The sequence below is a fragment of the Crocodylus siamensis genome, chromosome 2 (assembly GCF_052110815.1).
Source record: "Crocodylus siamensis isolate JL-2025a chromosome 2, ASM5211081v1, whole genome shotgun sequence".
NCBI classification, from domain to species: Eukaryota; Metazoa; Chordata; order Crocodylia; family Crocodylidae; genus Crocodylus; species Crocodylus siamensis.
In genome coordinates, this window is record NC_143396.1 from 204,556,404 (window position 1) to 204,700,582 (window position 144,179).

Sequence of the window (144,179 nt, forward strand, 5' to 3'; positions counted from 1 at the left end):
GCAAGCAGCCTACACACTGTACCACGCTGAAGTACTCTACACTGAAGTACTCCAGCCACCTGGGGCAGTGACTGCATGTGCATTGCTTTGCATTAAAAAAGTCTGCAGCAGGGTAGTACTTGTATTTACAGGTAGTATCCTCCAGTGGAGAGTATTAGTTTACTGAGGCCTAATAAGGCCACACGTGTAGATGTTGAGACATTACTAAGGAGCTAATTAGGGAGCTCTAAAGTAATCACCTCATGTAGGTGTGTCCACTGTCAACTAGATGTGCTTGTCAAGTATACACATTCAAAAATAGCAGGGGTATCATAACCTATCAGGCCCCACAGGCTAGACGAGTGGTCCACGACTGGTCTGTAGGCTGAATTAGGCCCCACAGACTGGCCCCATGTGCCAGATCCAGCATGTGGGACCTGGCCAGTACAGGCGCTGCAGGCAGCATAGACCCTGAACTGGCCCCATGCACTGCCCCAAGAGCTGGTGCATGCTGTACACACTGCTGATCTGAGACCCAGCCGCAGCACTGCAGGCTATATCTCTGACACCTCTGAAATGTAGCAAAGGTGCATTTGTCCAGCAGGAGTAATGCGGGGGTTGTACAGTTGTAACCAATAACATAATTGGGTCCAGTATTTTAATTAAAGTACTCCTAAAATGGTAAATTCCAAATGTTTCTATTTGTGATATCTGTATGTGAGAGATTCTGGGACCAGAAAGCAAGCGAGGAAATTACCTCAAGTTACTGGATTCAGGAGAAGAGGTTTTCTTTTAGAAACAAAAGGAAAATATGGCTGGATTTAGATGACAGGCTGTGTACAGTTTCATTTGTTTGTGCCGTAAATGAAATTATGTGAACATGGAATATGTCATGAACTGCTTCACCCAGCTGCAGTTCTGGGAAGGAGAAGACATGAAGAACACTTAGGGATAACCCTACTCCGGGTATAATATACAGTTTTTAGGTCACAGTAAATTGCAAACCCACATGCATCTGAAGGGAAAAAACTGCTCTTGCAACTGGCTTAATAAGAACCATTATTATGATACAAAAAATGCTCCATCATGGGATTTTGCATTAGATTTTTCAAGTGAGTTAGGGGCCACCTCACCCTTTTGTAGAGGAAATCATGTAGTAAAAAGAGTGAAGTCAATACTATTTAAAAATATCAATTGTTAGCATGTATTCTGTTATCTAAATATAGTGTACTATAATTGAATTGAGGCAATCCCTAATTAATGATCAATTCTTCTGTAACAAAAATACACTATATGCTTTTCCATGAGGGACTACAGACAAGCGTGAACTCCTTGAACTACAGATACTCTTGATTTTATGAAAGGGAATATGATTTCACAAGCAAGTGAACAGCAGAATTAAAAAATAAACACTGCTTTATTAGCCAACACATTTTAAACCTTGTTAAATGTGCATATAGTGTAGCTGAATGCAATGTTTAAAAAATTATCCCAGGATTAGTATATCTTATACATCAGCATCATACTTTAACAGACAAAAATGCCAGTCTGTTTACATGACGATACAGGGGGATCAAAACAAGCAAGACATACAGTACACTAAACAAAAATATCCTTTTTTCCCCTACTCCTTCTGTGTCATTTTCTCCAGCTGGCTGAAACTGACAGCTTTATTGAACATTTACATAAAAAAGTAAAAGCACAGTAATAAAATCTTCAAGAAAATCATTTATAATGTTTTGTTGTAGCATACTTATGTTCTCAATAAATATATCTATTGTAAAAATACTATATTTAAATTGGAAAAAAAGTCCCTGATCATTACTGCTTACATTTTAAAAGCCAATCATCATCTTGCATTATTTTATTGATGCAATCTACTATTGTCTAAAGTTACAATAGATGCATCAGCAAACAAGTTTCACTTTGGTTAAAGGACACTTTAAAAAAATTCAAACTTCTATACATTTATAGTATATTTTGTATGTTCAGTATTTAATTTTTGACCAAAACTAAATATTCAGATAACTTAATACTTGAAAAATCTTGTTTTGGTTTTTATTTTGCCATACTTTTCAGGAAATGTATAAATAATATGAGCCTGTACAACTGTTCTGATACTAATAAAGATCTGTTTGTGAAAATAGTGCTTAGCCACTACAAAAATGGAAAGGCAAATAGTTACATTAGGAGATGGACCTTTTCTGTGACTTTAAGTGGTAATAGTGTGACAATTTGGCATTGTTTTGGAAAACAGTTGTTTAGTGATGCTAAAAAAATACAAGTATGCACATATTTAAATATGTTGAGCACCCAGTTTCCTTTTTTAATGTGTGCTAAATGGCATGTATATAAATACACATGCTATAATATCTAGTCACACATTGAGGGCGCTTAGACAAATGGACAGAAGTTAAGAATTGGGGCCAGCTGCTAAAACAAATTTATTTTTCCACTAACTTTAAGTTATTTCTCTCTTTACCCTTCTGCATATTAAAATAGCATTATCCATTGTCAGTGTAACTATATCATTCATATCTTCTTCAAGTGTGAAAAACTAAGACATTGTACTGTCAGACCTGGAAAAAAATGACATTCTTTTTAATCTTCAAGTACACAACTTCTGAGGCTACAGTCTCAAATTTGGCTTTTCACATTAAGGGCAGATTTTGTGCATCCTGTACCATGATAACATTTCTCTGTTTCTTTTGCCTTACTACTTCATTCTTTGCCACAGGCTAATATTTAGTAACAGAATTCTGAAAAGAATTTAAATATGAAAACAAATATGAAAACTGTGCATTTTATTTATAGTATATTTGTGAAAAACAGCAGAGTGTTTGTATCATTTGTGTTTTGGTATTGTGTGAATTTACAGTGATTGTAATATATCTGGTTTATTGCACTGTATACTATGTAAGCAGCAGAGTAAACTTAGGCATGAACACCTATAATGAGTCAGGCCTATATTTTCGTGAATGTTACAGAGAGATTTCAGCTAATGACAAATATGGATGTCAATGTTATATAACTAAGGCTGTGTACAGAAGTTCATTCTACGAGAAGAAATTTCCTCTTGTAGAAAAATAGCTCAGAAGCCAAAGAGGTACAGACATAGCTGAAGAGCTTCACAGGCAAGCTGTCCAGCCAGGGGGCACTTAGAGGGAAGGGGAAGGGGCAGGCTGTCAAGTGCCAGTTGGAAGCTGCTGAAAAGGAGTAGCTTCCACAAACAGTTGAGCAGTTTCCCACCCTGGGAAAATGCCCATGCATCCCACCGCTCTCCTGTGGTGGGACCTCTTCTGGCTCTCCCCTAAAAAGAACAGCCCCTGTAATTTGTGCTGCTTCAGGCTGACCTGGAGGAGTGCAGGGAGGCAGCGGGGTGTTACTCAGTTAACCATGGGAAGGCACCAGGAGCCTTGGTGCAGTGGCATGGCAGCCTGCCTGGGTCAGCTGAGCAGTAGGGGCGGCAACTGAAAAGTTGTTGTGGCCAGGAGCCAGATGTGTGGACGCCTTACCCCGTCCAAACACCCAGCCCCTCTAGCTTTTAAATTGCTACTCCCACTGCTCACCTGAGCAGTAAGGGGAGGCAAGGGGAAGCTGTCATGGCTGAGAGCCAGCCTTGCCATCTTGGCTGCTGGCACTCTGGCTTTTCAATTGCTGTGCCTACAGAGAGGGGCACGGGGAAGCGGGCAAGAGGTAGCGCTCCCTGCACTTGGCTCCTGGTACCTGGCAGCAAACAGAGAGAGTGATGTGGCAAAGCCCCTGCCTGCTTCTCACACGAGGAACTCAGGTGTAACAAGCAGGCGGGGAGCAGCTGGTGGCTGCTCTTCCTTCTCCTCCCAGTCTATAGGACAGGAGGAAGCAGCTATCTCCCATGCAGAACCAGCCTTAAGGGTGGGTAACTGCCCAGGGCACTGTGGGCAGGGAGGCACACACACACACACACACACACACACACACACACACACACACACACACACACACACACACACACACACCAGCACCCATACTCCAAGTCAGTGGCACTGCTGCAGGCAGAGGCAGATGGGCGGGCAGAGTTTGGCTCCCACAGCCACCTGTATTGCCCAGCCTAACCCCCACCTCCAGCCACTGCTCAGTGGGAGCCAGACTGGACAGTGAAAGGATGGCTCCACCTCCCCACTGACCTCTGCCCTGCATCCTTGCCCACTTGCTGCAGTGTGGTGGGGCGGGGGGAGGGGGGCACCATTCAAGTTCACCTTTAAGGCTATCTCTGGTCCCATACCTTTTCCAGACTAGTGACCCCAGTCTTGGGAAGGCACAGGAGCCTTTCCTCTAGCTCTATTCCTTCTGGTCCCCTAAAGGAGTTAAGCTGTGGGAAAAGTGTGCAGACATTCAGTCTCCTGGTATGGTCATATTTGCTCTGGGAGAAGAGGTTTAAACATCTACACATGTCTGTTTTCTATTAGGAGAATGGCAATTCTCCTAGTAGAAAATGAACGTCTGTACACAGCCTAAGAAGGCAGGGCCCTGAAGTACAAGCCTGGGAAGGAAGCCAAGTATTGTATTCAGTCAACTATAGTATAGCTGCCACTCTCCTCCTAAAGCAAGCATTGCTTGCTTACTGAGAGAGATGTACATTGGCTTAACCTTCCTGGCTTGTAGCAGAATCAAATGATGCTCATCGGAGGTAGACACTTTATCACTAGAAATTTCTGTTGGTAAATGAGAAGCCAGGTATTTCTTATTTTCACAAATTTTCTTTTCTAAAATGAAAAATGGAAAGCAAAACCTGTGGATTTAGTGAACAATGAGTTCTTTGGCTGATATGCAGACATGGCCCAAGAATGTCTGAGGGCCCTGAAGTCCAGATCCTGATTCCAAGCCTGGGACAGAAGCTGAGTGATAATTCAGTTAATTGTAGTGTAGCTGTTCTTTTCTTTTTTTTTTTTCTTTCTTGTTTTGATACTTGCATGGAAGTATAGCTTTCAAAGTGCAAATATATTAAAATCTCAAATATTTATCTAGCATGGTTCCATGTGAGAGAATTCAGCAAGTCCATTTCTCCTTCACCTTGCAGTTACTCTGCATTCCTTCCTGCTTGTTTGCATAGTGCTGACAATCTGAAGCTCACAGAGATAGCCACTGATCAGCCACCCTGTCCATTTTTGCATGTAGGTTCATTACTTGATGCCTGCAAGTTCACTTTAAAAATAGGTTCTACCACCTAGTCACATGGCTATCATTTTCACATCTTGTGTCAAATGCACATAAGCAAGGCACTAAGCACTGAAGGGTTGATATGTGTATAAAATTGCAGTAAAAACATAAAAATACCTGTAATTGCTCTAAACAATATATACCATGGGCAGTGCTCATAACCAGCTTGCAGGTAACTTGCACAAGTAACTGACAAAGTGTATATTATATGGAATTGCCCCATGACAGAACAGAAAGGATTTCTGCTTAGCATAATAAAAACAAACTAATAACAATAAAAACAACAACAAAGTCCAAGGTTCCTAGTAAAATGACAAGAGACATAAATGTACATTACTTGGCATTCTTTAAATATTAAGAATACTTACCCTACCTCTGTACAATCACATTCACATACAAACACAAAGGCATACGTGAATTGATCAGTATGACAGCCCTGCTTCTCAGTTTTGGGTCCTATTCAAAAGTCATAGTTTGATGGTTGCTTCCAATACAGAAACCCTAACTAGGAAGTTTCAAACCATTTTAGCCCTTTGCTGTCACTTTCTCAGATATGTGCAGAGTCAGAAGCTAATTGAAGGGCCAGCCCTGCAGTAAGTATGTACTTTTTTTCCTAATGATATAATGCAAAGTTGAGATTTAACAGCTTGGGGTGGGGTTAATTAAAACAACTCATTAGAATATAAAGGAAGCTTACTCCACAAATTTGCACTGTAAGCTTTGTGAGGAACTCTTCAGTTGCAGAGAACTATTTATGACAATAAATTAAAGTGCTTTATTTTTCATCATTAGCTGGTGTTATTTGAGTTCTGGGTCTTAAAATAATCCCAAGCAGAATTAGGTTAAATACGTTTGTAAAAATATGTTCCCCTCAAAATGCATAAAAGTTGCAAACTTGTGAACAAATACTCTGTCAGGTATTGTTCACATAGCAGATCCAAAAAACACTCATTCTACCACATACCGCATATGTTAACTAATTAACTTGCAATGTTATGGTACAATTTGCAGTATTTTTCACAGAAGAAACCCCCTCTCACTATAATGCCTTCCATTTACTTGGGATCCAGCTGGAGCCTCTCCCAATATAAGGAAGGCAAGGCAGCCATGACCCTCTGGCATCTAAGACCTGTAGAGGGTGGCAACATCCCCTGGACTGGAGGTCTATGCTATAGGATGTTCTTGATATGTGATTTAACCAATATTCAGGACTACAAGTAGATAGAAAGCAGTGGCCTCTAACAATCATGACACGGGCATCAAGAAATAGCACTTACCAAGCCTATGATGCTCAGTAAGCTATGCCTTTGAAATCTTTGGACTGAAAGCAAAGGGTTAAAATGAGCGTATGGCTTTCAACATGCTGCATACTGAGCAGATCATAGATAAATAAGGCCCAGCATTTCAAGGGTTAAAATCCAACAGGCAGCTCCTCCAGGTAGCTACATTGCTTGAGATAACTCCATTTTCCCTTCCGTGGCAATGAATTCCTTTTCCATGCCTTGATACGTCTGGCCTTGGCACAGCTTCTCCTTCAGCTTATTGAGTTCATACTCATGTAGGATTTTTTGTGTTATGAACTTTTCACGTTTTATTCGGGCCGTCACATCTGCTGGGACATCGGGAATCATCCAGGCAACAAAGAATTTGACGATAAACACAACATGCTGTAAAAAAGGAGGCAAGGGAAAGGGAGAAGGAAGGATGTATAAACAAATTCCATACACAGGGAGGAATTAAGGATAAAAGGACATATTTTTAATCTGGCTGTCCTGGCACAGGAAACAATAGCAAACTTAGCAATGATGGCTCTGTTCTTTATTTGAGTAGTTTACAAGTATAAACATGTCAAAACATCCTTCCAGTTATACCTCAGCAGCAAACTCAAAATGCACTGATAAAGTTACAAGCTTAGGAGGAAGAATGTCACCTTCTGAATCACCAGGACTTTTTTCTGTCTCTGGGTAGTTCCTTGGAGTTTTCCCACCCTTTGCTGATGCCACTCAGCCTTTGAAAACTGGCATTAGGACAACAGCATCACAACAGGAATGAAAGAACAAGGATAAAACCCATTATAATTCCTCATATCCATCAATATCCAGCAAAAGCCTAATTGATATTGAGTATTTTTATCTACTTTGCATCACGTTAAAACATATTTAGAGTCTAACGTTACAGTCCTCTCACATGCAGTTCTCTAAAGAAATCAATGGGAATGAACCAACTGAATCACCAGGTCCTAAATTTAACTTTTTATCTATTTGCATAAAAGAGTTTTTAACTCTTTGGACCAAACCCTAAAGTCTCTCAACTTCTAAGGGTGTTTTCTCTGATTAAGGACTTTTTGGGCTTTATTTTGTACATAGTTTCATAGTTTCTAGGGTCGGAAGGGACCTAAACAGATCATCTAGTCCAACCCCCTGCCATGGCAGGAAAGAGTACTGGGGTCAAACGACCCCAGCAAGGTGTTCATCTAACCTCCTCTTAAAAACCCCCAGGGTAGGGGCCAGCACCACTTCTCCTGGAAGCTGGTTCCAGACCCTAGCCACCCTGACTGTGAAGTAGCGCCTCCTGATATCTAGCCTAAACCTACCCTCTGCCAGCTTGTGACCGTTATTCCTGGTCACTCCTGGTGGTGCTTGGGGGAACAGTGACTCCCCCAATGCCTGCTGATCCCCCCTGACTAGTTTATAACAGGCCACAAGATCCCCCTCAGCCTTCTCTTTTGGAGGCTGAACAGGTTCAGGTCCTGTAGCCTCTCCTCATAGGGCCTGCCCTGTTGTCCCCTGATCATGCGAGTGGCCCTCCTCTGGACCCTCTCCATGCTGTCCACATCCCTCTTGAAGTGTGGCGCCCAGAACTGGACGCAGTACTCCAGCTGCGGCCTGACCAGTGCCGCATAGAGGGGGAGGATCACCTCTTTTGACCTGCTTGAAATGCATCTGTGGATGCATGACAAGGTACGGTTGGCCTTCCTAACTGTCTCCCCATACTGCCGGCCCATGTTCATCTTCGAGTCAATGATGACTCCAAGATCCTTTTCCGCCTCTGTGGTGACAAGAGGGGAGTTCCCTAACCTGTAGGTACGGTGCCGGTTGTTGCTCCCGAGGTGCATCACCTTGCACTTGTCTGTGTTGAAACCCATCCTATTCTCGTCCGCCAACCCTTGTAACCTGTCTAGGTCTGATTGTAGCCTGTTGCTTCCTTCTAGTGTGCCCACATCCCCCCACATCTTAGTGTCATCAGCAAATTTGAACAGGGTGCTTTTTACCCCCTCGTCCAAATCACTGATGAAGATGTTGAACTGTGCGGGCCCGAGGACTGAGCTCTGCAGAACCCCACTGCCCACATCCTTCCAGGTTGAGAAGGACCCATCCACCACCACCCTCCGGGTGCAGCCCTCCAGCCAGTTGGCGACCCATTTGACTGTGTGGGTGTCTACGCCACAGCCCTCCAGTTTCTTAATGAGAACGGGGTGAGAGACAGTGTCAAAAGCCTTCCGGAAGACCAGGAAGAATGTCCACTGCTACCCCTGCATCTAATGATCTGGTGATCTGATCGTAAAAGGCCACCCGGTTGGTCTGACAGGACCTGCCACTGATGAACCCGTGTTGGTTGCCCATAAGCATGCAGTCCCCTGCTGGCCCCTCCTGGATGTGTGCCAGCATAATTTTCTCAAACAGCTTGCCTAGGATCGAGGTAAGACTAACTGGCCTATAGTTTCCCGGGTCATCCCTCCTCCCGGGAAACATCTGACACTGTTATTCAAGAATATATTGTAAGAAAATATCTTGTCCCTTTATTAGCTCTGTTTAACTTTCATAGAACATTAGTAGCTATATGCAGAATCTAAAATGTGTTAATTCAAGAAATTTTATAGCACATACCTCCATAATAATGATAAAGGCCATTTTGGCAGCAAGAATGTGCCAAAACTGCATTGTATGTGAATATTTCAGCTCATGGTCTGGTGGATATCGATAGTCTCTGTACCTGTTAGTTATAAATAAATGTAAAGGTGAAATGGTATATTCAGTCTGAGACAAGCAACAAGCTCAGTGACATTTACATGAAAATACAGCTGTCATTTTAAGAACCTCTTGACCTTGTTTTAAGTGATGTGTTTACCTTTGCAGGAAAGGTTGGCTCTTTAACTTTCCTATCCATGGTTAGACAGCCTCATTCATAGCAACAGAGGATGTCTGGAGATGCGTGGGAATCAAAATTTGTTCTACTATTGTTTTCAGGTGGTGATAAAGTAAAGTGGCACAGAGTGATGGAACGCAGCATGCTGCAAATGGACAAATGCTGAATATGACAATGGAAGTTGACAGATTTTTTCTGTTTCACAGATGAAGGGCTCACTGGGTGGGTAGGCAGATATGTGTGTTCAGCATTAATATCTATAGGACAAAAAACACCTGGACTATCAGATCTCTGTCTTGAGTCATAATCTCTGTGTCCTTTTTTTTCAGTATAACTTTCTCACATCAAATTTTCTTTTGCTATGGATGTCTCTGAAACTCCCTCTCAAACCTAAAACCTATACCATTGAGGTATAATTCCTTGAGCATTTTTCCTTGAGCATTGTTTCTTCTCAGTTGCAGGTTGCATCTCAGTTTTTCAAAAGTGACAGATATTTGGAGGCTGAATTCCCACTGATGGTCAAGGACATTTTAGGAGTCTAAGTCAGTTACATGTAGTAAGACTGAGCAGAGCCCGCAACTTTATGGATATACATTTCTTCTGCCATTGTAAAAGGTAACATCTATACCAATTTATACCAGGTGATAATTTAGCCCTTCTGTAAAGAAGGCCAGCTATCCCAGAGAAAAGGCCAGAAGGGAATACAAGAGTCTTTTCTAAAAGACAGTACAGTACTCCAGTATGATAGGGTACAGTGTTGCTCTCTAGCAATGTGTACTATTTTCATGGCCTTATTAATTTTTTTTATCTGAAGTATATATGGTTGGGTAGACAGAAATCCCTGTCTCCATAACAGGAATTAGATCTGTGCAGGGTACTACTTTAACCTAGCACAGTATCCTGTCTTCAACAGTAGCAGGAGTAGATGCTCTAAACTGGAGAAGTATATCGAGTAATATAGCCCTTATTCATTACCCTCCCTAGCATCCATCATTGTTTTAGAGATACTAGAGCAATGGTTCCCAACCTTTTTTTGCTGTGATCCACTGCTGGGAGTGGAATGTGGTGGTGGGAATGGGGGAACTTCCGGCACGCGGCACAGCTCATTCTTTATGTGCGGTGCAACTGGCATTGTCCCTGTGACCCTTATTTGGGTCGCAACCTGAGGTAGGGAACCACTGTACTAGAGGAAACATTTCCAACTTTTCTGTTCAATACCTTTTACTAGATCTATCATCCATTAATCTGTCTAGTCCCTTTTCAAACCTGGCTGTGCTATCTGCCTCCACAACCTCCTGTGGCAGTGAGTTCCACAACGCTATGCTGTGCTCCCTCCCCCTCCCCCTATCTCTATATTTAAACAGCTTTTTTCCTTTCTGTTTGGTACCCATTCTCTTTGTAAAGTCCACTCACACTACTGACAAAGTGGGGTGTCACCTATGCAAGCTTACTTTTATGAATGAGTTAGTCCCCCAGGCCATGTCCAGACAAGTGCAGACGTTTGGTTCCAGAAACACTGCTGCTACTTGTCTCTGCTACACACGCTCTGGTGTGAAGCTGGTTACCTGGGTGGGGTAGGCAAGGCAACTATGCTGGCCCCAGAAACCTTACCTGGGGCAGCTGAGGGCCAGGGCAGCTGCAACTATGGTGCTTTTGCAGTTGGGAGCCTGGTGGGCAGCTGGCTGGCCAGGCTCTGCTTTTGGGTGGTGTGCACTGCTGCCACATGCACCACCTGGCTTTATTTCTGTGTGGGGTTTTTTGACCCTGGGAGTGCAAAGTAGCAGTGCAGGGAATACTTGAATGTGCAGTGTGTGGCAGCACAGATGAGTTTGCGGTGTCACATACCACATGGCCACCCTCGTCTAGACATGGTCCCATGTAACACCCTACCCTGCCTTTACATTCAGATGTCATTGTGCCTCTCATAAATTACATTAAATTAAGGAAGAAGTCTGGCTGCTGGCCAGAGCATCTGGTTCCTCCAGCATGGTGTCCCCCTGGTTCCTCCAGCTGTCCCCTGGTTCCTCCAGCATGGTGGGAGCCAGGAGGAGTGGGGAAACAGCAGTTTCCACTAAAGGGTGCAATTTGCCCCAAACCAAACACCATGTGCAGGGGTGTTTACTGCAGCAAAAAAGTAACAGCACAAATCTGTGTCACTACTATTTTTGCCAGAGCAAGTGCACACACCTGCATGTGGGGATTTGCTCAATAAGTCCATCATCTCTATCTCCTTTCTTGAATACCAAAGTGCTGCAAAGAAGCCCCAAACTCCATCCATCCTAAACTGAATTGTAACAGTTTTAGTTCATCCAATCTGGAACTAAAAACACTTGCATGTTCATTAAAAACTAACCAGCAGAACTGGAATTTTGAACAATGGCAACCAAACTGCTTTTGAACAGCACATAGTCCACAAATTATTTGTAGAAACCAGAGGTGGTGAGAAAGAGTGAAAATAAGGATTCCTCAGACTGGGTTAAACACCTTTGGACCTATTTCTGGAAAATATTACTAAAGTGGGCTGTTTTAAGTTATGCTGTTAGGCCCTCCTGTGTATTGCTTTTTATGTTACACAACTTTTTTCACACCCTTTCCTGTGTTACAAGCTTAGTCTCCCTTTGATGCAAGCAATAAAGCACCTGTGGTTTTTGCTTGCTAGTGGGATCACTTACACCTGGGGTGTCAAACATATGGCCCTTGGGATAGATTCAACTCAGAGATGGGCCATCTGGTTTGTGGGACTGCCAGAGCCCCTGCAGAGGCACTTACTGAGCTGTTGTGGCTATTGAGGTTGCTGTTTCAGCATGACTCTAGAACCCATGGAGTCAATGACAATCACCTCCTCTGCCTCCTGCTTACTCACCACTGAAATTAAGATTTTCAATTAGTCCTGGCCATTATAATAGGTAGTAAGAGAAAAGTGAGGGGAACAGCAGTGGTGTTAATGCCCCGAGCTCTGGAGTCATTCTGGAATTGCAGATATGGCAGCCAGGGGGCTTACTGCTTCTGCTTGTGGATGATTCAGCCCTCAGGAAGCCACCATGGTCTGGATTCAGCCTGTGGGGCCAAACAAATTTGACAACCACAACTTGAACAATGTTCAAGCTAAAGTGTACAATAGCTCTTAGAAGGGGGGATTTAGGCCCAACTGTTTTACTTAGATTTGAATAATCTTTTTGGAGAACTGTATAAAATGTAACAAGAAAAATCGCCACAAACCTGCAAAAGACAATGTCCCCTTGATCTTTAGGTCTGGCTTCTACAGAAAAATTTTCGACTCTGAATACAGAAAGACTGTTATTAATGTATCCAGACATAGGTGAGTCTGCATTTGGAGAATAGGCATAGTAGTATACTAAACGAGGGATCATATCCGATGTGAAGGCTACAATGAAAGCCTAAGGTGAAAAAAACATACAAAACTTTAGATGGTATCAAACAAGCCATGATATAGGATTAGTTTCACAAAAGGATTTCTATGTTGAAGCTTGCGGAGGGTAGCATTAAAATCTAATGAATCAGTAAGTAATAAATAACCACTTCTAGCATGATGGTAAAGGCAATCTCCAGAGAAGTGGAATATGCACCTTCAAATCCCTTCAGCCAGAGGAAGAACTTTAACCCAGATCTCGTGTCATGGAGGAGTGCTTTAGCCACTGACCTACTCAATAAATGGCAGGCGAGCAGGGTGGGTGGGGAGAGGGAGGAAGAGAGGACCACCTCTTTCAACTACATTTCAATAAAAGCAGTAGCTGTCATCACATTTTGTGTGAAGTCTAATCTAAAATACAGGCTTAAGGTTCTCAGGAGGAGGAATATTTGTGCATCCTGAGTTAAACATGAGCTAGGGGTTTAGCTGAACAGAGTAATTTCAGGACATGCACAGAAACAGAATGAGGTGCATATGGAGTTTAGGCACCAGTTAAGTGGAGGTTTGGTGTCTAAGATTTGCATGTGTGGATTCTGCTGAATATTTTCCTCTGCTATAAAATGGGATTTTGTTTGGCAGTCCAATCAAAGTAATATTGGAGGTTTCAGACACTATATGAAACAGTTTGTGAAAAGTATCCTTAGCCACTGAAGCTATCTGGACACCCAGAACCAGGTAAGGATATAAGAGAATTCCTAAATTGTGGATATTATAAACAATAGGCAGAAACACCATTCAACTGACAGAAATAATCCATGTTTACAATTCCTATACTTCCCGGTATACAGCCAGATTACCAAAAATGATATGTTCAAGAAAGAGATCCTGGAAATTATTGTGGCTAATTCTGTAAAAGCATCAGTTTAATGTTCAGCCGTGGTCAAAAAGGCAAATAATAATTCCTAACATTCTTAGTATAGAATTGAAAATAAAACAGAAAATGTTGTCTTGCTGTATAAATCCATGTCATGCCCACAGTTTTGTTTCCTGCCCCCCCACCTCCCAAAGGCTGATATAATAAAGATAAAAAAGGTGCAGAGAGGGGCAACACAGATGATCCAAGGTATAAGGGGAGTTCTGTAGGAGGACAGATTCAATAGGCTAAAACTTTTCAGCTTAGACAAAAATATGACTGCTGTCTATAAAATGATGAATGGCATGGAGAAAGTAAACAGGGATTTTGCTCTGTTATCTCCTAAATTACTAGAACTAAGGGTCACAAAATGGATAGTGGGTTTAAAGCGAGTAAAAATAAGTTCTTTTTCACATGTAATTATCTCACAGAACTCCTTGCCACAAGAAGTTGTAGATGCTGATCATTTAATGGGTTCAAAAGAAGATGGACAAATTCAGGTAGGGAATATCTGTCACTGAGTGGTAAGACTGTTAGTTAGGGGTGTGAGATCCAAATTAGGAGAATTTTTTGGGCCTCTGAATGGTGGAAGTTTCAAGGAAAGTGCAAAATCTTTCTGAATGGGTCCTAAAGGGTCCTAAATATATATTCTTCCCCTTAGCATCTACTATCTGCCTCTGTGAGTCCAGAAGACTGGACTAGAAGGATTCTTGGAAGGACATAGTGTGGAATCTTCTCAGATTCTTATGTTCAAAGCTTTATTTGAACTAAATTTGGAGGACTTGAAAGAAACCCTTGTTAATTCAAAATGTAGGGGACCAAAAAAATATTGACTTTCAAATAAATCACCATATTTGATTCCAAATACCAGCTTTGAATAAACTGCCAACTGCCCCCCTGCTAGTCTCCAAATGCACCAAACTGCCCCGATCCCACCAACCCCTGATCCTGCCAAACTGTTTCCAAGGGTTTACGGTCCAAGGGACCAGAAAATGGCTTTGAATTTCAAAGTAGCCATATTTCAAATTATGTGTACTGTAAAGCATACAAAAACCTATCATTTTGTCTGAGGAGTGATAATAGCTTCAAAGTATGCAATACTTTTAACTATTTGATATTTGAATTAATGACCTTTTCCTGTATTTGCCAGACATTAGAAAGAGAAAGGAATACGTTATTCTGATCCTAGGAAATCGAGTTGAAGAGCAACATATCATCAATGTATTGGTAGCACTGCTATCCAAATGGTTTTGTCGCTCTGCTCAGAAGCAGAAACAACAGGGACAGAAGCCACAACTCATGGAAATATAAAGATTAGAAAACAGCTGAAATATAAAATGGACTCAACAAGTTTACTTACATTAGTAACAACAGACAACACCGCCATCCCATTCAGAATTTCTTGCCAAACTCCTATACTGTGGGCTTTGGAAGCAACAGGCCTCCGGAACTGAGTGGTCAGCTTCCAGGAATCTACTCGAATCTCCAATATATTATTCATCAGAGCAAGAAGGGGAGCCAGAGGGAAGGAGGCCACAAAGAGTGTAATAAATCCAAACTGAATGACTGCATACAAAGAAGAAAACATACAACAGTTGGTTTGAAGGTTGGAAATCTTATCTTCAAGGTAACTCTTCATGATGTTCAGACAGCAGAACATTCAAAATAATACTATCAAATTAAAAAGTAACTCCAGTGGAATATACTCACATAAACTTTTTTATCATTTAAGGATGCTAATAACTGTATAACTCCTATATTCTCTTGAGAAAGAAGGGTATGTGTGTGCATGTGTGTGTAAGGAAGGGGAAGAGAGAGAGAGAGACCAGAGGATGAACAGACAAGGGAGTAAAGATGACCAGACTTCCACCAATCTAAGACTTTTTTTGCTGGCCTTCCTGCTTTTCAATTTCAAACAACTGTTTCATAAACTAACCCTTTTAATTTTATTTCTTCCTCATCAGGAATATGTTGAATATTTGCTACTATTCTTCATGGGTTCACTTGTAATATTAGCCATTACATAGATCTTTACTGCCCCATGGATCTTTACTATCTGATCCATTATGAGCAGATACTGATTTTTTTTGTTTTAATCCTGCATGATTCCTATCTATGTACTGAACAAACCCGAATATGTTTGGTTTCTAACCTGATATAATCAAAGCCCTAGGTGAAACAGCTCCATGAACAAAGTATAAGCAGGTGGTTCCAAACAGCAATGTATATAAATAGGGTTTCTACATACAGCTTAGAAGTAGCATTAAAAAGGGTATAGCCATTCAACAGACTCTACCCTTTTATCTGATGAATATTGACTCCCTCCCCCACTGCCCCCTAGTGTTTTCTGGACTCAACAGAACATCAGTTTTTGTTTTTAGTTACTCAGCTGTTTGTGAACACCCTCAATCAATCATGTCTGGATAACCTTAGAAACAGCACTTGCTAGTTGACTCATGCTCCCTCTGGTGGTTGGCTGGGTTGCATCAGAGCACAGATCTAAAACCAAGTGCTTTCCCTCTGATCCTCATATCTGCAGTGCAGATTCTTACAGCATATTTGGCACATGCTTCATCATCAAATTTTCCACTGACTTCAGTGGAAGTCGTACTTGAGAACAAGAGTGGAATGCACAACAGAGAAATGCAATGACGGCAGCAGATCCACCCTCCAAAGAAGACAGAAACAATTATTCCTTGGAGTGGAAGTTTATGGACAGAAATGCCATTGCATTAAATAATGACAAGGCATCTCAGTTTATAGTGCTGACCCATTGACTGCCTATATCATTCTTTGTCTACAAGACAAATTAGAAATTGTGCCAACCTGTAATATCCAAAAAGAAAGCTTTCTTCTTGTACCTATTAGTACAAAGCTGTATTTTTAGCTTACCCATTTCTAGATATTCATAGAATAGTCCCAAGGGTCCAAAATGCTGAAGATCATGGTCCTGCTCCCACCGACTATATAAATTTTCTGGATTACACCTAGCTCTCTGGCGCCCCCACCAATTCCAAATCCAGCTGTACATGGAGAAAGGGAACAATGTACATGGAGAAAGGGAACAATGAATGAAAGCGGGAAATAAAGTACCCCTTTCCCCAAAGGAATCTGACCCACCCAAAGACTAGCTTTCACAAACCTGGTTTTTGTGAAAAAAATTCTAAAAATCAAATCTGCTTTTTCTGAACCTCTGCAGTTAACTTATTTCACTTAAGAAGCTGAGAAAAGTAACACTGTTCACCACCCTTTCTGTAAAACAGTTGAAATATAAAACTGGGAATCGCTTACGGTACAATGGCCTCTTGTATGTTTCCCCAAATCTGTTTGCCAGCCATGACTATGGTGAGCTGTGTCGTTAATTCTATCAAACAGCCTGCAGGATCACACTGAAAGGAAAGACGTGGAAAAAACAATTTTTTATCGTGGCTACCACCTGAATAAAATATGTTTTACTCTAAGGTAAAGTTTTCAAAGTGTTTAGGGAGATAAGTAATATACACTTCAGTTTTCAGCTAAGGTTTCACATTCAGGAAGATTCTTATCAAAAGGTTAAACTTGAGTTTTTTTCCAAAAAGGGACATGCTAAGTAAAAACCTTCAAGACTCAACAGTACACAGCATTTTAAAGCTACCTTGAGATACTTAAGGCTCATACCTGTACTCCAGTCTGCATCTAAGAGGGCATGTCTACATGTGAAATTTGTGTGCCTGAATAAACTTTAGCTCAGTTTGTGCTGGAGTTCATTGCTCCTGGGCACTGTGTTTGCATGTGTGCCTGGGACTGCAGCATGCTGAGCTGGGACACAGCAGCCCCAGCTGGCAGGGGGCCCTGGAGGCAACATGCCAGTCCAAGGCAGATCTGACCCAGCTCAACGTGCTGCGGAGGGGCTGGCTGGGGTATTTTACACTTTAGTGTGAGGCTAGCTATGTGTTGTGGCAGAATAAATAACTCTGCCGTAGGACAGTACTTGTCTGGTGGTACTATCCTATGGGGGAGTTAATTAGTTTACTATGCCCTAATAGCACTGTACATGTAGGCGCTGATGTTTTACTGCAGAGCTAATTAATCAGCTCTGCAGTAAATGTCTTGTGTAGATGTGCTCAGAGAGACCAAATCCTGAAATGATCTCCAGCACTGTTTTATTTCACATACAGCTGGAATATTTAATATTATTAAAAATTGGCTTGGCTTTTTGCTAAGGACATTAGTCTTTAATTTTTATTTTATTTTTTTTTATCATGGCCATCATGAGAATTTAATGACCTTGACAGCACCAAGACAACTTTAGACCCTAACTCCACTCAAATACCTTTGTTTATCTCAAGTTGTGGGGATTCTTTTTCTCTCTTTATCTTTTGACCTTAAGCAGCTTAACACTAATTGTTGACTTGATCTCTTTACACATGGCTTCACTGGGAATCCTTGTACCCAACAGTGTCTTCTTTGAAACTATCTAGTGTTTAAGTGGTGGCAGAGATGCTTTAAAGTGGAAGTGATTTACTCCTAAAGTGAGAGTCATATTTACTCTAGCTTTGATCTGTCCTTGTGAGCACCACACACTCTGCTCACAAATCCAGAGGCCTCATTAAATCAATGAGCTCAGAAAGGTGTCATTTAATGGACTTAAAAAAAATAAGTATATGTGGCACTGGGGAGAAGGGGTAGTTCAAGACTTTCTTTAAATTAATTTCCTAATTTATTCTGTGCCTGGTGCTGCTTAGATCCTTGAGTACATGTGGGAAGGAGGAGGAAGGTCATCAACAGATTTCCACTATTTTTCTACCTCTCTGATCCTGGAAGCAGTCAAAGGGGATAGGTCAGGTGAGGTCAGTCCCAAGGTTGCTGCTACTGTTGGGGTACCTTAGATGCTGTAACAACCCTTCTCCACTCTGATTAATTTAATTGAGATGCTTTGCATCACTGGTGATTCTTTGGGAAGAATAACCTGGTGGCACCCATCTCCTTTCCAGGTATGGATGGTCATTGGCTTGCAGGGAGGTCATCTGCCATCTGACAAGCCTTTTTTCAGTTTTGCTGGGTGTCCACACACCCTCCTCACCCCAATTTAGTCACTGACAACCTAACCCCAGAATAGGCTGTACTGGTTTACATGGTACCAAACAGCAGACCAAGATAGGCTCTTGGTCTAACAGGCAAGCCTACAGCACCTGGTATTCCCAGGCAGTCTCCCATCCTACTGCTAACTGGGCCCAACCCTGCTTAACTTCATAAGATCAGGTGTGGCATAGCCATAGGCCTTAAAGGGGTAGGTGCTAGGTTAAAGCACCCTGATGCCAGGCTAAAGCAGAAACAGAGCTCCTCTTAGTGACACCAGCTCTTAGAAAGCCAAGCCCAGGATTGCTGAAGAACAACAGACTCATTCTAAACTTCTTCTTGCAGTTAGTAATCTCTTGGAGCCAAGGGATAATAATGGGGACCTGGCTTAATATATTAATTGCATCCCACATACATGAAAAGTACAGGGACAGTCATACCTCTTCATTTCTCCAGTGATTAAACATGTATGTATACTTTCCAGGGTATCCAACAAACTTTCCTTTGAAGAAGGCCACATAGAAGCAGGATGAGTAATAGTTGACAAACTGGAACAGGAACATCTTCATAGTGAGTCTGTTCTCATATTCCAGGTGAGTCCTTGGGATCTCTGCAGAACCAAACTAAATTAATTTCTTTACCACATTTCTAGCCAAATGCAGACTTGTATGTGTTCATCACCCACAGTGATTCCATGGAAAAAACTATCAGTTCAGCAGATTGCATTCCTGTTTTCAGATTGGATATCTTTTATAGTGAGTAGGCAGGGAAATGGAAGTCATTCTAGAAATATTTATCAGCTCATATTTTCTCATCTTTATATATTGCTCATTATCACTAACTCTGCCTTAAAACCCTGTAGCTTGTAACTCTTTAGTGCATTTCTCAAACTGTGGGTTTGCTCAGAGAACATTAGTTGTGCTCTCTCTGGAAGACAATAGCTTTCTACAATCAAAAGTACTGTGAAGCAAAGAAAGTGGGACCCACTTTGAAAGTGAGTTTTGCAACAGGTGAATAGAAAAACAAAGGGGTTGGGGGAAACGGAAAGAATTTGAGAAGAAGCGAGGGGAACCAAGCAGGTAACACAGACGTGAACACCCTAAGGACTCTGATAGACTCGTAGCCATGTTCTCTATGATGTTTGTTTTCTTAAGAAGCTGAAAGTACCAATCACAGAAAGTGCAGTAAGGTTACCAGTAATATAACAATAGTTAACTGTTTGGAGCAGAGGAAGAATGAAAAAATAACTACAAATATTCAGGATGCTCTGAAGTGGGTTGAAACTTCCTGAATGTGTACTGGGTTCAGATCACTCAGGACAGGAATATTTTTTATGGCTGTGCACCTATTTTGCTGAATTTAGTCTAATAAATAAATTCTCATGTCCCTATGCTACATTTGGCCATTTTATTACACATGCTTGTGCTCATATATTGTATTGAATATATAAACTAAAATACAGTAAGTTTAAGTTGAGTTAAGAAGTAAACTAAACTGAAGACGTGAAGGCAGTCACTTGAAAGGATTACTGTCCAATAACAAATGTTTGGGAACTCTCGTCCAAAAATCTTGTCTTTGAGTTTACACACATTTTGCTCTTAAACAAGAATATACAATTCCCAATGATACTAGCCACAGTTATATGTATATCTCTGAAAGTAAAAATTCCCCTCTTCATTACAAAGAAATCAAGAATAAAAAGACGGTTTTGACAAATTCTAGTTAGCTTCTTGTTCCTGTCTTCCACTAAAACTTCAACAGATGATAGACTCCCTGCTCACCATTAGAGGGCAGCAAGTACACAAAAGTGGAAAAGTTGGCATTATCTACTATTAACTGATCACCATAAAGCAGGGATGATGGTGTTTTGCCTATTTAGGATTAATCCTTCACATTAATGTGCAAATATACAAAATAATATGATTGTTCAAGCTTTTGTGCACACTTTAATTGGGATTTAACAAGAATTTGATTTGAAGTTGAAAAAAGGATACTTTTCTTTTATACAAATGGCTGTTTCAGTAACTGACTTACTGCTATTATTTTGCTAGTGGACAGAGAAGAATTAAAATTTAAAAACCAGACAAATGAGAGCCCTGTGGGCCATTGGCATGCAGTGGGCACATCTACACATGCGCTTTAATGCGCAGTAGCCTATTTTAATACACATTAGAGCATCATGGCAAAAACCGTGCATATATGCTAATGCGCAGTAAAATTAGGCTATTGCACATTTAGCGCCACTAAAAAAGTGTGTGCTTTCGTTGCTATGCAATAGGGCAGCTAATGTCCATTTACTTAGTACCTCACATTAGAGGTAATGAATTTTAATATGCAGTAGCAAAAGCACATTAAGGACAGTGCAGATGCACCCAGTATTTACTTTAATATTTGTGGGTTTTAAAATCATCTCCTTCTAGAAATTATGAAATTGTTAATGATGCAGATTGCTTGCCTGTGGAAAAATACACAGAGAAATCTTTGAGGGAAAGAAATCTTCAAAGATCCCATCACACAGATTCCAACCTGCACCCTACCTCCCCACTGACAGTATTCCGCTGAGGAGGGAGAAGGAGGGCAACGGGGTCCCCCACTGTGGATCAGAATATAACGTTTGCCCCAAATTGAAAAGATGTTCTTCAGTCTGGCCCCCAGCAGGATCCTCCAGCTCCTGGGATGCCTGATTTTAGAGGATATATATTACAAGGGACTAGGAATTTGGCTATATGGTACATTATAGGACCTCTGTTTGCTCCTTCCCTGCAAGCATGCTGGACTTGTAGGGTCCAGAGGTAGACAAGATAGTTCTGTAGATGTAGCTTCCTGTTCCCTCTTCACACCTTTTCCAAATGGGAAATCCATGCATACAAATCCCTGGGAGGACAATTATATCCAATACAAGGAAAGATAAAGATTGTGGGTATTTTGCTTATGTAACTGTCCTTCTTGGAAAGTTGCTTGCAGAAAAACAGTATTTCAGGTTTAGAATCACAATGAACTCATATTCAGGACTATTCACAAAAATCCTGCTAAATCAAGACTGTCTGATCTTCCTTTTAAGATTTTAATAATATACATGTTTTTAATGAGATATTCAGACTTCCTGATTACTCTAGGGTCAGAATAGTTTCCGTGCATTCAGATATTATAAAAAGGATCAAAATACATAAGAAGAAAAAAGCCACCTAGGGTGACAAGTATTCAATGAAAGAAGACTGACTTTGCCTATAATTGCCACAGTTACAAGGCTTGCTGCAAATGTTTAGGGCCTAGAAAAAAACAAGAATTGCATCTGAGCAATGACATGCGGTGACAGGGCAAAACATTTCCCTATTAATTATGTTATCCTCCATATTGCTTACCCATATCAGTGATCCAGATGGCTATTCTCTCATACAAGAAATTCAGTATCATGATGATAACAAAGTTGAGACATGAGGCAGTGACTGAAGTTGCCAACTGAGGGGTCAGTAATCCACTGATGGGTTGCAGAGTTTGTGTGTTTTTCATGATGCTAGCAAAGGCAGCATAAACTGACAGACGATACAGAATCACAGCTATCATGCTAGCTATTATCAGAGATATCTAAGGGAAAAAACAGATTTAAAGCACCGTTAATCAATACAGATGTATGCATATACTTTGAGGGCTGAAATTAATGGAGTCATATTTCAACTTATTTTTACTGCAATCTCTATCTATGAATTCTGCAGTGTTATATTAGTCACATAATCTACCACAAGCATTCACGAATGCAGGAGTTAAAGTCAATTTAATACCTGCATTTAAAACACACATGGAAAGATATATAAGATCATAGCACTAGAGATGGAGAAGACCTGTCCATAGCCCGTCAAATTCACTGTACAGATGCATATATTGAACTGGTACTACCTTTTATTTTAGTAAAGTATAATCCCTGAAGTTTTCTTCCTTCAAAACAAAAGAATGATACCAGAGTGCAAGCCAGCGCTAAATTTGACCCAACATCAACAGTCAAAATTAATGGTTAATGACAGATCTTTAAAATACGAATTGGAGTATACTCTGCATGACAGCAGAAACCATGCAAGACCATATGAATTGGGAGATGTAAAACAAACATGATAATAGGTGTTAAACTGATAATTAGTGATGATGAGTTATTGTAATATATGTTAAAGTGGGATTCAAAAAGATGCTCACCCAGAACAACACTGTAGTTCCTGAGATGCAGAACCGTACAGCCTTGCTAGTTAGAGGCAAATAAGGCTCCATCTCCTGAAACAGTCAAGCAAGCACAGCACAGTTGACAATCCACAATCAAATTTTTACATCAAGCAGCACACAAAGCTGTGTGAAAGCAAAATCATTTAAAACTTTATCTCAAAGAACGTATGTGGCAAGTTTCTGCACATGCTGATAAGGAAATCAGAAATGAAGTGACTAGTGAATAATGCAAATAGTAAAGATGATAACCAGAGAGAATGGCTACACCTTTGCAAAACTGGTCATTTGCAAAAAGAAACTTGTGTTTTGTTTTATCCAATTATCGGCTTTTAGTTGATTGCGGAGGAGAGAACTACTAGCGTAAAGCTATGTTCACTGGAATGAAGCTTTGCGTTCAAAATTCTACTGAAGTTTTTTTTTTTTAATTCCTCATGTCAAGGTTTCTTATGGGAAATATTTACAGTGATATACTAAGTTCTTCCACACAGCTATAAAGCATTTTCTTCCACTTCTTCAAACTTTTATTTACTGATGAAATGGTTATGTTTATTAGTTTCCAATCTAAGCTGCAATCTCATGCAGAGATATCTTACCCAAAAAAGTATTCCCATATAGGAGAAGATAAGTTTTCCATGTTGATGTAAAGACTTGTCTCTAGCAACCATTTCTAATTCCTAAAATATCAGATCAGATGGATTAACTAGGGGTATTAAGGGCTATACCAATGGATGAGGATTTTATATAGAACAGTGTCATTACTTAGACTGTTAATTCTTAGGGGCAAGAGCTGTTGTGTTGTATGTCTGTGCCTCGGACAATGAAGCCCTGATTCCTAACTGAACCCTCTAAGCTCTACTGCAATACAATATTAAATATAAATGATACCACTTAATGACTGAAAAAAGTAGATGTTTGTTTTGAGAGCAGAGGGTACTGGAACAACAGAATTTTATTTAAATTGTTTTATTTCTGTTCTATAAAATCAGATAAACTGGGAAAAATACAATGTTCTCAGTTCCACTGGTATACTACAGAGTAATTTTATTAGATTGAATGGATGTATCCCAGTGTGACTAAAACAGAAGTGAAAGAAGCATTTTCCCTTGAGGCAATTGGACAGTATCAATCATTTTATCTGATGTGTGCTCATGTCTGAGATAAACGACAACATTTTTTAGTCAGTGACCAGTATGTCCACACAATTGCATTGTCCATTTGAAGTCCCATGCTGTACTTTCATAAATAAGCAATCTGACTGGCTCACATATATTCATAATCAACTAAGCAATCTTGCAATCTAGTATAGGATATACTTAGTGATTAATATACAATAGAAGTTTTCACTAAGAAATAACTGAAGTCAATGATATGCATGTAAATATTAGGCAGGCAAGGTTCTTTGTGTGATTCTGGTATCTTTTATTAGACCAACTCAGATAGCTGGAAAAAATCTTAGAAAGCTTTTGGCCGCCAACACCCTTTGTTAGGATGAGGAAGCATCTGCAGATGGTCTGTGCTTTTCCTGGATGGAATGGTAAAGCAGCAAGAGGCCAGTATGTATGCAACAAAGCCAGTAAAACCGACTGTTTAAAAGATATCAGTTAACAGTTTAAAATATATTGGATTTACTCAAAGAACCCTGTCTGCCTTAGATAAACATGTCTGTAAATATTAGAGGATTTATTTACTGCAATAAAAACAACCATTTCTGATGTGAGACCCTATTTTAGAGTTCAGTGTCTCAAAGTTGTTTTAGATACTATTATTTGCTCCTTAAAACATATTGCTAAGCCTTAATGTTTCGAGGCCAAGATTTTCTTATATCTGTAAATATGAATCCTCCTGAAGTTAGGGAGAGCACAATTTGATCAGCTATGAGCTAGTTTTGTCTTTTCACCAGAAACTACTGTAATGCTAACACTATTTAAATACCAAAGAAGATGAAGATTACAGTTTCACAATGAGTAATCTTTGTGTAAGAGTGCTGAGTGAAAGGCAAAGACTTTGAGTAGCTACAAGTAATGATGTGAAAATAGTTCACAATGAAGCAAAGCTAGCCTCTGGGCATAGTAAATTCAGTGAACTGTGTCAATACTGTCTTTTCAGTTTGCAGAACTAATCTGTTTAAAACCACTGTACCTTCACATTTTCAGTATTATACATTAGTTAATGAAAGGAAATTAAGCTAACCTGTATGGCTTTTTTTTAAGGTTTACCAATGACAGAGATCATTACAAAAACCTGCAGCACAAAAGCTTCCACAAATCTGCAAAGGTAGCAAATGTTCTGTATCAGAAAGTAAAATATTACAAGGTAATTGAGATTTTTAATAACAATTGTCAATGCATGTTTAAAGAAAAACAGAAAACACCTCTGGATGGAACTCTTATCCTGTCTTAACACTTGATTTTTGTACCTGAGACAAGACAATGTGTCATGACCCAAATGCTATACAAAGCCTACTGTTTTACACAGGGAACCTTCCTGGGCTAGAGGTGCAATCTTCACTCTCAGAATAGTGCATTGGTTCCGACCCCCTGCAGCTATAGCTCAGAGGCTGAATAAGAAACCGTGATTGCTTCACCATCCCTCTTGCACGACCATGTGCATATTGTGGTACATAATTACTGTCCGCTATTCATTCCCCTACTTCCTTATCCCAACCACATTCTGCTCTGCTATTATGAGTGACGCTACAGTTTATTGCTCTTCAGTGCAAAATGGTTATGAGGTTCCTTATGTGATTCTTTTTTTTCTCTTGATTTCTCCTCCACTAATAGCAGAATCACAGTGATTTAGCTGTTTTAGGGGTATTTTGCATGTAAGCTAGAAGAGAAAGTGTAACAATAAAGAGACAGGTGTTCCATTTCAATTATCTCGATACAGGTGATATATAGGAGTAAAAAACAATTACTTGCTTGGAATTTATTCTCTTAAGCAATCTGAAAAGAGTACCACAGTATCATAAAACTGGCAGAGCTACATTTCTGACACAGTGTTCAGGCATCTACTTTCACTGAACTGGAATGAATGTGTTATGGAGGTATAAAAATGGTGATGGTACCATTACATACCCAGAAAAGGAAGGAGAGATGTATTCAGTAAGGAATAAAATTAAGGTCTATTTTTCCTAATAATTAAGGAGATATGAAGGGAAGTACCAGCCGACTATTGTTCTAATCACAGTATGCTGTTTCATTACCCATGGCTACAGAACATGGAATATGTGTTCATTTATATGACTACTACATGATTAGTGCAGAGGAATTATTTAAAAACATAGTTCCAGGGACAAGCAGTGTGATTTAAGGTGGTAAAGACTCTAATCATAGGCAAGAAATACCTACCACCTATTCTAGAGACTACCAGATAACTCTTGTTTAAATTTTCATGAGTTCAGCTTCTAAAGAGCCTATAGGCCCAAATTTTAAATTGCCTCTGTCCAATGACTTATCTGAAAATTATGCCTACCAGGAAGTTCAAATCCACCTAGAGAGATGTACAGTTCCACTGTCTCAATAGTTGTTTTGGTATGCCCCACAAAGGCCAGTCTTAATTCACCCTATATTATATTCTCAGAATAGGTAGCTCTGAGTGAACCTAAGTCACTCAGGAAAGTCCTATTTTTTCAGTATAGGATTCTCAGGAGCCCCTGCTCTAAATGTCATTTCTGCATTCATCCAATAAATATGTACAGCAATATGCATGAACAGCACTGGAAGTGCACTCCAGAATTCAGGTCTCACTTCCAGGCCAGCGTTGCAGAGTTATAGAGTGATTTCCTTTTTCATGTGTTCACCTTCTGTATTCCAGTTCGTGCTGTATTATTTCTACATTCAGACTTCTCTGAGAAAACAGACAACAGGTAATATTGCAAGAAAAATCAAAAGCTGTCTTTGTGTGGCAGAAAAGCTGCTTCATATTTAACTGGCACTTTCATTTTCTTTACTCCTCCTTATCAATGCAGACAACAGAGATTTGTTGTTTGTGTCTTCTTGGATATATGCTACTTCTGCTACTATATTCATGTGAAGAGTGAAAACTTCAATACTCACCCAATAGATGCCTGCAGCAAGAAAATAATAAATAGTACAAGTTACAAAACCAAATTCTGACCTTGTGTAAATTTCAAGTGTTCCCATTTTGCTCAGCAAGATTGTATGTTGTACTGGTCATAGGTAATGTTCTGTATGTTACTGGTGAACTCTCTCCTATAGTATACAGGGCTGGTTAAAAAATGCTGCTCTAAAATGCTTTCGGTAAAAAAGGAGGAAATAATTTCTTGGTTCTTGAACAACCCTATTACCATAGTATCTGAGCATGTATCCATTTTTTAACCAGCTCTACAAGGAAGTAATATGAAGTATCTTCAATCACTTCAGCAGACTTATTTCAGCTTTTCATTTGTCTGACTGGGAGAAGAATTCACCTCATTGTGTGAAGATGTAGCTACCTGCCTGTTTCATCCTCATATAGGGTGACATGGATCTTTACCTAGGAGTAAGAAATTAACTAGCTCCTAAGAAAAAAACCCTCATAGTACAAAAAAGTGTTAATATGGACTGTTAGCACTAAGTTTTTATTCACCTGCATGTCTATCAAAGAATGATTGACAAATACAATACAGAGAAATTTTTAATTACCTGAGTCACTGGATTCTTTTTCTTTTGGGTACATTTTGCCTCGTATTCTGGCCTCAGCTGGAGCTGTTGCTGTTCCTCTTCAAAGTCAACCAAGTCCCATTCATATTTGAGTCTGGCTTGTCGGCGTTTCCAAAACTCCAAGAAAAGTGTGACTACAATTGAAAAGTTTTGGGAAAGCAGAATAAACCAATTTAAGAGAGGTAAATGGATGGTGTTAGAGACCACTCAAACTAAACAACCCTCTCTCCCAGATGTCTCATGGCTTATTACTCTTGCAATGTAACCTATCTGGTGATCATATCAGTATATTGGTACACTACTAAGAATTGTGCTATTCATTATATTTACTGACGAACTGGAGTGTAAGAGCACGTCCCCACGAATATGCATGTGCAGTTTGCAGTGCCTCAAATCTGTTTGAGGCGCTGCAAATCTGTTTGATGTGTGTGTACCCATTTGCCACACTGCTAATTTTCAGTGTGGCAGTTTTTTCTGACACTGGGAAACCCTGGTGTCAACACTCCCCCCGCCCCAAACACTGCTAAAAAAAACAACATGGTGCATGCCGCAGCAGCGTGTGCCACCAGAAATGGAGCCTGGCTGGCCAGAGTCATGCTCTGGCAGCTGGTCAGGCTCCAAGCGGCTGGCTTGGTGCCACTGCTGATCCACGGAGTTCCCCAGCACCCCAGGTAAGGCTGCTGGGGCCAGCACAGGCAATGTCCCCAGCTCCCCCTACTTGGGTCAATTTGCCCTATGCCAGAATGTGCATGTGGGGGCATGCCTGGGGACAAATAGCAGAGACACAAATATGTGCTGCTACTATTCATCCTGTGGAGAAATGTGTGCCCATGCATGTACGTACACACTTGTTAGGATGCCTCCTAAGAGTAAAGAGAGAAAAAGGTGACAAAGTAACTAAGCCTCAATATCTCAGTAGCTAAAACATTCATGTTCTATTGAGGTGACTAGTTCTAACACAACCAACTATACTGAACTAACACGAGTTAGGATGTTTCAGATAAGCACCTTGAGCACAAGAGTCTATTATGCAAACATATTTACTATAAATAAGCAAGACTGCTTCTAAGTTGATTATTTTCCAAAGTTTTCTCTGAAGCATCCATTATGATTTCAAAGCACTAAAATGATAAAGTGACTTCAAAAGATAGTAGGTGTTTGATGCTTTCCAAGTCATCAAGAGAGAGCTGGGCTTAAATCTATTTCTTCCTTCCCATTTTAGGAATATCAGGTTGGAAAAGTGTATAATGGCAAGGCATCTAAAAACACTCTCTACAAGCTGATCTAAAATTTGTAATCCTTTTGATTATATGAAGTGCCTGAGTTGCTAAAGCTTGGTGGTTGAATGAACACTGCTCTTTAAACCTTTGCTTTTATTTCCAGAATGATCCCCTACTAGCTAATTTTATGCCACTCAAGGAGAATTATTTGAAACTAAGAAAGATCTGAAGAAAGCAGATGACAAGCTATTCTTTCAACTAATTTCAGAAAGAGCTCTGTAAGGAGGATGGTGCCTGGCTGCCATGATCAGACAGATAAACCAATTTTTTGTGAGTTAAAGGAAGATCTATATTATAGTTATTTTGATGGGCTAAGACTCATACCACATTTTTTTGTGTTTTAATCACCCAAGTAGGACAAAAGATGCTTCAGTACGGGAAATAATAAGCACGTTTTCCTACACGTGTACAAAGATATATTTTGATGATTTGAGCTATAAGCACTGAAGTCAAATCCTGGAATCATAGAAACATAAGGCTGGCAGGAACCTCCAAAGGTCATACAGTCTAACCCACTGCTCAAGGCACAATCTTCCCTATCTAAACTGTCCTAGACAAGTGTCTGCTTAATCTGTTCTTAACAACTTTAGAAATAACCCTCATGTACAACTCACAGACACAATGCCTGAAACATCAAAAATACCTTTTAACATGCAACAGGTGAAGCAGGAAGGGGAAGGGGGGATGAGGGGCACATTAAGGGGCACTGTCAAAATCCTGCCATAGTAAAGACAGGAAGTAGTTTGTTAAAATACACTCAAGAGAACCAAAGAAGGGGACTATGCTCCCCACCACACAGGAAGGCAAAAATTCTTGCCATCTGTGTTAGTCTGACTGTGGGGTAAAATTCCTTCCTAATCCCAATTTTGGTCATTGGTCTGAATTGGGCAGAGGAAGAAAAGCATCCAGCCTAGGAATCTCTGCAATTTTTATGTCCCAGCAGAAGCACCGGCATACCCCAGTCAGGTTAAAATTCTCAGACTTGGCTATAGCTAACACCCAGTTCATCCTGGCCCTATGTGAAGACCAATGAAGTCCAGAAGCATAAAAAACCAAACACCCACCACTTTGCATTGCAACCTGGAGACTGCAAACAGAACTCTATGCATCACACACACTGACTGGAGAGCTAAAATTCCCTTTTTATTATCCTATCTGCTCCATAAACTATCCCAGCTCCTGTAATATACTTTCATAGCCAAGCTGGTTGTAAAGCTTTGCTTCACAGAAATTTGTACTTAGAGTACAGGTTAAGTTATATGACTAAAACAGGCATGCTTTCAGGGATCTCATTTAAATTCATCTGCGTTCTGCATTATCAGAGTCCATATTTATTGTATGAATTTTCCTGGTGCAGAGGCATACTGGTCTTGGTCTCAGTTACCCACAATAATACCTGTGCCTCTCTATTACTTTCTAGTGTGGTAGCCATTAGTCAGAAGTAGAAGAAATACGCTTTATGGGGGTAGAAGAAGAAACATTTTATTGCAAAATTGGAAAAAAAGAAACAGCATGTTCAAAATTGCTAACAGCTGCAAAATATCCATCCCCTATGAAAGTCTGGGTGTGTTTACAGAGGCTTTGGTAACTAACAAGAAAAGAAAGCACAGACAGTGTGACTTGATCTAGAGAACCACTTCTGTGGAAACAGGCTTGTAACCGCAAATATAAAGGCATGTCGGTTGCACAAGATAAGAGGTTAATTTTTTTGTGCAATTCCTCCACAATTTTAAATTATTTTTATTCTTTGTTCAGGTAATTATTGTTTGATCTGGAACAATAAAAGGCTATCCCAATATCCCTGAAAGTTTCTGTTAAGATCTCCCCATTACTTCATTTAAACTTAAATATACTTACCCCATATGCCCATGAAAATCGCAAAAAATAGAGTTGCCACGTTATCAAACAAATGGGAATACTGCAACAGAAATGCATAGGGACAGTTCAGTAACAGACCAGAATTTAAATGGAAACAAAAAATGGCTAATGATTTCAGAACTGGATACAGACCTCTGATGGCCTACATGTGGTATTTAATTTCCAGTAATTACAATCCATATCACAAAGAGGGCACATAATAATTTCTCCTCCAATTGCAGGGTCACAGATTTCTTTGCTGAGGAAAAGAATTTCAGAATTTCTTCAGATGCTTTGCATTACACTTTCTTTCAAATACATGATAAACACAATCAGTTCAAAGCTCCAGTTCTTAGTTTTGCACATGATATACCCAAGCCAACTGATATAAGCTGTAATCAGGCCATGTCTTGAGAACCCTCAAAGAAAAAGCCAGGAAGTACAGGTGGTGTGCATCCCCCCGTACCATGGTTGAATCAGTACTCCAGAATTCTGTTACAAGCCCACTGTGACAGTTGTACAGTCTCGCAGATGAGATACTAAACAAGGTTCTTGCAGGCAAAGTTTTCATAGTACTTTTGGCAGCAGCAGCAGTATTAACTCAATTATTGTTGCCAAATTCCAACTTTGGTATCCATATTCCACTTTAAGTCTTTTCCCCCTAGTTTTCAACTTGCTGGATTTTCTTCTTTCCTGCGTACTACTATGCAACAATAACGATATATTTTAAAGTTCGCATTTTAAACCTCAAGAAGCTGAATAGCAGTGGCAAGTGAAGTGACCTACTTACACTTTTCAATGTCCATTTACATGTGTATGTAAGGATCTTTCAGGCTGAATGTAATATTATTACTAGAATACAAGTGTCAGAGTGACATAATTCAATGGAAGGGGGCATAGAGAAATGCATCTGATGTGTAAAATTCAAACAAAAATGTGGTTTTGGATTTTTTAAATTTAATTAATTAAACTGATTTTCTGCAGTTATAAAAAACAGACTATCTGAGACGGTGCCAGGCAGATGAAAGAAACAGATCTAGGGTGATAATGTCAGACCAATCTGATTGCCTTTTATGATCAGGTCACAAAGGCAATGGATGCAGGTGTTGCCGTGGACGTAGTCTTTCTAGACTTCAGCAAGGCCTTTGACACCGTCTCCAGCCCATCCCCATTAAAAAACTAGGCAACTGTGACATTGATGCCTACACAGTCAGATGGATTGCAGATTGGCTCAAGGGTTGTACTCAGAGGGTGGTGGTGGACAGGTCATATTCGACCTGGGGGGAAGTGGGCAGCGGAGTCCCCCAGAGCTCGGTCCTGGGGCCTGCGCTGTTCAATTTCTTCATCAGCGATTTGGACGACAGGGTGAAATGCAACCTGTTTAAATTCGCTGATGATACCAAAATTTGGGGTGAGGTGAGCATGCTAGTAGGGAGGGAAAGACTGCAGCAAGACCTGGATAGGTTACAGGAGTGGGCTGACATAAACAGGATGCATTTCAATACTGCCAAGTGCAGGGTGCTGCACTTAGGCAGTAGAAACCAGCAGCACACTTATAGAATGGGAAACTCCCTTCTTGAGAACACAGAGGCAGAAAGGGATCTTGGAGTCATTACTGACTCCACGATGAACATGGGCCGACAATGCGAGGTCACGGCTGGCAGGGCTAACCGGACCTTGTTGTGCATCCACAGGTGCATCTCTAGCAGGTACGAGGAGGTGATCCTCCCCCTCTATGCGACGCTGGTCAGGCCACAGCTGGAGTACTGCATCCAGTTCTGTGCGCCCCATTTCAGGAGGGATGTGGACAACATTGAAAGGGTCCAGAGGAGGGCCACCTGCATGATCTAGGGACTACAGGGCAGACCCTACATTAAAAGACTGTGGGACCTAAACCTGTTCAGCCTTCACAAGAGAAGGCTGAGGGGGGACCTGGTGACCGTCTATAAACTCACTAGGGGGGACCAGAAGGGTTTAGGGGGAGACACTGTTTCCCCTAGTGCCCCCTGGCAATGACAAGGAACAATGGACACAAATTATTAGAGAGTAGATTTAGATTAGATATCCGCAAGAACTACTTCACAGTTAGGACGGCTAGGAGCTGGAACCAACTACCTAGGGAAGTGGTGCTGGCTCCTACCCTGGGGATCTTTAAGAAGAGGTTTGATGACTACCTGGCTGGACTCATTTGAGTCCAGTCTTTTCTTCCGCCCAGGCGGGGGGTCGGACTTGAAGACCTAAAAGGTCCCTTCCAACCCTACTTCTATGATTCTATGATATGATTCTATGATCTCAGGGAATCTCAGTATAAAGTCCTGCGATGTTTAGCTACACAAGTTAGAATGTTCAGTACATGAGAAAGCAGGCTCATAACCACAGATGGAGGGGACACTTGCAGTTTGCACTCTATTTAGATTCTTTGGTGGGTAATTCAGAACAGCTGGCCCTCTGAAGCAGGAAATCACCTGCTTTACAAGATAGTTTAAAAAAGGAGAGTTTAAGGCAGCAGTGCTCAACCGTCTGGCTCTGTGGTACATATGAGTGGTGCGAGGTTAGTCCCCATGTTGTATTCCACAATCATGGTCAGGCCAGATCTGGCATAAGGGCCCAGGGCATGGATTGCACTCATGGACCAACCCCACATCCTGGCCTGACTCTGCCTGCTGGATCTGACTGTGATCTGGCACACAGGGCCATGTCATCTGGTCTGCAGGACTTTTCCCCCTGGGCTGGAAACTTGGCAATGAGGGGGCAGTAGCAGTGTTAACTACAAGGCTCTGGAAACACCACTGGTTTAAGGCAGTAAAGAACACTTGATATGCACAGAATTTTAATAACATCTTTAAGCACCTACCTATTACAACTCCAAGATATAAAAACCTTTCCCAAATTAAAACAATGTTATCCACTTCCAACTCGGTGGTAAGTGCAATATAAAGTGACCAGGTCTGCTCTGTTTGTATATCCCACTTATGTCAACAAAGTTTTGTGTGGATGTAAATGAAAACATTTCTTGTTTAAAAATACGTATGCTTCCTGCTTTTCTATAGTGAGTGTAGAACCACTATAACCACACCCTGAGTTGCTTGATATTTTATATATATATATATATATATATTTTTTTTTTTTCCCAGTATATGTGAATGCCAGTTCTGACTTCCTTCCATATGGAGCAAATCCTGAACAGCTGCAGTTATGAAAACATGTAACAGCAGCGTTAAGATAGACATTTAAAAACTATAATTCTGCTTTAATAACAAAGTAGTGCCCTCCACTACAATGCAGTTTTGACAATTACACTCACCTGCTCATATTTGCATCCATTGTAAACCAACCGTACAGAAAACAGAATAAGCCAACTACTGCTGCTAGGAACAACATTTCAGTGTAAAAACCCAGCCAGGCAAAATAGATTCCAATCTTCTCTCCATAGTATTTCCTGTACACACACAATGATATTGGACAGGAAATAGGAACAATGAAAATTAAAAAAGACAAAACTGGTCAAGGTCCATACAAAATTAGGACTATAGGACAAATTCTGATCTCACAACAGAATAAAACCATTGTCATGCTGCTAAAGCAAGATCAAAACATAGCCCATACATAAGAGTTATATGTGTTGAATGAGCACAACAGATGACCTTATTTGCCTTTGTTTTCTCTGGTCCCTCATTTAAGGAATTATTTCCCCTACCCACAAAGTTGTTATATAAATGTGAATTCAGCTCTGTTATGCACCAAAATAAATAAGCAGAATTTAGGATTAAACATATCATTTAAAAAGAACAGTCTTTTTTATTATAGAAAAAGCAGCAAGATGTGTTACAAATGGGAGAAATGTGTCACATCAATAAAGAAATGTACTTCTAAGTAAGAATGAGAAAGGGACCAAGTGCTTAGAATGCAGGTATTAGGTAGGATTTTACATCTGAGACTGAATAAGTGTCCTTTCAGGTTAGATTGAATGGTGACAAAATGTCACTGACATTCTCAAAACACTTCCATCTTAAATGGTGTTCAGTTGTTTTTGTAAAATACCTGCTACCTTGGACCAAAATCTTGCACATAATAGTCCTCTGTAAAAATTCATCTGCATGCAAAGCAGAATCAGAAAAATGACCCCCCAGGGGTGATTGGGTTGGAACAGTTTTAGGATTTGAAGTAGAGAGTGTTGCCAGTTGCTAATAAAAATACATTCCATGTATTCTCTGCACCTGGTGCCTGGTTGAGTATCTGCTTTTCCTCAAACATTACAAATGGATAAAAAAATTCCCAAGAGGAACAAAATGACAAATGAATACAGGCATATACTGCCGTGAAAACCCATTAAATATGGCCAAGTGCAATAAATGCTTTTTCGAACTTATAGTTTACCTGATGAGATCCAAAGGCTGTTCCTTGAAAAAACGTAAAAACCTGGCCCACTCCATGTACAGTGTGTATCTCTCATTATCACAGTGTGGATCATTTGACTTCTTCCAGTACTGGCACTGTGTGAGTGTGCATATATCAGAGAGACAAAGCAGCTCATCAATACGCTAATACATCACAGTAAAGAAATGTATATTAATAGCAACACAAGTCAGTAAAATTATTGGTACTCAACCCTATACTCCAAGTTTTACACATTATATTTTAAAACAACATGTGTACCAGTAGGCCCCTGAGACATTTCAGAAATTTGAACATTAAACTTTTACAGGCAGGCTGCACTGATGGAAAATGTGTTTTGTATTTCTGATTTGTTCTTGTACTCACTGAAGAAAGCCACAGATGCAAGCCAAGTTTACACAAGTATAACACACCTACATTTAGACAACATGTACCTACATTAGCACAAATTTTCCTAATGTAAACAAGCGCTACATTGCTCCTAAACAAACTCCAGTCCAAATCCTCTGTGCTATGTTGGTCAGAATCATGCTTTCGTGGTGGATACCATAGTCAAAAAGCTTGCACTGAGAGATAGAAGTGTATAAACATGATAAAGTATCAATTTGGTTTCCATCAACCCAGGGACTTTCCTTACCTACTATCACCATTGTGGCTTGAGGTTGGAAAGTGAATACCCACTACAATAATTAAGTAACAGCCATGAATTTAACTTCATGGTAGTTAGCACTTGCACATACTTCCTGTCATGTTATGCATTATGCAAGTTCCTTATGAATGGACTACAACTATTGTGTCATTAGTGGCACCTGTAATTGTACAAAGTCTCAGAGCCCTAGCGTCTCATGTCATTTGACTATGAGAAAACTTCAGCTTCCAGTTTTTCTTCTGTTTTCAGTCTATGGTTGTGGAGACAAACTTGAAAGAGTGGTACATGAGCACCTTCAAAGCTCCAAAATTAGAAACAAAATAACTCAAAATATATCACTTGTAAATCTCTCTTGATATTTACTTCTATATCATGATTTTTGGGAAACAAACTCATGGTTTGGGGGCTAGTAGTACTAACACAGAATGGAAAAGCTTTCTTGGAAACCCTATTCTGGCATCAGTGCTGCTATTTTACTATAATCTGTTTTTAATATCGCCCACAATGTGCTAGGTGCCCAAGTAAAGCAAGTGTATGGGCCTTGTGCCAAGCTGACATTGTGTAAACAGCCACAATTTCCATCCCATCGAATAGGTGACATAACTGCATTCAATGGGAAGTTTCTCATTTTTAGACTTTCTTTCTCTAATTCACTTGCAACATAAATTAAGCGAAGAGTTCTCAGAAAGCAGACCCATAAATTAGAAATCAATCAGTAAACTTGTAATTTAAAATGTTGGCAGGCATTATAATTATCCTCAAAAGATTATTAAAAATAAATAAGGGATTAGATTAATCCCACAAACAGCTAATTAAAATGTTACTAGGAGGTAGCTTTTCAGTATAATATGTTGGTGTTTAGCAGCACAGCTCCCTTTTGTCACTGGAAATAGGGACTAGAGAGAAATTCAGACATCTTTTCTTTAAAAACACACCTAGCAGGAAAAGCAAATATAGAAAGCTTTTACTCCTACAAGCTTTACAGTAAACTTTGTAGTACAGGTTTCCCTCACTTTATACTGTACATGCATTCCTGGAAAACAGTGCATAACTTGAATTCACATAAAGGGAACCCACTTTACAATGTAAGAAATGGGGATATGTTTCAAGACCTCAACTGTACCGACTCCCAGACCCATCTCTACCACTTTTACAAGACAATTTTGATACTCACCAAGCACAGGGCACCATCATAATAGGATGGCAACTACAGAAATGTGTTGCAGACAACGAGTGAGGAGCACAGAGCCACACAAGAGACTATATTTTGGTGCACATCACTCCCACAATGCACCACACAAAGCAGCTGACTGTGGGCTTCCACTACACTGATTGCATAAGAGTGAATTTACCTCGCATACAATGAATTTTTGGTATAAAAAGGATCGTTGCATAAGAGTGAATTTGCACATACAGAACTTGCATAACGTGAGGGAAAAGTGCTGTACCTACACTTTGCCAGCAGAAGGCATCATAAAGCACTTATCAAACTATGTGGTCTTTTAGAACCAGATTTATTGCAGGGTTAATTTTATTATTTTCAGTGGAGTTTTATACTGCAGGTGGATGTGACTTGCAGTATCTATGGGCTCAGATGAAGATGTTGTTCATTTCCTTGTTTCTTTGTCATTATATGTTACTGCATATAACGATGTTATAATTTCTCCTAATATATAGCATATCCCATTTATACAACTATATTATTGTATGAGTCATTAATACACTCTGGGCATGTCTACACATGCACTTTAATGTGCAGTTGTCTATTTTATTGCACATTAAAGCGGTGCATAAAAAACCATGCTATTACACAAAGGTGCAATAAAATAGGCTATTGTCCATTAAGTATACCTAAAAAAGCATATGCTTGTGCTACTCCGCTTTGGGACAGCCTAATGCACATTAATTTACTACCTTGCATCAGAGGTACTAAATTTAATGCACATAAGGAGAAGACCATTAATGCATGTGTAGACGCACCCTCTGACTGAAATTGTTTACGTCCCATAAACCTACATACTGTGTAACAGGACCGGCAAATCTGTATATATTATGGGACAAAGGACAAGAGTCATCAGTAGATATTGGAAGGGTTGGAGACCAAATGAGTTTCTGTTTCAATCAGTGATGTCACAGCCAGTAAAACAAATGAAGGAGGAGACCTGGACTAAGAAACTAGGGACTGCAAAACTAGAATACTTACATCATGAAGAGGGTAAGCAGCTGTGTAGGTGCCATTACTTAATAGTCTTTTAATCCCAAACTTTTTCTTTCCTTCTTCTGTTCCATATGGGCATCGTGTTAGAATATAGAAAACCTAAGATACAAACACGCAGGTTTAAGTCTTTTCTGTATTAACTTGGATTAATGGCACACTCCAGGGAAGGATGGAAAGAGTATTGCTGAGGGAATTTATTGCACAGGGAAAATTCAGTGCTTCTCAGGGCTCCAGTGAATGAGCAAGCTCTAAATAAGGTTAATGAAGGAACAGTTTTCACAAATGTCACGTGGCTTCACTGTGCAAAAATTCAGGATACCGTACCATATACTTTCCTTCTTCCCCACACCATAGGTCACTGTTAAATTCTATATGCACATGTAAACCTGAGATACATACTATTCTGTTTCTCACTGATGGTGAGAAGAAGGTGCTTTCATCATGAATGAGGTAGAGTTCTTGTCTATCTTTCCTGAATGGTGCTGTGAAGTAATCTGGATCAGGATGCATCACTTTCTCTGGAAGCCTAAATGGTGAAAGCATACAATCTATGGGATTTTCTATAGTACAGGGAATATCATTTTCCTTGATGGGGACTTTGATGTTCAGCACTTCAGCATATGTAATCAGAACCTCCCATGGGGCATGTATCTTCACGTAGTAAGTTTTGCCATTTTCAGATTCCTATAAAAGAAAAATAAACCAGATGTCAGTCTAAACTTTATTTTTTTAACTGTAGCATTAAAATGAAGCTAGACCTTCTTCAGAACTTTTCTGCATTTGTTTTCTTTCACCTGAATGGTTTCAATTGATACAATGAAAATAAGAGCAAAATCTCCCCCTACTCAATACAAGAAAACTTGTACGACTGGTTGGTACAAGGTACCTATATTCTTTGCAGTTTTGGGAAGTTCTAAAGGAAACTTCCAGCTCCACCAGATTTTCACAGTAAAGGCTAAATACTCCTTTCTAATTAAGATGCACAGAAGTCAGAATGCATTAGAAATGGTGTCAGGGATCTGCCTCTGACATTGGACACTGCCAGGGAAGACAACAGCCTAATCTACTCACCAAAGAGCAACACTTTCACAAAAGAACCCAGAGATAGCCAGGGGAATAAACTTTCCCTTTCTATATCCCCCTGAGCAAAATGGAGTTTCTTTTCTACCTAAGTGGACTTTTACAATCTTTGATTCCTCCTCAGCCAAAAGAAGGGTGTTTGTGCCTGAAAGCTTGCAAAGAAAGGAAATTGTTTGCTACTATTTAATTGGACTAATAAAAGAGATCACATCTGAACCAATCTGTGTATCTCAGAAATGATGTCGCATGCCTCAGAGCAGTTCAAACTCCCTGCATGGTGCTGTGCTTTACAGAGATTCTCTCTCTTTAGCACATGACAGTCTTAGGAAGGTATGTCAAAATGGCAAGTACATCATGATTAACTCACAATCATGCAGAACTCATAGTCTACCAGCAACCATTAAAACTACTGCAACCCTATAGCCTGCAGCAGTGGCTAGGTAATAGTTCCACAGCAGTACCCTCCCCCAACCAAAATCTTTACAGAATTCCTCTGAACTTAGAACATGCACTCAAGAACACAGTTGTTTCACCATATAAAATAGTAATGTTCTGCCAATGGCTCTTTGGATCCTTATCTGCAGATTCCAGGGGATCCATAGGTTTTATGAGGTTATTTTTCTCTGTGTTTTTACATGCAGACCAGAGATGCTCCCCCTGCACTCCTTCACACACGATGTAGAACTTGAACCCTAAGCAAAAAGACCAGACTTACGACACGCCAGGATAAGGGCCCATCCTGATACTACTGTCAACAGGATATAAGCACTTTCCAATTACTACAATAGGTATTTCTTATAAACTGGGTAGAGAGGCTGAGGTGTATGGATTGGTGAGGCCATGGGCTGGGACTCTAGGGCTGCTTCCTGTATATTTTGGTTTATGGGTATAAATGAGCTCAGAGTTCAGTTATATGGCAAACTGTTTTCTTTTCATTAAAACATAAAAAGCAATCATTTCCTGCAGAAACAACAACTGTATTCTCACAATGTTTATCAAGAAGCAGCTCCCCAGTTAGGTGGTTGTATCTGCTTAACTTTAGTTTCTCACATATATTACTAAAATTCCTTGCAATCATTTATAACACAGTGGATAATATTCTACCAAAAAAGAAAGTCAGAAACATTAACTAGCAATTTGTAACTTCACTTCTTTGATTATAGTTTATTTGAATGGAATGAAAATTGTTTACCTTTTTGTCTTCTGTTTCTAATTCCAGACCAGATTTTTGCAGATTACGCTCAAATTCTTTCCTCCTATCCTATAAACAAACAGAATTTACTCAATTAATGAAGTTAGCATTATTTTAACTTCATTTTGCAGACCAGTATCTTCCCTATATCCCTATACGAGTCCAATATTGTTTCTGTTATAGTCAAAAGGTTATCCTTACCAAACCAGAAACTAGATTAGCCCTGAAAGAATAATTATTCCCAAATCCTATTAATTTCCTTTCACTCACCAAAATGTCTCAGAGTTTCCTCTGGTATAATAACTAGATGTTGAATTAACATATATAATATATACTGGGCTCAAACTCCGTCCCCTTGGGAATCACTGGAAAAGCTTCTATTAATTTCTATATTAGGACCAGAGTTTAAATGATTTTTTAAAAACTAAATAGACAATCCTGTAAAATATTTCAGTAACCTATACTAAATTTTTCATCCAAATAATTTATACACTGTTTGATCACGATTTGTAAAGCAAAAGTTCTGTACAGCACAAGAAAAAGCCAGTTACTCCTTTAACAACTATTCTGCACTTGTTATTCTTGTTATCCTTGTAAATGACGATAGCACGAGGCAGGAAGTTATTTTGGATGGAGGGCTGCTTACCGAGTTTTGGCAAGCCATTGAGGGCCACATGGGTAGCCCTGCCTCTTGACAGGTGCCCCACCCCCTGGTAGCCATCTTGGAGGTGGAAGCCCTGCCCCCCTAGCCCCTGACTTCTACCAGAAGTCCCTCCGTTTGCCCCCCAGAAGTACTCCTTTCAGCAAGGGGCTTGCCATCTTGGAACCAGAAAAATACCAAATTATATTATAAAAATAAAAAATGTACTACAACTTTCATTAATTTCATTTCAAAAAATATTTTTGTCTTGATTTACATGTGTTTGTGTAGTGTACATAGAGGTGATAGTATAATAGTTTAAAATGAAGTCTTATTCTTGTATATTGTGGGAGGGTGTGGGTGGGAGAGTGGGTATAGTTTTGTGGGTATGTGAGGTATGGGGAAGGGTGTGTGCATGATTTGTGGGGTGGGTGGATAGGTGTGGGGGGTGTGGGTATAGGTGGGTATGGGGATTGTGGGGGGTTGTGAATGTGTGAGGGAAGTGTGACTGTGGAGGGCTGTGGCTTGTGTGGGTTTGCCAACAGCCTGCCCCCCCAGCAAAGCCCTGCCAGTGCTCCTGCAAGCCCGAGCTTGGTGCTTCTGCTGCTCCTGGTTCTGAAGGCACTGGCGCAGGCCCCATGCTTCTTCTCACTGCCTCTTGCCCCCGCTCTGCCACTGCTGCCCTTCTCCTGCCGCTTCCCTATCCCCCCTTCCCTGGCTGCTCTGGCACCATGTCCCAGTTGCTCCCGCAGTCCTAAGGCTGCAGCTGGGAATCACGTGATACTGGGGGGGGTGCAGATAGGGAAGTGGCTGCAGCAGGCTCGAGGAAGGAGTAGTGAGTGGGCATGCAAAGCACAGTAACAGCTGGGCAGGATTGCAGGGCTCATGCCAGTGCACTGGCGGGATCCAGAGTGGAGTGGCAGGAACATGGGGCCTGGGCTGCCAGGGGCTCTATGGAGCCAAGCTGCACTGCTCCAGCAGGGAGAGGTGGGAGCCAGCTGACTCTGGGCCCTGCTGGTGCTGGCCCCAGTGCACCAGCATTGACCCCATGCTCCTGCCCAACTGACTGCCCCTTCTCCCCACATTTCACAGCCATTTCCCTGCTCCCCCACCCACCTACCAGCCTCCAGCACCACATGGTTCCCAGCTGCAGTGCTGGGATCACAAGAGTCAGCCCATCTGGCCCTGAGGACTGGGGCAATCATCCATGTTCTTCCCCTGCCTCCCTCCACCCCTCCTTCTTATTTGTATTTCCCTCAGTGCAGGAAAGCAGGAACAGCCTCAGGCCAGAAGCCACCAGAAGACTCTGCTAGGCAGAGGCTTCCAGCTGGGGCTCAGCTACAAAGGAATGCCAGGACATGCTGGAGTTGCTGCTCCAGCTGTCTAGTTCTGCTACCAGCTCCCCCATGGTCCTACTGCCCTTGTCTCCTGTCATCTTTGACAGGCAGCCAGGGGCAGATAAATATTAATTTTCAAATTTTTTTATGGGCACCATGGGCCAGATGGAATGGCCTGGCAGGCCAGATCTGGCCCAAGCATTGTATTTTGCCTGCTCCTGTGATAGCCAGACTCGATCCATGGTCACACCATGTATGCTGGACAGGTTTACTGGACACCTTCATCTGAATTGTCTGGGGATGGTCAGTGTTGGAGATCAAACTACATACTATGGTTCCCTGACAATACAGCTTCTCTCTCCAGCCCATACACTAGGGGAAATTAAGAAATCAACTGCTGGCTCTTTGCCCACTAGTGGTCTGTATATATTAAAGGAATCCCTTGAAAAGGAGATTATGAGCAGTATCTTCCTCTTTCACAATTCAGAAGTAAAGAGGGTGAGAATCCAGCCCCATACTACATATACAATGATACAACATCTCTAGAGTGATAACTTGTAGAGAATGGAATTAATTAATGCTTGTACCCTTCTGACTAGCTTATCTGCTGTCTGTTTACTGATCCACCCTCCCCAAAACATATTTTAACATTTTAGACTCCAAAGTTTTGATGACACTCTCCAAAAAGAAAATCATGCTCCCAGAGCCTTTTCCTTTTTTTTTACGCCAAGTATAGAATTTCCCCCAATTTTAGCCTGTCCGTAGCTTGAGAGACAAATTGCAGTGTCTCAAGTCTCTCAATGGGCCAAAGTTACCATTTCTAGATATAATAACAGTGTCACAATTTAAAATTCATGACCTCACTCACCCTGCGAGACTGAAAATAAGGGCCCGTATTTTGGCAATTTTTCCACTTCAGCACCACAGAGGTAAGGCTAGCTTAAATAATTATATTATTGTTATAGTCCCTTCCCAGCATACCTGAATTGCCTAACAAACTAAAACAGAAGCATTAAGATTATCAAAATTGGATCCAAAGTCCAGTGGGAAAAATCAGCCAAATGCCATTGTACATAAAGATCAGACACTTAAGAAAGATAAACCAGTCTTATGAACATAAAGCTACCTTTCATAACAATGCTGTGTTTTAGTAAGAATAATCAGTCAAAAGTAAGTGGTGAAGTTCATGGTACATTGTTACCTGACACAAAAACCTACTCTTAAGCAATGGATTTTCATGTTTGAAAACATCTCCTCCTTAGTAGAGTATCCAGTTATATTCTAATCAAACTCCAAATGTACAATGATGGGTGCTAACAAAATTAATGTGTTACAAAAAATGTAATATATGTGCCCAAATTCTGTGCTAACTTATGCCCCAGTAGCATAAATCACATAGTGGCAGAAGGCAAAAGTCAACATAGGATTTGGATCCTTGTTAGCAACTTTGGGCTCAATCTTCTGAACCTCAATTCACAATGGAAGACTTTGCATTTTGCTGGATATGTTCAACACTTAACAAAATCAGACCCTCAAGACAAAACACGAGTTCATCATTCCTGGTACTCCCACAACTTACACTGAGTCCATTAGAATTTTGTGAATGCAAAGAATGACCCAAGACCCAAATTTGGGGAAATGTACTCTCTTTTCTTAGTTTAAAAAGCAGTAACATTACATTTAATGCTATTTACAAGTGATACTGCACCAAAGTACAAAACACTAAGGGCTAGACTATGCTTAGCTCTAATGTGGCTAAGCAATGTAGAACAGGAACTGAAAGAGAAATTAGCAAATCCTTTCCCTATTTCTTGCATAATACACATCAGGGTAACCTGAATGCAGGCAAAAGTTGCATTCTGCAGGCTGAGAAGATGAAAAAAGAGTTGTGTCTGTATGATGCATATGAAATTACAGTTCTGCTCCACCATGAAGAAGCTAAGCCTGTGGAGCTCCTAGAAACATAATACTTTTGGGGTGCTCCTTATGGAGAACTGGGCCTATGGACAACAAAAAGTTTGTGAGCAGTCCTAAATAAATAGTTCTAATCAGACTGTTTTATTTTGTTCTTAAATTAATTCAGCCACTTTTATTCTGAATATGCCAGCAAATTTCATATATGGATAAAATAATGCATTGGTAAGGTTAGTCAGACAAATAAACACTATCTACTGCTAGATAACAGATAAAATATAAAATAAATTGCCCAACATAAAATATAATTTAGATTTTTGTTTGTAAAAAGCTTTACAGTTATGATTCATTCATGTAGTTGATACCATCCAAGTACAATACACAGAAAAGATGGTTTATTGCAGAGATGACTCTGACTGAATCCTTTGGACTTTAATTTTTGTGTGTCCTGTGAGTATAAATTGTGTACCATATAGATTATGGGTTATGTTTTGCATTTAAAATAAATGCATTCATAAAAATGAGTTTAAGTGGAACTGCAAAGTGAAAAGTGAAATTTCAATAACTGATGCTGTAGACTACCCATTACTGAGATAGTAGAAGTATTATTTTTTTAAATTTGTCCCTTTCAGATGTGCAAGATTACAGGGAAGCTTATAATGAGTACCCTAAGGCTGATGGTGAATGCAAATCGCTAATAAATAAATCCAGAGTAGCTGAACATCTGATTAAAATGTACAAGAATGATATTCAGATTTTCAACATATTATGGCTTGATTTAACTTTGCCTTCAGTGAATTCAGAAGCTTCTCAGCATCTTGAAGGATGCAATAAGTACTTCCCTACCTCAGGCAATTAGGTTTTAAAAATTAAAACAATGATGGGATCACTATATGCTATACAGTCACCTAAACAATGGAAAGTCAGAAGTAAACTTTTAACCTCCAAGAGAGCTACGACAATTTTTTTTCTGAGTTGGCCCATGCCCAGGGGATAAAAAGGAATGTTTGCAGAATGTAGCAGTTCACTGCAGCCACTACAGGATCAATATTAGAATAATAGAAATCCAGAAGCAGAAGAGATTAAACAGAAACAAAAATAGAGAGAGGGATCAAAATCCTGGATGCATGGATGCAATCACACTGCAAATGTGTAGAGAGGGCTCCTTTACTCATGCAGACAAAGACATGATGAGCTCTAATGCCCAATCTACAGAATTGTGCCTCCTGCCATGTCAAACATTCTTCTGTACTGGCAAGGAGATTGCAGTGGACATGATCTTCCAGCCCCAGAGATTTCATATAGCCCCAGGGCTGTGAGATGGCATGTGAGATGCTCCATGGCTGCTAGGACCCAGCTGGGTCCTGGCACCAGGAGGCACACTGTGGGACCCAGCATCTGCAGGTCCAGAGTGCTGCTAGGACCCAGAGTTGGCAGCTGCTACAGCTGAGACTCTCCTCAGTTGCAGGACTCCCAACTCCAGCTGGGCATAGTGCCCCCTTGCAGCTGGGAGCCCTGTTAGCTGAATTAAAGCTCAATAGCAATCAGCTATAACATTAATACACATTTTCAAAGTCTAACTTTAGAGCTGGTTGGAGCTTTTTTGTGGCATGATGGGTACTTTGCACATGTAGCTGGTCTCAAGCCAAATTCCTCTACCTGTAACAGGTACAGGGAGCCTTTGAGAGTTCAGATCTAGGTGGATAGCCACACATTGCAGTCCCATTCATCCTATTTTACATGGGTGATAAGGAAAGCTCTGTTCATCAGAAAGCATTCAATCAATATATTATATTTACAAATTTTGCTTCCAAGTGTAATTTTGTGACTTTTCTCATCTTAAGCAACCACTATGTTAACTTAAGAGTTGAATTAGCTGATTAACTCAATAATAAGACCATTTTCTTAAAAGGAGATTTCTCTCAAGAAGTTTCTCTCGAGAAACTTGGCAGCTTTTCCAGTCTGAGCTTGTAGAGCTCTTGGGGGTACACAAAGAACTAGCATTATCAAGTATATGGGTTTGCATTGTATGAAGCTAAGAAGAAAGATAGGCCTAATAATACATTAAGTGCTTTCATCTGAAGCAGATTGTTGAAATGCTATATAGAAATGAATTCTATTCAAAGTTAGGAAACCCAAAGCTATTTCTCTGAAGCAAGTACAGACACTTAAAACCTGCCATAAAAAATGTTGCTCCTTCTCCTATGAACCTTTCTATTCTTAGCTTGTACAACTTTGCTGGCCTCACTGCACTGGCCTTATGCTGGCCCTAAATACACTGGTGAATCTTACTTTCTCTGAAGACTCCCAAGAAACATATCTCCACACTATAATTGGTTCACAGTGAGTGTGTCTACATGAGACGCTGACAGCACAGTAGCCAAATAATACTACACAGCAACATATCACAACACCAACAGTGCTAATACTAATATTACTGCACAGTATTATTAGGCTACTGCACAGCAGTGTCACTTAAAAGGCGTTCGCCAGTGCTACTGTGCAGTAACTCTGGTTACTGTGCATTTATTTAGCATTTGATTATGCAAGTGCTAAATAAATGAGCAGTAACCACTGTCAGTGGCATCTTGTGAAAACATTCCCAGTGACTTATACAGCTCTATATACGGAGGTTTTGTCATTGCAGTGATTTTCCTGGGGAAACTCCACCGGCGGCGGGGGGCGCATTTTAATTAGAGTGGTTCCCAGAGAGCCAGTTTAATTAAAATGTCTCACCATTACGTGTATTAAGCATTTCACATTTCAAAATGGCTGCAAGGGCACTTGAACTAAAGCTCATTCAATGAGTTTTAAATAAAGTCCCCCCACCACCATTCCGAAACATGGGGTGCTCAATACAGGTGGTAGTGAGGCATACTGGAGCATTCTAATTAGAACGCTCCAGCCGACTCAATTAATCAAGTCTGCTCCGACACATTCAAATTAGACTATGTTGGAACAAGTCTATCAGCATCCATTTTCTTTAAATAACAGCTGTAATTAATCCCTTCTTGGTTTGAACACATAAGCTGAACAGGGACAGCTAAGAAAGGCAGACTGTAAGATGTTCAGATTCAGACAATGTAAAACAGATGTGTTAATATTGGAGAACTTTGATTATTTATTTGCTTTATGTAGCTATTTTAGTTTATTTCATTTACAAAAATAAAATTCCTGGGTTTTGAGAGCCAATTTTTCATGGCTCTGTGTTTTGATTGCCAGAGAAAAATAGCTAATCTTTCTAGTTGTTCTTCCTCCTACAAAGGGAATACACAATACTTGTGTGTTTTCTTCTTCTTATGCATCTGTGTTTGGTTTAAAAAGGTCTTTTATTTCATGGAAGTCCACAAGCATAAATTTCAGGAGATTTTTCATTAAGGCATTATTTGCCCTTGGAAATATGAGATTACGTGAGCATCTCAGCTTTCGTTTTCAAAAGAAAATCAGATTCTGGCTGCTTGTTATTGCTGAGAACAGCTTGTAAATGGAACCTGTAATGGCTCAAAAGGCTGAAGGAAAATTTTAAAAGACAAAAGAATCCATAGTATATTTTAAAACATCTTTAGAATTTTTTGGCGAATTAATGATTCCTTTCAATTCACTGAGTTGGCAGGACTGGAGCTTACAATGTAAAAAATGGCTTGAATGAGTGCATTTCTTGAATCAGGCCCAAAATCTCAGTGTAGACAAAGAACAAACAGAAATGCCACTTTCTGATTCCTTCTGGAAATTTGATCCAATGTCACCACCATGGCTATTGTGCTTTGCTAAGAACTTGTAATTGGTATTTTACAGCAACCCACAGTAAGCTTGGACTTCGTGCTTTGTTGTCTGCAAGATCCATTTCCATGGATATTTTGAGCCTGGTTTTAAAACAACAGGGATTTGTAATAATAAAGATAATAAATTACAAATACTTTGGTAATAAAGCAAGATACCAGTCAGAAAGCCTAGCAGAGGAGACAGTGAGATCATTTTATTGGGAGTATAAAGCAAGTAATTAAGAATAAAAGCCCTTTTACCGACAACCTTATACAGACCTCATCCATCACATAAGTCTCAAGAGGTTATGGGAGATGTAAGAATCTTCCATGAACCTCACAAGAAAATAGATCAAATTAATAAAGGAGTGCCTGCTGGTGAAACTCTAAATTACATTTTAGACCCCTTAACAGTTAAACAAATACAGTTCTATTTAGCAGCTGTGCAACGGCATGGCCCAAGTACATCTCCTAGTCACCTGGGTAAGGATAGCAGTACAAATCTGTACACAGAACCAAAAGATTGGAAGGGACCTCAGTGGTAATGTGGCCCAAAACCCTGCCCAAATGCTGTTATCTACATGAATACAAAACCATCAAATTCTTTAGGGTTGTTGCTTGTAGCCATGTTGGCCCTACCTGTCTCACACCTATTGTCTCCCAGGGCCTCTGATCCTCCCTGCCAGCATTTGCATTTTCACAAACCTGCATTTTGCATATTGGCTTCCATTTCACCCAAGACAGCACACAAAGAAACAACAAACTCTCCCTGTGCCTGAAGAAGGGTGTTTGTACCGGAAAGCTTGCAAAGAACAATTTTGCCAACCATTTAGTTGGTCTAATACAGAGATCACATTTACCCTGTGAACCACCAAATGCTGTATTTCTTTAGGTGCTTACCTTATTTAGTCTTTCCCAGACATGGTGCACATCATAAAATGATGGTTCCCACTAACTGGCATGCTCTAACGTTCATAGTCTCATTGCCTTACATCCACTGTTTTAATTTTTTGAAAAATTTAGCATCAGCGTTTCAAGAAACGAACATATATTAATGCACTTAGTGAAGGTATTTGTAAAATACTGGTGCTGGACATAAATGGTGGCCCAAAGATCTCACATCTATTCTTAATAAAGATATCAGGCTTTTCACCCTTTGGGCATTAGTAATTGACTATGTACATTAAACAGAGGAAAATCTTCACACAAAAGCTCTCTCCCAAATAACTAGCAAAGACAAAATCAGCTCTTATCTCTACATATGATCTTAGCCTCGGGAAACCAGAATTTTCATCTGGTTGTTATAAGGGAAAGACACAGAATTACCCTAAAGGATAAAGAGGTTTATGTAATAATTTAAACAAGGAGTTTAACAGAGCTTCTTGCTGCTCTAAGTTACAAAGTATCAAGAACTCAACTTCTTCATTTTAAGACAAATTACATTATATAAAATTGTTCTTCTGGTATTCTTCCAATGAAGGAAATCTGAATTACCCTAAAGGAAAAAGAGGTTTATATAATAATTTAAACAAGGAGTTTAACAGAGCTACTTGCTGCTCTAAGTTACAAAGTATCAAGAACTCAACTTCTTCATTTTAACACAAATTACATTATGTAAAATTGTTCTTCTGGTATTCTTCCAATGAAGGAAATCTGAATTAACCATACAGTTATTAGGACTATTAGTTGCACATGCTTATTAAAATGCAATGATCAGTATGTTTTCTGAACACATTCAGAATCTCACTGATTCATGTACAAATACAATACAAGCACATACAACATGTATACATGAGCTTTTCATTTGAAATAACAGTCATGTGTATAATCCTTCACATTCAGCCTTCATAACCCTGGTCAACAGATTGGCTTTTCAGCATGATCCAAGTAGCTCAATGCTCCTCAAGGAGTCAGTTCCAAAATCAAGGGCCTTCAGACAATTTTCTGCCCTCGGTCTTCTGACAAACATATCAAAACACTGGAAGCTCAAGACTTGGGTGACCGCAACATGAAATGTATTTTAGTAAAAGAGAAGCAACCTGTGTAATAAATTCTAGTCAGGTAGATATGACTGAATGCCAGCTACCAAGAACTGCTATTTCAGAGACACTGACTTACAATGAGGATGGACTGTTTGGAGCTCTGACAATAGCTGCTGATGGCAATTTCAAACAAATCTAAGGCCATGTACAGACATTAGTTTCTATTGGGAGAGTCACTGTTTTCCCAGTAGAAAACACATGTGTACACAGGTTCAAGGGTTTTTTTTCCCTCAGAGCAAAAAAATGGCTTCTCCAGAAGAAAAATAATTGGGCAAAAACCAGGGAAAGCTGGTGTTCAGAAGATACAGAAAAAGAAACTTACCACTTTCTTTTCCTCATCTTTATTTGGATCATCCACAAAAGAAAGTACAAAATCAATTCGCCGGACCCCATCTCTGAAGAAAACAGAATCCTTGCTTTGGTGTCGCTTGTCAATCTGTGAAGAGCACAGATAAACAATTGAAAATCAAATCTTGCGTTACTCTAAAACAGAGCAGAAGAACAGAGTAGCTTCCTCAGTTGGGTTCAGTTCTTCCACACTTGAAGGCACCTGTGTCTATGATGGAGTTTCAACAATAGTTCCATCTGTTATATGAGAGTTGAGAAGGAATTTCCAACTGGCTATGTATAAGCACTGGGCATCTGCTTGAAACATATGCTGCATAAATGATATACATTAGTATAGTAATGCCCGCGAGCAACACTAGATTTAAAGATTTCTCACTGTTTTCAGAAATGCCTCTTTTTCAAAAAAGTTTAAAACTTCACTCAAAAACTATATCAAGTGTTTGATTATATGTCAATATGGTTTTTATATTGCAGAGTTAACTATAGCACTCCTTTAAGCAAGAGCAAACTAGAGAACAGCTGAAAAACGTCAAAGCAAGTGGCACAGCAACAGTTGTAAAAGTAAAGACAGGTCATGCACTTACTCTCTTTCCAACCAGGGCTTCTAAAGCAGCAACTATCTAGAAACACTGCCCAGTGATTAACTTAACTGGTTACATCAAGAATGAGGACACAAAAGCTACACAAACTAAATCTTAGTCATCTGCAAAATTTCCTTTAAATATCCTTCCTTAAAAAAAATAAAAAGCCATTAATCTACTGTATAAAGTGAACTTTTTTTTTTAAAATCAAAGTGTTGATTCTGTATTTTAATTTGTAGGATGCTAAAATATAATATTAAATAAAATCTAATCTCTTCCAGTAAATTGTGTTACAGAAATAATGCTTTAATGTAACCAGGTAAACATAACTATCTCGGTATCTGTTATGGCACCAGTTTTGGTTAGTTCCAGGTAACCCAACACAGTTTTCTCTGGAAAAAAAGATCTATACAGGCAGTCCTCAGACTTACGACACAACTGGTTCCTGAAAACCGTGTCTTAAGTCAAAAAGTTGTAACTTGGAACGAATTCTCCCATAGGACCAGGTGACTTGGTTCCTTTTCCATGGTCAATACTGTGCACAACTGGTAAGTGGTGGAAGGGGAGGGGGAAGGGAAGGGTTGTGGGAGGGCAGATCAACAACCCCAGTGGTGAGGGAGGAATTGGGGCTGGGATCAGGGCTGAGGAAAGTGCTGCCCAGTTGGGGACAGGGTGCTGCAGGGAGGTGGGGATGGTGGCTCCTGCTACTGTGTGCTGTTTGTCTGGCGGCTCAACCAGCAGTTCCTGCTACTGCTTCTGCCTCTGGTAGGGAGGGCATGGGGGCGTTGTGCCCATGGATCTGTGTGGGGTAGGGTGGGCAGGGCCAGGGCTGCACTGGGCTGCGCTCCAGGCAGGTGATGGGAGCTACACTGAATTTTCAGGTGGCTGCAGCCCCCCTCAGAGCTCCCGCTCTGCTGCCTGCCCTGCCCCAATCCAGACGCATATGCCCCACTATGCCCTGAAAGCCATGGCTCATCTGGGAGGTGCAGGGAGGGTGGCTCCCACCACTGCATGCCACTTATCTGGAGGCAGTGCAGCAGCTCCACCCCATGCCCGTCCTGCCCCAGCTGGGCAAGTGGAGGGAGGGCATGGTGGGGGTGCCCCTGGATTGGGGCACAGCAAGCAGCAGAGCGGAAGCTATGGGGGGGCTGCAGCCACCCAAAAATTCGCGATAGCCCCTGCCACCTGTCCAAAGTGTGGCCCAGTGTAGCCTCGGCCCTGCCTACCGCACCCTGTGTGTATCCAGGAGCACATGCCCCCCCAAGCCCTCCCGGCCCAGCGGTTGAAGCAGCAGTGGGAACTGCCAATCAAGCCACCAGACGAGCAGCATGCAACAACAGGAGCTGCCTCTCCCCCCACTTATGCCCGCCTGGTCCCGGCTGGCCATTGTTTACCTCGGCCCTGGTCCTGGCCCTAGTCCCTCCCTCACCACGGGGGGTGTTGATTTGCCCCCCATGCCCTTTCCCTTCCCCCTTCCCTTTCATCACATACCAGCCATATGCAGTATCAACTGTCATAAAGACAAAAGCCACATCAGAATGTCAAAATGGGGTGTCAATTTATAAACGTCGTTAGTGACGTTCATCACAACTCAAAGTCATAAGTTGAGGACTGCCTGTAGTTAACAAATTTCTGTTATCAAACTCCACAAAATCTGTTACGAGATAAAGTCCTCAGGACAAAAATGAAATCTACCTAGTCTACCATTTTGGTCTAAATTCAACCCTAGCCTAATGGGACTCACCTAACATGGAATTCAGAAAGAACTCCATAGCTAGCATCAGAAATTATACACAAACTGGTTTAAGTGATCAGAAACGGATTTAAACCTGTAACAGAACAGAAGTTCAGTGCTCTTAAACTGCTTTCAAAATGGTTGAAACTGCTTTAAGATAAACCTGGTTGCAAACAGTATCAGAGTTAACTGATTTAGCTCAAACTGGTTTATGGAACTTCTGTCCCAGATCCCCTCCCAATTCAAGTTAACGCATAGTCCCCTGGCATCTTATGATGCTTTGCAGCCCTGAGCTGTGCTGTCTGCTCCAGCGAGCAGGGTCTACCCAGCCCCTCTGCTCCCTAGCTGGATATCACTCCTCTTGTTCAGCACCAAACCCCAGTGTTGCCAGTAAAGTGGGGAGGGCTTGGGAAACAGATCCCCAACCAAATGCTGCTGGCCTGGGGAGGGAAGGGGGAGTCTGTAGGGGAAGCTTGATTCTGCCCCTCAAAGCCCGGAGCTGAGAGTCACACCCCCTTCTCAGCCTCTAGGCTGGTTGGGAAATGGAAAGAACCTTGCAATGGGGCTTGGCTCTGCCACCAGAGTCTGAAGCTGGAAGCCATGCCCCCTTCTAAGCCTCCAGGACGGCTGAGCATGGGGGGGTGAGAACAAGCTCACACCAGGGCTTGGCTCCACCACCAGAGCCAGGAGCCACACTCCCATCCTTCCAGCTGGCCAGGGGGGAGGGAGAAGCCTGCAGTGGGGCCTTGGCTCTGCCCCGCAAGAGCCAGAAGCAGGACTGGAATCCTCTTGCCATGCTCCCCTCTCAGCCTCTAGACTGGCTCAGAGAGGGTCATGGCTACCAACTCAGAAGGGAGGAAGCCAAGGCCCCAGTGCAGGCTTCTCTCTCCTCTGAGCCAGCCAGGAGCCTAAGAAGTGTGGCTTCTGGCTCCCAGCTCTGGGGCCAGAGCCAAGCCTCAGTGCAGGCTTCTCCTCTTCCCCCTCCCCCAGGCCCTCAGCCTTGGGCTTTTTGACTATCTGTACTTAGTCCATGTGTTTATACAGGGTTAAATTTAGTCTTTAGGACTCACCTCTATATTTTATTAAGATGGAAAAAAGAGTTGCTTATCAAAGGAGTATATCGTTGTTGGTCGTGGAACAAATTTTGTCCTGGATACCCTGTGCCCTCATATGGAAGTATAAAAGTTCTCTAAAAAAGTTGTGGAGTATTTATCTAAATATGAACTTTGCTCCCAATTAACAAAAGACATCACACAGTTGAAGCATGTTGAAGCACCACTGCAACCATTCAAGCTACTAGCAGTATCATTCATCACTGTTTTACCCTGAGACGTCGCTTCAGGAACAGATTGTATCTCCTTCCAGTCTGCTGGAATAACCAACAAGTAGTTAACAAGCACGTCATCTACCTCAAGGACCTAGCTCTAGAATTATTCCAGGCAAGTAACTCAGTAAAGTTAGAGTCTGTATAGCAATAATAAAGGTAAGATAAGGCTTTAGGTTTTAAACAACAGAAATCAAAACTCACTGATATGTTTATAATATATAGAGCTTAATTAAGACTAAAGCAGCAATTGCCATTCATTAACTAGAGAGCTCTAAAATGATTTTAATTCTATAATGCTAAATGCTGTTAAATATGAGGGCACTCAGCTCACATACAGTTCAAAACAGCAGGCCAAGAAAAGCATCATCAAACGTTAACAACAAAACCAAGCAGCAGTTTATGGAAAGAGGAAGAATGTTTCTCTTAAGCTTATTTTATATGTGTTTGGAGCCATATAGCACACACAGGAAATAGATAGCAATGTATTTCTTTATCTGATAAAACTAGAAGGGCTATTAACCCTCATCACTCAAGGCCTACATTTATCTGCAAGTGGATTAGAGAAAAAAATCCCTTAAAGTACTGCAGAACTAGGTGCATTTGAGGGAGGGCTGTATACTCATCCTCACTATCCCTGGCAACCGCTAAAAATGATACAGTAGGCTAACCAGAGTGATCATATATTTCTGCAGAGTACACTGGCTTTTCAGGAAATAACTGACCACAATATTTCAAATTAAAGTGATATATAGAGGTCATGTAATCATTTTCAGAAATCTGCTTTAATTCCCACCCTGGTCCTCCACTCTGGTAATCAGCAAAGCTGATCACTTGTACACTAATTATGACAGGTCACTAAAGCTAGTTCATTGCTGCAATAAAAGATATCATCCAAAAAGGGCCTCTTGCAATTAAGCTAGATTAATTCATGAGAGTTGAAGCAAGGGAATTTCCTTGGGGAATGACTTTGCTTCCAGATGTATTGCTACCAGAGGTGCACCGACCAATATATCGGTGCCATATCAGATCCTCATCGATAAAAGTAAAATTAACATTACTGGCTATTGGCTTGTTTTGGCTAGTATAACTGAAAACATCACCAATAAACATAATATGCTTTCTGGCCAGAATCCCTGAATGCCCTGTGCATGCTTGCAACTCCACCCATGCAAGTGGCCAGGAATACAGCCAGGTAGTATGGAGCACCCTGAAGTCTATAGACAGAAAGGGGTGTGGGGAAGGGAAGGAGCCTGGGGGGAGCAGATCAAGGCCCCCACAGTAAGGGAGTAGGGCAGGAACTGGGGCTTGGGCTAGGGGCGCTGCCTAGCCAGGGCAGTGAATGGGACCCAGGGCCAGGGCCAGGGCCAGGAATGGGACAGAGCCACAGGAGGCACAGGGGTAAGGGTGTGGAGGGGGGCAGCTGCCTCCAGCTGCACACGCCCCCTGGGGGAGGCATGGGCTCCCAGATTTGTGTGCAGGCCTTGATCTTTCCTCCCTATACCCTTTCCCTCCCCTGTGCCCCTTCCACTCCACAGACTTACCTATAGGGTGCTGCCCTCCATATGCCTGGCTGCATTCCTGTAAATCAGTTATTGGCTCAGTATCAGCTAATATGGCTGGTTAGTAATTGGCTATCGGTATCAACCAAAAAAATAAAAATTCTCCATGAAGTCATTCAGGTTTAAGCCCTCTGAAGTCTGCAGTTATACTGATGCCCATAACTTATTACTAAATCTTTAATGTTCATGTAAACATCTACCAGAATTAGCATAAGTACTTCGTTTTAAATGCTAATTCCCCTACATGATAATTTTAACTGCATTGCAGTGCTCATATCAGGCATAAGCTGAAGTCCCAAGTTAGGGCCTCCTTACCCAGAAGCAACTGGTTATAAAAAAAAAAAAAAGATGAACTGTGGTACTGGGATTAAATACCGTCTGCCCCTAAAACCAAAGACAACTGCAAACCTATTTCACATTTGCTTTTGCCCCAGTGGATTTGGGTAAAGGTGACTGGTGGTTTCTCCCCACTAATTGCAATCTAAAATGCACCCATATAAAACCTTGCTGCACATCCAAAGAGGATGTATACAAGTTCTGACCACCTTAGTCCCTAGAGTGGACCCAATAACCAACTCAAACAAGTCAGCCACCACTAATTATGAGAGGGGAAGTTAACTGCTGGATATGGTATCAACCACAAAACAATCACCACAGAAGGTGCTTCAAAAAAATTACTTTGGCTTTTACTTGGATTCACACAGTGACAGACTGTCATAAATATTTACTAAACACGAACTGCCTACTAAAATGCAAAGAGTTCTGACCTCAAATATATCAGTCATCTACTCCAAATTCTTTTATCTATGTTACAGTAGGAAAAATAAGTTAAAACAAACAACCAAACAAAACATTCAATACAATTTATCAGACGGAGTTGTTATAGAATCCCCATATGATTTAATTCTGTCTGACTACAGACAATCCTAGGAGAACTTTAAACTCTAAAGGCATTCATACATGTGCTTTGGAAGTCAGGGGGAAGGCACTTTAATTAGAGCAGCTCTTAGAACTGCTCTAATTAAATCACCTGAAACATTTGTGTATCAACATCCCTGCTCTGAAAAATGGTGGTGGGGGCACTTTAACTAAAGCTTGTCAAATGAGGTTTAGTTAAAGCACCACAGCTGCCATGTTTCAGCACAGGGACACCGATACACATGACACTGGAGTCTGCTTGAGTGCAGTAATTACTATGCTCCAGCCGCCTCACTTAATCGAGTCTGCTCTGACACACTGTAATTACAAGTTCTAGCCTGTTAGTTTCTTGTACATCTGTGATTATCCCAAATCTAAGCAATATTTTAGCTACCTGTGATAATATCATAACAATTTTAAAAGACTATACTATAAAATAGTCATTAATTCATACAAATTAGCGAACCATTCCTTGAGAATTCTGAAATACATGTAAATTTAAGACAAAAAACTGCAATCCATATAGGAATTAGCTACAGCTTGGAAGGGTAAAAACATCCAGTGGCTTAAACCTAAAACCCTTATAGTTCAAACTGTGTTTGCTTTTTAATCATTCTTTGCGATGTTTATCCAGGAAAAATCAGCTGCTTTGGTTGAAGAGAATTTTCTTTAACAGAGAGATACTGATTAAAGTATTGCCATGCTAAAAATACTGTCAAATGAAAGTTATTCCCAAGAGCAAGAAGCTCCTGTAAGTGCAATTACATGACATATGCAAATATGGAAGCATTCCACTAAAAATCAGGAGCCATATTCATTGCTGGTATGTCTGAAGTAACTTCAATGGAGTCCTCACACCAGAGATTCATCTAACATACAAACCTATAGCATATTCTTGCTTTAAGAAATCAATATAATTTAACTGGTGGTTATTACTTTGCCAAGAAAGTGTAATATACAACCTTGTTAATGCTACACGTCTGATTTTGAAAGTATGTTTCATGAAGATAGTACAGATATATACAAAAGTGCAACTTTGTTTTGCATATAAAAAAGCTTTTGCTTCTTAGTGTTACAATTTTAGAAGCCTTTTCTGTACTTCCAGCACAGTTCTCTTACATTTTCAAACTAGTTAGAAAGATGGAGGAAGTGATGGTATATCTTAAGACACATTTTTTAAAGATTTTAAGACTTCTGCTTTAATGTTTAATTCCATAGAAATACTAGCTAGGTGTGGGGACATTGAAATACCAAGTAAAAAATACATTACATTGACAATGTGTTAATATAAAAGACACAAGAGCCCAGTATAAGCATGCATATGATTATAGTGCATCTCAGCAGTAGTTATCCCTTTATATTACAACACTTTTATTTTATTTTATTTGCTTTATGAAGAAACTGTGCATTGTCAGTTTTAGTTGGTGATTTATTGAAAAAATGTTTGAGAATTTTCCAGTCTCAATGAGGTGGCATTTTCAGCCTGTGCATATAATTAACTACAATAAGTCACCATTACATGAAAGATTTCAAATCACATCAATGTTTATTTTCTAAATCTTTACACTATGCTTTAAAGCAGGGGCGGGCATTTATTTCAGGTGGAGGGCTGCTTACTGAGTTTTCACAAGCCTTTGAAGGCCGCATGACAGGCAGCCAGGGGCAGATAAATATTTATTTTCTAAATTGTTTAGCAGCCCTGCAGGCCGGATAGAATGGCCTGGCAGGCTGCATCTGGCCTGCGGGCTGCATTTTGCCCATCCCTGCCTTAACGCATCATGCTTGACTTGTCAGAGCTCTACAGATCATTATAGTAGTAGAAACACACCAAGGCATGTTAATATCACCATAAGTGGAGCATACACTACACCCATTCTTCCATCAAATCAAATACCTTTATAAAAACAATTAAACTTTCCAGTTTTCTTCACAAATATTAAACATGTACTTTTATCTGTATTGAACTGTATGAACTTTTTGGTATGCTTGGTTTATAGATTACAGCCAAACACAAAAAAGAGAGATACCACAATTTCCTGTGAGAACATTACACAGTTTTCACATTACAGAAAACATAGTTAACTGCAGAAAGAGTATGGTTTGCTTGAAAAACTGGAAAATTTGGGGGGACATATTTTTGCATAAAGCAATAGAAGACATCACACAGATCCATGCAAAAAAGCATGAATATCACTTGCTGCTTACCACTTGATGATCAGGGATCAGTAAAGTAGTCTCAGTGCTGCTTAGCCCCTGCCAGTGGCATTATGGGAGAGACATAATGTTGTTAGTGAAGATGCAAGGGCAGCAAGATGTTCAAATATAAAACTAAAAGAAACAGTGCAGCTCTTGGTTTGTTATGACAAGCTGTGTTAAGTGATTGCTGGATTTCAGCCCCAGAAAACAGCGTGCAAAATAAATCATTTCTCAATTTTTATTTTCTCAGACAAATAGACTGCCTGGAATATCACCACTGATTTTTATGTAGCACAGTATACCACTGATTTTAACAGATTTGTAATTATCTAGAAGGGTCTCTTTACAAAAATGGCATCAACTATTTTTCAACATTTCCACCATGAAAATGAGAATTGGGCACTGAATAGCTTAAAGCTGGCAGTCTACCATTTGGTAAAAGAAAAATCCTTTTTTGAAAGGTTTTCCTACTTTATTTTTGAAATGGTTACAGTAAAATATACATAACAAATGTCATTGCAATTGCATTCAGGTCCAACTATGATGGTGCTTTCTTTGGTGGTATTAGTCCATGTAATCTCAAAATCCAATGAGCATCTCTTAATCAGAATACATCCAATGAGAGAAATGATTTGGTTTTTAATGCAGAGGTGGCAAGTTTAAACAATGACACAGCCCCGATCCCACTCTATCCCATCTCTGCCTATGTAAAGATCGGTCTAAATAATTGAAAATATCAATGGTTTGGAAAATAACCAGAGACAAGTACTTGAAATATGTGATCATCTTTCATGCCTTCATTTTTATAAATGTTCCTGAATATAAAAGCACAACAGACAGATGGACATAAACAATGGGATCAGGAAGGAAATAAATACTATACAGCAACTAAAGCTGAAACAGGATGTGAAAATGTGGCATTTGTTTTGACTATGAAACTAACTGATTCCAGTCAGAGTGAGCCTAGTTACTCCATATTGAACCTTGGTTATTAATTCTTTACAGTCATATTAATAACATTATGTAAGATGAATTCTGGGAAATTCATTGTCAAAATCAAATTTAAAAAACACTGCATTGCTAATCGACAGGGAAAAAAGAATTTAAAAAAAACCCCTGAAAATACACGTTGATTCATATTTTCAATTACTTTTATCAGGAAAAGCATTAGAAACCCATCCGTATAACTGATCTGAAGAAAACACACTAGTTAAGTCCATGTTGAAATGTTAAATTAAGGAACAAATATTGGCTGTTTCCTTCTCTGCTAATAAATTCATGTTTGTCTATTTTGTTCAGACAGAGATTTAACATATCTCCATTTCAGAGTCTTAAACAAGGTTATTTAGATCAGTAGGTTTATTTTGTTTCACATAATTCTACATGGGGAAAAGAATAGATGAGAAAATACAAATAAACACTATGCATGCACATATTAACCTGCTTTGAATTCTGCTAACCTACTCTGAACTCTGTTGAGGACTGATCCTGCAGAGGTAGATACCAGCAAAAAAATCCCCATTGACTGAAAAGGAATAAGCATCAAGAAGTACACTGAACTGCTGCAGTTAAGATCTAAGTTTTACTTTTTAAAACATCAACCTCATCCTGTACAGTACAAGTTTTGTGAACAATGAAAGTGCCTGTTCTTGCTTTTTACTTCATTCCCCTGAGAATGTCAGCCTCTCACTTGAGAAATGCCCTCCTTTTTTCAAGTCTCTGCAATTTCCTTGGCTTTTCTTTTGGATTCTCCTTTCTGTACTCCCACTCACACATTTCCTATCTCTTCTCTTCCTATCTGATTAGCTGTAAATATGGGGTTTAAGTCACATATCAGTCTCAATTTTGGGGGCTTCTGTGGCAGTTTTGTCGTCTTTTATTAAATCTTTGACTTTAAAAAAACTCACTAATAAAATTATAATATACAGAACAATAATGAAACACTGTAGGATGAAGCATGCAATAGCATAGACAGGTCAGTAGAAACAGTTATATATATAAAAATCATTCTTATCAAGCTGGGGCCAACTCTTCTGCTCCAACAGTGCCAGTGTAAAATATAAATATTTTCACTGAAGTCACTGCAGTTAAGCAATATAATGGTGCTGGAGCTAAAATACCCTTTCTTCAAGTACTTAAATTCTGGCATCTTTATTATGGGCAGACCACATTTATCATATGTCACTGTCTGCATATGGTGCCCATTATAAGAGGATTTTAAACCTCAGCAGACATTCTCTAGACAGTAGTATAACACAATAACAAAAATATTAAGAATAATGGGGTTCTCACAAACACCCAGCAATAATCTAACTGCTCATTTGGAATTCAAAGACTTACTTTAGTGTAGCAATAGGAGGTTGATGTTGAGTGCACTGAAAATCCCATACTATGGTCACTAACAGACGTTCAGTTAAAGGCATGATGGGATCTGGTCTACAATCCCAACAATCATACCTCCTACCACGCACACCTGTGCATGGTAGGAGGCGCTAACCACACGTTCAATTTACAGTGAGATTGGAACCAGACACAAAGTTATTACAAAAAAATATGGCTTATTCCCTGTTTTATCACACCACTAATTTCATAAATGTGTGGCCAGGTTACTACTTAATACATGATTAACTGGTTAATAAAGTCTTAAGTGTAACATCTGCCAAGGGCCTAAGTACCCACAATACTCAACAGACATTCAATATTCCTTTTGCAAGGTTTTGTAAATAATTTTGATGTAGCTGTGCAAAAGTCCAAAAACTTTTTTAAAATACAGCCAAAATTAAAAATTACTATTTTAAAGTGATCTATTTTCACAATAGCAAAGCAAAATAATACTGTGCATTTACTTGAATATAGTTGTGTGAATTAAATGTGTTTTTATCAGAAGGAACTATCAAAATGCCTATTGCTTTCATGTTTGTCCATATTTTACTTGGGACAAATGCTAAAAGATACTGACCACATGTTATTCTCAAAGAATTCAATGGGCCAGATCCTCATTTAGGGTATCTTCATTAAATTAAAACTATGCTAATTTACTCCAGCTGATTACTTGTGTGGGAGCTCGATGCCGAATTATATAGGACTGAATTAAGCACAGGCTCAGACCTGTTCAATTTAAAACTTTTATTGTTTCACAAAGTCATAAACTAAAGAAGGTCTGTTGGTTCACGAGGTTCCCAAATCAAGCCCTTGCTCTCTAACCCGGAGGCTAGGTGCAGCTGCCTGATTCAGTAGTCTCAGAACTGGTCAACAGCTCATTTAAAAGGAGTCCCTTATCTTTTTTTAGGCAAAAGATACAAAACTGTCCCCATGGTGGAAGTGAGGCATCTAACATAACTTTACTATTAGTTACATATGATAACACTTATACATATGCATTTCTAATTCTTACTTCTATTGGTTATTTAGTTAACTTATCTATATTATAATATCAGGTGATATGCTTTGTCTTATAATCATTACGCTTCTTATGTTAATTCTTAATGACCTTTATATTTCTTATGCTAATTTTCTATAACCTAAATACATTATTCATCTATATGTTTTGCTGGTTTTTGCAGGGTTAAAATGTCAAAACTGACATAATATGCGGTTGTTTTTTCATCATTGCGGTTTAGCCATGCAGTTTCCTATTCTTAACAATGTAAGCAGCATGTCTGCTATTTTTATCATTGTTTAAAGGTCAGAAGTTCAGTATTTTCATCTAAGGGTCAGAAAGTGATTACCAGAATGTCAATCGCTGACTCCTCAACCTCCTTGAAGCATTCTGGGAGTTTTAGTGCCTTGTTTTTAATGCTAGGCCTTGCTTAGCATAAGCACTCTCTCACAACTTGTTTTAATAAGAATTACTTGTGCTTGAAACCTCTCATGATCTAGCCAATTAAAAAATATATGAAAATTTTAATTTTACAGCAATATCCTGAAAGCAACATTTCTAAGACATAAAAGAGCATAAACAATTTGGTGCAAAACTTTGTAAATTAATTCTCATCATCTTCACTCAGCTCTAAAAGGGTGTAATGCTGAGCTTTACTTATAAGTGATATCGCCTTCTATGGGGTGAGGAGCTTAATTCATTTTTTTTTTTAAAAAAGCCCATGTATACTAAAAACATGCACTCTTCATGTAAGTTTAGAAAAAAGTGCCACCCCTTCTCTTTCTAACTCTGTATCAGGAAGATTCTGCAGATATCAAAGATTCAAGCATTGTTCATGATTCAATTTCCCACATAGACTCCAACAAATAAAGTCAAGAAAGGAATTTCACAAATATCACCTTGTTTGAAAGACCTAAAATTTTACTGGTAGAGCGTTCATTAAATATGCCAACTTTAAACCACTCTTTTAATATTATAAAAATCATTTTGTACATTTTTTTATCGTTATGTTTCAAGCTAAAGAACTGGAATGCTAAAAGGCAATGGGTTTCATCTACCATTTCCCAAATTGTGGGTGCAATTCTATCTATGCAAATCAGGATGGAAGCATTTTGTATTCACTCACAACTATCCTTAGCATACATGAAAGTAATCAGGCAGCATAAAATGCATGAAAGAATCAGGCTTACTAAGATTTAAAAATCCCTAATTTTCATTTGTTTGAGAAACATGGGAGCTTTCCAAATAATTTATGTATATCTTGAAGTGGGAGGATCCAGATAGATCTTCTAAGGACTAGTCAAGAATTCTGTTTACAAAGATTACAAAGATGCTACTGGTTGGCAGGACTGTATTCTAACCTAGGCTGCAACAATAGCCAATATTAAATGGCAGGGTAATAGAAGCACTAGAAATGGCAGGGTAAGAGAAGACTGAAAGCTAGATGAAGAATCCCTCCCCTTATTGGAAACTGGAAAAATATTCAGCTATAGACAATCCAAGTTGAGTTGTGGGGCTTATAGATATTCATGTGAGAACTGCTGGAAGAAGAATATTTTGTATATCAAATCCATATAAACATTGCTAGTTCAATTCAGATATTATGGATTTTTCATTTTTGTTGTATGACTCAAAAAAGAAGCAAAGCAGGCAGATGTAAAGAAGTGCCAGTATAGAGTGCAAATGTACAAAGGTTGTAAAAGTAGAAGTGAACTAAAGAAGGAAACAAATTTCTTAAATATAAATATATATATATTTGATGACACTCACAGTTGCTTGTTGAGAACCTGAGTAATATTCCTTTGGCTGTTACTTTTACATATCATAGGAAATACTTCATTTTGAAATCACATTTTATTCCTGTTGGGTTTTTTAATTAAATCATTTCTGAATAAAAGCACTAGTATAAATTACAGCTAGAACTTTCACTTCAATAAAAAAAGCAAAAAATGCACCACTACTTCAATGATACAATTTAATTCCTGTCTCTAAATTCTTCTGTATTGTGACTTAAATGAGATCATTATTCTTCTACTGTAACACTAAGTGCAAAGAGAATGAAATTCCAGGAAAAGACAGCTGTATGGGATGAAAGACTCCTTAAAAAACAAAACTGACAGGCCTGTCACCGAAGCAGATCAACAGAACAAAGGGTGCACTGCCTGCCAGGAGCTGAAACAGAGACTTCAACCTGAGGCTGAAAAGGTTCCTCACTGGAGTGGAAGAAAAAGCCAGTGTTTGTCCACAGCAGGACAGATGACACTGCCAGATTACCACTGAAATATATTAAGAATTCCAGGCTAAGGCAGGCACAAAAAACAGCAGTAGGGGGCTTAGTAAATACTTTCTATGCTAGGTACAGACATTCAAAAAGCCTGAGGCAGAATCAGTCTAAATTACGCAGTTTTCTATAAACAACCTAGTTTAGATTGGTAATAAACACAACACACATTCACCCTTTGGTGAGCAGATATAAATCTTAGACTGGGTTCCACCATTTTAAAACCAGTCTGTGTGCTGAGCTTCTCTTCTTGTATGGGTCTAGGCTGGCTTCCGATCACTTATACCAGTAAAAGAGTAATGTTTTTACCTGGCCATAGTTTCCAACATAATAGCTGACAGAGTCAGTAGGCACTGAACCAGCAAAAGGTGGCTTTGGTAAGTAATGAGGGAAGAACATAAGAACCAAGCACAAAAAATAATCCTATGCTGTGGGGGAATGAAACAATTGAACTGATTTAAAGGATGGTGATTTACCATTTATGAGTACATTGTAACTCTTCTGTGTGTCTACTGCTACCTACAGTAAAAGGAGACTAAATCCAAGCAGTTTATCCCATAAAGAATATCTAATAAAATACCTTGGCTTAGCTTCCATTTACTGTGGGAAAAGCAGACTTAAAAAATAAATTACACTGAATAATTTTGAAATCCAGCAAATCAATCCATCCCCTTCTGAATCATTATAACTGTTTCATTTTTCCCAAACTTCAATTATAATTATAATATGGAATATTATCACAAGTGGGTAGCCTTTAAATTAACTAAATATATAAACAAAAATGGAGAATAAAAATGGGGTTTGATTTCAAAATATTAAACTTTGGACAATTAAACTTTGACAATTAGACTTTGGAAAATTAGGCAAACTGGGGCTGCTGTACAATGAAGATGGAAACCAAAGTAAAGATAATACAGGCATGGCCCCAAAACTAAACACTATGCCTCAGTTTTCACTAAGGATGGATATGCAGAAGTTGTAGCACAGGCAGAGTAGCTAAAGGACACAAATGTATAGAAAATAAATTACCACATCCAAGGCAGCTATAACGCTCAAAGAATTTAATGCATTCAAGTCGGGGTAGCTAAATAATTTCCATTGCAGAATACTGATAGAATAGTAGTGATATTGTAAAGTTGGGGACCAGGATTTTTAATCAATATAAAATTGGTGGTGGTACTATAACACTACAGAACAGCAAGTGTAGTACCTATATTTAAGATTTGGAGAAACAGTAATGTGGTCAGCTATGGACCCTTTATTCTGACCTAAATATTATGCAAGACTCTTGATCCAGTTCTGTAGGGAAGTCATGGAGGTAAATAGAAAATGGGATAAATGGAGCACAGGTTTCGCTAAAACAGATTATGCCAGAGTAAGCTAATAATATTACTTGATAGCATAATTGCTGATGGCACCAAACAAGACTGTCAAAACAGAAAGGGTATAAATATCACAGAGGAAGAACTGGATAACCTTCAGGTCTGCAGTAACAGAAATGAGAATGAATTTGCTAATACAAAGTCTAAGGGCATGAACATAGGAATTAGTAACAAACATTCTGCTATCACCTGGAGACTTATTAGTTGGGAATAACAGAAGAGGAGAAGGACCCATCAATAATAGAAACACTATGAAATACCAACACGATGCGACTGTGAAAAAAGGCAAATATATTTTAGGATGTAATGGGTGAGGTATTTTCAATAAAGATAAGGAAACACTGTATTTACTCAAATGTGTAAGACAAGGTTTTTCCCCCCCAATCAGAAGGGTCAGGGGGAAAAACCCTTGTCTTATATTCGTATACAAAGTGGAGGGGGCAGTAGGTGGCTGCTGAGGTTCTAACTCTGGCCCTGAGCCTGGGACAGGGCAAGTCAGACCCACAACAGCCACCTGCCCGCAATTTCCCTCTGTCCCCTGCCCAGTCCCTACCCTTCCCCTTACTGTCAGGAACAGCTCAGCTGTGGCTCAGGACAGGGTCTCTTGCGGACACTGTTGCATGGCCTGCCCGGGAAATCAGCAGTGCTGCATGAGTTAGGCAAGGGTTGAGCTTTCACATGCTGTGGTCTGGGACTGAGCAGCATCTGACAATAAGGAGGAAAAGGGAAGAAGAAGGGGCAGAGACTGGGAAGATGGGCAGAGGCTGTGGGGAGCTGGAAGTGGGGGGTATACATAGCAAGGGGGGCAGGAAACCTGTAGGGTGAAGGAGTGGGTGGGCTAGAGGGCAAGGGATCCCCCCGACCTCCTGTCCCCAGCCACTACGTTCCCTGCTGCAGGGGAGAAGGTGAGGGTGGAATTCAAGACAGACCTCCAATAATTACCTTGAAAATTATAACAAATGTATATATTTTGCATATATAGAATCTAATTATTAGGTGATTGTCTTATAGTCAAGTAAATAAGGTATTACTACCTTTACACCAGACACTGGTTAAACTTCTGGAATACTCTGTACAAATGTAATCACCCATGATTAATATAGATGGATTCAAAACAGGAAAAAGGAAGGGCTACTCAGATGATGATGGAATGGAAGGCCTAACTTATGAATGGAGGCTATAAAAAGCTTGGTTTCTTTATAAAAACAAAGGCTAAAAGAGATGATTGCTTCCTATAAAAAAAATCAAAGAATTAAACACTAGGGAATAGAAAAACTATTTAAATTAAAAGGCAATGTTGGTGCAAGAGCAAGTGATTGATAGTCATCCATTCATAAATTTAGATTGAGAATCAGTAAGAGGTTTTGAAACATCAGGATTGTGGGGTTCCATGCCAATCTTCCAATTGAAATAGGAGAGGCAAAATATAAAAGGATTTAAAATCAAGACTGATAAGTTTTTTTTGAAAGGGGTTATCTGATGTGGCTGTCTGTAATACCAGAGGCTGTGCTCTAACTCAGGAAGTCCCTTCAGTTCTATACTCTGTAGAACAAACTGTAAGTTAACTTTTAGTATGGACATATTTCATCACATGCTCAGCAGACAGAACAATCAGTCTATCACTGCTCAGTCCTTGACAGATATTGTTTCATTTCTGTGGCGTACAGCCTGTATGAAAGTTCATTCCTAGTGTAAATATTTCTCAAGTTACGTCATCTGCAATCCTCTGGTAGTTAGATGCCCCAAGCTTCCTCTCAGAATTATTAAACGACCAGAAGAAATTAACAACATCAAGAAAGTATATTTTCTTAAATGTTTTGTTTCTAAAGTAAATTTTAAATATATATAAAATAAGTAAAATGTAGAAAATACATGGTCTTCTGTTATTTTAACAGGTGATATACTGTATGTACAGAGAAGAGAAATATGATGAGCTAACAGCTGCTGATTACTTCTGTTATTTCATTACATGGGACTGTCCTCTTTATCCTGAAGAGACAGTTTATACATCTAATTTAGATTATTTTATTTCTCCTCATGAGCAGCTTTTTCTCAACAAATTGTGAGTGCCAGACAGATGCAAGTCAGTTGTTGTTGCTTTACCAAACCAGTGACATACACAGTCATAAAATAATGCTGTGCTTTTTCAGGAACACTGTTTTCCCAGTTGCCAAGGTGCTGCATTGTGATTTTTATCTCATATTAATATCACATACCATTGGCAATAATGGCAAGCAGTGCTTAGTATAACAGTATTCTGCAAGTTTTGAGATCTAACTGTGCTATTACATAGGAACATAATAATTGCCATTTACTGGGTCAGACAGCTGGTTCAACTATCTGGTATCACACAGTGGCAGGGAGTAGATCCTGAAAGGGAGAGTGAACTGGGTATGACTAGGGTTTTTTCCACTGTTCCTCTCTCAATTGCAACCTCCAGCATTTAAGGTCTAGGAAGCTCTAATTCAGAGACTGTATCCCTAACTCCCATGATCAATACCTACTGATGCCCTTTTCCTCCAAGTATTTGTCCAGTCCCTTTCTGCATCTGGCTAAACTGTCACAACATCTGGTGGCAATGAGTTCCACGCTTTAATTACACTCCATGTGAAAAAAGAACTTCCTTTTTTGTTAGTTTTAATATTGCTACCTACTAGCTTCATTTTCTGACCACTAGTTCTTATATTGTGAAAGATAGTAAATAATAAATCTCTTTAACTTTCTCTTCTCCATTTTAATATTTTGTAAACCCTTATCATGTCCTCCCTCAAGCATCTCTTGTCTAAACTGAATAGGCCTGACCTATTTAGTCTCTCTCCATATAGAAGCCCCTCCATACCACTTATCCTTCTTGCCCTTCTTTGTACCTTCTCTAATTCCTTTATATTCTTTGTAAGGTGTGGGGACCAGTACTGGGCACAGTATTCAAGATGCAGATCCCCCTTGGATTTATAAGAGACCATAATGATACTTTCAGTTTGTTTATAATTCCCTGCTTAATAATCCTTATCATTTGGTTTGCCTTTTTGATAGCAGCTGAGCATGGAGCTGATGTTTTCAGTGAATTGTCCACAATGACTCTCAGACCTCTTTCTATGTGGTAACAGCTAATGTAGAGCCCATCATAGTGTAGATATAGTTGGGGTTATTTTTGCCCAGATGCATCACTTTATACTTATCTACATTAAATAGCATCTGCCATTTAGTTGCCCATTCGCTCAGTCATGACAGATCCTTCTATAATTCCTCATAGTCCACCTTGTTCTTTACCACTTTGAATAACTTTGTGTCATCTGCAAATCTGGTCACCTCACTATTCACCCCCATTTCAGATCATGACTATGTTAAATAGTACCAGCCCCAATACAGGTTCCTGGGGGACCCTGCTGTTTACTTCTTTCCATCTTGAAAATTGGCCGTTTATATTCACTCTTTGCTTTCTATCTTTAAAACAATTTCTAGTCCACAAGTGGACATTCCTTGTGATCCCATTATTACCTTAGTTAAGAGCCTCTGATGGGGAACCTTGTCAAAGGTTTTTGGAAGTTCAGACACACTATGTCAACTGGATTGCCCAATCCACTTGCTTATTGTCAACCTCAAAAAACTCAAGTAGGTTGATGAAGCATAATTTCCCACTAAAGCCATGTTGATTGGTCCTCAGAAAGTCATGCTCATTCATGTGCCGAACAATTCATTTTTTAAATTATTGTTTCTATCAGTTTTCCAGGAACAAAATACAGGCTCACCAGCCTATAGTTCCTTGTGTTCTTTTAGAGCCCTTTTTAAATATTGCAATCACATTGGCAACCCTTTAGTCCTTTAGCCTTTAGTGATAAGCTGCATACTACAGTTAGGAGTTAAGTCATTTCTGATCTGAGCTTCTTTGGGATACTAGATTGAATGTCATCAGGTCCTGGTGATTTGCTACTGTTTAGTTTATCAATGTTCTTTGTGACCCCATCTACTGAAACCTCATTTTGGGTCAGAGACACTAACTTGTCCTTGGAGAGAAGTGGTTCTGATGAGGGAATGTCCCTAACATCTTCCACAGAGATAATATTAAGCTAGGATTTCCCATCACAAACCTGGTAAAGGAAGAAAAGTTCTTACACAGTTAAGAAGATATGGTTTTTAATAATAATATCTAAAAGTCTTATTATTAGCCAAGTTTAATCCTATCTCCACCTTCTTTCTATGTTTGGAGTTCACAGTCTTGCAAAGTAAACGGCACATGAACTGCACCTTACCTCTGAGTTGCCTGGAAGTTCTGATTCTGTGTTTGAACCGCTTTCATATAAAGGTCCATTGCTATCTTCTCCTAAAAGACATAGGGAAAATATCCATATAAGTATGTGTATATTTCATATTTAAAATCTTTCTGGTATGAATATAAAGAAATAATTCAAGACATTAAGATAGAAATAAAGCATTTACATTAAAAAGAATCAAAAGCCATATCTGGAAAATAATACTCAACTTAACAACCAAGAGAAATCTCTGCAAATCATTCCTGAGACAAATACTGAGAGACGAAATGCACTCCAGTTCTACTAGCTAGTTGTAACCTTGCAGTAACAGAAACAAATTTAACTGTGATAAATGAATCTGTCAGAAACCACATTTTTCAGAAGATAAAATTCATTTTTGCACTCAAGGGTCACATGCTGAGAAACCTGATGCCTGAATTCTGAGCATTCTATTTTCCCAAAAGTTGTTTGCTAGCAAGTGAAATAGGTCTGTCTTTGTTAGTGAATCTATAGGGTATAGCTCTGAAACTTCCCAAGTGGTCTTTTTGCATTATAGATGTCTGCATAATGGAGATACGTTGGGAGAATCAGGAGGGATAATGACAGCTCAGATTACCAAACTCCCTGTTGTTTAAAATAGAAGACTCTGTAATGTTACTTTAAGATTGGCACTGTATTATTTACCACATGTACACTGATTTAGACCATGATACTAGTGTTTGGAGTTAGTATCAGTGGCTGTCCACTTGCTGATTCATATGTGGTTCACCTTTTTGAACCATCTAGCAGGATGACTCGCTGTCTTTTTTCTTGTTAGAACCTCCCCAGGTTCAGCTATGAAGTACTACTTTTGAATAGGAGTTATATTGGCCCCAACTCTAGTAAGCCTGTTGATTATTTTCCCCTACTTAAAAGTATTTTATTTAATAGATTTTAAATGGCTGCAGACTTCAGTCAGTTTTTTTTATCTGTTCAGTCTTCATTCTAGGGGGGAAAAGGTGAATAAAACACATTTCCTAGAACTCTCTTATACAAAAATATGTAGTAAAATAGTTTATAACAATAACTGGCATGTTTATATAGAATAGGCATTATTTACTTAGTGATATCCTTTTGTCAAATGAACATTTTTCCTATAATGGGGAACTTTCATGCAAAAGGTTAGTATAACAGTTTATTTTTTCTCTGCATGGAAAATATGCTTTCAAGAAGAACATGAAAATTATTTGATCCAACTGCTATAGCTACTAGAGACAGGATAGCACCACTTATTTCTTCTATTTCTATGAATATACATGTGCCCAGAACCTACTTTTCAGGAATCCTCAGCAGCTGTACCTTCCATTCATCTGAATTTTTGCTGTGGGTACTTAGCATATCTACAACAAGTTCATCTGGCTTATTACCAAATGAGAAGATATGCAACAGACTAACATGTATTTTACTGACTTGCAAAAGATTGAATGAAAGCTCACATGAAATGCTGCTTTGTCAGGTTTTTTTTCCTTTTCACAAATAGTTCAGTGCTTATTTATTTTTTTACTCCACCAGTGTAGTAAGCAGGAAAACTATACTTCTAGTATCCATATCTGATTTGCCAAAATCTCCTCTGGCAAGGCAACATTGTACTGTTTGCTCCAAAAGTTATGATAAACAATATGGTTTAAAAAGAATTGGATTATTTTAAGAGAAATTTGCTCTGAAAGTGTGTACATGGACATTTTTAAACTTGCTTTTAAATCAAGTTCTTCATATTGTCACTGCTTATCTAACATGAAGAGATATTAGACCACAGACACATTTATTATAACATCCAAATGTATCCACAATTGATGTATGCAACTTTGTAATGGCAATAATTTGCAGGTGCAAAATGTATATTTTTAATATTTTTTTTAGAAATTACACACAAAGGTTTATTTGAAATCCCAAATTTGCCTATCTGTATGTGCACTTTTGTTGGTGCAAGTTTAGAGGCTGCTTTTAAGACTTTTTTTTAAATGTTAATGTAGAGTTTAGTGTAGGATTAAGTTCATTCATTCCTACCTCACTAGCCCTTAGGTATCATTTTAAGGGATAGATGGAACTGGTGGGTGCCTAAGGTAAGCTGCTATTTCAAAACACCAATAGCACTGGACTTAGAACTAGAGACAAGGAAAAAAAACTTCAGCACAGAACTTTTATTTCAATACATCTCTAGCACGGCAGAAATACTTGGCACACAGAAGAAAACAGAACTGCACATGGGACACACTGCAATAGAGAAGTGTGACTGCTTGATAGTCGTTGATCAAAACTAGTTAACTTTAATGTAGTCAGATCCATTTATATGAAGATAAAGGTGTTCATGTCAGAAAATGCATAAAGGGATACTGCATCTTCAATAAAGTCTCTGATGACAGCCTTTACAATAGGGATGATCCTACCTCAGGCAGGGAATTGGACTAGATGACCTCTTGAGGTCCCTTTCAGCCCTTTTTTATGATTTTCTGATTTTATATTATGTACAACTATATATAGAAGTGATAGCTGAACATTAAATTCAAGGGAAACCACAGCTCAGATGTTTTATGTTGAACATATCTTTTAGTTATGTAGCTGAATACATATGATAGAGAAGAGATGATTTTCACTACTTCTTTTTGGCACCATCTTTATTGAAACAAAAAACATACTTTCCAAATAGTTTTGATAAAGACTCTTTCCTTCTCTTTCCAATCAGTAATTTATATTGAATGTGTGAGTTACATTACAAACCTAGTGTGGTTCCATATATCTTGCATTGAACTAAGATCTGATTGCATGCAATATCAGTGAAACTATTCTTCTGAAGTCTGATTTTCAACTGACTTTCAGCAGAGAAGTAAACAGAGAGGACACACACAGAAAGGGAAGAAGACACAATACTTGTTAGTACTATACCTGCTGACTTTGATGGCTTGAAGTTGATAAGAATCACCATATTGTCTTTAAGGGAAAAAACATTAAGAGTAAGAACCAAAAGCCTGCTAACGTAGCATCAATTTTAACACAATCTATTTAAAAGATCCCTTTTCTGCTGCAGTGGATAAAATCATTATAACTAAAACACGAGGACTTCTTAGACATAAAAGTAATCTTTATAAACAGCATGGCCATTAGAAGAGCTCCACCTATAATAAAGTTATTTAATGCATACCTTCTCTTTCACTGTCTTATATAGGCAGATACTTCAACAATTTAAATATCACGTGACCTCCACACTAGAGGAAAGCAGTCATAACTTCATTTTCACTTGCCAAAGATAACCCAAGAAAATGCATTTTTATATGCACAGAGTACTTTAACAGTACTCTGTTATCTACTATATTTCAAAGTTATATATTGCTATTCAACTCCAGATGGTCTAATATGGGTACCCAGAATCAATCACAGAATAGGCTACTTTTACAGATAGTCTATTTGTAAATAGTAATATATATTGTGGTCCGCCATACTAATGAACCTGGAGTATCAAAAAGAACTGACTTTTTCCTAGTGCAACCTTTGTCTCTGATCCTTCAGTAACATACAAGTCTAAGAACATCTACCTACCAAAAACTTACCATCCCAGAAGGCCAAGCCCTCAAACACTCCAAGTCACTCCATACAGGTTAACTTCTGTGTCCTACGGCACTTTGGACAAGTTAATTAGCCCTTGCTCTGAGCATGCAAAACCTTGCAAATACAGTTATACTGCTTTCAGTTCATCAGGTAGTACATACAGAATAGTGCAGCATGTTTCAAAGTGGTTTTAACTGGTAGAGTAGAATTGTAGAACTTGATAGCCTAAGGACCACTGGAAGTCAGTCAGACTTGGGCATTTCTGAAAATTTTACCATGAATAGTTATGTTCTTTTCCATGCTCACATTGCTAAAACTCACTTCTGGAACACTAGGGCTAGGGATAGACATTACACATAAACCAGTTTAAGTGATCAGAAACTGATTTAAAGCTGTAATAGAGCCAATGTTCTGTGCATATAAACCAGTTTGAAAATGGCTGAAACCGGTCTGAGATAAATCTGTTTGAATGTACTATGAGACTTAACTGACCTGGCTCAAACCGGTTTATGCAATGTCTGTCCCAGAGCCCTTGCTGGTTTAAGTTAAATCAGAGTCCCCCTGCATCCCAGCATGCTTTCTGGGCTGAGCAGAGCTCTCTGCTCCACAGCAGGGGTGTCCCCTCCCCTCTGCTCCTTGGCTGGAGCTCAGCACAGACTTGCAGGCTGTAACAAAGCACAGGGTCTAACAGCAGCCTGAGTGGCAGCTAGGCAGCCGGTATCTGCCTGCAATGCCAATTAGGCAGAGTGGTCTGACTGGAAGCACAGCCCAGCTGTGCTCCATAAGAGCAGAGCCATGAACACAAGGAGGTGGCAGTTTGCTGCCAGAAGCCAGGGAGAACACCACCTGGCTGGGCTACCACTCAAACGAATAGCTTGGAGGTAAGGGCGGAGGCTATGAGGAAGGAGGAGGCCCCATGGTCCTGGGCATGACCAGAAACTGCACCCTGCCAGGGACAGGTGGCCTGGTGGGACTGTTTATGGCAGAACAGTCCCTCAGAAACGCCAGGCCAGTACCACCAGGCCAGTAACCACCCCAGTGAAAGGTGAGTACAGAGCACCCTCTAACCCCGGCCCCACATTCCTCATGGGTAAGATCCAGCAGGGGGAGCCCAGACTCACTCAGAGTACTGAGGCAGGGCCCAGGTCAGTGGAGAGACCTGTGGCAGTGCCTATACCCTGGGTGGAGGTCTGAGGCTGCATATAGGAGCCAACATGAAGCTCCAGGGGCATGGGGCCCTGAGCCTTGGGGAGCTATTATGGAAACTCTTGGGGCCAGAGATAAGGCAATAGCCCAGGGAGGGCTTGGGGACAGGGCTCCCCGTCAGCTTTTTTGCACACAGTATGACAAAACAGGGTGGGAGATAGGGGTAGTAAGTTTAAAAGTAATGAAGTCTTTTCACACAGAGTGTAATTAAAGGATAGAACTCATTGCCACCAGATGTTGTGGAAACTGATGATTTAGCCAGATGCAAAAAGGGACTGGACAAATACTTGAAGGAAAAGAGCATCAGTAGCTATTAAGCATGGGAGATGGGGATACAGCCTGTGAATTAAAGTTTCCTAGACCTTAAATGCTGGAGGCTGCAAGTGAGAGAGGAACAGTAGAAAAAACCCTGGTCATACCCATTTCACTTTCCCTTTCAGCATCAACTGTCTTCCAGTGTTGTGACACAGGACACTGGGGAAGATGAACCTAGTAAATGGCAATTCTTATATTCTTATTTTCTTAAAACTAGTTGCCAGACTGTATGCATAATATTCTATAGCATCACTGGAACTGCACTAATCATCTTCCTTATCAGCACCAGACAAAATAGCAATAGTCTAACAAGAAAAAAAAATTTTTGCATTTCACATATTTGCATCTTACTTGATATGTCAGCTTTCAGGAATTCAAAAGAAGGCTTTCTTCCAAGCTATTTCTATTCTGTTTAATGCCATTTCATTTTTTAAAAGATCACTAACAAAATCTTCAATTATTTTAAGCAGCAATATACTCACACATCTTCAAAGGCACTAATATATGTACTATCTCCAGAAGCAATAAATATAATGCTATAGAAAAAGTAGTTACACATTTAAAAAGCAGATGAATAGATGGGAGACTAAATGAGTCCTTTTCATACAGTAATGCTCAGGAAACTGGTAAATCTGCTTTAATAGTTGGAAGCATGGGTTGCAGACTGTTTAAATTACCAAGGAAAACACAAATGTGAATACAAATTAAGGAAAAGCCATCAAAATATTATCTATTTATTTACTTTGATGAGAGTATGTTTATATACCTTCACAATATAGAAGTAAATGAAAGTGTCGGTTCCTGAAAAAGTGGTGGAATTTTGGTAATGCTAGAATTTATTGTAGCTATGAATAGGGGTCCACTTAAAACTGTGAATCCCAAGACTCTCTGTAAAATCAACAACAATAACAAAAAACCTTGATAAAAATAAAATGCTGCCTCCCCAGTGAGAGCCAGAGGTCCTCGCTGTCACTGCAGCCCAGGCTCCTAGCCCACTTGGAAGAGAAAGGTGCCAGCTGGCAGGGCAGCAGAAAAGATGACTGCTGCCGCCTTGTCCTTCCTCCCTGCCAAGGCCTCTCCACCAATCAGCACCAATGGGTGGAGCCTCCGTGAAATGTTCATGGAATTTGCTCTTTGTGCTGCAACCAGCCTAAGAAAATTGGTAAGCCTAACCACAATTTTAGTAGACCCCTAGCCATGAACGATACTTTTCCTAAGAAACAAGGTGAGCCAGCTCCTATGAAAAGACCAAAAATGATATATGACTAATACAAGAGGCAAGGATCTTTTAATGGACCAACCGCATGGTTGGAATAAAGTCAGTCAAGCTTTGCGGCCAGACCTGATGAAGAATCTTTTGCATTCAAAAGCTTGTCTAACTTCATTCTAACCATGCAGTTAGTTGGTCCAATAAAAGAGATCACTCCCCAAAAAAGCCTTGCCTCTTCCATAATTCCTGGACCCTCACAGCTACATCGCTGCAATACTACCATAATATGTGACTAATATCACAGCTAGTACTAGCATGTTCAGAGTATAGTTAAGGAACTCCTGCTCCTCCCTGCACTGGTGGGTGCAATTGGCAAGGCACAGAACAAGCAGAGGCAGAGCAGAGCAGCTCCATGACATGCAGCCATGATGCATGGGGCAGGACCAACCCCGGTTCTGCCTATAGCAGTGGCATGATCATTTGCCACTGTGGCAGCAGATGCTTTTGTGCCCAACCCCCCCACAACAGCAGTGCCTGGGGCCACTCTCTCACACCCCACAAATGGACAGCGCCTAGTTTAAAGATAAAGTGGCAGCTCTTCTCCCTTTGAGCACTGTAACACTTTAATAGGCCTGATTCAGGCCTTGAAAAAGCTCTGGCTCTCCAAAGTATTCTTAAAGCCAGCTTACCCAGTTACATGGCAACTATCCTGGCAGCACTATTATGGTATTATCTGGACCATACTGGAGGAGAAGCAGCATGCCAAAAGTCATGTTGCCCCAAACCGTGTTCAGCTACAAAGCAATACCTTGATGACTGTTGTAGCCAGGTATAATTAACAGCAGCTGTGTTTGAATTCTGGGGAAAGATAAAGGTGGTTAAATCTATCTTTTTCTTCTTTTACCATATTGACTCATGTATCAAGTGGAGCTCTACCATAAAAAAAGGATCTGGCCCAATGAATGCTCATAACATCATAGAACTCCCAATGTAGGCCATTATCTCAGAGACACAATTAAACCCTGAAATTCTGGGTAATTATTAGTATGCTTATGATAACTTTCTCTAGTACAACACACAGGCATCCATTATTACATTTTCAAGAAACAGACTTATTTCCCTAATACTGTAAATCCTCATAACTATCTAGGGAAGCATATTAGTGTTATTGCTCTCAATTTATAATGAAGCAAATATGACCAATAGGTAAATGGCTACTCCAAGTTAATCAAGAAAAGATTCAGGGCACAGAAAAATGTAGGTGCTTCCCAGGTAGATGCTCTGACTACTGAACCAATAAACCATGCTGTCTGGCCCAAGGAATCTGCAGTTACACTAAGAAAAATTAAACAACTTCAAGGAGACCAGTTGGATCAAAAAGATGGATTAAAATTCACAGCATAATTTTCTATCAGTTAATCACTAAACTGCTTAACAGTAACTGGCATTATAGCCTTGCTTTGTATGGTTGCTTCATTTTAAAGGATCACAGTAGCAACTTATCAAGTGAACTGCTTTTGCCTGACCTCTCAGGAATCTGACTTAGCACTAAGTCCTCCAAACAAAAACAAAAATACACACCCTCCAAGGGTACCTGTAGATGGGCAGAGACACTATTCTAACAGATTGTATTACACCACATCACAAGTAATTGAGTCTCTGAAGTGTGCTAATTAGCATGCTCCAGCAACCTCTACAACTCATATATAGTGTCCTCACACTTAGCACCAGGAGCGCTCTAACTAAAGCTCTCTCAGCAAGCTTTAGCTAAAGTGTCCCCCACATTGAAGCATGTGACACTAAATATACGACTTGCTGCAGGTTCTTTAATTAGAGCGGCTCTCAGAGCTGCTCTAATTAAAGCACCCCCTCCCTACCCCCAGAGCAAGTGTAAAGACAACCCAACAGCCTAGAGCCCAGGGATGTCAAACATATAGTCCGTGAGCCAGACCTGTCCCAGGGAACCATATGATCTCAGCTGTGGGCTGCTGGACCAGCCCCAGCCCTGCACACTACATGTGGTGCATAGGCTAGACCTAGAGCTACACACTCTGCAAGCAGCATAGGGGGTGAGTCTGGGGCACTGCATGCAGCCTGCACCCCAGGTCCCCTGTGCCATGTGCAGCACCACCGGGTCCAGTCCACATACTGCTTGCAGTGCATGTCCTGCGCCAGCCCCAGGAGCCATGTGCACAGTGAGCCCCAGGGCCTGCACATGCTGTAAATGGTACATGAGGCTAAATCAGCTATGTGTGCTTCATAAGCTACATGGGGCTAGCACAGGGTGGATGCTACATGTGGCATCTTGCCAGACCTGGAGCCAATGCACAGGGCAGTCAGCAGGGCGTTGCACAAAACACTTGCCCTGTGCTGGCCCACTGGGCTGTATACAACATGTGTGGCTGGTTCAACTCTGTGTGCCATGTGCTAGGCCAGTCAACCACAGTGCTCCCTGTGCACATTGCCCCTGAGGCTGGCATGAGGCACATGCTGCCTGTGGCATGGGCTGGACCTAGCACTGCAAAAAGTCCAGGGATCCATGGCATGGGCTGCATGCAGTGCCCCAGACCAACCCACTGTACTTCCTACTACTCTGGGTCCAGACCATACACCATGGGTAGCATGTGCCCAGTATCAGTCCTGGGACCTGGTTCATACCACGTTCAGGCAGGACCTGGGGCATTAGGTACTCTGCTGGGGATCAGTCCTGGTCTGGCCTATTGATTGACTAAAATATACTTATCTGGTGAAACCCCTGCTATAGCCCAATGTTTAGAGAACTCTCTTGGGAAATTCCTCAGGAAGAAGACGGAATGAATACAGATCTCCCACGATCTTGGTTGAGTGCTATAACTACTAAGCTACTGGATAAAAGGACAGGGAAGGAGGGTAACATTGCCAATGCCATCTTTGTCAGCTGTTTTTGTGCAATCCAATTGGTTAGATGTGTTTTGGGAACACCTATAGAATTCATCTAACAGAGAGAAACACCTAGTTATAAACTAAAGTAGCTAGCGGCTTAGCTCTTGTTTTGTAACACCCAATCTTAGGTGTTTTATGTGGCCCCAGGCTTAGGTACCAGTTTTGGGTGTGTTCTGATGTTAAGTATGTAAGTAGTAGAGAGGCTAGACTTAGATCTACAGGGGAACATGGGTTCCTGAGTCCAAAAAAAATGGTCAGAGACAGGATTGCAGGACAGAAGTTCCAAATTTCTAAGTCTGTACTTAGGCCAGACTTAGAACAGAAATAACATGTTGAGGTAGATTGACTGTGAGATCCATTAACTTTAATTGTACCTCTTTCGGTTAGCAGAAAAGTGCTGCATAAACCCTTGGGCTACACATATTGTTTTATGTGTTTAAGCTTTTTGTCAGAACACAAGGGTAAGTACTAAGGGTATGCAAAACAAGCTGTACTCGATTTGGATTTGGCCTGAATCAGGGACAGTGATTTGATATGGCCAAAGATTCAATGCTGATTCAGATAATCAGTGATTCAGGCATAGACACACCTTTAAATGTTTTCTATACATACCTTGAGGTATCAGCGCAGCTCATCAATACTGCAATGCTGGAGTGGATGGAGTGTCCCACAGGAGTGCGGGAAGGAGGGGGCTCGCATGCTCTGCAGCAGACCCGGAAGTGGACTAGAAGTCCTTTTAGTCCACTTCCATGTCTGCCACCGAGCACGCAGGAGACACCACCCCCACCTCACCTCCCATGAGACGCTCCATCCGCCCCAGCATCTCAGCATTCACGAGCTGCCTGGTATCTTGAAGTATGTAGAAAAAACATTAAAAGCTGTATCTATGTCCCAATCATGAAATCTCTCTAAATCTCTCCGAATCAATTCGGAGGGTTCCAATTCAATTCGGAGATTAAAGGGTCTCCTGATTCAATTCGGATTTGGAGATTCAGCTGCTGAATCAGGCCGAATCTCTGCCAAATTGAATTGGCAACCAAAGTTTCACACAGCCCTAGTAAGAACATATCTGCCACATTAGTGCATGCACACTTATCCATACAGTGCAGTAGCTCATCTCTGGATGTAATCAATACTATTGCAGAGAAAAGAGAAGGGGGATAAAAAGGACATAATATAGTTGGTATGAAATACCTACTGTGTACTACACCCACTTCCTATTCTACATCATAACTAAGCAAACAGATAGAATTTTATCTTGGTCACCTCTAAGCTCATAGCCTTAACAAATCCTACCCTGTTCCAGTGGCAAAGCCTACCCTTACATAAAAGATAGATTCAAATTCACAATATGGTTATCTACTAATTAAGCAGTAAATTACTTATTAATAATTGGCATTACAACCTTGCTTTGTATGTCTGCTTTGTTTTCAAGGACCACAGTGGCAGTTTAACAAGTGAATCTGCATCTGCCTAACTTGCAGCTTTGACCCAGGAATCTGACTCAGCACTGAAGTCATTCAAACAAAAATGCATACCCAGCAAATACCGCCCACATTTTAAGGTCCTGAAGAAATTACTGGAGACTGTTGTGTCTGCATATCTAGCAAAACGCAACTACAAACTATAAAATGTATTCTGATCCAAACATCTGAAAGTCAACAAATCAATTCTCTTCTAAGAAAAAAAAATTAACCTAATGTTTACAGGAAATCGACAAATATAATTCAATAAATGTTACTACAGTACCATAATTCTGAGTAGCTGAGAGAGAATGTACTTCATGGCTAGCAGCAAACTGCAATAAAATGGTCAGACTGAAAACAACACTGCCAATCTGAGAGTCCTCAAATGTATCCTCTTTAAAAAAGTACATGCAGCACACCTCTAAAGCATCCCATTATTATAAATATTTTTAAAAATATTACAGGACAAGTTTGTAATTGTGAGTATGCACCTGTATAGTAACGTGAGTCCCTGCCAAAGTATCCTGGATCTTTGATCCAGGTGTACAGCAGTCCCCCGGGCCACGGCAGCAGATGATCTGGGACAGATGGACCAGCATGGGTAAAAAATGTTTCAATTTGTTGCAGCACAAGCAGAAAATATTATAATTAGCTGCCTTCATACAGTAAAGACACAGCGGAGAGAAAACTGCACCTCTGAGATGTCCCTCAAGTAACTCCCTGGATTAGTCCTGTAGCTGTGATTTAGGCACATATTCTGAACTCTGCCTAATACACTATCCATTGCTTAATAGTTAAAAAAAATGTTGTTCTCTTAGTAATTCTAACACTATTTATTTGTATGTATTTGTATGTATTGCTGGGGACACCTTTACAAAATAAGCTCTCCATACTTCAGCACTAAACATACCCTAGTACAATTCCACTGAAATCCAAAAGGGTTGCAGGCAAATTTAGCCCTTTAACTTCAGCCTGTGTCCCTGAACTTGCTTACACATGCACAGAGACATGAGGCACAGGAACTGCTTTCCTTAAGAAAAACAGATTTCTGAATCTAAACAAAATAATGGTGTCTTTTAATTTTGCTTAATCCTAAAAGAATGGTGTTCATTTCTAAAAGCTAATGTACAAATACTGTATCAGCACCATGTTTTTTGAAAACCAGGTCCAGTTTTCAATTAATACATGTACACCAAAATCAAAACTTTCCTTATTTATATGATTAAAAAACAATACATTTGAGCTTTCATTTATAAATAATCTATTTCCTATTAATGTAAATATTATTCAGGCTTTTTAGTATTTTTCTGTATATCAAAACAGAGATTAATAATGTAGACTTATAAGAAGGGACTCTGCACCTAAAGAATTGCTATCTCCATCAGCTAATGTATTTATATGATACTGCATGTAAGTACATTTCAATAAAATGACATCTTTCAAAGACAGTAGAAATAAACATAAGGTACAAAGAAAGAACTGAAATCACCTATTGTATTTTACACATGAATTTGGGTTAATAGATTTGTTGCAAATTAGTTTGATTCAGACATTCATGTTTTCTGGACAAGTTGCCCTGTGCTTGCTGCCCACACCAATTACATCAAGACAGCTGTTTTCTAATGCAGCATTGGCACTGAACTACCTATCTCATTATCTCCAAATTAAAATATAATGTATCAAACTCCTTCTGTGGACATAAGAATACAATCTGTTCTCAGAGAATTCCAGAGAAGCTCTATTAGCAGCTGGAGACAACCACAGATATCCAAGATACAATGGGATCTCTTGAGGGAAAACACGCCAAAACAAGAGATGTGCCTCCATTTCAAAGGCCAATTCTAGCATAAGCTACTGCACTGATGTGTTTACTTACTGAAAAAAAATCTTTATCCTAAAATACATACAAGCCTCCAAAGTTATTCCAAACAATATTACTTGCATACAAAAAAACAAAAATAATATGAATGACTGTAACTGGAATAAGTATACAGGAGAGAGACAGATTTATTTCCAGTGATACTATCTCACTTAGTCTTTTAAAAGGGATGCTGAGAGCAGCTCCAACATGTTCAAACTGGCACAAAACTAGAATAATAAGTCACGAGAAAAGAAATCTACCATTGTGCAATGTTTTCTCTTGCTCTACAGAGTACAGGCCACATCCTAAAATCCTTATTTAATTTTTATTCAATCCTCGTTCAAGTAGAATAGCTCAACAGAAAATGGAAATGTTGCCTGAAACTTTGGAATTTAGCTCTTTTAAAGGATTATAAAGTTTCCTTGTGAATTAAAAGCTAAAGAAAAAGGCTAATCTGCTTTTAGAAAAAAGCCTTGTTTGGTCTAGAAGCATATGCCACTGATTTGTTTCCAACAACTTTTTTAAAGAGCAAAACAGGATTTAACTCATATATGTGCTGGGAGTGATATCCAATGAAGGCTACAATAACATACCACTCTGTTTAGAATTGTGGTTAACAGTCCTACATTTAATCAGTTCATGATTTTGCCAAATGACATACAACTAAACTGATGATAGCATAAATGACCATTTCAAAAGGAATATTCCAAACTGGGACAGTTGCGATTAAAGAGAAGCTATGATATTTTTAAACTGCTAGATATTTAGGTTGTATTTTAAACACAGGAGAAACAAAATAATGAATGAGCCTTCCAAGGCCAGGGCGAACAAATACCAGCCTGCCCAATTCCTGAAGCCCACCTAATTCTGTGAAGCATTCCAGCTACCAGGCTACTATATGCTTGTTTTTACCTACACTGCTCTTACATTCATGGACTATTTATGTCCAGCAATATGAGACTCCGGTAGAAAAGAGCAAAAGCAGCCTCCCAAACTGAACAACTGCTAAGTCCTCATTCAACAGAATATAGACAGGCTGTGATATTACATTCTGTCTGTACCAGTCAGGGGAGGTTGTTGCATACAAATTGATGCACCCTTTCGAAAGCCTAGATTTATTTCCCACATGCTCCCAGAAACTTAGGAAATGACTCATTACTTCATTTCTGAAGCTTCCACTGAAATCACGGCTCTCATAGTAACGTAAAACCAAAATAAAGTAGTTCTTAATTTTATTATTATTTATAATTTCTATTACAGTGGGGCCTAAGACTCAACCAGTTGGGCAATCTATGTTAGCCAGATGGACACATAGCATATATATAACCAAACATATAGTAATAACAAAGTGTCCCTAAGTTATATAGTCTAGAAGATTCTACCATTGTAGTGAAACAAATTGTGGACCTGTAAAGATGAGGTAACAATAAAATGCTTTAGAGCACAGTAGGTGCATACACAATTTGTAACTAATAATCTAAAAAGAATCACATGCTAAATTTATTGTTTAACAATAATGTTTTGCATTTCATCCCATTTGGACAAGGAAATTCAATTGGTCAGTTTCCTATTATTATTGTTTGTTATTTTTTACTTTCTGTATCACGTGCTAATGCATTGTTAATTGATTTTTGTTTCCAGACCTCCATGGAGGTATGGGTGAAATCCTAATACTATTGAAGTCAGTCTTGCTGTTAACTTCCAAAACAGCAAGATTTCACTGACATGTGTATATTAAAACAATGTAACAAAAGGGACAAGAAAAAAAAGTTCTTAAGTATCTCATCAAAATGTTCCTATATTTATTTAACTTGGTAATGTCTCAGTATGGGAAACTCACATTTTCTGCCCAAACTGCTTAAAAAGAGATGGCATGGCTTGATGAGCCCAGGCTCTTAGTTCCCTGGGAACAACTAGCAATGGGACACCTTGTGCCATTGCTGGTTGTCCCCGGGGAACACCCATGCCATGTGCCTTCTGGCACGTGGCAGGTTACCTTGGGTGGGGTAGTGGAGGCTGGGTCCAGCAACTGTGCTGGCCCCAGCTACCTTACCTGGGATCCTGGGGCTGGGGAAGTTGCAGCTGCATTTTTCTTGCAGCTTGGAGTCTGGCCAGCAGTCACAGTCTGGCTCCAGCTGGCCAGGCTCTGGTTTTGGGCAGCGCACCCCGTGTACACCACCCTGCCTCTTTTCTGTATGGGTTTTTTGGCCCCTGGATCTCTAAGAGTAAAAAAAACCAAAAACCCTGCGCTGCATGAGAAATGCCAGAATGTGCAGTATGTGGCACTGCAAGGGGTGTGCGGCCCCACATACTGCATGGCTGCATTCATCTGGATGTGGCCCAAGAGTCTACATTAGATCCCAGACTATCTAAGAGAGAAATGTTTTCCATCAATCAAGAAAATGGGTTGGGCACTGGGCCAATGCCCTTGGCATTTACTGTATCTGATGTAAACATTAGCCTTCAACACTAAGTGAAATGAGCAAAGATATCTAACTTGACAATGGCTTGGAAAATGGCTGTTTACTCTACATGTGTCTTTTACAATTTTTACTTGTCAACACGATATATTTTAGCACACTACAAATTTTGTAATTCTAGGCTTTCCAATATCCGAACTGAAAGTTAAGAAAATACTTTTGAATAACAAACCACATAGCCATATGTAATTCACAGACTGGCTGCAGAAAAATTAGAGGCCTACGTTATATTTGGATGTGCTGCCTGCATAGACATGCCCCACCCACACTTTTCATGGTTTGATAGTGTTCTGCTACTTTGCCACAGGCTTGACAATGTTTAAGTTATACAGTTACCCTTGTAGCTGAAGAAAACCACAGCAGCATTTGGGATTTCCAATTATAAAACTGTACCACACCTAAAGATATTCTTGTTTTTTGACAAAATGCACTTGAAAGCTTTAAATCAGTTGTGATACTGAGAATCACACTAGCTACTGCAGATCAAGACCTCCAACCAGAGCAATTAATGTAATAAATGAGTGACATTTTTGGTTTGTGCTATTAAATACATGTGTAACCCATATGTTCATTTTGATTATCTGTTTTCAAAACGGACACCTGGAATTATCACCAGGTACGCTATCAACATCAAAAATGACCGCATTTTTTTACTGGTAAATAACAAGAATTGCTTCTTTATGCCCCATTTATTCTTGATCTAGAGATTCTATCTGATTATAGGGCACAATATATTTTTTTAGCCTCACTTTAAAAAAAAATTCCAAATATTTTAATATAAGATTGAGACTGTATCTGAAAAACTGGAGACAGCAGGCTTCTCTGCCTTGATTATCTGTGTGCAGTCCAATCAAAGTATAACTATCAAGGTCTGTGCCATGGGCAGCAGGGGCCAGGACAGGCCAGCTGCACCAGAGCTAGTGCCCCAGGTGCCCACCCCTCATTACAAGACTACAAGCATGCCCTGACATATTGTTTAACAAAACTGAGTGAAAATGGATGCAGTGGTCCAAGGCTTGCTTTCAGTTGCACCAATGTAAATCCAAAATAACTTCATTATAATCAGGAATCTTGGTTTTTTCTGTTTAAAAATTGCAGAGAAAAGAAAAGAAAAACCACCACAAATTCTATGATTAAAACCCCCCAAATCTGTGTTTTTTCTATGATTAAAATGAATCGCCACTAAATATATAAGTATCAGTTGAAATCAATATGTAATTGATTTAATTGATATACTTACAAATTTAAAGCAATCTGAAGGCTTTAAACTCTATAAGAAAATAAATTCTAAATAACTTCAAATTTTGGCATTTGATTTTGGGATTTTTGTCATGGAAAATCAGAGCTCCCCCTGCCCCTTCACTCACCAAGACACAGGTCCAGCTGTAGCTGTCCCCTCCCCTCTTGCTTTGTGGTGCTAAGCAGCCCTGATATGCCCATGCCCTGCCCATACCATTGCCCCTCAGTCCCAAGGCACAGCCCCGCAGCCCTGCTAGTGCCCTTCACTCTTGCCCCACAGCCCCCTTGCTGCGCTGGTGCCCCTCACACCCCACCCACAGTCCCCCACCCTCCCCCAGCCTTGCCAGAGGGGGCTCCCAGCTGCCAGGTCTATGGGGCCAGGGACCTGGGCCCGCAGCCCCTGCCCCCTGCAGCAGCACCTAAGTCCCAGATGCCACCTGAGGCACAGTGGAGCACAGAGTGTGGCTCCCTTTCCCCACAAGGGGCGCCATGGCTGGAGCAGAATCTGTTGGGGGTGCGCATACATATTGCCTGCTGTGGGCTCAGGGCTCCCCGCCCTGCTGCCCTCTCCCCGGGGCCTCCACAGCCCAGTGGAAAGGACCTAGTACAACAGGGTAGAACAGGGGCAGGCAGGATAGCTTTATGTCACCGCCGCAAGCCCCACACTGCCATGGTGAGGTGCTCCCTACCCACCTGTCAGCAGCAAGGGGCACCTCACCATGGCAGAAAGGAGAAAATCTGGGTTTTTCTCCTTAAAATGAGAAACTCCAGGTTTTATCACATTTTTCTGTGGCAAACTGAAAACCCAGATCCCTGATTATAATCATTTAGAATTTAGATCGTAGTGGATTAGTCCAGGGCATGTAAGACAGTCCACATAGACTGGTCCAGGCACCACCATTTCAGGTGTATTTCACCTTGAAAGTGATAGAAGACAGTTTCTACTCTGCTCTTGAGAAATACATAATGCACATAGTTACAGTGTTGCCTTCCTTAGGCTTATGAAGTAGACACCCTCCATACTCCATTCTAACAAAAGATACATCTGCAGCACCTCTGATGATTATACCTAAATGCCCTCATTACAAGTAGTTGTTACCACATTATTCTGTACCCCTGACTCGCAGTTTCAGTAAGAACTGAAGAATGCATAAGGACTAACATATAGTCTCACCCTTCAAACGCTGGTGATGCTATGTGGAGAAACCTACACTCATACCCTGTTCTATGTATTCTGTAGATTCATAGCTTTTCACTAGATCAAAATTTTGCTTAAATGTTAAACATAAGTGAGGTAAGTCAACCTCTCAGATTTTTCTGATTGCTATGTGCACATCAGTTGAGATAATACAGGGTGGAAATTTAGCAGAATTGGAGAGCCTATATGGAATATGACAGTTATGGTGGAACCATTCATAGGAAAAGGAGCTTTTCCAATTAATTTGGGCCTGTTTTAAAGATCACTAAAATGTAATATACTGCTAAGGATAACAATAAAAAGAGTCAGAGTGCTTTGCTTCCTCTGCTCATAGCACTTTTTATGCTATGAATAAAGATTAAGATGTAAAACCTAAGCTCTACCCTAAGAGCAGAACACTTAAAAATAGAACTTCTCCATCTCTTATGTACAATGAGGGTATCTCCACTGCATCAATCTAGTCTCATCATCCTCCAGGTGTAGACAGGACTAAAGAGCTGCCAGTATGACAACACTGTAGAACAGTGGCACTCAACCTTTCAGCCTCATAGGTGGGATGAGTGGCACAAAGCCAGTCTGCCAGCAAGGTCAGCCTGTGGATCAGATTCACCTTGGGGGCAGTCTGTATATGCAATTTGTGGTGTCAGCCTGGCTCTATGTGCTAGATGCAGCCATGATGCAATCATGTATGCTGTCCTGGTCCTACATGCCAGATGCAACCGCAGAGTGACCCCGCACACTGGCCCAACCTTGTACACTGGTTTTGGTCACAGCCTAATTCCACATGCTGGATCTATCCATGGAGCGACCCTACATGCTGGCACCATCTGCCATGCAGAGCTGAGTCACCCAGCCTTCAGGGCTCCCCATGGGTCTGGAAATTTGGCACACAGGAGCAGTCACAGCTGTGGCAATTAAGGGACGCCCTGGCAATTAATGTTATCACCAGTCCCTGCAGTCAAATGTTCAGACCCATGAGAAGCCCTGCAGGCTGGATCGCACAGATCCACAGGCTGAATTCAGCACATGGACTGTAGGTTGAGTACTATTTCTGTAAAAAAAATAATTAATGTTCCCACCCTGGCAAGAAAGGATTCTGTTTCCTGTAAGCACTGAATAACATGTAGAACTGTAGAACTGAACTTTTAATAGGCTGTTGCAGGTGCTGCCACAATTTAATGAAAAGGAGGCTTATTACAATAAGAGAGTGGTTGGCAAGAACTGTGTTTTTATAAGAAGTAACCCTAGTCACCTGAGGCTATCACTCAGACATGTTTTGCAAGGAACAGGTAATACTTTTTCAACATTATAGAAGGAAGAGAGATCAGGACAAGTCTCAAGAAACAACCAATGCAGGCTGATACTGCTGAAACTCAAAACATGGCACACCTGGTCCTGCAGACTTACCAAGACTTACCATTGTTTGAAAACAGTACAGCTGATATGTCAAGAGAAACCTCCAATTCTGTTAGCCAGGACAGAAAAATCTCAAAGACTATCTTAACATTATTTATTAGTAGGTTATTCATACGTATTTGAAAGCATGTAGTAATGTTATTATTTATTTTATTGATAAGTGTGAGTGATGTGATGTTTTACTGGGGGAAGGTAGATGTCTGGCTGCACCTTTAATAAGTTTTCACAAATTTGGAACCAGCTATTGTAATGTGTAGAAACTCATCTGATAAAAGTGGCTGCACCCAGGGCAGTTTGTGGGATGGAAGTTGAGAGGGCTGGCTGGTTCAAGGGGGTGACAAAGAAGGAGTTGGGGGGCAAAAAGAGCAAAAGAGCGGGGCAGTGAATACAGCAAAAGAGCAGGCCCAGGGCTGGGGCCAGTGTCTAGGTTTTCCAAGCCCCAGAGCTACACAGGGAAAGTGTATAGAAATTCTATGCGCTGATTTGACCTAAATCGAGTAAATCTGATACTACATAGATCCGGGTTTATCTTAAACCATATTTAGACCAGTCTGTATGCATGGAACTCCTGTACAGTTACAGGTTTAGATTGACTGCCAGTCACTGAGACTGGGACTGTAAATGTAAGGTCGGCATCAGAATGAGCTAAGTTAAATTGGGCACCCAGTTTGAACCCACTATAACCTCTCCAAATATCTGTACTTAGACCTGCAGAAGATTTTTCAAAGACTGGCACACAGAACTGTGAAAATACTATACCCAGAAACTAAACCATTATTCATTATTTCCCAAAAAATCGATTCTCCCAACTTCTTATACATAACTCTTTTAAATCATCCAAGAGAAGTGGTGCTGGCTCCTACCCTGGGGGTCTTTAAGAGGAGGCTAGATGTACACCTTGCTGGGGTTGTTTGACCCCAGTACTCTTTCCTGCCATGGCAGGGGGTCGGACTTGATGATCTGCTCAGGTCCCTTCCAAACCTAGAAACTATGAAACTATATTATCCTCTTTGTTACATAACATTAATTTAAAATCTTTATGAGACTTTGCTATATCTATGACTTAAACCCAAGGCACTAGTTAGAGGAATATTTCCTTTCCTTTTATCCACACTCATAAACGTACAAGAGAGAATTGTTATTCGACTTTAACTAGAAAATTACTGTGTGATACAACAAACATTACCTAGCCACTTGATAATAAAACAGATGATACCAGTGCTCCCTGCATTGATATTTAGCATCTCAACATAAACACGTAGAGAGCGCCTCTGTGTGTCACATATAATGTCACTTATACAGTGTTAATCACACGTTTACTTTAACAAATACACCATATTCCTCCATCTTCTTGGAAGACTAACGTCTCCATTAAAAGATATTGAATATAATTAAAACGGTGGGATCTTCCTTTTTGCTATATTTGCCAACAGTATTTCAGTATTGTTTTAACAATGCACCTTCATAGTGTCCCATCTTTATTTTCACCTGCATTAAAGCATATTACAAATCTTCTTATTCACAGATGTAGAGTCCTTCCATTTTAAGACAGTGGCATAATTTTTCAACAAAAAATGGAAACTGCCAAGAATATCTGACAGATGAAATCGGCTAATTTAGAATAGCTTATTTCACTGCTCATGTTTTTCTGCATGAGTGAGCATACCAAGGGGCTCTCTCACTTCACCCTGGCTTCCTGTGGTTAATGTGTGCTGACAAATGCCAACTGGTCTATATTTAGCTTGAGGTTTGAAAGGCAGTGTGTTAAAAATTTTAGTAGTATGACACGATTTCTGCAGAGAGTTTTGAAACAGCTCTTCCTTGTGAAATCAAAGTGTTTGGGGAGTTTTCAGCCATAATGTGAAATCCTCCAAGGTACCTCTGCAGTCCTAGAGGCTCAAATTAAAACAGAAGCATCACAATTTTGCTGTCAGAAGGGTGCCAGGAAGTAGAGACCACAAAAGGGAATTCAGCTCTCCACAACTTTGCAGATGCAATATATCTCTATGTACCACTTACTTCCTATTCAGATCTAAACTGAGGAGTTACAGGGATGTAAGTGTTCAGTTGACCACCCCTGGGATTCAGAGTAAGAGTGAATTTCTGCCCAGAGGAACATAGGGTAAGGTGCTGGAATGAATCAGTAAGTGGCCAGCATGTTTGAAAACTGCGTGGAAGCCAAGCCACAAACCCCGTAATAGAGAGTTTGCAATCTGAGGTATTTTGGTAGAAATTTCACATCGCTAATGTAGCTGCTGATGCTTTACTGAGGAAAGGAAGATCTGGAAGGTTGTTACTGTACGCTACACCAAACAAACTGAAAAGAAAAATTTCAAGGAGGAACCCAAGGTAACTTTTTTGTAAACTTTACCGGGTTTAGAAAATTTTGAACAGCCTGGTTAAAAGTGAAAAATTCACAGTTATAATGCTATCTATACTAGACAGTGTAGATAGAATATAAATTGCTTCAGCAAGTTTGGCTTCTCACCTTCAGATGCATTTTGATTTTAACTAACCTGTATTTCTAACACAGGTCTCTGCTTCATTAGCTAGATTGCAAAACACAGCTGTTTATGACAACTTTTTCCTGAAACAAAAGGCAGATTCTCAACTGGAGTAACTCAGCATAGCTCTCCCCCTGAATGTTCACTTTTTTTTTTTTTTAAACTCCAGACAGAGCTCTTTAACACACAGTACTGCCAGAGCTGTGTCAGATACACTGTAAGCATATGACTCAACTCCACCAAGGAGACTATATTTGGTAAGAGAACTCAGCTGAAAGTTTCCCCACCCTGTTCACTGTAGAGAGCTCCCACTCGATCGTTTTCATTAGATATTGAACTAACATTGAGCTTAACTTCAATGTGCCCATAGCTTCAGAAGATTTAATTTAAAAAGTTCACACCGATTAGTGAAGGAAAAATCTTTCAAAGTACATAGAAGAATACCATGCCAAACCTCCGGAAACTTTCAGCAAAAAAAGAATACATGTAAGCTTGCACGTGCTCTCTTTTTCTTCTGAAACTAACTTGTAATATGCAAATACGCCCCAGATTCTGGGGTAGCCTGGCAGAGTATGACGTGTAGGCTCAGATTGTCTCTATGACAACTTTCAACAATATAATGACAACAAATACAACTTTATTCTGAACATGTTTATAGCACTTCACTCTTTAGCTGTGCTTGGCCGTTACTGTCATTAACTGACAATTTCAAAGCACAATTTACATTGTGGAGATCTTACTAGCCTCTTTTTTTTCTTTTCTTTTTTTTTTTTTGAATTCTCTAATGGAAAAGCTAGAGGTTAAAGTTACATTGTTCTTCTTCTGTGGTTCACAATGAATAAACAGAAGTTTCAATAAAATCATAAACTATGACATGCTTGAAGCTTTCCTAGCATAATTCAGGGATTAATGAACTAATGCTGTTAACATCATCAGTGTCTACGCTGTCATTGGGAAAACAGGTTTATAGCTATTATAACTGTAAAGACTGCTATACAAATTTGAATCAAGTGCAGACCAACACAAACTGATTGGGCGTGTCCAGATGAGCACGTGCATGCACTCTGCAGCTTCTCAAAGCAAACTGCACGTGGCACACATACAACTGTTCACTGTGCTAACTTGTAGAACAGTGCCAAAATGTGTCACCATGTCAAAAAAGCTATGGGAAAAAACATGATGTGGTGCACATGGTAGCAGCCTGCACCACCAGAAACTTAGGCTGGCTGCCTAGAGCCATGCTGTAGCTGCCGGCCAGTCTCTAAGCAGCTGGATCTGCATCATTACTGCTCCTGGAGGCCTCCACGACTCCAACTAAGTCAGCCTGGGTCAGCACAGGTGCTGGCCCCAACCTCCCCTACCCCACCCAGGACAATTTACCCTGAACCAAACCCCACGTGCAGGGGCTCGTGCAGCAGCAAAAAATAGTGACACAAATTTGTGTTGCTGCTATTTTTGCCATGGCAAACAAATGTCCCTATATATGGGGACGTGCCCATTTTGTCTGTTTCTACTGCTTCTCAATCTTATTAAGTTTAGTTCTGCTCTCTTTCAAGTTCCAGCTCAGTTTCATCTTGGGATAACTATGAGCAGAAAGTAAAGGGAGGTACTGGAGTGAAGTACTAGGAAGAATGATTCAAAATAGAGACAGAGGAGACACCCCATTCATAAAAGTTATAGGGATGAAACAGGGGTAGAGGAGCAGAAATCCTATGCACTTTTCTCCTACAGCTCTCAGGATAAGCCTTGTAGTAGGAGATGGAACATTAAACTTTAATTCTGACTAGTAGCTTTAGTCCCCTGACTATTAGATGTCAGGTAAATTCTTCAAGTCTTGTGAGTGTGAAAACAAATTTTAAGTCTAGTTCAAGGAAACCTCAAGCCACAAACAAATCACATTTTCTGCAGATTCCTACATTATTCGAAACTGAACAATAAACACATTATGCAATCAAGTTTCAAATACTGATATTTTTGCCAGGTCTTCACAGAAAAAATACTCCTCTGATCATTCAACATTCAAAAATCACAGTTTGCCCCAGCCATCATGAAGTATGATACAATCATGCTCCCTGACTCAATAATTTATAGTCTGTTTTTTTCAAAGTATTTTTCTTTTTTCCCCTTCAAAACAAATGTATTTACATCACAAAATACTTTTTACTTCTTGACTGAACAAATCTTATCTGTGTTCATGTAATTCACTTTATGGGGACATTCATCCAAGCAAAATTTTGCTTGAATTATGTTTTTCAAGATTAAATTTAAAAGACTGCAAATTTACTGGCAGTCACCATATTTACCTGCATACCATATGCACATTTTCTAATGAAACCAACCCTTCAAAACTAGGGTGAGTGTCTTAAGCAGGGAAGTGAATTTCTGGCCAGTACAGAAGCCCACCATTTTGATTTGTGTTCCTGCTTTGATCCCTGCTCCCATTTCTATTAAGGTAGCTGAGGGAGTCAGCTGATTTTATGGCTCATTGTTTTTCACTTAACTGGTGTTAATGGTATTTCTACTTACACTAATCTTGATGTTCCACTAATCTAGCTAACCTTGCTTCTGGAAATTTTGCTGTCTTTTAGCTACTCCTGGTCTCTCTTCTCCTATTTCACAGCTTTGCAAAATGTTCTTAGCTCATTTCAAAATCATAAGTCCACCCACACAGACCAGTCTCCAGTAGCAGCTTAGGTTTCAGCTTTTGGTTAGGTAGGAAAGGAAGGGCAAATGAGTTGAAGATTAGGCTCTGTTACTGCTCTGTGCAGCCACAACTCTGGAAAAATCTTTTTTTTCTTCATTCTGCTTTTCCAAAAACAAGGTGTATGTCTTATTCTAGGGGTGTTCCTGGCAGGTTTGCCCAAAGATTTAGGGACCCAAAAACCAACAGGATCCCTGTACCTAGGGCAAACATACCTCTTGTACCAGAGTGGGGAAATTGTGGAAGACCCTGAAGTAGCTCTACAAAACTGACATTCTTGTGAATGTGTATTGGCACAAAAGTCTGGGAAGTTTCTGGTCCAGCAGAAATTATAAAAAGAAAAAGAGAGAGACAGAGAGAGAGATCTGGGTCTGACTTTGACAGAAGGCATTTTTTTTAATAGAAGAAGAATTAAATTACCTCTGAACCAGAAACCCTGCCTTATAAAATAATAGTGCTCTTAGCTGTGGACTTCCTAAGGTAGCCTACAGGGAAACACTGAGAACAAGGATGTTCTTAAACGTCATTTAAGAAGGTACCACCTTCTCTGTAGAAAGTCACAGATTCCAGTTCCTTTTATAAGGACCACCTCCAATTGTTACATTAAACAGTTTTTGGATTAGAGCCATACATAAGTGCAATGGTGAACTAGAGCTAAAGTTTCCATTTTCTCATTGGAAGCACTTAGATGTTTACTTATAACCAGCCAAACAACCCAATGTTATTCAAGGTGCTGGATCTAGTTGCAAATAAAACTTTCCTATTCCAGACTGTAGTTTTCTGTTAAGATACAGGTTCCCTTTCAGTTAGACAAAATGTATTTAGGTTGTTCAACTACTTTGACACACATAACAACACTGCACTGTTTCTGTTAACTTAATTCCACCCAAAGATAACAATACTACTGATTCTAAAGAGGCTTTTCCTAAGTCATCTCTTTTTAAGCATTTTTAAATTGCTTATAAACTGCCCAGGGCTTGTACTTCAGTGCATACAAAGTATTTTTTAAACTTACAGGTTTTACTGTAATTTTACTTTCTACTCTAGTTCAGATCTTCTGGGAACACGATGTCCTGTTCAGTGTTTCTATACATAGAGAAGAAATTATTACACCTATCACTTAAGTAATTTGAGATAACGGTGGTACTGAATAAGAGGTTCACATTCTGATCTTGGCTACACCCACAGACATTGCAGCAATTCAGATGAAATAGACAGAATTTACACTGGATAAAATCACACCAGAACATGTCTCAAAATGCCGATGAGTTATTAGAATCTAGCGTTTAAAAGTGCTGTTTGAGAAACTGCTAGCTGTTTTTAGCATTTGTTACCCTCTTTTTTAGAGAAAAAAGTCAAACAAGGAATATACATAAGAATCCTGGAATTTAAGACCTTACTCTCATGATATATCTTCAGGAACATAAAACTGAAAGGAACCTTTTGGGACATCAATTCCTGGCCTTGCTATCACAGGCCACATCCTATAAGACAAGGTGGCCACCTGCAGCATCAGTGGCATGGGCAGCCTCTGTGTGTGGCATACAGCAGATCAGGGAGAGGACAGGCAGTGCAGCAGGAGGCAGGGAAGGAAACAGAAAGCAATACATGAGATGAGGCCGGGGGGAAGGAAAGAAGCAGAAAGCAGAGCAGAAGGCAGGGCTGGGAACACAGAGTAGGGAGAAGAAGCCAGAGCAGCAGGTCAGGCAGAGAAGGGGAAAAGAGTAACACTCAGAGAGGGTACAGGATTAATTTGTGGCATATCTGCCCAAAAGGTTGCCTGCCCCCCCACTATATGATACGTCTACACTGCACTGGACAGTGCTTCACCTACTCACCTTCTGCATGATGCAGTTGCCATTAGAGCAGAGATGCGCAAGTGCATGGCACACTCATGAGCACACCTGAGCCTGAGAATGGTAATGAATATGCACCAAATGCAGCTACATGACATATTTTCAGCATCTAACATGCAGGGGGAGGTGCAGGGAAAGGCACAGTTTCATGGTAGTGCACCCTACCACTGCCAATCTAGTAAAAACACACCCATTACCTTTTTTTTTTAGTGCTATCTTGATTTCAGAGTACAAAGCATACCTCTGGATTATGGAGGTTCTGTAAAAAGTATGGGAAGAAGGCAATACAGTTCTGGGGCCAGCGCCTGTCTGGCCTCAGCAGACTTACCTGGTGGCCTGATGGCGTGCTAGAGCAGCAGGGCCAGCATAGAGACCTGGCCAGCAGACAGGGTGTTTGTTGCTCTGAACAGCCTAGCCTTGACTTGTGCTGGTGCATGCCTGTTTTGCGTGCTTTGAGCCACTTTTGTTTCTGGGGGTTATTTTGCTACCAGGAAATCCCAGTAGCAAATCTGCAGCATGGCACATGTTTTAACATTCACTGAATATGGTTTGTGGTGCCACAAACCACATGCCCCTGCTCATGTGGACGTGGCCTTTGGGTTCAGGCCACTGTGATATCTGAACAACTGTAGCACAGAAAGTCTTCCTCTGGGCTCAGAAGGAAACAAGCAACAATGGTGATAATCTGTCTGAATTCAATTAAATTACAGATCAAGGTTCTATTGTCCTAGGCACTGTACAAAACTATAATGCAATAGTCAGTCAACTCCGTGAAACTACTGCCACAAATGCCCCATAACCCACTTTTCCTGGCTTCTGCTGTATTTTGGATGGGTTTTTTTTTGTCTGCTGAACTTTTTGTTAATAGATTGATGCAATATAGACCAAGATCTGTACTATATCACGCAAGGAGAAAACATTAGTGATTCAGTGTTCTAAATTGGAAAGAAAATAAAACTGAAAGTGATCTGTAGAGAAAAGAAAAAGTAAAAAAGGGGCCAAATTCTCCTTTTGCCATCTTTACCCATACTAAGCAGACATGAAAATGTTTCTTTATTTCCTGTGTAAAGAATAGGTTCAGGTGGTGATTCTACGAGGTGCTTTTTTCTAAGAAGTATCCACACGGGTCTTTGATTTATTGGACAATTCTCTGGGGATTCATATGTATACAGCCACTGTTTATAAAACTTAACTGAACAGATATGTGTGCTGAATTATCAAGGAGCTTTTTTTATCCTAAGCACTTCTCTCACAAACAAACAAAAAGCAAATGGATTTTTTAAAAATAATCTTTCCATCTGGTCTTTCAGACCTTCAAATGTGTTCTGGTTCAAATAAGTTTGATTTTAAAGCAAGGTAGTTAAATTGGTCCAAAATGTTGTACAGAGACCCTGATTTTACACCATATTTAACTTGAATTCTTACTGAATTGTAATCAAATGATAAAACCATGTTTAAATCAAATTATGAATGTCCACACCAGATTCTGCACAAAACTTATTTTTAAATGAATTCTAAAGTTAAACTGTTACAACTTTTACAATTGACATAACCTCAATTGCTCAACTCTCAGTTTCCCATCTCTAATTCTATTATTTCACCAGTTAACAGAACAATAAAGAACATTTGAGGGCACTGATTAATGATTTGAAGTAGTGCAAAAATATTCTGATTGTGCTCAGCCAACCAGAAGATGAAGCTGGAACATGAATTAAGAACTGTATGTTCTCTAGGAAAATAAATTACTTCTGCAGATACCATGCCTTTAACTATAGTATTACTAAATTTGATATGTGAGCTAGGTGATGGTGCAAGTTAACTAACACTCTCTTGGAAAAAAAATGGCTTAACACTAACAGTTTAGGCAGCATGGAAACCTAACATGGAAAAATCATCTTTGAAATGTTCACATGTATTTGAAAAACTTACTACAATGAATGGATTCACCACAATCCAAATCTGAGTAAGTACATTTGCAGTGTGTATAGTTCCTTGCAATTATTTTTATCGGTATATTGGAACTCAAATGTATTACTACATCTCTTTATACTGCATGTTTATGGCTAATAAAAAAACAAGAGAGATTTCCATATAATGCCACAGAATTAAATTCACAAAGTTGACTTAGCTGACATCATTCCCCAAAGAGTTACTGTAAACTCTGGAAATATTAACTTTTCCCTTTAATGATAAGAAAAATGTAGTCTCCTATTAGGAGGGGAAAAAAAACCCTGATAGCTGAACCAGTCATTTTGAAGTGTAAGACATTTTAGACATACTTTAGGAATCTCAGGACTTATTCACTTAGCAAATAATGACTCAGACTTTCCTGAAAATGCACTACTAACTAGGAGCCTGTTTGAATACTAGAGAAGGACTAGCCACTGTAAGATACTTTTACAGTGAAAGTAACTGCTCATTTAACTTCAAAACACTCAGATTGGCTGTGGCCCTTATTCCAAGTGGTACTTAAATTGCAGTAACCAGAATTATAACTTAGAGTAGCCCCTGCTGAAAGGTACTCCACTTGCATGCACATCAGGCAAGTCTATAAGTCACTTAACTACATAATACAATGCCACTCCCATTTACATCATAAAAAATATTGATTATCTGAATATTATGTAATTGTATAAACCGCTCTAAGTGCACAGGAGCTCTCCATCTCAATGTCTACTTTGTAATGTAACTGTAGTCCATTTAGCTTCAAAATTAGTTCAACTAACTAACATCTGTCAATTTTAAAATGTATAATGCATCCTTGAACCCACTATTTCAAGGCTAACATTACAGGTATGAGGTACTCTCTGAAACATAGGAAAGAAGTCTTATTGGGTAAGCAAAAGCTTAGGGAAGGCTGTCTCTGTATTTAATGAGTATTGGTTACCTGGAGTTTGGGTAGGGGCATATTCTGGGTAAGTGCATGATCTTTCCTAAATCCAAGCACCATAGACTTAAACAGAATGTACCACAGTGAATTTTCAATTCAATACCATTTGCTGTTATATTCCAACACACGGAAGGCCAAACTGTCAAACAATTATCTGTACACTTTACAATAAGATAAGATATCTTTTAAACGGCATGCTTTGTCCCAAATTGTGGGGAAAGTTTTGTGGTCTCTGTAACCAGAGCAGTCAAACTACAAGTCATAGTGGTCCCTTCTAACTTTATGTTCTACAAACCTGTAACTGGCATCAAAACCTTCTGAACTGGGTAAAGGAAGTATTTGAGATCCTACATAGCTGATCAATTGGTTCCTCTTTGGTTGGTTCCTCCTTTTCAGACGACATTAATCTCACATACAACATTTCACTGCTTCTGATGACAGACTAATCAAAGGTGTGTTTGACAAGGCACTTCCAAGACTAGCTGGTTCAGAGAGGCATGAGCTGTTACAGGCAACAATCTACTTTATGTGGGTTTCTTGCATCTGTTCCTAGCATGTGAGGAGCCAACAATAAAGTACATTGTTGCCCATAACAGTTCATGCCTCTCTGTCCCAGATAGTCCCTAAGGCTGAAAACGGACGCTGATTTTGTCCTGGGAAAAGTTGTGTCTGTGTTTGTCCCGCAACAGAAAAGTCTCAGGATTGGCATGTACACACATCACCCTCAGGTTTAGTGAGCAGCTGCCACTGATTCAATGATGCAATCCTGACACAGCTGTTCAGATGTACTTTGCAACATCCCAGAACAAACTGTTTGTGTGAAACTTCTTAGGATTTGTCCCAGACAACAGACGTGGCTATCTGAATGGCTGCACTTTGTCCCAGGATAAAATGGTTTCTCTCAAATATGATGTCTGCCCAAGGACCAACCCTGCTCTACCTTCTGTCTGGCCCATCAGTTAACAAACAGACTCTGTACTGCCAACGGTATAGGAATACGTTCTTGTTTATTTAACATAATTCTTACACTATTGGTCATGTACTAAAGACACTTGTGTTAATTTCAAAGACATTCCAAACTGGAAGGCCTGTAGATAATGTGAAGTGGGAGGCCCAAAACCTTATCAAGACTGTTAACATTCATGGATTGTAAGGCTGGAAGGGACCTCACAAGATCATCATGTTGATGCATGTTACAGAAAAAAAAAAAAAAGAAGAAGAAAAATGCTTAGCTTAAAAAATAAACCTCTAGTGGTTTATTTATGTTACCAAACAGGAAGGTGAGGATGAGTCAAAGCTCTGTGCTGGGACTATCATTGTCACAATCAGATTAACTAAAGAAACTCCTCAAAATGCCTCAAGCTGTAGATCCGTTCTTCCCCCCCCCACCAAGGCAGAAACTTCCCTGAGAGCAGGAACAAATAATGACCCTCCTGGCATGACGAGCTGTATACGACACAGGTGAGAGGCCGTGCACGTGGGCTAGCAGGGCTAACAGGTGGCAGTTCCTTTAGGGTGGGGCATTAAACTCATCTGGTCCAATGGTCCAGATGAGTAGCACAGGACTGGTCCATGTGCCCAGTTGGGCCCGCACACCTCTTTCCTCCCACGCCCGATCCAGCAGCTCCGGCTAGCCTGGCTGGACCACACAGCGGCGGTGCCCATCCCAGCTGCTCTGGGACACACCCTGCACCCAGTGCCCGCTGTTGAGACACAAGCCTGCTCCAGCCCATCCAGGAGGCCGAACTGCCCGCCGACTGTTCAGAGATGTGCCAATAGGCCCGGCTATCTTCCAAGCGGCCGCTTTCAGCCCACATGGCGCAGGGCAATTCTGCGACATAGGCAGTGGGTCACGCCAGCAGGCTTGTAAGCTGCTATGCCACCACCTGGCACCCAAACCTCTCTGAAAGAGCAGAGAAAGCCTCCAGGCCCGCACCCAGCGTGCGGGGGCACCCTCAATCCCAAACCCTCCCGGAGCCCCGGGGGCAGGGCAGGGCAGGGCAGGCCCGGGGGGATCTTGCCCGGCCGTTAACGACGACAGCAGCGGGATGCCCGGCGGGCGGGCGGGCGGGGCGGGACAGGGCGCGCCCGCAGCCTCCCCACAGCATAGCCCCGGGCACCTACCGTCCGTGGCCGAGGCCATCTCTATGAGGGTCTCCTCCTCCTTCCTCCCCAGGCGGCTCATGGCTGCGGCCCTCTCGCCGCTCCGGGCCCCGGCGGCGCTGACTGCACGCCCCGCCCGGCTCTGCTCCAGCCTCTGCCTCCGCGCCGGCTCGGGTTGCGGCGTCAGCCGGGGCGGTGCCCAGGCCTTTCCCTACGGCTCTGGGCCCGCCTCCGGCCCCCGAGAGCATCCCGCCCGGCCCCCGCTGCACCAGCCCGGGTCCTGAGCGGCCCCGAGGCTGGAGCTGCCTCTCGCCACCGCCGCGGGCGGCCGCGGCTGCCGGGGTGCAGGCTTCAGTGCCGCCCCCGCCCCGGGCTGTCAGGAAGGCCACGAAAGACAAGCAGGGACAGATGCCCCAGGGCCTGGTGACATCTCCCCCCCCCCCGTCCCAGTAGCCAGCGGGGCTGTAAGGCCCTTAGAGCCAGCAAGAGAGGAGACTCCCACCTCTATAAACTGGGCTTAAAGCCACTGCACCTCGAGGGGTCCTGAACCACACCAAAAGAGCAGTTTTCCTGCGGGGGGCCGGAGGGGGGTCAGGAAAACTACCTTCTTGGACACAGATACACGGTATTTCCCCTGCTAAGTTAAGAAGCCACTATGTTTGATCTCAGCCTTCAAGAGGCCGAGAAGCAATTATTATTATTATTATTATCATCATCTCTGACGAAGGGAGGCCCGGTACAGTATTGTCAAGCAGCGTTCCCACAAAGCTGCGCTATGTGCGCAGGCGTGCCTGGCAGCGCGCCATGCAGCTTAGAGGGAACGCTGTTGCCAAGTCTCATGTGCTTTGGTGTTTTTCTTAAAGTCTGCTCTTCAGGAATGTGAGAAACATAGCTGTTTCTTTTACAGGAAGTCCTCAGACTTACAGCACAAGGGATCCCTGCAAACAGCCTCTTACATTGAAACGTTGTAACTCGGAACTGATTTTCCCATAGCAAACAATGTTATAAATGGGGAACTGGTTCCAGAACCAAGGCCTAATACCTTATTTTCACCAAAAATAACCCAGAATTTTGCACTCAATCAATTATAGATGAATAATATAGCTACATTAATGTATTTATATCATAAATAGTAATTATATTGATTTGGAAGGACTTTTTTGAGGTGACTTTGCTGGACTTTTTGAAGGCTTCTTGGTGCTCAGGAATCTTGGCTGCAGGTTTTTCTGAAGTCCAGTCTGCTTTCTTAATGAAAGTATCCAAGGAAGTTTGGACAGATGTTCTCCAGGGAAGTCAGATCAAGCATCCTAAAATTGAAACTGATGTCAGAAAGTTGAAACAGTGTCAATTTATAAATGTAAGTGCAAAACATTGTAACTCAAAACCTTGTTAGTCAAGGACTGCCGGTATATATACTTACATAAAAAAGACAGAGCTAAGTTTTTCACAGTCCTGAAGTGTAGACTTTAAGAACAAAGCCAAAAATCATGAGAGCTGGCAATGCTGCCAATACTAAAAGTTTGCCCAGGGCTGCCAGGAGTCTAGGTATGGTGCTGCACCTTACACTGTGACCGCACAAAGGTTAATGGGGGTAGCAGTAGCAGTGTAAGATTGATGGGGGGAGTAGTGCCATGTTCAGGCCAGAGGACTGAAGGACTGAACAGTTCAGGCCAAAGGTCACGTTCAGGCCAGAGGCCTGGAGGACTGAACACTAAGATTCTTCTCTCTGCCATTCTGGGCTTCCTCTCAGCCCCCTGCAGACTTCCCCTGGTCATCCCCCACCACCTACTTGTGGCTGCCCCTACTGTCTGTCCCAGGAGAGCAGGCTAGGAAGGGTTAACCTGCCTGCCCAGTCCCCTCTGGTATTCATAACTTACACAGAAGGTTTATTTGTTACAATGTGTTTTATTGCCAACAATTGCCAACATGCTGAAATGCTAAGATACATTGTTAACAAGCTCAAAACCTAGGGTTGATAAAAGTTAGAAGGCTTTGAGAGCATCAGCCTTCCTTAATTCTGTTTTGGTTCAGCAATGGAAAGTGGAAAAAATTCCTTACCTTTGTCTCTAAACTTCTTTCATTAGTATTGTCACGCTCCAGCTGGACTCTGCCAGCTTTGCCCAGCAACAGATGCCACCAAGCACACTCCTCACAATCTGGAAAGCCCCTATTTGGCTTGCTGCATGGCCCCTGGCCATGTGCTGGGGAAACTCCGTCCCTTGTGGAAAAACCCGCGAACATCTTAGCGCGAAAAATGGGACCAATCAGGCGCTTGAAATTGGGCTTGTCATCTGGCCTATAAAAACTAGGGTGGAGTTTCCGCCCAGGGTCGTCATCTGAAAAAAAAAAAACAGCTAGAGAGAGAAGCCAGAGCTTCCACCTCTCAGTGGGTAGGCCTGGGCAGCTTCCCATGACTTCTCCTGCCTCCGGAACCATCAGGCAATCATTTGTGCACTCGATCGTATTCGTTCTCATTCTCGATCTCAGATCCATTGTTTTGTTTTTCGTTTGTCCCTTATTCGAACCAGGATGGACCCAAATGTAACCACCTGCACAGCCACATCCACACCAGTGGTGCGTAAGTAAGAAATCAAATAAAAATGTTCTGAAACCATTATGAGTCTACCTCTCCCTCTCACAAACTAACATCAGGGGATAGAACCCACCGGGGCAACAGTCACAACCTGGCTCGCACCCCGTACATGGCGATGAGGATGGGATCCTCAGTGGAGGGAGATGAAATCCAAGCGGGCTTGAATGCCCACTGCCCATGGGGTCGTGGCCACCAATCTGTGATGACCCTAGACGATCTTTGGGCCCACATAATCTTCCACCAGGCAGGTGGCTCGCGGGACAGGGAAGTGTCGGGGTACCTCTCCTGGACAACCGGAGGGAAGGAATGGGCATTTTCACTCACCCCCGCTGGGTTCAGCTGTGTGATGGGGAGCCCCATGGTCACATTCCAACCGAGGTGAGAAGAGAGTGCCCTGTCAGCGAGTGAAAGAACTGCAGTCAACATCGCTGTCGAATCTGAGGATCGTCCACCATCTGTCTGCCTTGGAAGCACAACTTGTGAAGCCCTGAGAGGCCATGGTGGCACACCCCAAGCTCGCCGGCCACCACCTGACCGATCCCCTAGTGAACAGGCTATGTTTGGCCTCTTCTTGAATTGTAGCGGCTTGACAAAGGAACAACTGTGCAGACTAGGGGACAAAGGTCAAGAAGCTTTAGCTGCCACCCTAGGCTTCGGCTATTAAGAGCGACTTGCCCAGATCCACTCAAGGCGACGGTGTGTCATGCCAGACAGTACTTGAACACATACTACATCCAAGCCGACACAAAGACCTACCTGGCCCACCACAATTGGCTGGCCAGATGATCAAGATCCACCTGATTACTGTTTAATGTTTGAATTTTTATGTTAATATTTTTTGCTTGTTTTTATAGGTGTTTGTCAAGCATTACTTTGTGTTTGTTTTGTGCTTTGTTTAAATTGGTTGTTGTATGTACCCAGTTACGTGTTGGAGTCGAGGGCTTGATGGCAAGGGGGCATGTCACACTCCAGCTGGACTCTGCCAGCTTTGCCCAGCAACATATGCCACCAAGCACTCTCCTTACAATCTGAAAAGCCCCTGTTTGGCTTGCTGCATGGCCCCTGGCCATGTACTGGGGAAACCCTGTCCCCGGTGGAAAAACCCGCGAACATCTTAGCGCGAAAAATGTGACCAGTTGGGGGTTTGAAATTAGGCTTGTCATCTGGCCTATAAAAACTAGGGTGGAATTTCCGCCCAGGGTCATCATCTGAAAAAAAACAGCTAGAGAGAGAAGCCAGAGCTTCCACCGCTCGGTGGGTAGGCCTGGCCAACTTTGCACGGCTTCTCCTGCCTCCGGAACCATCAGGCAATCATTTGTGCACTCGATCGTATCTGTTCTCGTTCTCATTCTCGATCTTGGATCCATTGTTTTGTTTTTCGTTTGTCCCTTATTCGAACTGGGACGGACCCAAGTGTAACTGCCTGTGCAGCCACATCCACACCAGTGGTGCATAAGTAAGAAATCAATAAAAATATTCTGGAACTCTTATGAGTCTACCTCTCCCTCTCACGAACTAACATCAGGGGATAGAACCCACCAGGGCAACAGTCACAACCTGGCTCGCGCCCCGCACAAGTATGTTTTAATGTTTTGACAAACTGCTTGAAGCCATCATCAATCCATACACGGGTATTTGCATCATTACAGAAACCACAGAGTTGGCCTAGATTATACTTGAGGTCCTTCCAAGCCTATGATTCTTTGGTTCTGTAAGAAATTTTTGTCATAACCTTTCATTTCTACCTGTGAACATGATCTGAACAACATCAAAAAAGAAAAAAGTTAATATTGAGCTGAGAGCTGTTGACTGTGTTATAATGTGAAAATCATTGTGTGTTTGACAACTGTACCAAACCTCTTTAGAGTTCATCCTGATAGATTTTACATTTACTGTATATATAACAGCACATAAGAAACATCATCAGGTGTACTAGGCAGTAAATATTGTTAATCGGCTACATAATTAATTACACCAACAATAATCCACTGGCCCCCAGTTCATCTTTTCATTCAGTCAAAAGTTGTTAATTTGTTCTTACAGTCCTTCAAGATTGTCCTTTGTTGATTTCAGGCATAGCATAGCCTACTAGGTGCTTTTGAAAACCCTACTACATGTCAATCTGCATCTTTAGGCACCAAATAATTCTGAAAATCAGTCTTAAAAGCTTACGTTGCTTTTTGAAACTCACTTTGGAAAATCCACCTGTCTCTCTCTTTTCAGCCATTGGCCTTCTACTGTGTTTGTATTCCTTTTCAAAAGCAACTACTGCCTTGTGGAACCATGTTAATTTACTTTTTCTGCTTCAATGAGTTCATCGCTCTCAAACTCTCATTTGAAAATATAATGTTTTCAACTTGCTCATACCTCTTATTTTTCTCTCCCTTTGCCCTTACTTGTTTATTCTCTTGATTACAGGTCATATTGTTCTAGTTGTTGTAGGCTCAATATTATTTAATTATATTTACAGCTTCCAGGGAAGAATGCTGTACAAAATATAAGGTAGCAGAATGAAAGAAAAACTATTGAGTATAGTACTTAAATTGTAAGCTCTTTTGGAGTCAGAGCCTTCTTATTATTACATGTGTGGATACTTCTTGACACAATGGGTCCCCGATACGTGTTTGGGCCCCTAGGCATTAACACAATGATGAGAAGAAGGATGATAATAATAATTATGGTAGGAATGCTCTTAATTGTAAGAAAGCATTTATACACAAGTGCAACTTTAAGCATATAAATTGATTGCTTTGATTTCAGTGGCATAAATAAGCCCAGTTTCAGAGGTATTAACCTGACCTTATCACAGTATAATGTTAAAACAGCTAACCAAGATTGAGGTTTTCAGGTACACAAAACTTAGCCTGATTAGCACACAATCACCATTAAAATCTTTTAAATCTTTTATTGAAGATACAGGAAAGAGAAGAAAAAATGTTAAAGCATTTGAAATGTAAAGTTTAAAGATAGCTTTCATTTTAACAACATTCCTCATTTTCTTTCTTTATAGCAGTAGAGAGTTTTTAAAATTATAACCCTGTTTGACAGTTTTGTATATGATATTGAGGATGGTATAGCTCTCTGCTGAGTGCAAAAGAGAAAAAGTTAAGTGATATGGGTTGGAGAGGTGGTTGTTATTGGAGTTCCCCTAAAAACAAAACAAGGAGCGTAACTGATAGAGCTTGTATGCAGAGCAAACTACTCCTATGGGAGCTAATTCCACCAGAATGTATGTAGAACTGCAATTTCAAGCTGAATTTTGGTAGTGAAAAAGGAGATATTGGCATCACATTGGCACCTCCCCCATGCAGCAGTTGCTTCTCCTGGGAAGTGAGGCTGTAGTACAGGGATGCTCAATCTTTTAGAGCAGTGAGTTTGATAAGTGGCTTGGGTCTCATCCAGGGGCCAGAGCAGACCCCATGCACTTTTGCAGGCTGGACAGCAGGGCTGCATGGGTGAGCCAGAAGAGCATTAGCAGGTGTCAAAGCCACTGAAAGGAAAATGCAGAGGGCAGGGGGGAGGTGGCCCCCATCTCCATTCCAGCAACCCCACTTAGGAAAACAGGCATGCTAAACAGAAGACAAAAGGCCAACAAAGAGAGAAAATAAAGGTTCTGGTCTTGATGCTCTACTTCACAACCTCACTTAGAATATGACGGCACAGCACAATATCTCTTTAGATCTGAGACTCTAAACCAGCCTCAGAGTATTTAAAAACATTGCAAGTAGCTGCCTTTCTAGTCACCAGCTCACAAAAGTATTGCAAAACATGCACTCTTGGCTGGTTAACCCAGACTCTTTTGAACCAATAGCTGACAGAAAGAAACAAGAGAGAGGAAAGAAAATGAGAAGGAAAAACAAGATTTGAGAGTGGGAGTGAAAGGAATCCAGGTGTCACATTCCAATTGCTGGTTGAGGTTTAGCAAAAGCCAGTAGAAACAGAGTATGATACCTGGGTCCCTCTCTTCAGATTGATCTAGTCAGGACCAATATATCCCAAGGATTCCAGGTGGTAGTGGTGGCAGTATTGACTCATTACTAATACTCCACCAGTTTTTCCAGAGCCAATACCAATTAGGGTGCCAAAATGGAGTGATGGGCAGAATAAATCCATTGTATATTATTAATAATTCTTATTATTTCTAACTTTTCAAAAATTAGGCCTAATTTCTGACCCACAACACTTCTTTTGTTTCCTAGATATGTTTCAACATGAATCTTGGTTATATGCCTTCTCGACTGGATTAATTCAGTTTCTGTATCTTTAACATTTGCTGACTTTTATAAACTATTTTATTTAATAGATTGAATTGTTTTGTTTGTTTGCTTTTGTTTGTTTGTTTTTGTTTTGACACTTTAGATCATAGACCCATTGGTAGGACTACTCATGCCTAAACTACTTTCTCTAGAAGTTAAGTTGTTTTCTGCATAGGGACTGATGGCCAGTGTTACTTACAGACTTAGGCCTCTACTGAAAATGCAGAAGGCCATAAATTGCTTGATGATAGTCTATTTTTAGTCAAGCCAAGACCAAAAAAAAGTGGGGTGGTGTCCAATGTCTGTGGTGTTTGGGTTTGTTTTAATCTCATGATAAAAAGTAACTAGAGCAAAGAGTACAGAAATTTCATACGAGAGGAGGCATTCAAAGAGCTTGTTGCTGTCTACAATTCACTGGGTCAGAAAGTTTTCTTTAAAATATACATTTTCTTTAGTCTTTCATTTAATCATACTTTCATATCTTGGAGAAATGTTTCTCTGTACATAGGACCACAAAAAAATACCAAGGATCCACAAAAGCAAGAAACAACAATAATTCCCATGGCTACGGCATCCTGGCTCCTAATTACATGAAAACCCTTCCAGCTCCACCCAACATGTGCAGCAAGAAGGCTAAATAGTTAGTCCACAGATGTATAACTACTGTATCTAGAACTCCCAAAAGTACTTTCATATCTCTGTAATTGAACTGGTTTGTGGTTTGTTGATGTGCCAAGTTATATAAATTACATAGTGGACCATGCTGGAGGTAGTGCAGCAATGAACTATCCTAGCGGGTGCTCTAAGAATTCATTATATCTCTGCAATGGCATTCAAACCCATAGGAAAAGACAGCATGCTATACTGTCCCACTGCATGATATCTCTTGCCCCTTTTTAAAGAAGTTCACTGTCACTATACCTTACCTTACAGTGTCAGTGTTCTTCAATAGTTACAATTTGCATCTCCATGAAAGAATATGGAGTCCCTGCATATTCCTTACAAGGAGTACTTATGCCAAATATACTGTAGTTGATTATGCTTTAAATTGGTAAATATTTTAGCTGTTGTGCTGGCATAATATAGGTATTTATGTTTTTAAAAATTTACAGAATGAAAATAAATGGATCAGCTCAAATACTCTACACAGTGATGGTTGAAACCGGGGTCTTTAGCAATAAAGTACGAACTTAAACCTTTAAACTACAGGTTTATAAGCCATACTGTATTCAAAAATTTACTAGCCTGATAAAGAAACATAATTTGCATCAACTATTTGTTTATTTTTCAATATATCTTGCTTGACACCAACACACCTGGCTCCCAATACAGCTGCAACTTGGCCCTCTCCTTGTTTCTGATGGCTGGCTGCATTTTTCACAGTGAAGAGTTAACACTGAAATGCTTTCCAAACTCATTCCATGAAACTCTTTCCATACTTTTTCCATGAAGGGCTTGGCTTCAACTTGGAGAACAGGGAGAAGTCTAAGGGAGCCTAAACGAGCTCAAGCTCTAAGAGAGCCTGAACAGGTTGGGTCCTTTGTACTCTGAGATGTGGGATGGTACATTGGCCCTGAGAAGTCCTCTTCAACTGAGTTTTCCACAGTTTTTATAAGTGTAACAGTTTATTGTCTTAGCAGTCCCTGGTGATGACCTTGAAAAACAGAGAGAAAGAATATCATCCTTCACTGTCTCCAGACCATGACTTTACTGACATAATTTGAGATGTAAGTGGCAAGGGAAATAAAGAGCAATAAAAAGGGATTCTAAGGTAAGTCAAATTTAAAAAAAAGAAACTAAAGAAATCATAGATCACTTCTAGAATGTGGAAAGCAACCTAGTTATGGAAGATGCAGAGATGGCTAAAGTTTGTTATGCTTTTTTATTTCAGTCTTCACAAATAGGGACAGCTACCAGATGACAAGCACTATTCTCAGCAAAAATGGGAAAGAAGAGAAACAGCTCAGAATAGTAGAAGAATGGGTTAGCGATTACTTACAGAAGCTAGATGCTTTCAAGTCAGATGGGATGCATCCTAGGGTACTGAAGGAATTGGACGAGGTAATTTCAGAGCCATTGGATATCCTTTTTGAGAACTTAAAGAGGTTGAACGAAGACCTGGATGATGGGGGAATATATAGTGTGCATCTTTAAGAGAGGGAAGAAAGAGGATCCAAGGAACTACAAGGCAATGAGTCTGACCTTGATGACTTGAAAAATCATGGAGCAGGTCCTCAAGGAATCTATTGTGAAGGACCTAGAAGCAAAGTGATCAGGAACAACCCAGCATGGATTCACCAAGAGCGAGTCATGTTTGACTACCTTGATTTCCTTCTATAAGGCAACAGGATCTGTGGATGGGGGGAGAGAAATAGATGTGATATACCTTGACCTTAGCAAAGCTTTTGACATCATCTCACACAACTCTCATAGATTCATAGATGCTAGGGTCGGAAGGGACCTCAATAGATCATCGAGTCCGACCCCCTGCATAAGCAGGAAAGAGTGCTGGGCCTACATTACCCCAGCTAGATACACATCCAACCTTCTCTTGAATACCCCCAGGGTAGGGGAGAGCACCACCTCCCTTGGGAGCCCGTTCCAGACCTTGGCCACTCGAACTGTGAAGAAGTTCCTCCTAATATCCAATCTAAATCTGCTCTCCTCTAGCTTGTGGCCATTATTTCTTGTAACCCCCGGGGGCGTCTTGGTGAATAAATACTCACCAATTCCCTTCTGTGCCCCCCTGACGAACTTATAGGCAGCCACCAGGTCGCCTCTCAACCTTCTCTTGCGGAGGCTGAAAAGGTCCAGTTTCTCTAATCTCTCCTCGTAGGGCCTGGCCTGCAGGCCCTTAACCATACGAGTGGCCCTTCTCTGGACCCTCTCCAGATTATCCGCAACCTTCTTGAAGTGCGGCGCCCAGAATTGCACGCAGTACTCCAGCTGCGGTCTGACCAGCGCCCGATAGAGGGGAAGTATCACCTCCTTGGACCTATTTGTCATGCATCTGCTGATGCACGATAAAGTGCCATTGGCTTTTCTGATGGTTTCGTCACACTGCCGACTCATGTTCATCTTGGAGTCCACTAGGACTCCAAGATCCCTTTCCACTTCCGTGCCACCCAGCAGGTCATTTCCTAGGCTGTAGGTGTGCTGGACATTTTTCCTCCCTAGATGCAGCACTTTGCATTTCTCCTTGTTGAACTGCATTCTGTTGTTTTCTGCCCACTTGTCTAACCTGTCCAGGTCTGCTTGCAGCTGCTCCCTGCCCTCCGGCGTGTCCACTTCGCCCCATAGCTTAGTGTCATCTGCAAACTTGGACAGAGTACATTTCACCCCCTCGTCCAAGTCGCTGATGAAGACATTAAAGAGTATCGGTCCAAGCACCAAGCCCTGCGGGACCCCACTGCCCAAACTCTTCCAGGTCGAAACCAACCCATCCACCACAACTCTCTGGGTGCGACCCTCCAGCCAATTCTCCACCCACCGGACTGTGCAGTCATCCAAGTCACAGCCCCTTAACTTGTTCACCAGTATGGGGTGGGATACCGTATCAAAGGCCTTCCTGAAGTCCAAGTATACGACATCCACCCCTCCTCCTGCGTCGAGGCGTTTTGTGACCTGGTCATAAAAAGAGACTAGATTGGTCAGGCACGATCTACCTGCCACGAACCTGTGCTGGTTTCCCCTCAGCATAATTTGTCCTGCCGGGCTCTCACAAATGTGAGCCTTGATGATTTTCTCAAAGATTTTGCCAAGGATGGAGGTGAGACTGACTGGCCTATAGTTACCCGGGTCCTCCTTCCTCCCCTTCTTGAAAATGGGAACCACATTGGCCCTTTTCCAGTCCTCCGGGACTTGACCCGTGCGCCACGAGCGTTCAAATATTCCCGCCAGTGGCTCTGCAATGATGTCAGCCAGTGCCTTCAGTACCCTCGGATGGAGCTCATCCGGGCCTGCCGACTTAAAGGCATCCAGTTCCTCCAAGTGACCCTGCACCACCTCAGGGTCCACGCATGGAAGTCTGGTGCCTTGCTGCTGCCTCCCTACACTCCCAGTGAGAGACTTGTCATGCCTCTCGCTTAGGAACACTGAGGCGAAGAACTCGTTGAGGAGTTCAGCCTTGTCCCCTCTGTCCGTCACCAATTGTTTCTGCCCATTTAGCAGGGGTCCTATTCCTCCCTGGGCCTTCCTTTTACTCCCTATATATCTAAAAAACAATTTCTTATTGTCTTTTACTTGGGTTGCCATCCTCAGCTCCATGGTAGCTTTGGCCTGTCTAACTGCCTCCCTACAAGCACGAGCAGAAGAGGTATATTCCTCTTTGGTGATCTCTCCCTGTTTCCACTTTTTATGTGCTCCCCTTTTGGCCCTTAGTCTGCCCTGGATTTCTCTGGTCAGCCAGGGAAGCCTCCTGGCCCCTTTCCCTCTTTTACCTCGCACGGGGATCGTCTCGCTTTGTGCGAGAAGGATAGCTTCCTTAAGGCACAGCCACCCTTCTTGGGCTCCCATCATTTCAAAACTACTACTCTGCAGTGCATCCTTCACTAATCGCCTGAGTTCGCTGAAATCAGCTTTCCTAAAGTCCAGCACGTTCACCCTACTGGTTACCTTACCCACTCGACGCCTTATGTTGAATTGTACTTTTAGGTGATCACTGTCCCCCAGATGGCTACCGATCTGTAGGTCCCCTACTATGTCATCCCCCGTTGCCAATACCAGATCCAGTAAGGCATTCCCCCTAGTGGGACCATGTACCTCCTGCGTCAGGTGGAGGTCCTGTACACAGGTTGGAAACCTGCGTGAGCGGTGGGACTTTGCTGTCTGTGTCTCCCAGCAGATGTCCGGGTAGTTTAGGTCCCCCATGACCACCGCCTCTTTAGCTTTTATGGTCTCTGAGAGTTGCCTCAGGAGCCCCAAATCTATTTCTTCCCCTTGATGTGGGGGTCTGTAGCAGACCCCTACCACCAAATCCTTTTCTCCTTGCCCCCCATGTAGCCTAACCCACAGTCCTTCTACTTCCTCATCCTTTGATTCTGTCTTGATGAGGGTTGATGTATATTGCTCCTTAACATAGAGCGCAACCCCTCCCCCACTTTTCCCCACTCTGTCCTTTCTGTACAATCTATAGCCCTCAATATGTACCGCCCAGTCGTGGGATGGATCCCACCAGGTTTCCGTCAGCCCCACTAAGTCGTAGTCGTTTAGTGCAACCAGGAGCGCTAGTTCATCCTGCTTGTTCCCCATGCTCCTAGCATTAGTATATAGGCACTTGAGCCCTGTGACTGGTGCTTTTGCTACCCCCTCGCTCCAAGTCCTAAAGGGCTTTTTGTCTCTAACCTTCCCGTTCCTTACCTGTGCCGTATTGCTGTCCACCCCCTGTCTTTCACGTTCCCAAAGCTCTCTTTCTTCAGGCTGGGCTGTCCTTGTGGGTGCCACCTGGTTTGGTGGTCCACAGCCTCCCCCACCCTCATCTTCCCCTCCCCCCGACGAGCCTAGTTTAAAGCCCACCGGAGGAGATCCGCCAACCTGGAAGAAAACACACGCTTACCTTTGGGGGACAGGTGAAGCCCATCCCAGCTGAGCATGTCCCTCGTTGTAATGTGTGGGTCATTGTCCAGGAAGCCGAAGCCTGCCTCGAGACACCAATTCCGAACAAGTTAAGGAATGCTGACTAGATGAAAGTACTGGAAGGTGGAAGGTGGATCATTGAGGTCAATAAATAGTCACTAATGGCTCAATGTCTAGTTGGAAGGAGGTATCAAGTGGAATTCCCCAGTGTTTGGTTCTAGGTCTGGTATTCTGTCCTGTGTCCAGACATCTTCATTAATGGTAGGATTGAGTGCACACTTAGCAAATATGTAGATGCCACCATCTTGGTTGGGGTTGCAGACACTTTTCAAGGTAGGGCTAGGATCCAGAATAACCTGAATAGACTAGAAAAATGACATGCTATCCTTCCCTGGAACCTATACGGAAAATCCTCATACCCATGCTAGAAGAAGTACTCGTCACCAGAAGAAAACTTCCTATGGCCCAAATGGATCCATAGAATCATAGAATCGTAGAAGAAGGGTCGGCAGGGACCTTGTGGATCTTCAAGTCCCACCCCCCTGCCTGGGCAGGAGAAAAAACTGGGCTCAAATGATTTCAGCCAGGTAGGCATCAAGCCTTCTCTTAAAGACCCCCAGGGTAGGAGCCAGCACCATTTCCCTTGGAAGTTGGTTCCAGATACTAGCCGCCCTGACTGTGAAGTAGTTCTTACGGATATCTAATTTAAACATACTCTCCAACAACTTATGGCCTTTATTCCTTGTTATGCCAGGGGGAAACAAGGTCTCTCCCAAACCCTTCTGGTCCCCCCTAGTGAGTTTATAGACAGTCACCAGGTCCCCCCTCAGCCTTCTTTTGTGAAGGCTGAACAGGTTCAGGTCCCACAGTCTCTCATTGTAGGGTCTGCCTTGTCCCCAGATCATGCGGGTACAGACTGTACTGAGGCAAGAAATGTAAAACCTGACAACACATCTCCACCATCCCCACAATAACTACACCCCACAGCAGAACCATCACCATCCTGGATCTTTTACCTTTGATATGGGGAGAAGTGGGCATGCCAGAAGGGAGGAATAGGCTGCAATCAGACCTGGATAGGTTACAGGGGTGGGCAGATGAGAACAGGATGGGTTTCAACACTGACAAGTTCAAGGTGATGCACCTGGGGAGGAAGAACCAGCAGCATACCTATAGTCTGGGGAACTCCCTTCTCATCAGTGCAGAGGCAGAAAAGGAGGGATGCAGAGGTACTTCAGGAGGGATGTGGACAACATGGAGAGGGTCCAGAGGAGGGCCACTCACATGATCAGGGGGCAGCAGGGCAGGCCCTATGAGGAGAGGCTACAGGACCTGAACCTGTTCAGCCTCCACAGGAGAAGGCTGAGGGAGGATCTAGTGGCCTGTTACAAACTGGTCAGAGGGGACCAGCATGCATCGGGGGAGTCCCTGTTCCCCCAGGCGCTACCATGTTACCAGATTTGCCCACTATTTTGGGGTGTGCTCATTTCTTAGGGCTAGGGTCTTGGTAATTCTATCGATGTGCTGCTTGTGTTACTTGTGTTTCTGTATGGAGCTGTATCTCTCCCTTCTGCAAGCCCTCACCCCCAGTGGAGCTATCTTGCAGGATGCAGTTCAGTGGGGCTGGGTTCCTCCAGTCCCCAAATCAGTCATACACACACACACACACACACACACACACACACACACACACACACACAGATTAACGTGACATGCCTGACCTGGCCGGGTCGATCAGCATGGACAGGCTGACACCCTCATATGCCAAGAATCAGTTCATCAGAGCAACAATAACCACAGTCAGACACAAGCACACAATTAAACAGAATACCTCTGAATCTGGCTGGGTGTCCAGATGACACCCTCATGGGCCAGCATTCAGTTCGTTAGGGCATGTCTGAGCCAAACTGGGTCAATCAGCCTGTACAAGCTGATCCCCTTATGTGTTTCGAACTCAGCACGTCCCAGTCTTTTAGTCTCTTGATGAGCAGACCCCACAGTATTTCTGGGCTACACAGGGATCTTTAGCTTAGGTAAGAGGGGCGTTGCTACAGAGCAAGTGGGGAAAGAGAAGTAAAGAAAGCAAAATATACCCAGTTACCACCAGTTTGACTATAAAAGTTATTTATTGCTAAGTAGATGAAATATATATATATTGACACTAGTAGTGATAGACATGCAAAGGAAAAACAAACACAAACAGTCACAGTATACCCTGGTTTCACTAAGTATTTGGGGAAACTTAGCTCAAGCTTAACTAATACAGTTCAAGTTCAGAAATCTATGCTTAGAGAGAGAGAGAAGAGAAAAGAGAGAGAGAGCTGGGATCTCACCAGTCCAAGGCACTCGGGTTGCAGAGCTGACAGGTCATTCTCAGCACGATCCTTGAAGGAAGATGATCTTCCTCCTGCAGCCTCTCCAGAAGAAAGCGAGTGGTGTCAACACACACTGCCGCTTCTTTTACAGATTTTTATACCCTCAGTTCAGTTTCTTTCAAGCATTCTCAATATTGTAAATCAAATTGTCTTTTCTATTGACAAGGGGTTATCTGGGTGGAACATCTCAGGAACTTGATTGATACTCAGGAAACATCTACTTGGAGCCAGCTTGATAGCAGATATACTTGATGGGATCTCTCTTGGTGTCTTCAGAAACAATAGATTGCAGGATCAGGGTTTTTGGATTTTTACTTGCTGTGAACAAGCCTCAGCTTAGCATGACTTTTCCAGATCTTACTTTAGTCTTTTAACAGACTTAAGGCACTAATTGGAGTGTTCATAACTTGTTGTGGAGAGGACTTCCACCAGTCGTCTCGGGAAAAGTATGACAACACTTGTGGTCAGGGCTCCAATGGGCTGGATGAACTCTGTACCATTGTTCAAATGTTGCCCATACCCACTCTGACTCAGTCTATTGCTTCAGCATTCCCTAACCCAGCAACCGAGTTGTAGCCAATTAAGTTTACATAGGCCTCCCATATTGGGACCAGGGAATGTATGGCCCGAGATGCCTAATAAACTTACTTTTGCTTAGAGGTGTGTGTGGGGGGGGGAGGGGGAAGGAAAAGTCCTTTGTAAATCCAGATAAGAACTGGTCTGATAAGTGCTGAGCCGGGTGTGAGGGTTGATGAGCATTTGGAGCACAGCTTCCCCATCATGCAGTGCTCCCCTGCTTTGCTGATCCCAGAATTCACTGCAGTCTCTGCTTCAGGTTTTCTGTTCTCCATCTTTCATGTAAATGAATGGTCATCTGTTCCCATCTCAGATGCAAATGAGACCTAGGGCACTTGTTGCACTTTTGTCACCCTTATCTGGAGGGTTTTAGATGTGTCTCTCACTGCATCTTAATCAGTTTCTGTTTAGGTGGGGGGGGGGGGCGATTCTTTGTGAGTCAGACAGTCTGCATCCTGTCTTAGGGTTCCCCAAAAACATGGAGCTGACAGGTAGAATGCATGCAGAATGCCTGGCATGAAAGTGATCACCTGGCAAGGGAAGCACCATGACCATGTAGGCGGGCTCCCCAGGGCAGGTGATTGTCTCTGATATGTCCTCCATCGGAGGTCTATATTGAGCAGATTCTTTTTGGTGTTGGGTGGTGGAACCGGAGCTTGCTCCATCCACTCCATGCATTGACCTGGTATTGCAGTGTTTCCAGGACCGGTGCAAAAAAAACAGGAAAAAAAAACCAAAACATGACAGGTAACAACCAGGAATGACAAGAAATAATTGTCACAAGGTGGCAGAGGGTAGATTTATGCTAGATATCAGGAGGGTGGCTAGGGTCTGGAACCAGCTTCCAAGAGAAGTGGTGCTGGCTCCTACCCTGGGGGTCTTTAAAAGGAGGCTGGATGAACACCTTGCCGGGGTCATTTGACCCCAGTACTCTTTCCTTCCATGGCAGGGGGTTGGACTTCATGATCTGCTCAGGTCCCTTCAGACCCTACTAACCATGAAACTATGAAACCTGCACCTCCAGAAATGTAATCCACTCATCCAGTGCACTGAATGCCCTGATGGAAATTACGTAGGAAAAAAACCCCAAAAACTATGTACCAGAATGAATGCACTCTGAAAATCTATCAAAGACAAAAATACCAAGTTACCTGTGGGTGCAAATTTCTCACTGTATCTCCAATCTCTCAGTTCTAATCCTCAAAGGGAATTCACAAAACACTTTTCATATATAGGGCTATGAACTTCACTTCATAAATCTACTGGTTACAAAATATCATGGACTAAATACAGACACTGGATTTATGGCACAGTAAAGCCTTCCTGCCATCCAATAACCACAAGTAACCTCTCTACATTTTACCAGCTACATTTTATCACTGGTCAATATTCCCTTATTTTGTTTTTTCCCCTCCACCTACCTGTCTCACACCCATTAATTCCTATCCCCTCTGATCTTCCCTGCCATGCATTTGTATTTTCACATACCTGCATTTTGCATATTGACTTAAGCTTCCATTTGATCCTAGAGAGTAGACAAACACTAGCAGACTCTCCCTATGCCTGAAGAAGGGTGCTTATGCCCAAAAGCTTGTAAAGAACAATTTTTCCAACTACTCACTTTGTCTAATAAAAGATATCACATTTACCAAAATAACCTTGTCTTTGTTTAATTGGCATTTGTTCACTGTTCACAACATAACGAGCATGGCCGTGTGGTATGTGGAGCAGTATCATGCAGCACCGAGAACTGAACATGTGGTAAGGGAGCGGCACCGAGCAGTGCAAGGGGAGTGGAGTGATGCACGTGGCAGGATCACCACTGCTGCAGCCCCAGGAAGCCCCCAGGATCACAGGTAAGGCTGCTGGGGCCATCTCAGTGCTGGCCCCAGCCACCTCTACCCTACCCAGAGTAACTTGCAGCTCGCTAGAGTGCACGTGGCACCAGTATTCCCTGGGGACAACTAGTGGCAGTGTAAGGTGCACTGCTGCTAGTTGTTGCTGAGGAACCAAATGTCTATGCACATCTGGACATGATCTGTGGGTCTGAAGAATGCTCCATATCCAATCTAGATCTCGTCCAAAAAGTCCCCATGGAGACCAGTATCGAAAGAAACATATATGTTAAGGTGCTGTATCTGTCAGCCATTAGAAAGGAGTTTCTGCTTGACATTTTTATTTCAAGACACAGCATAGCATACATGGATTTAAACAAAATGTTGTTCTACCTTTGTGGCAAGATTGCAAAAGCAGATAAAACCAATCTCAGTTCGGGGACAAAAACAGGTCTCATGAATAGTAAAGAATATCAACCAGAGCTACAAATTCCTGATATGGAATTTCCCTATAGGGAATTTGTGGAATCATCACTCAGTTGAAGTAATGACACTTTCATGACACAATTTTCTGTATTTCTGTTTTACAAATATATCGCTGGAGAAACTAGAATCTAGCTACATTTCTTGCTATAAAGGCATTATGAGAGACTTGTTCAGCTTAACCTAAGTACTTTTTAAATAGATGCTTACATAGTCTGTCTACCTAAGCATAACTAATAAACTTTTCCACAATATTCCAGAGTTTAAAAACATGGTAGTGTATACATGGGTGTAGGTTGTAGCTGTGTTGGTCTAAAGATATAGGCAGACAAGGTTCTTTGGGTGAATCTGATATCTTTTATTAGACCAACTTAAATAGTTGAAGAACAATTTTTAAGCAGGCTTTCAGGTTCAAAAACCCTTCGTCAGTTTAAGGAAGTGTCAGCAGTTGGTGTGTGCTCTTCCTGGATGGAATGAAAAGTAAAAAAGCCAGAGGCTGGGCTGGTATGCATACAAGACAGATAGTCAGTGAAAATGTAGATTGAGGAGTCAATGGGTGAGAGACACACTGGGTGGGGGAGAAAGAAGGGGGTTGAATAGTGGAGAAGAACTTGGAAAGTTAGCTGTCAGGCAGGTTATAATGTGTCATAAATCCAATGTCTGTATTTAGCCCATGATTTTTAGTATCCAGGAGGTAGATGAAGTGGAGTTCATAGGCTTAGCTCCGGGAAGTGTTTTATAAGTTTCCTTTGAGGATCAGGACTGAGAAATTGGAGAGAGAGTGCTTGGAGGGGGTGGTGCCAGGCTCATCCCCTGTGAGCGGCACTGCCTGGGCCATGCCAATTGAGCACTGAGCCTAACACCACTCACAAGGGATAGGCCTAGGCATTGCTCACATGGGACAGGGCTGGGTTCAGCACTCAGCTGGTGCAGCCGAGGCAGCGCCGCTCACAAGGGACAAGGCTGGGCTTAGTGCTCAGCCAAGCAGCATCTCCACTGTAATGGTAAGGCTTGTGGGCTGTGCTTGGGCTGGACCTAGGCCCCATGGCCTCCAGTGACAAGGACACTGTTGGTAGGTGAAGAGGGTTGGGTCAGGTCAGGGCCAGGCTGGGGTCAAAAGTATTGATACGGTGTATGAGTCGAAGTGGAAATTTAAAGGTAAATATTTTGGCTCCAAACCTTGACTTATACACCGTGAAATACATACTAGCACAAATTAGCATCAGTGCTGTATCAGAACCCAATTCTGGTGGGCTGGATATTTTGATAACTGCATTTGAACTGTGCTAGAAAGCTGCTTGGGCCCTTATTGCATTTAATGGCCATGTAAACATTGATTTAATTGAGAAAAGAATAAGGATCAGGCCCTAACCAGTTGCTCAGCTCCAGTAACAGAGTACAGATTTCTTTTTCTGTTTCTGTGGGTTCATATTATAGACAGTTCAGTTTTTCAATATTTAGTGCCCTCTGGTGGAAAGAATATATGCTTTCCTATTGTGACTGGCTGTGTTGACCTGCACCTTCTTTTTTATTTTGGTTTTTACCTATGCCAATTTACACTGAATGATAGATGAATAAACTATGAACATATAGATACAAACAAAGGTAGCTAATTAAATATTTGTTCTGATATACACATTACAAGCTATTAACTGAAGTAATGCATTCATTTCACAAACCCGTAAGATTATGCTCAAAACAAACAAAAATATATAAAAACTCTAACATACATGTTAATTGGATTACACATTGAAATCCAACTGTACTTCAGGAAAGCCCATCACACACAATCACAAAACTTTTTATACACCTATTTTCCAACTCTCTTGCATCTGATTTTTTAGGCTGTTAGATCTTCCAGTGTATGTTATTGCAAAGCACCCACTTCCACTTTATTTAGTTGGCAGTTGGTAATGCTGAATTTCTAGCTGAATGCAGATATTATCAGTGCTTTCAACACCTGTGTCCCATTCTGAGACCAGTATTGCCACTCAGCTATGCTGTAGCCAATGTCTGGAGCTCTGCAAGTTGGCTTCCCAGAGGAGAAGAAATCAGTGAATCAGGATCTGGATAGACTCTAAATGTTATTGTTTTGTTCACATTAGTGCTGGAACAGGTGCGGACATGAAGTATGCAGGCAATTCATTTTTTCAGGAATTTTAGCTCAGCACCAATGCACAGTTGCCCGAGAACAACTCTACCACAAGAATTCTACTTGGTGACTGAGACAGGAAATAAACTTTCTTGGTACCTCCATGGTTACTTATCCAAAGACCACTCCCACTTCAACAACATTTTTAAAACTAACAACAGAATATGTTTCCACGGACTGAACATGGGTTTGCATGAATTAGGATATGGAAACAAATGTATAACAACACTTCCTGGAAAAGCATGGTAAAATACCTTTCAAGGTACCTGAAAAAAATAGTTATTGAGTACATATTTTAGCTCTTAGGCCTCTGTCCATTAAGCTGCAACAAAACTTGCAAGTTCAAATCATAAAATGGTAATAAAAATAATACCCATTACTTCAAATTTAAATAGAAAACCACAGTGTTCTCTTATTTTCATTCAATTTGGTTAATTTCAAGAACATAAATATTTTAGTTAAAACTGTTTAATCACAAGGACCATCTTCTTTATTCTGTCATTGTACGATGCCAGTAGAATGAAGTCCTGGCCTATGAATTTGTCTCAGAGGCATAATGATGGGAATTGTTTAATCCTTTGCATGCTCTGCTGAAAATGTTCTCTGGTACTGTTTGTTAGGTTACTAGTGAAGAAGTAATTACCATAATCAGAGTTTTAAAAAGCAAGCCATGTTACAGATTCATTGTTTTAAAGCTGAGATAAATTTCACGACTTCAGTTAGTTTGGAGTCTGACTTTTAGCATGCAGCCTACCTTCTGTTGACTTCTATAGAAACTGCAAGTACATAACCTGAAAGGCAGGTCCATAGATCGTATGAATTGGGGATCCAACCTTTCAGACCTTCATGCTCTTTCACTGTTTGTAGGATCAAGAGCTAAAGTAATTTCTTCTGAGCAAAATTTTGCACCATCCATGTTTTTTCTCAATTCCCTAAAGTTTGGTTTTAGATGACATGGACCATTATCATCAAACTGTAAAAGTCTGGGATCTTTGCATAAAATATTAGTACTTACAAGGGCTTGAATGTAAGAAGGAACCATGCTACCTCTGAAGCAGAGTTCCTCCTCACAAATTCACGGGTTGGTCCTTAGTTATCCTTAGCTACAAGGTGAATTGGTTTGTGCCAACCCATTTCTGGCACAGTTCACTTGCACCTTTTCAGCTGAGGAAGCATAGCTTAATTTACTGCCTTTCCTATCTAGTCCCTGCCCACTTGCAGAGGATGGAGAGTAGCAGCCTTAAAGAATCAGTTTTCCCTACTGTGTTTATGACCCAGGGTGCAGATTTCCCTGAAGGTAAAGAAGTATCTGGCAGATTAGCAAAATAGCTTATTCAGATAGGATTTAGTGCTTCTCAGGTTGAGAACATCTTTACAGGTATCTTCTGTTTCTGTTCGCTGGTGACCTAGACTGCCTAGTCTAGTGGTTCTCAACCTAGACAGCCTTGAGGTACTCCTTGGAAAATGCTAGCTCTTAGTCTTCACTCTTTTTTGACTACAGAAAAAATAGAGCAGGTTTTTTTTTTCTGTTGCAAAGAACGCAGAAAGACCACAACTATGGATTTCTGTTTGAAATCTCTGAGTTTATCTTGTGAACCATGTTTGTAAACCTAATAGTATTAACATTATGTGGCACTCTGCAGCATGCTTTAAAGGATCTCAGGGTGCTCCAGAGTGCTGTTGCAGCCAGGCTGAGAATCTCTGGCTTAGGCTTTCTTCTGAGGTAGGTAGAAGGTGGTGGCTGGTGGTGTCACAATCTGTCTTTTTCACAATACTCCAGTGTATTAGTTCTCAACCTTCTTAGACTCAAGGCACCACATAACTTCTCAGAACTGGGCAGCACCCTATTTCAAAAACTAATTTATTACAGGGCTTACCTCCTTGCAGAGGAGCCAGGTAGCGGACCTATGACTTCTTCACTCTTGGCTTCCCATGGCCTAGCTCAACCTTTTTTAAGGAGTGTACCTCTTCTGGGTAGACTTCTGGTGGAGCGGGTGTCGGGGGGGTGGTAGCAGCAGGATGCAGAGAGGGGTGGGTGGCAGCGGTTGGACACGGAGTGGGGGGGCTTGCATGTGGCAGTGTGGGATGGTGGATGGCGACAGTGGCCTCCACGTGCGAGCTTCCCCCTAGTGTCTGGCTGGCCAGGTGGCACCTGTGCAGCCTGCAGAGTGGAAAAGGGGAGCCGCTGCCCTGGCCCTTTCCCCCACCCCACTCCTGGGAGGCAGCAACACAGGGTGGTAGGTAGCAGCGCTCCATCCCTGCCCACCTGCACGTACTCACTAACCCCTTTCCTGGGGGTATGTGTACCTACCTACCTTTTGGCCTAGCTAAAAACACAAGAGGTAGAAGCATACTTTCTTCCAGACAATTCTAAAATCTGGAGGTTAAAACACTCTCCAGTTTATATTCACCCCATTTTCGTGAGGGATATGCCACCAGTGTTTATGCCACCTTTGAAATCATTCCTAGCTATTTGTGCTCAATTATTTGGCATATAATTTTGGATGTAAATGGAATTTCCAGTTTTCATCAGTGGAAAATAATGACTGTGGCCTGGTTTCTATTACCATCACCCCTTATTCCATAAATGGCCCCACTGAATTCACTGGGACCACCTTAAGAATAAATGATCACACTCTTGGGCCTATTACTGAAATGTTTGTTCTCTCTTCACTCAGTAAAACTTCCCATTGAAACCAGCACCTCAAGAGAGCAAAAAATGTCCAAAGATTTTGTTTTAGATGGCAGTGGTTACATCTCAAAAAACAAGGAAGACTCAACCAGAAAATAAATATTATTGAGAAAAATCTCACTCCATATTATGAGTGAAAGCACTATAAGTACAGGGTTTTGATATAACAAGTTAGAAGTGATTTTTATTTCTTATAAATCAGTATTTCACAACATTCTCAGAGGCTTTGCCATGGATTTAAAAGCATGAGGAAGAGTGCAGTTCCCCAGAAAGAGCTATCCTGTGCAATTTCTTTCTTCTCTGCATGCAATCAATCATTCTTTCAAGGAGGCTGATCTTATGTGCTGCTCCTTGGTTTCAGAATGCTTCTTGCTTTATGATGCCCATATAATAATGACTATAGCTTTCTTTAATATGGCTGTGCAATTTGCAAAGCTTAATTATCTGTGGCTAGGTTTTTGAACTTGGTATTTTGATTTGGTTTAATTTAAAGAGGTGCTTTCTCCCATGATTCCTTGTTAGATGCTTTTCAAGAGGTATTCATGCCTTGTCTCTTTCATTCACTGAGACATTGTGGTGTGTAATCAATGCAGTTGCATTGCATTATATTGCCGAGCATTTTTTTTTCCCTTAAATTATTCTCCTTTCTGAGCCAGAGCTGTATCAGAGAGAAATGCAATGCTGCATCCTTTAAGGTGGTAGTAGTGGGGGGTGGATCTGGCAGTCCTGCACCTTCTCTGATTGCCACTCTGATCCCTGTCCCCTACCTGATCTACTTCTATGCTTTCTATTCCCTACCCTGGGCTCCAAACAGCTTCTCTGCTTTCTGCTCCTTGCCTGATGCTCCCTGCCTGATCTGCTGCTTTGCTTTCTGCTTCCTTCCCTATTGGGAATTGTGCCACCTGTCCCATCTCCTAGTCTGTCACATGCCACACACAGAGGCTGCCTGTGCCATGTGTAACACCCATACTACAGGTTGGCCGCCCCTACTTTAAGGGAGAAACTGCAGTAACATCTTCTATCTGTTTTAGTTACCTTTTAGAGGATCACAGCTGCTCACAAACTTTTCAGTCTTAGCCCTAGCTCAACAAGCATTTTAACCAGTCATTCAATAAATCTCAAGCAAAATTAGTTTTCATTAGAAAATGCTGATTTTTTGAAAATGAAAGGCACCATTTTTCAGGACCTTTATCTGAGAGAGGTTTCTCAGGTTCTGAATGGAATTTGCACTCAAAATGAAAGATTTACCGTAACATGTTCTTGGCACTTTAGAGTGTGGAAGTCTAAATTCTAGTCTGCTGATCTTCTGTGCCCCTGTGGGTGCCATGAATACCGTGTACCCCAGTGCTTGGGGGGCATGGCGAGCTCTGGCAGGTGGTGGCAGCACGACTTGTGGTGGTTAAGTGTGGAGTTGCCACAGGCAGCCATGGCAGTGTTGGTGGAGGGGGGGGAAGGTGGTGAGTGCCAACCAGCGGTTGGCGACCACCTGCAGACACTGCCAGCAGCAGCAGTGGCAGCCAGCTGCAATTGCGGATCGCCTGCAGGCACTGACAGTAGTATTGGTGGCAGGCGGGTGGGTGGCAAGTGGCAACTGCCCACAGGCACCGCCAGCAGTGTCGGAGGCACCTTTTTGTAGGGGGTGCACCACCAGGCCCAAGAGGTGCATGTGCACCCATGTGCACCCCTTACGCATCACCAGTGGTGGGTGCTCTCACAGGATCACTTTCTTTTGAAGCTATTCCTCTTGCTATGCATGATTACATCATGGAAAGATTTCTGAGATTCATCCAGCCATCTGACTACTACAGTATTGCCAACCCCCCCATGCCAAATATCATGAGGTGAACTCTTAAAAAATCAAGAGATTGGCACGTAAAGCATAAGATGCTATTTTTAAAGTGTGTATGAGGGGGTGGGGTTATTTGTGTTGGGGGCTGTGGGTGTGCATGTGGGATTTGGAGCCTGGGGAGGGAGGGGTCCTCGCACACCCTGGCAGGATGTGGGGTACTGTGCGTCAGGAGTGAGAAGCAGTGCACGGGCAGGGGGGAGTGTGGCTTGGGAGTGAGGAGCTGAGAGATGCACAGAGACATTGACAGACACACAGACAGAACCCAGCTGGTAAATGGAGAGAAAGGGGCAGAGGTTTGAGGGAAGGGACCTCTCAGGTGCTTCCCTTCAGCTCTTCAGGGTAGCTTAGTTTGCCTGTGGACTTTTTTTTAAGCAGTATATGTTCAGAGGAGCTCTCCTCCCTGCAGAGCTCAGAGCCAGGCTGATTATCTCCTACTTAAGGGCTGCATTTATGTGACTCTTCCTGCTTTCACGTAAAATAGTTTGTCAATAAGGGCCTATGCCCCTCTCCTTACTAATGGGATAGGGGTATCTATTACACTATGAAATTGTATAGTTCAAGATCCTAAGGGGAGGATGGAAGGAGAACGACAGAATAAGGAGACTGGATTTCAGAAAAGCAGAATTTAGCAAACTCAGAGACCTGATGGGCAGGATCCCCTGGAAGGCAAGTCTGAGGGAAAAAGAAGTCCAGGACTGCTGGCTGAAAAAGGCCTTTTCAGAGTGCAAGCTATCCAACAGAAGAATTGGACGTGCAAGAGAAGACCAGTCTGATTGTACAGCAATCTCTTCAATATGTTGAAATACAAAAAGCAATCCTGCAAAAAGTGGAAACTTGGTCATAGTACCAGGGAAAAATATAAGAGTATCTCACAGGCATGAAGGGAGTAAGTTGGGAAAACCAAGACACAATTTGAGATGCAATTGGCAAGGGACATAAAAGGCAATAAAAAATGATTTGACAAATATGTCAAGGGGGAGTCCAAAAAAGCACAGGTCTCATATGGAACATAGAAGGCAACCTAGTTATGGATGATTCAGAGAAGCTGAAGTATTTAATGCCTTTTATATATTATTCTTTAAAAATAGATGTAGCTAATAACAGTTAGCTACAAAGATATGGAAGAAGTCAAACAAGCCTATGGTACTGGCAGAAGAGGTTAGGGGTTACTTAAATAATCTAAATGCTTTTAAGTCAGCAGGGCTGGGTGAGGTACACCCTATGGTACTGAGAGATTTGGCTGAGGTAATTTCAGAGCCATTAGATATCTTCTTTGAAGAATTGTGGAGGTTGGGTAAGGTCCCAGATCATTGGAAATGGGCAAGTATAATGCCTATTTTTAAGAATTGGAAGAAGGTGGATCCAGGGCATTATAGACCAGTCAATCTGAGTTCAATACATGGAAAGATCATGCAGCAGGTCCTCAGGGGATCTACTGTGAAGCACTCATTGCAGAACAAGGTGATCAGTAATAATAAGCACAAATTTACCGAGAGTAAGCCATGCCCGATTAACCTGATTTCCTTCTATGATAAGGTGGCAGACTCTGGGAATGAGGAGAGAGTAGTGGATATGATATACCTTGACTTTGGCAAGGCTTTTGATACTGTCTCCCAAGACATTCTCATTAATAAGCTAAGGGAATGCAGACAGGATGAAAGTAATGCAAGATGGATACATAATTGGTTAGATCATCAGACTCAATAAGTAGTTATCAAGGGCTCAGTGTCTCATAGATTCATAGATTCATAGATGCTAGAGTCAGAAGGGACCACAACATATCATCAAGTCCAACCCCCTGCCCTTGGCAGGAAAAAGTGCTGGGGTCAGATGACCCCAGCTAGATACCTATCCAGCCTTCTCTTAAATACCCCCAAGGTAGGGGAGAGCATCACCTCCCTTGGAAGCCCATTCCAAATTCTGCCCAACCTCACCATGAAGAAGTTCTTTCTGATCTCCAGCCTAAATCTGTTCTGTTAGTTTGTGACCATTGCTTCTTGTTTCTCCAAGAGGTGTCCTGGTGAACAGAGCATCTCCTGTTCTTTGCTGTGCCCCCCTAATGAATTTGTAGGCAGCCACAAGATCACCGCTCAGCCTTTGCTTATGGAGGCTGAAGAGATCCAGGTCCCTTAGTCTCTCCTCATAAGGCTTGGCCTGCAAACCCTTAACCATATGAGTGGCCCTCCTCTGGACCTTCTCGAGGTTATCCACATCCTTCTTAAAGTATGGCGTCCAAAACTGGGCATAGTACTCCAACTTTGGTCTGACCAAGTATCACCTCCTTGGCTCTATTTGTCATGCATCTGCTAATGCATCTTTGCATTGGAAAAGAAATATCAAGTGGGGTTCCCCAGAGTTCTGTTATAGGTCTGGTGTTATTTAATATCTTCCTTAGTGATTTAGACAATGGGATAAAGGGCATGCTTTGCATATTTATATATGACACCACATTGGGTGGAGTTGGAGGTATTCTGAAAGGCAGGCAAAGAGTCCAGAATGACCTGTATAGACTTGAGAAATGGTCTGCAATCAACCAGATGCAATTCAACAAGGACAAGTGTGAAGTCCTGTACTTTAGATTAAATAATTGCATTCCCAAATACAGACTGGGGAATATCTGGCTTTAGGCTGAAATTGGCAGAGAAGAGCTAGGGCATTACAGTAGATGGTAAATTGAAAAAGGCCAACAGCGTGTTGTTGTTGCACAAAAGCTCAAAACCATACTGGATTGTATTAACAGAGGTGTCACTTACAAATCAAAGAAAGTGATTCTTCCACTCTATTCAGCACTGGTGGGGCCTTGCCTGTCCAGTTTTGAGCCCCATGCTTCAAGAATAACATTGACAGATTGGAAAGAGCCCAGCAGTGAGCAACAAAAATAATTAGAAGGCTGGAAAGACTGAAAGATCTTCAATTATTTAGTCTGGAAAAGAAAAGAATGACAGGGGATTAGATAGCATTCTTCACATATCTGAAGGGAAATTATAGAGAGGATAGAGATAGGCTTTTTCTTCAGGCTTAGAGATATAGTAGAGGAAATTTAGATTGGTATTTAGGAGGAATTTTTCAACTATAGGGATGGTCAAGCATGGGAACAGAACTACCTACAGAACCTGTGGCATTGCCACCTCCACACATTTTCAAGGACAGGCTTAATAGACAACTCATGGGTCTAGAGTACATGACCTTGTGAGGTCCTTTCCAGCCCTACTTTTCTATGATCCTATAATTATTCAAAGGAAGTCTGACTCACTTGATTGACCAATAGTTAGGGGCCTAGGATGTGGAGGCTTCAAGTCTCTGTTTCAATGTCCATTTGAGTTTAGACTGCAGTTAGGAAGGAAAGACATCAGAAACCTGATAGTGGCCTTGCTTGCACTAGAATAAATTAGGAACAACTCAAACAAAATCAGGGAAATTATACTAAAGCAACTCAGAGACAGTTAAATGCCTTTGCAGTAACTGAACATGTCAGAACATAGATTACTTTGTGCAATGCCAGAAAGAAGATGGGAAAGTAACAGGACAAAGGCTATCCTTTCCTAGGTTTGGGAATTGCATCATTCTAAAGGAAAGTGAAGCCTGAACATTTTTTGTATACCTGTTTCTTTGGTGCTGAAGCCAGATAAACAGCACAGACATGGTGTATATATAAATCATTGAAAACAGTGACTTGAATGAGCTCTAAATGCAAATAAATCCTTTGTAAATGGGGCAAAGTTCTAAAATAGTCTGAACATCTTTAAGTATCTGAGGAATTGGCTGGATTCCTTCTTCAAAAAAAGCACCAGTAGAACTGAACTTAGACAAAAACCGTAAGAACAAAAATGAAAGTGAGCTCCTAATATTAGCACTGGGCTTGTTTCAATGGATTGCTGTTTGTTTAAATGAAGCAAAACATTCTGGAGAGCCTGTATTTCGTTCCATTGCCTGTTGTCATTGGTATTGTTTAATTAAAATTCTGGGACCTATTTTGTACCTTTCAGCTTTGTTTCATTAGGATGGCATGCCCCTGTTTTCCCCAGCCAGCAGAGGGGCTTACATTAAGCATTTATGATGTTCTGTCTTGGTCAGCATTTTATTTACAATAATCCATTTTGTGGGCAAGTCTTTTAATGTGCCAGCATTTAAATGGATTGCTTTTCATAATTTTTGCATTGAGGCCAATTTTGCCTTGTAGACCCTGAATATATCATTTTCTTTAATTGTACTGAAATGTCACATACCAGATTAGAATTCTCTTTCTCATCATATATATTGGATATTGGACATAGAACTGCACAGGTTGGTTTATGGTACTTAACTTCCACTCTCCTCAGTAGAAGTTGCTTCCTTTTCTCATGGACTTCTCTAAATAAACCATGGCAAATTACACAGTCTCGCAGACTGAAATTTGCCTTCCTTCTCTGATCTTGATCTGCAAATGCAATTCCAGTTGTACATCTGATAATTGGTCCTCAAAGTCCCTTTTTGGGTAGATGTTTTCACAGGAAACAAAAGTCTACACAGGCCCTTTGCCAGTTCAGGTTATGTCTCTTTTTTCTACTTCCTTCCAGCTCTCACCTGTTTTCTAGACAGCTGCAAATCTGAATATTTACTACACATAAGTTGAGCAGCACTGTAAAACCCAGGCTGCCCAAAAACTGGGTACTAAAATTTTATTTTACGTCCAGCCCCCCCTTGTCTGTCCATCACCCCAGGCATTCATTTGTAGTGTCATGCTGAACTATGCCAAGTAATATTCCCTGGGAGTTTTCATCTTAGAATCAGTATTTTCACAGAGCTGGACAATCGGACCTTTTCCCTTTTTTTCCTCCCTTCCTTCCTTCCCACCTGTGGGCAACTTATGGAAAAATCATACCCAAATTTAACTGGCTCAATTCCATATTACCTGGGGGGACTTCCATTGTATTCTGTGGCCTTCAACTTTCTTTTCAAGATGATTTTTTTTTTTACTTCTGTAAGTTCTTATTGAATTTCATCTGTTAGCAAGGTCGAAGCTGGTCAAAGCCTTCCTGGCCTCCCTACCTGGAGGAAAACCTTGTAGTGCACAGCAGTCAGATTCCTGTTCACCTCACTGATTTATATCATCATTCAAAGCTAGGTGTGTTGCAGCTGAACTTTCTGAATCTGAATGGTTTTGAAACTGCTGTGCTCACAAACTGCATTTCTACCTCCACATTGTCTATCAGCCTTTCCTGGGAAACTTCAGGATGCTGCTTTAAGTCCCCTCTGAAGCCATCATTTCTTATTTTGGATCTTCATTTTAATTTTTCAAAATCTACAGCTCTTGTTTTAGGCCTTATTTAAAATCCTGTTTGCTATCCTTGTGTTCTTCAAAATCCTCCATTAGTTATTCCATCTTGATTAGATAGGAATATCAATCTATAATTTCTTCCCTTTGAAACCAGATGCCATTCTTACATCAGCTTAATTTCATTAGATCCAAAGAGGTAGCTGACACTTGGGATCTTATAGCTTATTTCAGATGGGACAAGAAAGTGGTGACTGAGTCAAGAATTGTGGATGCAATCCTATTTATTACCAAAGAATGTACAAAGTTCTGTTTATCTGAATGCAGAAGGAATCAAGCAACCCAGCTTTTTTGAGTCAGTATCAAAGCCATATTACCAATGCTTCTCTGATTGATTCTGATGCATTCCTGTTGCCGTTTCTCTCAGCTTCTCTTATCTTTTTCTGAGACTTTCAGAAAGCACAGTGTGAATCCAATCAGGCCCCAGCCTTTGCATTACCTGTATTAGTTCCATGAAAACTAGGGGCCATCCAGTTCAGCTCCGTATAACTTGCAACATGTTTGTGTCTCAAGTAGTGTCCCCCTCATTTCAGGTGTGTGGTTACATTATAGCGTCTCTATATAAATCTTGAAAGAAAGGTGGGGTGGCTACCACCCATTAACTTCAAGTAAGTTTAACTGAACCCCATCCTATGTCAATATACCATTCTGAGAGATTTAACCTTTCATCCTATTCACATGAATTTATTTACATGAGTAATGTATACAAGTTAGCATAAAAGTAGGCTTACTGAAATACATCAGCCTATTAGAGAGAGTGAAGAGTATTTGCATGAGTATAGGTTGTAGCACCAGCTCAAGACAGTCTCTTTCATGCATACTATGCATCTGGTTGCAACTCATACAATAAATTAATATTTGTATTTTTTTAACAATGAAAACAAAGTGCCTTGTGCTAAAATCAAATTAATTTTCTACATAACAGTCAGCAGAGGTCACCTGATCTCTTCCTATGCCAGATTTTGTTATTCAGATGTGACATGCAAGCTGTCAAATGGTCCAGCTCAATACAGACTAATAAATAAAACACTCCTGAGAAATTGCACTAAGGAATGTTTTCAACTTGAAAGGTGAGCAATAAATCTCAGAGTACCAATAATGGTGAAACTGTTAATTTGGTGGCCTTCAGCCTGTTCCTTCTCAAGTGAAATTCCAAATGCTAATCTGTGAGTCTAAATGGCTGCTGCTCACACTCAGTCTCTGGCTGTCTGCCTGCAGGAGCAGATTCTAATCTGGAAGAGCTGTTTGATACAGGCTGTATGCCTTAACATGTTCTGTTCCAGTCATTTTTTTTTAATTCACAGTTCTCAGCTACTGACTTTAGTTATACACTTAAATGATGACAACAATAAATGCAGCAACCTGATGTCCCCAGACTGCTAACTATTTGTGCACCAAAAAAATGTTACTCATGCAACCTGTGGTTAGAATAGAAAGGGTCCAGTTTGCTACAGCCAGCAATTCTGGTTTAGCTCTTCCAGAGATTAGCTCAGTAACTTCCTTTCCTTTCCTGTAAACACAGGGAAGAGAAGTTTTTGTTGTGTAAATCAATCTATTAAGAGCATGTATTAAATGAATTTCATGGTCTCCTCTTAGTTATTAAATGTTCTTTTCATCCATTCCCAACTCAGATTGTTTTTCTTGCTCTGTTTCTGACAGATGTCATTTTTGGAAGCAAGACTCATATTTTTATGTTGCTGTGGAAGGGGAGCCAGAAGTATTGACATTAAACAATTTGTTGGCATTTGTTTGATTTTTTTTCCTTGTAAGTCAAAGCAATCCTGCTAGAATGTAAACCTTTCCTTTGCTTAAACCTCAGTTTTACTGAGTGCATTATGTAACAAATAATTGAGATACTTTTGAGGATACCTGATAGAACTATTTTACAGTCTCAACTTACATGATTGCCCATATACTCAGTTTCATCCTTATCGGGGTTTTTTTCATTTTATTCCCATAGTAGAAACAAAGGGCCAACATTAAGGGTGATTGTGAACATAGACTTCTCCACTGTAACCTCCAGCTAAGAGATAAAAGTGATATAGAGGCCTATTTACCAAACATTAACTCTCTAGGTGTTGGTCATACATCTGGGTCATACATCTGGGTTTCCCAGATGCTGCAGTCAGGAGCAAGATTTGTCTCTGCACTACTTCTATGAAGTTTTGATTACTTTTGCCAGCATTTCGAGATATTCAATCCTGTTTTGTGTAGTGCAGTTAACTGTCCTTTCCCTGACTGCTGAATCTAGTTCAGAATTTATGGAAACCTTTTATCATGGCACTGGGTAGCTCACATTAAGTTTAATTTGGAAACTGGAGAGGGTAACTATTAGGATCTAAACAGCAGTCTGAATGAACGATTGCCTTTGTACTCAGTACAACTGCAACATATCTTTTCTCCCCCCTATAATGAGACATCTTGCTTTACTCTTTACAAATCAGTGCGCTCTAAAAAGTCTTTCCTTACACTCTTCAGGTAAGCAAAGGAAGAGAAGGAACAGAGTCCAGGAAGAGTGCAGGTAGAGTCCAGAATGGAGTTCAGGAGATATAAGATAAATTGTGGGCCTATAATGTCCACTGCATCCTTACAATATGCTACAAAGGAAGTGAGTCAGCAGTGGGTGGAGATTCTGTGATATACATAGCTCTAATCTCTAGAGGGCTATCTTTTTGGTATAGGCAATAGCATGTCTATAGTGATCAAAACTAAATTATATACACAAACACTTCTATTTATGTTACAGTAAATGTCTAGAGTCCCCAACCAAACTGAGGTGACAATGTACCAGTTATTGTACAAGGACACAGGAAGAGATAATATCCATCCCATGAACTTACCAGGAAGGTATAGAGACAGTAGAAGACTTGCCTTAAGCAACATAGGTGGGGTTGAGAATTAAACCCAGGTTTCCCAGAGAGACGGTCGCACTATTTGTGAATGTTGTTGTTTTTATATCTAAACAATTGAATTCCAGTGTTTTCAAATGGAAGCCTTTATGAATCAAGCCTTTGTTCCTAATCATGTTAAAATGAAAAGGTTTTGTTTTATTATTTTGTTTTGGTAGTGGCATCACTGATCACGTCTACCATCTCTGTGAAGAAAATATTTGGGGTTTTTTTTTGCTTAATGCTACTGCAGAATCAGCAGGGGGAGCTCGCTGATTGTTTTGTGTATCCTACAAAATGGTAGTGTTGGAAGAATCACAGACTGATATACAGCATGAAGAAAATATTACTCACCATGTTCTAACAGGTCAAATTTGAGGTGGGCACTGCTTAACATTGTCCCCTTATGTCTAAACATTATATTTAAGGTCATTTTTAAGTTAATAATAATAACAACCCAGCTTTTTTCACACTTTCCAGAGTAAAAATAGGTGCTCCTTTTTATTTTTAATTGTTTTTAAAGGCCTCAGACCTGGATCAAAGTCTTTCAAATTCCTAACAAAAGAAACTGATCCTAACCTATGACTATTAGACTGTCTGTGTATGTTAGAGATAGATTATATAATTAAACATCAGCTACATTGATTATAACTCATAAAATGTTATGTATTACTTTATCCAATAGTAACAGTAGTAATTTGTATTGGTTTAGTACTCATAAGCCTCTGTCTATCATGGACTATGACGCCACTCTAAGCGATTCTGTAAACAAAGAGAACATTTGATGGCTCCTGGCCAAAAGCGTTTCCATACTCTTACTTGCTGTGTGAGTTTCTGTTCCTTCAGATGACTGCCCCCTTCTTGTGAAATGAGGGTGCTGTGGACATTGTGAAATTACTCTGTGGTTCAGTTTGTCTTGAGGTGCCATTGTCTGACATTAAATTGTTTTTGCACAATAACACCCCCAGGCAGACTTTTGCAATTTACTACCAGCAATGACAGTAATTTAGGATGTATACATTCTTTTATTGTTTTCTTATCGAGTGCTTGCTTTATAGAGTATGTAGGGAGTCAAAACTTGAAACCTTGAAATTTCCCTCTGTTCAACAAAGTTCAAAGACAAGACAATGTCTTCAAAAGTTACCTTTTTGAATGCTTTGTGACAAGGAGCATAGGACTGGAAGGGACCTCTTGGGTGACCAAGTCTCCCTACTATTACATGCAAATATGTCATGCAATCTTTTTTATAAACTATGATTGCTTGCTGGCTTCAAGGGTTATCTTTTTTTTCCAGATGTTGCAACAAGAATGATTTGTGGGTCAGAAGTAAAGATCCTTGCTGGAAATTTTGAATGTTGCAAAAATAAGTGACAGGACAAAGAGTATGCAGAAGCCCATGTTTGGGGCTTAAAAACTGCTCTGGCATTGCCCCAAATGGTACATAATAGTTGGTGTAGCAGTGAAACTCCCTCTGTGCCCCACACCCAAGTGGCATCCAAACTAGAAAACTGCAGAAAAAACTTGTCGGGCAGATTCTCCAGACTCTCAGCTGCAAAAATTAAATAAAACCTTTCATTAGCTTACCACTGGACCCAGCATAGACCCATAGATATGACTATATCTCTATGTCTACCACCCCTGGTACAGGAAAAAGGAGTGCTTAGGGTCAGGGAGAAATGCACTTTGGCTATCCTCAGTTGATGTAAGAGACCTCAGTTGTCACAACCTAGAGCTGGTCCCAGATTCCTCTAACCTGACCTGAGACAAAGAAACAGAAAGCACTGCTGCACCTTCCCAAAGCTGGACACAGCAAAGCAGAGGCATACCTAAGCACTTCTGCATTCTGGGAAGCATCAGTGGCTGGGCTGCTGGCAGCATGTGGTAGCCACTGGCTTCTTTTCTTCCCCTCAACCTGATGCCAGGGACTAGTGCCTGATTGCCTTGCCCCTCCACCCTCGGCTCCTTTAGCTGTGCTATTGCAGTAAAGTTGCCATTACCTATCAGAAACGGCAAAGACATTTTACTTTTATGTCAAGAAGACCTGTTTTCTTTCCAGTATTTACCCTTTCATCTTTGTTAGCACTTATATGGCTTTAATGTCTGTTGTATCTTGATACTTCACAAAATTTAAAATATATTTCCTTCAACTCTCCTGATTTTTCTCCTGGTCCTCATACTGTAGCAGAATGTCATTGGTTGGCTTGTTTTTGAAGAATTCTGCTGTGTAGTTCAAAGAGATATTTATGATACTCCTTATGTAAATTGTCCCATCAGCAGCCTGAAATGCAGCCACATCAATGCTTTCAGGCACTTGATCAGGAGGACAAGCAATGTAGTGTCACAGAGGACACAAGCTTCATTACATTCTTTTATTACAGTTGGGCTCAAACTGTACTATTAATCAACCAGTTGTTTTCAGACTTACTCATGGGACTATCCTTCAATAATTCCTATTTGCAAGCTACAAACCCATTCCTTTATACATTCGCCATTGGGTTCAGTGTATCAGTCAGCTCCATCGATTTGTAAGTGTTTGGAGGATCATGTTGTTTGTTTCTTGTTTCCAAGTTCAGGCATATTTGTATGATCAACATGATTAACTAATGAGAACTTGTGCATGCACATATATATGGTACTCACACAGAAACAAATGAACTCAGAATGGTTTTCCATCTACAGAAAAAAACAAATGGCCAGATTTTCAAAGGAGTTGACGTCCCTCTTAGGCAGAGACTGCACTGTTATTATTGTTGTTGTTGTTTGGAAACAGCAGCCAGGCTTTATATGATATACACACCAAATAATATGTTCCTGTCTATGAGTTGGCTTTTTTTCATTTTGAGCTTGGCATCAGGCAGACCTTAGAGGTCAAGATACTGTAACAATGCAGAAGACAGCTTCAAAATAACTACTTTTTGAAGGCTCTGGAAACTGATTGTACTTCCCAAGTTATTGAGACAGTCCTTCAGAGGACAAAGATCAGAGGCAGCCCTTGGGCAGAGGACAAAGAGCAGCTATGGCACATTAGTACAAGCATAACCCCCACTTGTGAGGGGGTACGGGTTTGTGGCAGTGATGACTCTGTTTCCCCAAGAGTTTCTCAGTTTAATGGGTGGGTACAAACAAGGCTGTTTTCTTTTTTACATGGATAAGCATCCAAATAGCAATCTGTAACCTCACATGGAAACCTAATAACAGTCACCTCTCTCACAAATACAACTTAAAATGCCAACTCCAACACTCTCACAAAGGCCCTTTGGGGTGAGACTCTTCACTTTGTGCATAGCCCCAGCTGTCCCAGATAACACAAGGACTTTTACTACTCCACAATCACACTGTCTTTATGAACTTCTGCAGCCTTCAAGAGCCCTAGTCATAGATTAGTCCACAGTTGTCTTAGTTTCTGTCATCATCTCTCATCAGCAATCCTTCACAGTTGAGGATGATTATTTTCCATGATTGTCTTATCTATGGGTCTGAAGATAACTGATGAGGTTGATCCAAGATCAACAGACTCTTTTGCAACTTGGGCACATGTTTCTATGCGGGGTGGGTGGCTCTGAATTCTTGATTTGGTCCACAACATGCTGTTTCTGCTGTTCCTGCTTTTCTGTCTCCTGTTGTCATCGTAAGGTTTCAAAGTACTGAGAACTTTGCAGCAGACTCCTCCTCCATTTGGGGTGGTCATAGATGGCAGTCTCCCATGAGTTTATGTTGATGTTGCATTTTTTTCAAGTTGGCTTTCAGGATGTCCTTGAAGTGCTTTCTCTGCCCTCCTCTTGAGCATACACCTTGATTGAGCTGTGAGATTAAAATTTGCTTCTTTAGTCTGGAGTTAGGCATTTGGATGACATGGGTGGCCCAGCTGATTTTGGATGATCATTGCCTTGGATGCTTATGGCATTTGCTTGCCAGAGGAAACAGTTCTTACCCAAATAAGCAGCCCATTCACTCAGATATCATTGGGTTATGGACTAAGAAGAAATAGTTGGGAATTTTCTGTTGGACTAAGTATCAGATGGGAGTGAAATATTCTAAACAGAGCTTTCAATTTTGCTGAAAAAGTTCAATTTTCTGACAGCTTCCTGACTGCTAACAGGTAGCAAATGAAGGAGAGCAGTTGGGAAACTGAGAGGTAGGAAATGAGGAGAAACCCTGCAATCTGGCTCTCTCCAGTAGCTGGGCACAGAAGGAAGTCTGATTACTATGGTTACTACTTCTCTTGCAACCCAGCTGGGCTGGTGGGAAAAGCAGGCTGCATGGTGGGCACTCAGCCTCTGGCAGGCTACCTGAAAGGCACTTCACAATTTCTCTTTCTCCCTTCAAAAGTTAAATCAGCTAGATCACAGTATGCAAATACTCTGGAACTTGCATCCTTAGGAGGGGGAAAAACTGGTAGGGAAGGGTTTTAAACTAAGGTCATCAGGGGAAGGGGAAGATGATGGCTGAGGAAATATCAGACTGCCAGACCAAACAGCACCCGCAACTACAGCCCAGCCCAGCCCGATGAGCGAAGCAATCAAACAGGTAAGAGAGAGGGGCCAGGGTAATGCTGGGACTAGGGGGTCAGTACACACACCCACAGGAGGCCTCAAATGCCTCTACACAAACTCTCGTAGTATGGGCAACAAGCAGGAGGAACTCACCCCCCTGCTGGCTGACACCAGCCCGGACATAGTGGGGATTACAGAAACGTGGTGGGATGAAACACATGATTGGGCAGTCAATGTCAAGGGCTATAGGCTGTACAGGAGGGACAGGATAGGAAAGAGAGGTGGGGGCATGGCACTCTATATTAAGGAGGAATACACATCCTCATCAATTAGCAAGGAGCCAGGGGAGGGGCACTCTGAAGTGCTTTGGGTTAGAGTACAAGGCAGTCGAGGGGAAAGGGACTTAATGGTGGGAGTCTACTACAGACCTCCCAACCAGGGAGAAGAGCTTGACCAGGAATTCTTGGGTCAGCTCACAGAGGAAGTGAAAGCTAAGGATGTGGAAGTCATGGGGGACCTGAATTTCCCGGACATCTGCTGGGAAGAACAGTCAGCCAGGTCTGAACGCTCACGTAGGTTTTTGGCCAGAGTGCAGGACCTCCATCTAACCCAGGAGGTGCACAGCCCCACCAGGGGGGACACCTTGTTGGACCTAGTGCTGGCCATGGGTGATAACCTGGTGAAGGGGCTGCGGGTGCTCGACCACCTGGGTGACAGTGATCATCGCCTGCTGGAATTCACCATCCAAGGTGGCAAAGGCATGCAGTAAGGCAGCGGCCCTAGATTTTAGGAGGGCAAACTTCAACGAGCTAAGGAGGATAGTTGGAGAAGCGCTGAGGTCCCGGAGGGGAGGGGAGCCAGGTGTCCAAGGAGAGTGGTCGCTCTTTAAGGAGACGATCCTCCAAGCCCAAAGGAAGGTAATCCCAACGAAGATTAAAGGGAGCAGGAGAGCACACAAGCCTCCTTGTGCTCATGCTCCCCTTCACCAAAAGCATCCGGGAATGTCTCCTTGCTAAAAAGGAGGCTTACACCCATTGGAAAGAAGGGGTCATCACCAGGCAGGACTATTCTGTAGTTGCTCGAGGATGTAGGGGGGTAGTTAGGAAGGCCAAGGCAGAGATGGAACTGGGGCTAGCTTCCCAGGTTAAGACCATTAAAAAGTCCTTTTTTAAATACGTAGCGGGTAAAAAGAAGGTCCCGGGTAATGTGGGGCCCTTGCAGGATGCCATGGGAAACTTGGTCGTCACACCAGATGGCAAAGCTAACATGTTTAACGATTTCTTTGCCTCTGTCTTCCTAAGTAGGGACCGGAACAGCCACCTCCTGGCTGGGCCCCCCTCGGGCCCCGGGGGAGACACACCTGGGCCACGGGTTAGTGAGGATTTAGTTAGGGAGCTTCTGGAGGGGTTGGACGTATTCAAGTTGGCCGACCCGGATGATCTCCACCCTAGAGTTCTAAAGGAACTGGCCGAGGTCATTGCAAGTCCCCTGGCACAACTTTATGAGTACTCGTGGTGCTCTGGTGAGGTACTGGAGGACTGGAAGAGGGCCAACGTGGTCCCCATCTTCAAAAAAGGCAGGAAGGAGGACCTGGGAAACTATAGGCTGGTTAGTCTCACCTCGATCCTAGGCAAGCTGTTCGAGAAAATTATGCTGGCACACATCCAGGAGGGGCCAGCAGGAGACTGCATGCTTAGGGGCAACCAACATGGGTTCATCAGTGGCAGGTCCTGTCAGACCAACCGGGTGGCCTTTTACGATCAGTTTACCAGATTATTAGATGCAGGGGTAGCAGTGGATATAATCTTCCTGGACTTCTGGAAGGCTTTTGACACTGTCTCTCACCCTGTTCTCATTAAGAAACTGGGGGGCTGTGGTGTAGACACCCACACAGTCAAATGGGTCGCCAACTGGCTGGAGGGCCGCACCCAGAGGGTGGTAGTGGATGGGTCCTTCTCAACCTGGAAGGACGTGGGCAGTGGGGCTCCGCAGGGCTTGGTCCTCGGGCCCACACTGTTCAACATCTTCATCAGCGATTTGGATGAGGGGGTAAAAAGCACCCTGTTCAAATTTGCTGATGACACTAAGATGTGGGGGGATGTGGGCACATTGGAAGGAAGCAACAGGCTACAATCAGACCTAGACAGGTTACAAGGGTGGGCGGACAAGAATAGGATGGGTTTCAACACAGACAAGTGCAAGGTGATGCACCTAGGGAGGAACAACCGGCACCATACCTACAGGTTGGGGAACTCCCTTCTTGTCAGCATGGAGGCGGAAAGGGATCTGGGGGTCATCATTGACTCCAGGATGAACATGGGCCGGCAGTGTGGAGAGGCAGTAAGGAAGGCCAACCACACCTTGTCATGCATCCACAGATGCATCTCGAGCAGGTCCAAGGAGGTGATCCTCCCCCTCTATGTGGCACTGGTCAGGCCGCAGCTGGAGTTTTGCGTCCAGTTCTGGGTGCCACACTTCAAGAGGGATGTTGACAGCATGGAGAAGGTCCAGAGGAGGGCCACTCGTATGATCAGGGGACAACAGGGCAGGCCCTATGAGGACAGGCTGCGGGACCTGAACCTGTTCAGCCTCCAAAAGAGAAGGCTGAGTGGGGATCTTGTGGCCTGTTATAAACTAGTCAGGGGGGATCAGCAGGCATTGGGGAAGTCACTGTTTCCCCGAGCACCACGAGGAGTGACCAGGAATAACGGTCACAAGCTGGCAGAGGGTAGGTTTAGGTTAGATATCAGGAGGCGCTACTTCACAGTCAGGGCAGCTAGGGTCTGGAACCAGCTTCCAAGAGAAGTGGTGCTGGCTCCTACCCTGGGGGTGTTTAAGAAGAGGTTAGATGAACATCTTGCTGGAGTCGTTTGACCCCAGTACTCTTTCCTGCCATGGCAGGGGGTCGGACTAGATGATCTGCTCAGGTCCCTTCCATCCCTAGAAACTATGAAACTATGAAACAAGATGAACAACCACCTGAGCATCTTATCTTCATGTCTTATGAAGAGTGAGCAGGAAAGTGAGTAAAAGCAAATAAGGAATAGGAAAAGGATTTATTCATGAGTAAGGAGAGCTATCTTTCAGAGGTCAGAAAGCGAAGAAATAAGTGAGACTGTCCAAAGACTTAATTCAGCCGAACGTTGTAAAGAAAATTAAAAACAGACATCAAAAACTTCTTATATAAATAAGAAGAAATCTAAGAGGGAAGAAGTAGGGATCCACACACTGAAGTTGGGATGGATATTAAGAATGATCTGGGTAAGGCTATATACTGAATGAATACTTTGGCATCAGTCTTCAGTAAAGATGCAGACATAGAAGAGGCTAATGGTAGGGTACATAGAGGGTATAAGAATGCAGTTATAGAAATTACCATGTCTAAGGTAATACCCACATCTAAGGTAAAACATAGATTGTTTACGGTGATGAAATTTAGCAGGCCATATAACCCAGTCCTAGAATGCTGAAAGAGTTGACCCATGGAATACTAACTGTAGCATGGACCTTCAATGAATCTGTCTCATCTGGGATAGCATCCAACAGTTGGAAAATAGTAAATATAGCACCAATATTCCAATGAAGGCAAAAAGAGCTTGGACAACTGCAGGCCTGTTAGTTTCACTTCTACCATGCAAGATTTTATAATGTTGAAGGAAAAAATAAGAAACTGGTACAAAGTATAATTTGGTTTGTTGATTGTGTCAGACCAATCTAATATCCTTCTATGACAGGTTAACAGATTTCTCAGAGAAGGGCAATTGAGTGAACCTAATCCTTCTAGATTTAGGCAAAGCTTTTGATACTGTTCCTTGCAGGAGATTATTAGCTACCTTGGAAAAGATGGGATTAACACTGTGATTGTAAGGTAGATAAGAAATTGGGTTAAAGGAAAAATTTTGTTGAAAGAGGAGTTGAAGAAAATCTGCTAGCAGTGTTCTTCAGGGACTGGTCTTTGAACACAGCCCAGCTTAACATCTTTATTATCTCTTCAGGAGCCAGTGATACCAGGACCAGAAAAAAGGGGAGTCTGAGTGTGACTCCTGCTTAGGAGAGGACACTTGCCTGCCTGTACACAAATGCCAGGAGCTTGGGGAATAGGCAGGAGGAACTTGTCCTCCTGCTTAATGCAAATAATTATGACGTCATAGGGAAAATGGAGACCTGGTGGGACTTCACCTATGACTGGACCACGGGTATAAATGGCTATACCCTGTACAGGAGAGATTGAGTAGATAAAAGGTGCGGGGGTGTAGCTCTCTATGTGAAGGAAAACTACATGTCCTTGCAAGCTGATACTGGCGACCAGGGTGAACAACTAGAGACCCTCTGGGTTAAAATCCATGGGGAACATGACACAGGGGGCACAACGGTGGAGGTGTACTACACACCTCCCACCCAAAGTCAAGAGCTTGACCAGAAGTTCACCCAGGAACTGGCTGAGGCCACATGCTCCAGGACCATGGTTGTCATGGGTCACTTCAATTACCTGGACATCTCGTGGGAGGATCACTCAGCAAAATACGAGCAGTTGCAAAGCTTCCTCTTGTTAATGGATGACCTCTACCTGACTCACAAAGTCTATGGGCCAACGAGAGGTAAAGTGCTGCTCGACCTAGTACTGGCTACTGGGGATGACCTAATTGGCGACCTAGTGATTGATGGGAAGCTGGGTGACAGCGACCATGAGCTGATCACCTTCACCATCCACCATAAAGCTGGCAAGTCAGTGAGCAACACGGAAGTCCTTGACTTCAGGAAAGCCAACTCTGACAAGCTCAGGTTGCTTGACAGTGAGGCCCTAAGGGACAACAACCCCAGGAGGAGGGGAGTTCAGTATGAGTGGTTCAAGGGAGCAATCCTCAATGCACAAGTTGATTCTATTTCATCTCAGAGCAAAGGCAGCAGGAGGGCACAGCAGCCCCCCTGGCTCTCCAGGGATCTAGCAGATTTCCTGAGGCTAAAAAGAAAGGCCTACAAAGGATAGAGGATGGGATTCATCTCCAAGGAGGATTATTCTGCACTGATCTGGTCCTGCAGGGAGCAAACTAGGAAAGCCAAGGCTGCAACTGAACTCCAACTAGCTTTGAGCATCAAAAAAAATAAAAAGTCCTTTTTCAGATAAGTGGGGAGTCGGAGGAAAAACAAGGGCAACATTGGACCCCTGCTGAACCAGATGGGACAACTGACAACTGACACCCAGGAAAAAGCCAACCTATTAAATGGGTACTTCGCATCAGTCTTTCATTAGTCCCATGGGACACCCATGCCCGCTATGGGACAGGGAGGTCCAGGTGAGGGAGATCCCCTGCCCTCCATCCATGCTGACCTCGTGAAGGAACACCTTGAGAGTCTGGATACCTTCAAGTCAGCCAGCTCTGACAATCTACACCCAAGGGTAACTTAAGGAGCTGGTGAGCATCATAGGCTAGCCTCTGGCACAAATCTTTGAAAACTCCTGGTGCTCTGGTGTAGTGCCCGAAGACTGGAAGAAGGCCAATGTGGTGCCGATCTTCAAGAAAGGGAGGAAAGTGGATCCGGCTAACTATAGGCCCATCAGCCTGACTTCTTTCCCAGGGAAGATCTTAGAAAAGTTTATTAAAGAGGCCATCCTTAATGGACTGGCTGATGCCAATATCCTGAGGGATAGCCAGCACAAGTTTGTTGCAGGTAGGTCTTGCTTGACCAATCTCATCTCCTTCTATGACCAGGTGACCTATCACCTGAACAAGGAAGAAGAGATTGATGTCATATATCTTGACTTCAAAAAAGCCTTTGAACTGGTATCCCATGATCACCTCTTGGTGAAACTGGCCAGTTGTAGCCTGGGGTCCACCATGATCTGCTGGCTGGGAAATTGGCTTTGTGGTCAGACCCAGAGGGTAGTAATTGATGGCAGTCACTCATCATGATGCCCTGTGACCAGTGGGGTCTCTGAAAGCTCTGTCCTTGGACCCATATTGTTCAACATTTTCATTAATGATGTGGACATTGGAGTCGGAAGCAAACTGGCCAAGTTTTCTGATGACACCAAACTTTGGTGCAAAGCATCCACACCAGAAGACAGGTAGTGATCCAGGCTGACCTGGACAGGCTCAGCAAATGGGCGGACAAGAACCTGATGGTGTTTAACACCGAAAAATGCAAGGTTCTACACCTTGGGAGGAGAAACCTGCAGCATCCTTATAGGTTTGGCAGTGCTGGCTAGCACTATGGACGAAAGAGACTTGGGGGTCATGATTGACCACAAGATGAACATGAGCCAGCAATGCAATACTGTGGCTAGTAAAGCAA

The 144,179-nt window shown here is 41.4% G+C and overlaps 1 protein-coding gene and 1 pseudogene across 10 annotated transcripts; one reads left to right on the forward strand and one right to left on the reverse strand.

Moving 5' to 3' along the window:
* Positions 1–1,377: 1,377 nt before the first annotated feature.
* ANO5 (anoctamin 5) lies at positions 1,378–101,143 on the reverse strand. 10 transcript variants are annotated; one of them, XM_090032849.1, is made up of 23 exons: positions 100,827–101,143; positions 72,779–72,823; positions 69,857–69,927; positions 58,574–58,621; positions 53,889–53,930; positions 50,223–50,336; positions 40,207–40,275; positions 38,334–38,618; positions 37,920–38,033; positions 35,050–35,165; positions 33,977–34,111; positions 30,826–30,931; positions 30,673–30,733; positions 27,518–27,669; positions 23,468–23,548; positions 22,028–22,250; positions 19,106–19,275; positions 16,899–16,996; positions 16,500–16,630; positions 14,968–15,173; positions 12,544–12,722; positions 9,066–9,171; positions 1,378–6,845 (listed from the first exon to the last, which is right to left on the reverse strand). In XM_090032849.1, the coding sequence occupies exons 1-23, from the start codon at positions 100,885–100,887 to the stop codon at positions 6,621–6,623; spliced, it is 2,838 nt and encodes a 945-aa protein (XP_089888975.1). In that variant the 5' UTR covers positions 100,888–101,143; the 3' UTR covers positions 1,378–6,620. The 10 variants fall into 10 exon arrangements, with proteins under 10 accessions (XP_089888975.1, XP_089888974.1, XP_089888976.1 ...); XM_090032848.1 differs by having other exon boundaries at positions 53,889–53,933; XM_090032850.1 differs by lacking the exon at positions 23,468–23,548 and adding an exon at positions 22,851–22,925 and having other exon boundaries at positions 53,889–53,933; positions 100,827–101,142.
* A 15,596-nt stretch (positions 101,144–116,739) lies between these two features.
* Positions 116,740–116,898, forward strand: LOC149871614 (U2 spliceosomal RNA; annotated as a pseudogene).
* Positions 116,899–144,179: the final 27,281 nt, after the last annotated feature.

Coding starts and splice junctions, on each gene's coding strand:
- ANO5 (XM_090032848.1), bottom strand. CDS start 100,887: ATGAGCCGCCTGGGGAGGAAGGAGGAGGAGACCCTCATAGAGATGGCC. Junction 30,734..30,825: donor CCACATGTAGGCCATCAGAG/GTCTGTATCCAG, acceptor TTTCTGTTGCAG/TATTCCCATTTGTTTGATAA. Junction 22,251..23,467: donor ATATGGGAATACTTTTTTGG/GTAAGATATCTC, acceptor TTTTTCCCTTAG/ATATCTCTGATAATAGCTAG.